Here is a 142301-nt window from a genome sequence, read left to right as displayed (position 1 = left end):
ACTGCTCCCGAGACATCTGGCAACGCCGAACTAACGGTCAGCCCTTGCTGACCTTGCTTATGACTGATACATCAACACGGGCGTATATACTGGGGAGGCGCTACAAACTTTGAAGATCCGCAACACTTAGATTGCTTTTCATTACATTGAATTTGATATCTTATGTTCTGTGTTGGCTCCTCTTTTCTAAATAAATTTGTTGTTAACAAGTCCAATAAGTAACAAGTCCATTCAAGGAGACGAGCATTAAACAGCGATGCTATCCTAACAATCAACAAATCCAAAAGGGATCTATAAGCAGATAATCATTATGCTCAGCTTAAATGCGATTTCAGTTATGAATAAAAGGTAGTCAGAGTTCGGTGAATGACATTTCCCTTTCGAAACTTCAAACCTTTCCCACAGAAATAATGTGGCGCATAAACAAACAAACCCGAAAACGCGTTTCATACATCGTCGTACAATGTGCATCGCTGACATTGAGTCGAGGCCCTCATCAGCTCGCTCGCCCTTTTGGCCAGACGACAGCTGTCATATTGACATTTCTACTTAACATCCTTGCTCGCTGCTCAATTTTTAATCGCGTTTCCAAGCCGCTTTTGCGGATCCTGGCCCGCAGAGGAAGCGGCAAACTCATTATTTTTATTAATATGATTTTCGCTGCACTTCACCTCGTTTCACTCCAGTGCAATTTGTGCATTTTGTAATTTTAATTTTCATATTTAAGGGCAGCGGACTGGCGATGCGATGGAGATGACAGAGCGCGCCAGTGTCAATGCATCTCATTGTGCCGTTCAATGAACAGCATTTATTTGCAATTATTTGTTTAAGCCTCGACGGCAGGGCAGGGGCACAAAGGAGTCGCGTCCTCTCGTGGGTGAATTACTTTAAGCCTCCGGGAGCGAGTTGAGCAGCTCGAACAGACCCTTGCCTCCCTGGAGCAGCACCCGTATTCCGTATTCCCCGATATCGTATTGCGATGGAAATGCGTTTTTAATTGCTGTCAGAAAGGTTCGCGCCGCCGACTGCGTGTTGAATTATGTCAAACAAGTTGTCAGCCGAACGAATGGCGACCTCGTTGACACACTTTACGGATTCCATTTAAACCACTCTTTATTCTCTCGCCCGCGGAGTCATTGTGTTGTAAGTTAATGCTGCGGGCCAGTGGGAACAGTGTGCAAGATCGTGGCGAAGGACCTGCAACCTGCCACCAGCAACAATGCTGCTGCGTTCGTCCAGTTGCATCTTACCCCCACCCACCCTGCCAAGGACGATGTGAAATAATTCCGGGGCCAGGTGAAAAAGTCACCTGGAGGCAATTGTCAGACACAACACTTGGGATGCTGCCCAGACTTGACCAGAGCAGAGCTCGCTCCCCGGAGTTGACAGGTTCCTGTTCCATGACGCCCCAAAACGCTTGGCACCTCAGCACCTGCTGAGCAGTGGCTAAATGCTGACTACTAACTGCTCACTGCTAACTGAATAACTGACAGGTTTCCAGGCCATGGAGAACTGCCAACTGAGATGTCAAGCGCAGCTCGAGCCGGGCTAGATGAAATTCTAGTTTCGTTTTCCGGCAGATAGGAAGGACCTTTTAAAGGGAATCAATTTGACCATTGGCCAGACCGTCGCCGGGTGATGCGTAATTTATGTAAACTCCCACTGCAATGAATAATAATTCGTTTCAAGGGCTACCCAATTCCCAGGGCAGAACTCCCAGGTCTCTAATCCGGCGGGCTTGACTCCAGCTTATTGAGCTGGAATCGAGGAGCGACAGCAGAAATTGAATAAAAATCGAGAGCCAAAGGAACGAGAATATGGCAGCAAAGGTCGGAGTCGCCGTCTGGTCTGATCCGGCCAAAGCTGGGCGGGAGGACAGGGGACTCGACGGCAAAAGTTTCGTGCAGTTTCCTTGGCCATGTCATTGGCCTGGCCTGTCTGTAAATCTGTCGTTGTGGTTTGCAGTCAACGTAGAAAATTGACTTGATAAAAAGTTTACTATTTTACTAGATTCCTTTTGCTCCTCTGCTGCGTTTAGTTAGTTTTCCATCCCGACGTTCGTTGGCCCTGTAAGTTGTCAGACGCTCTTTCGATTTCCATCTACACGCCTTATGAATTATAATAAAATGTACAGTCCCCGAGTCGTCCTTTCCTTTTCGGAGTCTCCTGGAGGCCTAGTACTGGCCAAGTCGAAGCCCTGCCAGTTTTCGAAGCTGAACTTGAGGATATTCTTGCCCGTCTAGACTCCTGCTCGGCAAGACCTCCGCGCCAATATTAAGATATGCAGATGTACTTACAGGTCCCTTCCCTGCTTTTCCGACTGCGTATCCATTTACATTCAGCAGCCAAAAGACCAGCAAAAAGGCAATAAAATCTCCCTTGAATAAAGTAACACAGTATACTGGTGGAAGAGTAAAAGATCTGAGCGGGGCAGCAGCATTCGTGATTTTAAGCTATTTTGAGCTTAGGCGGTTTGTTTCTGTTTCTAAGAACTTTTCTAAGCTGTTTTAAAACATTTCAAATTCTGTCATATTATGGAATACGGTTATACTCGTATGGCTAGATCGACTTGCAAGGAATCCTGATCAAAAATCTACATACTTTAGAAGCTTGTAAACTTTTCCCTCTGCCTTATACTTAGACAACACATCAGAATAAGTTTACCACCTGCTTACTAACTTGCTATATAATTAACTAGATCTGAACTATAACTATCATCGAACCACATCCATTGCATCAATCAATTTTGATATTTGCATTCCGTAATAAATAGAATTTCTTTAGGGATATGATAACAGAACAGTGTGTTAAGGATATCTTATTCCTGTGCATGAAACCGTGTGAGAGTCGGAAACTCCTCCGTGTTCCTGCTACGCTTATTTGGCTCGAATTCAATGCACAATTTGGCAAAAAGAGTACCGGGCTTAAGATTGAGGAAAATGAATCATCTGCTTGAATCATAATCATCGCATAATAATATTTAAAATGGATTTTAACCGATTTATGGCATTTTATGTAGCCTTTGTAGGACTTTCAGGGCCATTCAGACCCCCCGCAACATCCCCCAAATCCTCCTCCAAACGGCGCCCACATGCACTTATTTATGTAGCTCGAGTATTTCTTTTTATTTGATTTCGGGTCCAGGTACAAATGGATATTTATTCCCCCGCCGCGGACCGAGCGGAGGTCATCCCATAAGGGCTCAAAGCCGACTACCCGCAGTCGGCTTTAAAGCAGTTAAATTAAGAAAGAGCCTGCGGATGCGCAAAGTTAATTGCTAGCCTGGCAGGACCTGCAGTCGAGCCCCGGGCTGTCCTACTCCCAGATGTGCCAGATCTCATGTGTGCAGCGGTTACTTTTTCAGGTCATTAGATGGATAAGCGCCCAGAGTCTGATGCAACTTGCAGCGTTGATTTTCGGGCACCTAATCAAGCTACTTAGGCTCTTACCCATGGAGTTCATGACATGCTTGTCAAAACACACTTCTGGTTGGCCATTTCTCTGGCAGGTTGAATCTTATCAACTCCGCGATCATTAATATTCAGTGGGTCGTCATCAATGCACTTCTTAATTGTTTAAAAAATTAAGTTTATATGATGAAACTTGCAGAACTATAAACTATTGAAGATTTGTAGGACACCAAAAAACAATAATTAACAAGAATAAACGCTGTAGTTAAATTATTAATTTTCCTAGTGGAAATGGACAAAGCGCCACCTATTGTCAAAAAAGCATGTTGAGTAACTGATAAGTACATATATAGTTAGTAAGTCAGCATAGGGTACTTAGCCTTTATTCACCCAACCCCACCCGCTGCTCAAGTTCTGATGCAGTTCCCCCGACCGTAAGTTCCCCTCCCCCTCTCAGGTCATGGGCCACGGACTGACGTTTTGAATTGCCTGCTAGTGCCGCCTGCTGTCAGGCTCAAGGGTTCCAGGACTCCGGGACTCGACACTCGTTGCCGGCCTTACCTACGCTGCACTTCATTTTGCAACTTTCGAGTGTTGAATGCATGCTGCTCCACGGTGTGTGTGTGTGTGTTCGTGTGTGCGTGTTTACAAAATAGTTTTGTACTTACTTCTACTTGAACTTTTCAGTTGGCTTTCTTCTGCTTCAGTGTCCCCCGCTCCGCCTATTTTTTCAGCCGGAGGGGTACAAAAATGTTGCCGCAACTTTTTTGCCTGCATTGTTTTTGACTGCATCGCTCTGGCCGGCCACCCCGTTTCATCCCTGTCCTCCAGCTCCTCCTTCCGATTCGCTGTGAGCTGTACCTACGGCTTTTACTTTGCGTAGTTTCTCCTCTGCAGCTGTCTTGCCCCTCTCGTTCCCCCTTTTCCGGTCCCAACAACCTCACAGCTTTCTCTGCTAGTGAAGCCTGTAATTTATTTCTTGTTTTGATTGAAATATTGCTTTACAAGCAAAAAGACACAAACCCGCACAGTAAGGACGAAGGACCGAGGACGGAGCAGGTTCAGCTCGGGCTGAGCAGGCAGGCTTAGCAAATACGCAACATAGGCTGGATCGGTGGGATTGGTGGAGGGAGTGCGGGTTGGGGTGTCAGCCTGTCTGCCAAACGCATACACTTCATTACACGCCGGGGTACACTGAGAAAAAGGCAGCACGTCCGATGGCTGTCCGGGAGGACCTGGCTCAAGGCCATTCCGATTTCTGGCAGTGCATTTGGGCCAACTAAAAAGTTATTCGTTTCCCTGCACAAGGACTTGCCTTCAGCCGAGGAGCCCCGCTCTCCGGATCAGCTTGTCTCTCCGTGTTTGTGTTTTCCTGGGTGTGTGGGCTTCGCAAACAGGCATATTTCAATCAAAATTACATATTGAATTCTCACAGCAACCGACCGAAAAACTCCGAGCCAGAGCAAACTTTCAGCCTCAAGAGCTGTTTTTGTTTTTAGCCCAGCTCCCCTTGTTGCTGTTTGATAGTTTGCAAGTTTAGAAAATGTGCAATTAACTACAGGAAATTAGTGTTTTCAGTTAAATTTTCTGTTTTTCGTCGTTGCCGTTGCCGTTGCCGTTGCCAGGCTACTGGGAAAGTGGTTTGCCAGTCGGTTTAGCTTTCTCGGGAAACGGGCTCCTGGAATTGGGTCCGCCCGTGAAAGTGTTATCTATCCGAGCTGATTTATGTGCCACACCCCGGCAACCCCTCAGCAATCATGCAAATAGACCCAGACATAAGCTGAAGCCTTCGCCCGACAATGCAAAATTAATTCCGAATGCTTGTCATTTTAATACGTCTTCAAATCCGAACGATTTTCAACGGCTTTTGTGTAGCAGATAATGTCGGCGATGGCAGGACGAACGATGGCAGCTCTCCTTGCAGCAGAAGTCAAATTGAATCAACAATATTAGCAACAAAAGACCAAGCCGGCTCGCCTCACCTTACTTCACCGCCCCGTCAGAAGTTGGATGGCGATGAAACCCTTGCACAGCTTCATCATCATTATCATGCTCAATATCTCGGAGCCGGCTGCCATTTTATATTATAAATTGCATTATAATTCAAATTCTGCAATAAATCTCAATTTCGAGCACAAAGGCTGCGGGGAGGTCGTCGAGGGGCGGAGGGAAAACTTTATAGCCCTCGACGCACCTTGAAAACGTAAAATGGAATCACCGCCCAGGCAAATCAATCGATTACGCGACTTAACTTTTCAATGGCCTAAACGACGGGCGAACAAGTAATGGGAAATGGGCGAGGAAGTCGGGATTCCTTTATGTATATGATAATAATGGAAGGGTCTGGGCGCCGTCGATGGACTGTCAGGCTGGATTTCTTTCAAATGGTCCGTTCTTGCGCTACGTAGAAAATGGCAGAGGGAAAGTGCGAGCTGTCGATGCTGGATTTCTTTTTGCCTGATGGAGGGATAAGTTTATGATTGTGATACTAATAGTGGCTGCTTTTGACTTTGAAATGACAGCGAGCGATGGACAGAGCTCGCTTCGTTATGGCCAACTTTAATTGTTAAGCTGTTTAATTTAGCACACCAACGAGGGACCACTAGAACCTGTGGAATAACTGAGGGGCCAAGAGAACACAAATGGACTGCGCCTTTAATCATCTGCTTTTGGGGCATAAGCCGCTCCTTTCTTTGCCTCTCGACACCAGTATGCTTTCTAATAAGCGATAAATCTGTGCCAAAGCTGGCAAAAGAAAATTGAATCAGGCACAACCTGACTTAGTCCCCCTATTCTGCTCCAGCGCCTGCTCCCGCTCCTGCTCCTGCTCCACCGTCACCAGGCAAGTGCCAATGGCAACGATTTATATTAAATATTTAGAGCCACACAACACAACGCAGCATGGCACAATGCTCATGTATGCCGTTGTCTCTGCCAGGGTTGCCATTGTTGTGTCTAAAGCAATAACTTTTGCATGAGCCCGGGACAGAAAGGGGTCACCGAACAAAGACAGGTTGCTTCGCCCCAAATCGAATTAAAGTGCAGAAAGAAATGGAGAGACCTCGGGGTCTTTATTTTTCCTACACAGAACAAAAATTCAAAAACCAAATCAATGTTGAAGTTAATTGGCACCGCATTAATGGAATCTTAAAAGTAGATAATAATTACACTTTATGAGTCTTATTTCGAATGATAAAAAGTTTTTTATTCTACAACAACATTGAGATAATATCCGTCATCCCATATCTAGCTGTGTCATATAAAAAATCGATCTATAAAACTTTAACTTATTTTTGAAAAAATTAACTTAAATCCTAAATAAAAATTAGATAAATATAAAGATAGTTTAAAGATACTAGTGCTGGTTTAAAGATCTTTTATATGTTTCGCTCAGTGCTGCTTTTAGGCTGCTCACGCCGACACTTTGACCCGTTTGGCAATTCCTCAATCAATTTCGAGGACAACGGGCATAATGATAATGGCAGGGGGTGGTGTGAGGGAGGGTGGAAATATATGCATTAAGGCTGCCAGCTGAATGGCCCGAAAATCTTTCAATATTCACACCCACCAATAACGGGGAATGGGGAAAATGAAGAAAAGGCGCGGTATTAACATAATTTAGCAATTTTCATAACCTCAAAGGCTTTCTTAACCCTTGTGCGACAAGGTAATGGCCATTTGGCAATTTAATTTCTCTCACGCACAATCGACGAACTGGTCGCTCCAGTGCCCCGGCAATCCACTTTTCCCCGCCCCTTACGCACACTCGCACACACTCGCACACACTCTCGTACACTCACGCACTCACTCACCAAGAATGCTGGGGGAAATCTTCCTTTTCGCAATATTGCCAGCCATAAATCCTGCTTAAATTGTGCATGCAGAGGATTTTTGTTCCAGAACAGCAACTCCCCAGCTCACCACCCCGAACCCCCTGGTTAACCCCCAGAACCCCTCTGTGCCACTTAGCCGCCTGCAAATTCCTCACTTGCTCATCTCGCCCCCTCCTTCTTGCTTTCACAACACTCTACACTCCACCCCTCCCTGACTCGCTCACCTCTCGCTCTGACGCACGTTGGCTTGTCTTTTGGCCCGTGCATATGTTAATAACCGTTAGCTTTGGTCCCAGAACCGCTCCCTCGTTCCCACCAACAGCCCCCCCTCTTTCAGCCCTCTGTTTTTTATTTGATATTATTACGATAATTTATTTGGGCAATAAATTTCGCAAAGAAAAATGCATTTACATTTTCCTCTGTGCCATAATTTCAAACTCTTTTCTGGCGCGCCAAAGTTACGGGATTACGAGGGTTAACCCGTAACCACTCAGATCGATTCCGGGCGAAACTATTTCAGCCGTAACTCTCTATTAAAAGCTCATTTGAATCCTCGACTTGGCCATGACGCATTGGGAAGCGGGTAAACAGCAGGGACTGGGAAAAGCGCGATTGAAAATGAGTTTCGCTCATAAATTTTCAATGAGGTTTCCACACAATTGCAGTTGGATGCGTTTTTCTCGATTATCATCGTTATTATTATTATTATTATTACCACAGCTATTCGATAGCTTTTATGCATGCCAAACCAAGAAAAACGAAAAAAAGGAAGATTGTTAAAATGGGAAATGGAGGAGGAAATGGGAAATGCAATTGCTATATAGTTATGGATACGCAAAGATCGAAGCAGTAGACAAATGAAAGCACAGCACTAGAAGGACTAAAGTATATTTATAACCCGATTATTTTATATCATCACAGATGCAAAGGATGCAAGACAACTTGGACACACTGCAAATAAAAACGAGACCATGCATGGAAAACAAACAGAAGTGGAAAGCTGGGGAAACAAATTAAGCCAGATACGGGAAGGATTTGAAATTTCCAATGCATGTAAAGTAAATAGCTCGCCAAATGCATAAATCAACGATTTAAGGGCGGTCCTTTTGCTACCCACTCTGTCCCCACTAGGGACTGCTCACTGATCACTGCTCACTGTACACCTCACGGAGTTCACTGTACACTTGGCACTGCCAATTTATCACTTTTCACAAACACTCGAAGCACTTTTTACTGGCCGCTCTTCGGTTTTTCAGCTTTCACTGTTGACACGCTAATTTAAGCGCCGGCAAACAAAGTAAATGGCTCGCAGTGGAACGCCGTTAATAAATCATAAAACAAAACAGTTTCAATAATAATACAACGAACGAAGGGAAAACTCTGTGTGGCAATGTTATCGGACATTTGTTTGCAGTGTCGTGTTCTATTTGAGGAATCGAATTAGCATTTCCCTCTCGGATCTATGTCGGATAATGGGTTAAGTATATCGGATTCGTATTCGGATTCGGATTCTGATTCGTATTTTATGCTGTGTTTCATTTGTTTACATGTTGTGGTGGAATATTATTGAAAACATACTCGGGCTTCGTGACGAACCAAACAAATACCAAATTACATGGCAAACAAGAGATATAGATACTATATCCGGAACCAAAGTCAAACAATATAAAATCAAATGTGTCTGTGTGTGGACTGCAAATAAAACGAATTGAAAGGACGCGCTCGTCGGTGCCGCTTTGGTCAGATGCTCTCGCCTCACAGTTGGCCTCAGTTTTGGACGGTTTCAATCGGAATAGAACTCCCCAGCACACCAAAACACGTCGAAAACTAAGGTCCATTGTGGACAACACTCCACATCAGGGTATTCTTGGATGAACAAGGCACTTTACTCGGACACTAGGTATTGATATATTCAGTTTGTAGTTAGTAAGCCTAGTCAACTAAACTTAAAGGTGCAAACATAAAAGAAGGCGGTGGTTGCATACACATCTCAAATTAGGATAACAGTGAAATACTTTACCCTTCCGAGGACTCATTTAACGAATATCTATCGGTAGAACTCACCTGCAACGGGAAGACAAAAACAAATTCATTAGCAAGTCAGGCACATTATCCGCAATTAGTTAGAACCCAGCAGACAAATCTGCAAAGCAAGCAAACAAACTGCGAACTGCTAAACCATAAAACCAGAAAAAGCCTCCAACTTTTCCAGCCAAACGACCCAGCGAAAACCGTCAGAAAAAACAGCCTGGAACCTCCCTGCAATCCCGATTGCGATCCCGAACAAGGACACCATCCCGGGGCTGCATCCTCGCGGCTGGCGAGTATATCAAAACTTGTTCCCTGTTCCAAAAGTTTCCTGCCGCGGAAGTTCGCAACCGGGAGGGGTTCGGAAATGCCGCGTTATGCGCCGCGTTGCATTTGTGTTTGGAATGGTTTAACAGTGGGACTACCCCCTTAGTCAGTCCTGTCAACTTTGACCATCGGATATCGGACAGTTAGTTTTAAAAGCTGAACAGCAGCGGTAAATGGGTTGGGTCAAGGTGATATTGGAACTACTATTAATTGCTATGTTAAATGTATTAACAGATGTATTACTATTTTGTAGGGTGGATTGAATCTTAAAAGATATATATATTAAAGGATATTATTTACTTTTAGGAGGGTAATTCATAGATTCATAGAAGTTATTACTACATTCCAAGCTCGTATAGAATACCACCTCTTGGCCAATAATTTACCTCAACCTCAATCAAATATGAATGGTGAGATTTGGAAGGGCCTCCGCAATTACCAGGCAGACCACATCTAATTCAGGGACTGCCACTCTGGGCCGATTAATTAATCAATGCAAATTTTTATTCGCTCGGCATTCAGCCGGACGAAAGTTCTCCGGCTGAGGGCTTCACTTCACCGGGTCTCCAAGTGCCATCGAGCTTCACCTAATGCCACCGTACGCCGCCCACCGCCCACTCACAGCACTCAAAAAGCCACACAACACTTCTGGCCAAACGAAGCTCTTGCCCCGCCCCGCTTCCTGGGATCGGACTAAATTAAAACACGAATTGAATTATACAAATACATGTGCCGGGAAACGAAATACGGAATGCGAGCTCTTGGGGAAATGCACGTGGAAAAACCGCAGAAGAGGCCACTCTCCGGTTAAGTTGACCGTATTTAATGGGCTTGGTTGGCAGACCTCTTCACTAATGCAGCTGTGGCGACGGAGCGGGTGGTTGGGCGGACATCTGATTGAGAAATGAGATACGGGAGGATGTGTGTGCGTGGCGAGGATCCGGAGCTTGCTCATATTTTCAATAGCTTAAAATAATCACTGGAGGTGGGTGGTTGGGTGGCAGGATGTATTGCACACACGCACAAGTTCTAATTAAACAAACATTTTGTAATTTTCGTTTAGCAGCAAAACGACGACACGTGGTCCACCGTGTAAGGAGTATGGAGGAGTAGGTTAGTTTGGTAAAGGAGGGATGCTACATGGCACAAACCACTTAAGTGCCAAAGCAATTTAAAGCCGAGGCCAAAATGCCAAAACGAATTTACTCCGCACTCCGAGACGGGCAAAACCTGGAGATGGGGCCAGATGGGCGGCTGGGCGAAGGTCTCCTGAAATCGGAAGGGAACGCATGATGGCTCTATGCCCGAGATGGGTGAGTGTGGCCGGGCTTACATATGTACTTTGTGTAAATATGTGCCCAACATATTTTGCAAAAATAAACATTGCCCCAAGCTATAGACCGACTGTGTATAAACAGCGCTCCACGCCCTCTTCCGTCCTCCGTTCGTCTTTGCCCTTTGTCCTCTGCCCTCTGCCCTACGCCTTTCACCTTTACCCTGAGCCAACTTTTTTGTTTCTGCGAGGAGTCGCCGGGTCAAATATGCATTTGGCAACCCGCCAAGGGAAACGGCCGTTTATGTATTTTAAATTTATTTGTTTATTTATTAACTGCATTTTATTTATTTCCTCATTCGAGCCGCGGGCAGTGGGTTGATTTGCGATGTTGTTCCACCCTCCACCAACCACCCATTCGCCATCCGCAAAGGTAAGTGCCAGGCAATCAGGCCAAGTTTCCGCTGTCTGTATTCACCCAGATGTTCATATACACTTATGTTGAGAATGAGCTTACAGCTCAGAGCTCCTTAATTACAAACAGAAGGAACTTTAACCTATTTGTTTGCTTAAATATCTCATAATATGTTTGAAGAATTCAAATGGGTTTACGATATTCAATGATGGACTCCAGGTATTTAGAGGATCTAACCTTTTAAGTAACTCTGACTTTGCTGGGGGCTCGTATGGTAGAAACTTCTGGTCGTTACCCTGTCGTCGGCTACTGGCAGTCCAACATGTAGCTGCCCCTTGACCCACCTCAAGCACCTCCACCACCAATCAATCAAATTACGCGCTATTACTGCACGGCAACTTCAGTGCCGAATGCAAAATGCAAAGTGCTGACAGCTGTCATTAAAGCGAAACGAGTGCCAGGAGCAGGAGGACGAGGAGCAGGGGAAAAGCTAACAAACAACGGACGAAAGGACAATTAAAACATGGCCAGGAGGCAGGGAGACTGCTGTTTTTGCCACTGTGTCGATGCAATAATTATACAAATAAGCGGAGTACGCATAAAAGTCATCGCCAAGTTGGCTCGAAGGCCGAAAGCGGGCCAGTACAACTGTACCGAGTGCAAGGAAGTGGCTGGGGTGGGAAGTCTTCTGCGCGTTGCAGTTGTTAATAACTTGGAAGTCATCAAGGAAATTAAAAATTATTAATAAGGCAGCCAGCTAGGACCAAGGACTCGCCACTCGCCACTCGCCACCCATTTGATAGTTTATTGCACTTGCTATTTGCTCCTCGCCGGCTAGCTGGCAACTTTGCTGGGCACTATAATTTTACAGTTATAGCTTTTTAGTGTGCAACTATTTTTCGTGTAAAACTTTTAATGGAATTCAGCAGGGCCAGGCGAGGGGCGCCCCTGCCACCGGCAGAAGTTCGATAGTGCTGGGGAGGAAGCGCGTCAAAAAATAGACACCAATTTGTGGGGAGAGAGGGGCGAAGGGCGAGAGCGCTGCCGGGGAGGAAGTCATAGTAAAATGAGCGGAAATGAATGGTTTTAAATAACAGCAAATTATGAGTTAAGTTTTCTCAAGTAAAAGCGCAAGAAATTGGGCGAGTTGCTGGGGAAAAGTTTTCGGCTCCAGTTGGATGGCTTAATAAATAATTTTTCGGGATGCTCGGCACTTTGGCCACCCCGAGTTGCACTAAAAATATTTACGGACGGAAGATGATACGCATCCCGGCTCTCCTTTGAATTGTGAAATTAATTATTACACGTGTCCTCTGTCAGGACCCAACAAATTGCCAAAGCCCAGGCCATCCACTCAGACATCAAGATCTCGTCGGGCAGCAAAAACTTTTCCTAGCTAAATGCAATAACTCAAAAAATAATTTAGATTTCCCCTACGAATTCCTGAAGATGTCGGACGGAGGACGGTAAAAGGAAGGCAGGGAAAAAAGATTGTGGCAACTCTGCGTCGTCGTTGCACAATGCCAAAAATGTCATTTGTCAAATGCAAACAGCTCCAAAAATAAACATCAACGGAAGTAATGCAGCCACAAAATACATAAAACAAGCTGCAACAAGAACAAGACTCCCGAAGACACGCAGGGTGGAGCTGGAGCCCTTCCAGGGCAGAAGAAACAACAGACAGTGCAGCTAATTATCAGCAGCCAGAAGAACTCGACAACTCGTTGGACAAGGCAAACAAGGCCAACTGAGGGGGGAGTTGGTGGGGTAGTAGCAAAAACTAAGAGTATTAATGAATAGAAAACGACTTTGACTTTTGGCCCGAGAACAACCCGCTCCTCGCTCCTGAGAGTGGCTCACAGTTTTTGGTCGGACGCTGAGTAATTTACCCAAAAAGCTGACGATGAAGATAACGATGATGGGACTCCCCCGGCCAGGCCTTCTACTGGTGATGATTCCGATGCTGATAATGGAAATGCATTGAGCCTGCAGCCAGCGACATTGGCTATTAATCATCTTTAAACAAAGGACAGGCCACTGCAGCTACAACTCCTGCAACAGCATCTAAAACATAAACACCAGGTTAACCCTTTCCGACTTCGCTGCATTATCGTTAACTTAAAACTAACCGAAGTACAGTGGGTAAGATTTGGGTAAATGTATTTGCAAGTTACCTAAGGATATAGTTAGACACCTGTTAAAGTCGGATTGGTCATACGAATGAAGTACCCGGATATTTGTATCTAGAATCGTATCTGAATCAAACTTTAAAGTAACTTTATTTAGTCATTAGTATGAAGGTTATGGGGTTAAGTAATAATCTATATAGAGTATGATAAAGAACCCCAGAGCCAAGGTACAACTTTCCATGTAGTCCCGACCTCCAGGACTGCTTCCCCTTGCAGTTTGCCCCACTGTGCCTCGCAGTGGTGGCCGCCTGCCTGCGAGCACAACAAGTGCAGTCAACAATGACAGACGAGCAAATGGCCTGATGTACGGTGGGCTGCCTTGCGCCTTCCTTGGCCGGGATGCATCCATGCCATGCCGATGCGAGCCAATGCAAGGCTGCTCTGCTGCTGGGGGCTCTGCTCTGTTGATATATGTCGCTTGGCTTTCTTGTTTGTTTGTCTTCCCGGCGGTGGGAAGGGAGTTCGATGCATAGGGGGAGAGGAGTGTTCGACGGGATAGAGGGGTGGATGGTAGGGGAAGTCCATGTTACTTGTCCTTGTCGTCGTCGTCATCGTTTGTCTCATTGTCAAGAAGATGCATGTTGCTTGTCTTGCCAAAAGTGCAGGCCTCCCCTCGCCCAAACTCCCAATAATTCCACCCAGTCCCAGCCCCAGAATCCCATTCTCCTCATTGGGGCGCCGCATTAAATCAGCAATTGAAACAACATCACTCATGACACGTTTTGGTTGGGCTGACGTCTCGAGTCGAGTGGCCCGAAAGGGGGCTGGGGAGAGAGGAGCGTCCATTTTGTGTGTTCGTCGTGCTTAATTTGCGTCCAGTTCTCCCTCCCCCCTTCACACACACACACACACACACACTGACGTCAGCGGACCCCCAAAGTGCATTTAGTTGCAAGCATTTATTGTTTGCGGTCAAATGTGCCGTCCATTGTCTGTGCGTCCTGCGGCCAGGACGAAGGCCTCATTGTTGTAATGCCGATCGATGTGTGTGTGTGTGTGCGTGAGATGCGTGCGTATGCGTGTGCGTGTGTGCGGGAACATATTGCAACGACATAAATGCATAATTAATTTGGCTTTCCCTGCTTCGGGGCCCACTGTTTGAGTTTTCCCCGACTTCGAATCCCACTTTGAGCCACCTGAACCACGGCCAAAGGTTCACGTGCACTCTCGGCACATCTATTAACTGTTAATTAGCCCCGACATCGGGTGATAAAGAACAAGGATCGTCTGAAAGAAGCCATTTGATTTGGCGCCCATAAATATTCCTCCCCTTCTAGGGCCAATTAAAATTTAAGCAGACTTCGGAGAGCTCTCTCCTAGCCATAACATCTCGGGGTTTAGCGAAATTTATAGAAATCACAGACGGCAGAAGATGCTTTATGACTGCACACAGAGCTCATTAGTATCCATAATTTATGTCAAACTTCTTTATGCGAAGTGCCAAAGAGTCGGCAGCCATTCCCACAAATAACTCCGCGGAGCAGTGGGGAGAGCAGCAGAGATGCCTCCCAGTGCCGTGAACCTCACATAATATCCCCACACTCGCTGGGCCAAGTTGCAAGTGCGTTGCAAATAAATTTTCGTTATGACTTGAGATCGCGCTGTAATCGTTTCATTTAATGGGAAGCACGTGTGAACTGGAATTTCTCAGCCCGGCGAAGGGGCAAGGGGGCAGCGGAGACGAGGAGCTGCCAAACTAAAATTACATTCTGCCAGAGCGAAGCGGGAAAAACTGCAACAGCAGCTTATTAATGTGGCAGCGACATCTTGCAGCAGCCGAGCATGTGGACGCGGGAAGACATACTCCTGGACTGGATGGTGGGAAGCCCCGGTCACCCGTTGGATTTCCGCTTAAAGACTCGTTCATGCAACAGATTTGCCGATGATGTTGATGCAGCCAGGCGTCGAGTAAATCATAAGCCAGGCAGATCCGAGGCCCCTCCCCCTGGTGTCTGCCTAATTTATGCGCTCCGCTTTAAAGTGTCACAAGGCGAGGGAGCGGCAACTGTTTTTCAATTAGGGCGGCGCAAATGCAAATTTATGCAAATCCTTGGCCAAAAACTAAGCAACATCCGCATAGAACATGGACATGGCTCTATTGGTCCCACAATCCCCTGCCCTCTTCCGGTACAGTTGCCTTCGGCGGTGGCGGAAGGCGGTGAAAGCAGAGCGGGCGACGCCATTTTGTGTCATTGTTTCTTGCATAATTTGCACCTCGCAGAAGTAAAAGGAGAAGGAGAGAAGCGGAAGCGGAAGCACAAGGCGGAGCGGCAGAAGAAGATGGCTGACTGCCAAACTACCGTTACATTTCGCAGTTACCGTTGGCGCCGGCACTACATTGCCACTGCCACCGTTAAATTAATAAAACGCAAAATTTCCCATTTTAATATTTATGAGTTTTCGCGATGTGCCCAACAAAATTTTCGCGTCAACGAAATCCGGAAAATGCAGAGCCCTGAGCAAGGAAAGGTGTCAGAAGCATTTAAGTTGCTGCCAAGTTGGAAAAAACTGCTTTAAGGAACTATTTAGATTTTCATAGGCTTCTTAGGGACGCAGCACTAACACTTTGGACAATCCTTGCCTCCATCTCGACCCAAGTCGATTCCATTCGATTCGCCGGCAATAGATGACAATCCCAGCCTACCAGACGAAGTTAGTGAAGTGGATGTGGCAGAAAAAAAATGGGGAAAAGCCAAAAAACTAGAACAAATTTACCTGCCTGGCCTTTCAGGCGTTTCATCCTTTCTCCTCCGTTCCGGCCAACCTCCATTTGCCCTTCTTTGTGGGCTGGCCAAGTCGTTGGCAATTGAACGATTGAAAGTAAACGTGCGAAAATAAAAAGTCATTCCCCAGTCGTTGCCCATGGCAGTTGCACTCGCTTCGTCCTGCATCTTTCGACGCTTTCAAAGAATGCACGCAACCAGGAGGAAGTGGGAGTCTTGTTGCCTGGAAAAGGGCTTTAAAGTCTGATTCAGCTCGGACTCCAGTGACTGCTCCTCCATCCCAGCCCTTGTGCTATGTTTAATTGAAAGCGATTTCATTACGCCGCTGCCTCTGCACTCGAGGATTCGAGGATTCGCTGCCTCGGACCAGCGGAAATTGAGGCATTATTGTGATTCAGTGATTTTGCTCTTTCCCCAGCTCAGCTGCACGAGTGGGCGCACTGGGGAGTGGCCAGAGGAGAGTGGCCGGGTGGCAGGAGGCAGAGCTACCTTGTTGATTTTGGCATTTCAATGGGTTTTTGTGTGTTGGCCATTCGATCAGGTTATTAAGTGCACACACGCATAGAGAGCGATGGCGAAGGAGAGACCGGCCAGCCCACCCACTAACCATCAATCGGAACGGGGGCATTCAGCTTCCCATTGAATTGCTTTGTCGTGTCGTTCTATGAGGTGCGAAACTAATTTGCGCTGAAATTAGTTTTCTTTCTCTCGACCTAAAATTGCGCTGCAACCCCGAAAAATTGCAGAAAAGCTCCGGTTGTGCGATTGCCGGATTCGCACATTTTGCCCGGCATAGCCATTTTAATGAGTCGCACATGTCCGGCGATTGCAGGAGCGCTTGTTAAGCATTTGGGCCGGGTGGTGTGGTGTTGGTGGGCGGGCGACATTAACAAGGCGTGTGCCACCATCAGACGCTAGTGATTAGAGGCATACGTCTAGGGATTTGCCGATGGACGTGTTCCTGGGGGTCACAACTCGGCCACTGAGTTGCATTCAATTTTGATTCAATCAGATCTCTGGCATCGTTTGAAAAATTTAAATTGTCATATTTGTATTCGTATTCGTATTCGTATTTGTATTCGGATAGCTTGAGCGGGAGGCAGCGAAGCGAACCCCTCATTAATGAAGACGTTCCCGACGTGGAAATCCATACGCTGCAGCCGAGAAAGAAACCCAAGAAGCCCAGGCTCCGGAGCAGAATCAGCATCGGAATCATGCTCAGTCTGCGGGTATTTCCCCATCTGGAGACAAAGGAAACGGAAGCAACTGAGCACACTTAAGTGAAGCGCGTAATCCGAGCCACACAACAAATGCTGCAGCAGTGGCAGCTGGGGAACTTGCAGCGGGCGGGGGCAGAGTGATGGGTCGGGCTTAAGACAGCCCCAGCAGGAGAATGAAAATGTTAAGGAGCAAAAAGGATCAACGGAAGCTTTGCACGTTGGCTGAAACCGAATACACACGCACAAATACATACGACGGAGCCAAGGACGAGCAGGAAGGAGCTTCCTACCCTTCCGACTGACCAACCAAGGGAAGCATCCTCAAATGAAGCCCCCGTTATGTCACCTCTCCACAACGCATGTGACAACGTTAAACTGGAAATCATTGCACGGTCACGTGTCAATCTTTAATGGCCATTCCCCTGCCCAGGCGCTTCTATCCTCGGACTCCTGTCAGAAGGCTTTTAACTTGGCGCTCGACTCCGGGCTTCCTGCGTAAAATGGCCGAACTAACATGACTTCTTTGGGATTCCCGGGCAAGGTGAGGTTATTACCTGGGGCGCACAAGAGAGCCCGGAAATTTCGCAGCTGATATGTGAAAAGTTTTGCCGAGAGCTGGGGCTCAGTGGAACGCCCTCGGAACTTCGAAATTGAAGGCAATGGTCCAAGAAACTCAACTTGGAACGGAACTTGGGCAAATCCTTTAGGTCCTATCCCGTTAATCCATTGAATATTTAACAGCTGAAATCTGCTGAGATGGCCTCATTAGCATTCAAAACAATGGGTCTAGTAATTCCGCACCATTCTCCATTCTCTATCTTCCCCCCTGACGGTCCGCAACGAGGTAATAAATGCTCCGGGCAATTGTCTCCCAACTAATAAAGCCCTAAAGACCCCATCGCCGGAGTTGGCCAAAAAGGACGAACACTTAATTTCAATAGCTGCAATTAAGAGCAACCCACATGAGTGGCGAGCGCCCATAAATATGCTTTAAAGCATAACCCGGGAACGGAAAAAAGCCACCCCCTCTGCTGGCCCCACTCACGTGTCTAATTAAGCAGCCCAACGGGTGGAGAGAGCCAAAGGTGGCACACATGTCACCGACGAAGCTGGCCAACCAACTTTTGCCGGATGACCTTTTTTCTAAATCACTAGCCACAAAAGCCGTGGCTCTCAGGGCCACTGTCATGGCCACAAGGGCTAGACGCCGCTCCCAGTTAGTGGCAGACAGCCACGCCCCCTCCTCCTGCTGCACCAGTTAACCCCTTGGCTGGATGGCTGGCTGGTTGGATGGCTCGACTGCTCCTGCTGAGCGAATCATTCAACCCTTAAATTGGTACGCAATGTCAGCGATGAATTATCTGCAACCTGCTAAACAAGCGACGTAAAGAGCCGGGCTGCCTTTGAGCCATTTACATAACGGGGCTCCAGGGGGAGTCGGGAGACCTGGGCCAGAGTAGTTCTGGCAGAGCTCTTGTCAAATGTCGGACGGTGTCAAAGCAGCTCGCGACGTGGCCATAAATCACCAGACGGGCCGGCTCGGTCCTGCTTGCCCAAAAGCGGAAACTTTAAAGCAGAGGACAGTTGGGGCCACCGACTTTAAGGTTCAGTGAACTCGAAAGTGGCAGCTTTAAGCCACCCGGAGAAGCCTTACATATCGATTAGATGGCGATGTTTAGTGCCAGATATATGGGTTTTAATTTACTGATTTCGCATCGACTTCACCTCTTCGTTCCCGGGCTGCTGGGGTGCTTTTCGGAGGGCTGGCGGGAAGCAGTTGGGGCGTCGGTCTCAACTCAAGTGTAAAATTAAAACTCGAGCAATGAAAAATCATCAACGTCAGCCCCACACCCTTCACTCCCCCCAGCAGGGCTGCTGTAAGAGGAATACAAAAAATACATAAAAGTAGCAAAAATGTTTCTTAGCCAGCTGGGGAAGAGCTGATGACAATGCGCCTGGGATGGGGACTGGAGTTTTGGGGGGATGCAAGAACAGCCGGGACAAAATATGAGCTACAAAAACGCCAAACGATCAAAGGCAGCCCACAAGCTGCGGGCAACTCAACCTCCTGCCACTCCCTCTTGGACGCCTTGATGAATGACGGGGACATGGACGAAGCAAGGAGGAGGAGAATGAGACGGAGATACGATGACAATGTCAATGCCGACATCGAAACCGGAAAATTGCTGCGGGTCTTTCGCCAATTTTATCTGCTCCCCGCACTCGCCGCCCATCTCCTGCAGCTCTGATTTCCCATTTCCCAATTCGCATTTATTGATAATTTTTTAGAGCAGAGAGTCGAGAAATCCGTGCCTAATTGAGGCGATTAGTGGGCCGACTTCGCAGAAAGTGTCGTGTCAGGCAACCTTTGACACGAGAGCGTCTGTAATTTATAAACTAAATTGCGTCCTGGGGGGAGTGGAATCTGGCCAGCAGAGGGGACCAGCAGTCTCCAGACTGTCATTGACATATTGCGCGTCATCACGAAAATATTAACTGTTCATTGACAGTTGCTTCCGTGCCCGCTGGCATGATGGCTACGGTTTATTCTTCCGGCGCCGCTGCTCGACCCGTAAAAAATTGAGAAATTGCGCTAATAAAATTTAAGTCCTGTCTTGCTTCCTCCAATTTTTTATTTACTCCACCCGACAGACAGCGACAAGTGAAATCGAATCTGTCTGGACAGGCGTTTAAAGAAAGGTTCGATTGCCGGAATAGTCCGGCGATGAGCTGGATATGTGTCAGGCTCCGAGAAGCGATGCGGATTAGGGACACTTGGGCTCGGGAAGAGCGAACTCGCAGTTCCTCGGTCAACTACTTAGCGACTCTGCCAAGTGCAGACGGCCGCCGAAATGCAAAACATTTACCCAGAGCCAACTCCACCCGGCAACAGCTTAATTAATCCGCCCACTTTCCGCCTTCTTTCAGTGGGTTCCAGACCCACTTGGCGTTTATTTTTTTTTTGGGAAGGCCGAAGGAAAATGTCAATAACAGAAAACCAGCGACTTGGGCCCGCGCCGAGTCAAACTGCAGAAAAATATGCGAAAACTAAAGCGGAGCGGAAGACGCAAAGTTTCGCCGTCGTGTCCGTCGTCGCCGTCGTTGCCGAGGATATTACAAAATCCATTAAAATTCTATTTCCTGCCATCAAACTGCCCAAAGTTAAATAAAGCGCGGCCGGAGCGCGGTGAGTGGCGAATGGCGAGTGGCGAGTGGAAGTCTGGGAGAAAACCGAAATAATAATAATAAACGACAAACAGCCAGCCAGCAAACAAACAAGCTGGAAAAGTTTTCCCTTTTTCCCGTTTTTGGTCGTGGACAAAATTACACCGAGCTAGGCTGGGAGCTGGGAGCTGGGAGGCCCGGAGCTTCTTGAGCAGTGCTTGAGCCACTTGACGATGCAGTCGACGAGAGCTGACTGCATTTTTAAGCAGGAGCTTTCGAGGCAGTACGGACGAAACTAATAAGCCCATAGAGTGGCGCCTCCCGCCCCCGGAGCATTATAAAGGTATAAAGCGCAGCTAATAAAGTTGCAAGTGGTCGCCATCGTCTGAGTCGATCCGCAGTCGAATCTGGGAGGTCCTGGCTGGGATCCCTGCTTGACTTCGCTCTCGCAAATTCAGCATCGTCGCTTACTAATCCCGCGTGCAAATCCCCCTCCTGCAGCCCGTTGTTGGTACTGCGGCCATAATACCAAGCGAAGCATCAATAAATGCTCTACTACCTCGAACAGAAGTAGCTGCTCGCCGGCGGAGGAAGAGGCGGAGGGGAGCATGTTGAGCAAATAAAGTATAGTTTAGAATATAATGAATGCAGCTTAACTTGGCTAAATGAGCTGGGAAGCACAACCTCTAAGCCCCCATCCGACATCCGCCATCAGCCACAGTTGTTTGCAGTTCGCCCGCAATCCTCGTGGATGCATGCGCTTGGCATAATTTTCATCGCCATTTGGTGCTCCGGAATTTCTTTTTTTCGCGAGAGCTCACGGGATTTATGTTTTAATTTTCACGGATTTTAGCGCATAATTAAAAAAAAATGCTGCCAGTGCTGGAGCGAGAGGAGGAGGGGAGTTATTGCCAAGCATTCGAGAATTTATGGGATGCAATAAGCAGCTCATAATGAGGCAGCTAAATCGCTTTCCAACCCAATAATTCTGCACTCCAAAAAGGTTCCCGGAAATCGCCGAACAAATTCAATTTGCAACAAATTCGCTGCGAAAAATACGTGCTTTTTGAGTACATTCTGCATCAATTATTGACAAGGACAACAAGGACCCTTCTGCGAGAACGTTCGGTTCACTTTGGCGCGTAATTGTTGTGAAAATTGTTTTCAATCGTCGCTGTCACTGTCGCAGGCTTATTTGCCCAATAATTTATTCAAAGGCAACTAAATGTTTCCAATTGATTTCATCCCCCGAGGCGGGCGGACGAAAAGTTTGTGCCAGCGCTGGAGGAAGAGAGCGGAACCGGTGGCTGCATTACCCCCTCGGCTCCCCCTGGATGCGATCGATCCTTGGCCCCATCTCGAGCGATTCCAATTATGCAATTCTCAGCATTCATTCGCATAAGCACACACATTACTCAATATGAATGCCCGGCTTATCCCCTTCTGCATTTATTGTTTCACTGGGAAAATAAAGGAGGAAGGATGCAAGGATGCAAGGATCCAAGGAGGCGGACACGGAGACGGAGACGGAACTGAATGAATAACAAACAACAAAACTGAATCCTCCCGAGTAACTGTTGAAATGAATTAAAAACATGCGCCATCTGCAATTTGTTACGACAACGCAGCAGCAGCAGAAGGATGCGAGTGGAGTGGACTGGAGGCGACTGGAGTGGAGTGGAAAGGAGCTGGCTGAATGGAGGGCACTGCATTCTCCGCTCTCGCCGCTTGCCATATTTTTTGGGTTCAGTTGCGTTTTCCTGGCCGAGCACAGACTGGAAAAACTGCAATAATGTTGGATTACGTGTGGAAATTACTTAAAAAGATTTTCAATTGTTCTCGCTGGGAAGGAGGGCGCTGGGCAACGGCTGCTGTTTATTTTCGGCTGCCCGAAAGAAAAGTTGCCCAAGACTCCAGAAATAATGAACTTTGTTGCGACAAACTATAAATTTATGGCCGGCGCCGAAGCCAGCTGCCCAGGACCAGACACTCCTGGAGTGGAATTTATAGACCGAACTGGCCCCGTTAGAATGATGCAAGGTCCCCAGAATCGGAGATCGTCAAAGGTTTGGCTGCGATGGTGGGAAAAGCCACACCTTAGATTGGCTTTAAAATCCAGATGTACTTTATGTGCAGTCGTGGGGGGTCTTTAAATCTGTATATAGTCAGAGAGCTCTTTCTTCTGTTACTCTCTTACATTTCAACATTAAATAACGTAATTTACGCAAACAGCATAAACATACTTTCAGCGTTTAATAATTCGATCAAAAGTCTTTAACTCACAACTTTTAACTGCTAAAATAGTTTAACCAATAATACTAATAACTTCGATATGACATTTCGATGAACATTAGAAACATTAAACATAAATAACTTTAGCTTATCATAAGCTTAACTGTTTCCGATGAACTATGTTATTACTAAGCGTGAGTCTAGTCATTTCATTCAACCCAAATACTAAAATAACACCATTCTAATCACTCAATCAATTATAAACAAAAATGTTTATTTACATTTTAATTAAAGAGGTCGATTAAACCTAAACAAAAACCATGCCAATACCAAATAAGCTCAAGGTGAAGAAATTGTCATTCATTTTCAACAATGCACATTCAAAAACTAAACATTAAAAAAGATGTAATTTAAATAGTTTTTCTTCTTGATGTTACATCATAAAGGTATCAACCTATGTTAGATTTGTATAAACAGTCTCATTGTTTTATAAATTTATAGGAAGAACAACTTAACCGGCACGAAACACCATTCTCATTTAGTTTAGTGTGTGAATCAGGAAGGACTTTGAGAAGCGGGAAGTCCCTTGAAGCTGCAGCCTAGACGGAGAGACGTTCGTAAAACAATGAACCCATGAGACAGCCAAATGGCACTTCATTTTTCAAAACAGTCGACGACGTCTTACGAGGCCCAACACCTGTTCCGCGACTCGTTCTCCGGGGGCAGGGAGCCGGCTCCCAGGAGACCCTCCTCTAGCCTTATGTTATCCTGTCGCCCTGCGCAATTTGTCGCCCAAGTAATTAGTAAGATTTAAATTGCTTCCCCCTCCCTCCTCCCTTTAGTACACCATTGACATGTCCTCTGCCCTTTCCCACTCGCTTCGGCGGAACTCGGAGTTGTGCTAAATGCATTAAGTGCTTGTCGCTCCTAAGTTTTGTCTAAGCGTTTCAATTAATTTTCATAGTCGCAGCTTTCCTCTCCGCTCATTCCTTTGCCGTGTATCCCGTTTTTTGCTCGATTCGCCGGGACTTTCTCTAGGCCCGTAATTAGTTGCAGTTATACGGCTCTCCCTTTCCGAAATAAATTCGCTTTCAGCAACAATATTTGTGACTTTTGCGTCCTTGCCGCGGGCGGGAGTTGGGAGCTCGAGGGCGTGGCCGCCGCGTAATGCGAGACAAACGCGCTAAATTAGCACAAATTGGATTTTAATTATAAAAAACGTAATTCTCGTTCAAGCCAGACTGATGTGGCTCTTCCCATTCGACTCCGCATGGTGGAATTATCCTGCCGCTGTCTGTCTGCTGTCTCAAATGTGTCTTTGATTGCATAAGATGTTTCGCCTGTATTCTGGAGAGGGAGCAGAGTATCATGGCAGGGAGTGGATGCTCACACACGTGTTTCCTGCAGCTTGGCAAACACACTTGGCCTCTTTGGCCATCGATGGCTTTTGTTTTACCATGCCACGTGCGGCGGTCGCAAATATTTTCCCAATCTCGGCCTGCACTTGCCCACTTCGAGGGTGATTAGCGACGGACCTCATCAACTGCGATCTTAATAATTGATACCGACATCTCGGGCTTCTTTAAATTCGAGCGATTGCGGTGCCGGCCTTCAATTAGGAATCCTGCTGGGACCCTTGGCCATCGCTTTAATGAACACGAGGGCCCTAGGGAGAAATGGAGGGGGGCTCCTGCCAATCAGTTTTAATTGAAAGCGCGTTTAATTAGTAAAACTTACTTTGCCCAATTTCATGATTCGATGCAAAATTTGCGCTAATTTCGCAATTAATTTGCCAAATTGCACACTCGTTTCCCACACACATATGCAAAGTGCGGAGGGCGCAGGCCTGGGGGCCCAGGGCGGAGTGAAGAAATGTTCCCGTTTCGACCGAAATGTTGAATCCGGCCAAATCGCCGGCCTTGATGTCGAAGCTGTCGCAAATGTCGTGATTCCCATTGCTTGTCAAAAATCCAATTAGGCGACGAGCTCGGCATTCGCATGGCCAATTTGTAGGCACCCTAATGAGGCAGGGGCAGGATTCGGTGATTCCAGGGATATTATTCCAGTTTCTGGGTATAAATCATTTGTCGAATCATTCGACTCGTCGAATAAATCAATGAAGGAAGAAAAACTCTGTGGGCACCGCACACCATACGATTCATACTATAGTAAAAATATTCTAGCTCAACCTCCTCGCAATCCGCTTAGTTTTCCCTTTGCCCCGCCCCTATTTAATATTAATGAACAATTACGGAATTATTAACAGGGCCTTGGGTAGACAATTCGACCTACTTTCCGACATTTTCCCGCAGTGGAATAGCCGAAGGAAGCGGGGAAAAGTGCCAGCAGTAAAAAAGATACAAATTGCGCAATTGCCAGGCGCCGTTGAAATATTTAACTGCCACTGGTGGTAACGAGGGGGGAGTGGCAGGGCCCAGGAATCGACGGAATGCCAGGACGTGCTAAATGGGCGAAAGAAAAGTTGCAATCAAAGGCGAAACTGCAAGATGTAAGTCATGGTAAGAGGTGGAAAAGGGGAGGGGAGTCTGTGTCTCGTGTCGTCTGTCTATCATTTGGTCAATCAGTGGCAATGCCACGCCTCCTGCCCTGCCAGCTCCTTTCGCCAACTCAGCGGAGCAGCTAAATGATAAACGCAATTGCTTAAAACGTCTTGGCGGGATCGGCGTGGCCCTGGGATCGGGCAGGGGATTGGTCTGCGGATGATTTGGTGGCATGGCGCGTGTCCAACGAAATGCTGTCATTTGCCAAAAGCAGCTAGAAAATCGCCGGGATCCGAGTCCATCTTTGTGACTTGAACTTCTTTCGGCTTCTTTGGTTCGTTTTTCCTTTTGGCCATAAACTTTGCTTACGTGACAACTTTAGTTTATATCTCAGCGCGATACAGCAGCATCTTAGAACGACAGTACGATTGGGAAGTCCGGAGGACCCATCTGGTCGAGTGGAAGGCAGCTGTTTTCGCCAATGAGCCAGTGCATAGGCAGATCTACCGGACCCCAACATAGCTCGGAGACCCGACTGAGCTCGAATCCAAACCACTAAGCCGGGAGAGTGCTAACCCTTGATGGAATCCCAAAGCTTGCCGGGGTGTTCAATGTCGCATTAGCATGGCCAGGAGGACCTCTTCGCTCCCTGACAGGACCCATCTGCCAGTCCTCGAGGATGAGCAAACAAAACTGCTGCGAGTGCAGGAGAATCGCTTATATAACCTAGATTTGTTGTGACATAAAATTATTACGAAAAATGGTTATTACCCCGTTTACGTTTGAGTGAACGCATTTGTACGTGTTGACAATTTGTTAGCTTAGATAATGTTACAGGCAGCTAAGGAGCGGACCAAGGGGTAGAAGTGGATGTGGATGTGGATGAGGTTGAGGATGTGGATGCCTGTAGGGAAAGTCATCATCTTGCTCTGTGTGTGCCTTTAATGTTTGCGTTTGCCTTGCTTTCCCCTTTCCTCCCACCTCCTTCCTCCTTTCCTCCTTTTTGTCCTGACCATTTCAGAAAATTTTACTTCTGCAAAGATTTTTGCAAGGGTTAGACACTCACACACGCTCAGCGGGTGTGACAGTTGGTCTGTGCGTGTCACCGGGCTGTCATTTTGTTGGCCACGCCCCCGCCTCGTGCCAGTCTGACATGTCGGAATTTTAAAATTCTTTCGTCGCTCTGCGTAGCCATGGAAATTGTCAAAGTTTTAAAGCTGCCCCAGTTCTCCGCCCGCCTGCCAGCTGTTGCCAGCATTTAGCCTCAATCCCCAAGGCAATCTGCACGCCCAAACCCAATCCCTGCAACAATCCAGCACCCGATTCCAGTCTTGCTCCTGGGCGCCAATTTTATTGTCACGCTGATTGTCACAATCAGTGGTATTTGCCTTTGACCAGAGCTCAGCTTCATTGTTTGAATTTCTTCGGGACGGGGACTCCCCTGCATTCCCTGCTTAAAATTGGCAGCATTTCTTTTCCTTCGATTTGTTCTTTTTGCGAATTTCCAGTTTTAAATAAATTTGGTTATGGTTATGCGGACTTCGGACTGTGGACTTTGCAATAACACCAAATCCAAAATCTGTTGCAAAGCGAATCGAGTTTAATTGGCGGTCATGACTGCCTCTCCCTTCAGTCTGTCTACGTATTTTAATGAGTTCTCAGATTACTAGAGAAACGGCGATCCCAACTAGAAGAAGCCCTTGCAAAAGGCTTCCCATATTATATGAAAAGTTTCGGTGGTTAACTTGGATTCCGCCCCACTAAGTATGTTACGGAAAGTTCATTCGATTGAAAGAGGAAAAAAGAGCGGGTGGGGTGGGTGCATCATCAGGACAGAGGCAGGATATGTCGGTGTCCCGCGGGCTTCGAATTAATGTCAAATTATACTTCAAAATGCGTGCAAATTTTACGCGCGCTTTCGAATGAAAATGATACCCAGGGAAAAAACCGACAGAGGAAAACCACAGCCGCCGCAGCAACAACAATGCTACAAATTATAAGCCCACGGGTGGCTAAAGAGGGGAGCTCCCCGCCTGTCTGCCAGACTGACTCCTCCCATCACTCGCCTCATTTTTTTCGCTAGCCTTAGGCCAACTTTAGCGCTCTGCATCAGAAGTTTCCCTCGCTGAGTTCGCTATGAAAATCCGCCAGCAGCCATGGGCGGCTGTGTTGGGGGCGTGGCTGCAGTTTTTAAAACGCTGCCATTTTTGAAGTTGGTTTTATTTTTTGCACCAAGTTTCGCCAGTTTTTTGTTTAGCTGCGTGTCTGGTGTTTTTGGGATCATTATTATCTCAGCTAGGGCTGCTCCATCTCCAACTCCCTTCACCCTCTACCCTTTGCTATTTCCACAAAAAGCCCCATGGGCTTGTTGTCATTGGTAATGTGCAGGCAAATTTGCCGCCACTCTCCCTCTCCCCTCCGCCACGCGTTTTATGTTGTTCAGTGTAGTGAAGTGTAAATCTGCGTGTCGCGCGTTTGTTTGCCTAGATGCGTGGGTGCCGGGTGTGTGTATCTGCGAGTCTCTGTGCGTGTTCCAGTGTTGTCTAGCACATGATTAAGCTCCAGGCAACCCAACACTCGAGGAAGGACATCTGAGCGACAACCCTTCCAGGCGGGATTAGTTCTTGCTGATCCTCACAGTTGCAGCGCACTCCATCCTGTGTCCTAGCATGTCAGTAAATCACTTAACTAGGCAGGTTCTGAAATGATTCGTTAAACATACCATCAACTATATTTACACATTAACTAACATATGTTTTGGAAACCGGATAGTTTTGAAGTCACCATTTTAATAGTTCAATTACGCTTCTTCCCTAACATCTAAAGTAATCCGTACGAAAGACCGCAGATGCGAAGATCGGAGCGAGAAGCTTACCAAAAATTGAATTTACAATGAGCAAGGAAAACGCTGAACCGCTGGGAAGCCAGCTTAGATGCCTCAATCCAGGCGAGGTGGCCCATTGGGCGGTGGACAGGGTTAAATGACAGTCAGTCCCAAAAACCAGGGAAGGAGCAGATGAGCAGAGGAGCAACATCCTCCTGGAGATAATACCCGCCATGGGTGTGTTAGTGTGTCCCCGTGTATGCTTCTGTGTGTGAGAGCGCGGTTAGCAAAGCTGCAAATGCGCTTTCAGTTGATTAAATTAAATCGCTAAAGCAGCTGCAGGCTATGAAAAATGCAGCTGGATAGAGCTCCGTGCTCCGCTCCACTGTGCTGTGCTCCTTCGTCATCATCGTCATGGTCGTCGTCATCATCGTCGTCCCTTTTGGGACTGAGTGGGCGTGGCCGGGGCCAGTGCACTCAGCGTAATGGCGACAACAGACGAAGGAGGAAGACCGCAAAGTATTTACCTATTTCTTTTAGACTTTCGAGCACGAAGAAGACATCGACGGGCGGGGCGCAACTCAAGCAGGATCCACCTGCACACACCCACATAGATACATAGACACATGGACACATCGCTGCTCCCGGCTGCACTTCCGTTTCCGCCGAGCGGCTGCTCCAGCTTCATTTCAAGTATGTTTCCTCCCGCGACACAGAGACGCCCCCACTGCCAGGAATAACTTGTCAGAGTCTGGGCTCCGTCTTCGGGTTTCGTCTCTGTGCTGTGCGGGGATTAGAGATTTTTGTCAATGAAGGTAATTTGCTGAAGATTTTGTCTAGAATTTCAATTAGATTGGCGTTTTCCTACGTAGCCCTCTCCTATTGCTGGGAAAGGGGCACGAAAGCGGGTTTCTTTATGTATTTATATTTATTTTCCGATCAAGAATCTCGAAAATATTAGGATGGAAACTCAATGCGAAAACGGTTTATGAGATTTTCAATTCCAGCGTCTTTTGTTTGAGCATTTTCCAGTGCCAATTTAACAGCAATATGATAATCAGAAATGTCCTCTGCTTTCCAGCAGATCCCCTGCAACTGATCCACTTAAAGCACAGATGCAAATGACTTTATTAACTTGGCCCATAACGCAATCAACAACTTGCACAGCGAAGCAGAACGATGACCAGGATTAGGGACAGGCATGAGTTGGCTTTTATCCACTCCAGCAAGGAAGTGGATTGGAGACGCAAACCCAACTGGCAGTGGGTGGCAGCCGCAGGGATTATCAGTTGGTTAAATTAATGCTAATTAGTTAAAAAATATATGAGAGTCGTTTGCTCCCTCCGATGAGTGGAGGAAAAATGCCAACGTTTTGTTGCATTTCCGCTTGGCGCTAAGGAAAAAATTTGTATGAATGCATAAAATATGAAACAAATGCGGCGCAGACATGACAATCCAGGAGTCGGCACAGTGGTTCAGATTGCGGAAACTCAGGAGTATTCAGCGATAAAATTCCTTATAAAATATGAAAATTTTCCACTCTTACAATATTGCAACTAAAGGGCATAATTCGGTATAGATACACATTTAGAAACCATTAGAATTACAAGAAGTCGTACGTTTTATATAATCAAAGAGGCAATAAAATGGAAAGTAAAAACATTGAAATCATTTAATATATGAGTATATGTAATGACCATAATGAAATAGGAGTCCCACTGTGCGCTACCCGGGTGCTTCCTGGCTCATAATGAATAATCATAAAAATTGCATAAATAATGTGCCGACGCCGTCTTGCTTAACGCCTGCCTGCGGCGGCAGCGGCGGACAACAATAACGCAAACAGAAAGGCGCCGAGGCGCGGAGGTGGGCGTGGCAGGGATAGAGACACCAGCAGCACAAATGAAATGCAGAAATGTAAATCTAAAATAATTTACGCGTCTTTGTTGACTGCAGTTGCCGTGGCCGTAAACCCGCACCCAAGCCGCCCACCTTCTGGGTCTGGTCCTCGTTGCTTTCTTTTTCCAGCCGTATAACTGTTGCTACACAAAATGGCGTCATCGCTGGAAACTTGGCCGAGCTCCTGGCCGACTCCTTCCTCGGCCACCACTGAGGGCCATGTCGGTGGGGCAGAAGTTATGCGCCCTGGCCTGCATTTGCATTTATGGCATGGAATAATCCATTATCAGGCATTTTGCAGGTTGCCTTGGCAAGTAATGCAGCATTCTGGAACGGCAGGAGCAAAAGAGAAGCGGAATAGGGTTTGGGATCGGGCTGCTCCGACATATAGGGGCAGCTAAGCCCTTTGGCTTTAGTTTAAAAGTGGCTAGGACGCTGCAGATTAATTTGCCCTCAGCTCCGACCTGAACGGGGATTAAAACATTTTAAGTTTGCTGCGGTATAGAACTGGAACCGTAGGACACGAAGGGAGGCTAACTTAACAATGGTGAGATACATGATACATGCAGTTATAACTTTCTGAGGATCCTTTGTATATCTCTGTACATGCAACTGCATTAGATGAACTTTTTATATCGGCCAGTTTTACTCAAGATTTCTCTTTTTGCTCTTATTTAATGTAGATTACTCCAATGAGTTTTTTTAGCTTGTTAATACATATGACTTATTAGAGCACAATAAAGGATATATAAACCAAAAGCTTATCCTTTTTTAATTGCTATTGCTCATCTAAATCAACGTAAATGCTCGCTGCATATGGGCTTGCTCGACGATAAGCTTTGTGGGCTCGTGACGGTGTTCCACCAACAATTTTTCGTTTTCCTCTTTCCGCCTCATTCCGTCGCTAACTGTTCTTCTTTCTTCCTCGATCATCCCCGCACACTTGCACTGGAATTTCTGTTTGCAGTTTGGAGTATATTTCGCAGTAGACCATCGACGTGGGTGTTAAAATGAGCGATAAAAAAATGTTTTATTTTCTCTCAGTGCACAGCTGCAAAGCAACACAAAAGCGTTTCTACAAATGAGTACGATTTCTTTTATTTGTGCCGCGGCATTCCGTAAGACTAATTTAGACAGCCCTGATCTAAATGAAGCTATCCCCAGCCTGTCTACAATGTTTGAGTTTTAACAATTCAATTAAATTAAAGAACAAAGTTATTTATGTCGTTGGTATTTTTTAGTTTAATAACTAAATTTGTATATTTGTTAGCAAGCATGTACTCTTAAAGTGGTGAAATGTTTGTAAATCTTGTTACCTACTTTTGATGCAACAACACTTTACTCTACTTACACTAATTAACTACGTAAAAGTTGACTTTTTTCTCTTATACTGATTAATTTACTCCCTTTAAAAGTGTATAAACAAAGGGCTTTTCAAAAAACGAAAACTTTAATAAGGAAAAATAATTCAAAAAATAATAAAATGAGGAGTAAAGTGAAGTTGAGGTTTCTATGGTCGTCTGATAAACTATATCACTATAACTATAACTATCATAACTATCATAAAATTGGAGTAATGCTGCCCTTATTGAAAGTCACAAGTACCGAGCAACAGCTAGTGGGAGGTAAAACAAGTTCCGTGGGAGACTTGTGTAATTATTTTAATTGTTTAATGTCATGTGGTCAGGTGTCTGGCTATGTGTTCCAACAAATGGCGAAAAAGCAGTGATAGCTCTGAGAGCTACCCCTGCTACCCACGGGATTGGGGCCGAAGGCGATGTGGGCGATGATGGCCATGGATGGAATAGCAGGAGCAACGACTGGCGATAAAACGAATGGCGTTCCACTTGCGTATGTTTACTTTAAATGATTAATGAGACACGCGGTGCCTGCTTCCACATCAGCCCACATTAGCACCCGTAACACCCACTTCCGGATTCTTCCACATCTCCCTCCTCCATTCACCGGTAAGTTGACACTTTGTGAGCCCCTCCACACACATAGAGCTGTGCGGAGCTGAGCATCGACTCGGGGAACCCGCAAAAATAGTTTCTTGGCTAAAAAGTTTAAAACACAACAGAGCTGAGCCCTAATGAGTCGACATTAGTTATCTAAAAGTGGTAAATAAAATCGGTGAAGCTTGAAGATACACAACCAAATAGCGATGATAGTAATAATACTAGTTCTTCAGCAACCTTTTGTCAGCCGACTGCGACCTTGGCCACACACACATAGCCAAGCGCAATTAGCCCCGAGTTCTAATTACAAAATAGAACAAAACCGAAGGACAAAGAGCAAAATATATATGATTTTTGTTCTCATTTCGCCAGAGAAATTAATTATCTAAAACTCATTTGATGAAAAATGTAAACATTTTGTGTGAACGAGTGGCAAACTTTTAGAAAAATTCAAAATATTTTCACAACAATGAGAGGGTGGGGCTGCACATGCGTGGGCATGTCCTTGAATAGCTTTTGGGGCCGTGAACGGCGTGTCCTCGACGTCGTATTCCTATTTCTCCTGCTGCTCCTCGTCCTCGTCCTCGCTCTCGTTTCAGGCTGTTGGGCTGTCAATCATGCAAAAACTGCAACCGCCGCATAACCGCTGGTTTATAATAGTTAGCCCGGAGTATGCTGGATGATGAGGGACGAGGTATGGGGACGGGGCAGACCGGAGGCTGGCGGGAATTTTCAGGGAAGTGGAAGGGGTCCTGGTTGTTGCCTGGTTTCGGCAAAAGCTTTTCAAACTTTTTAATTATGCAGCAAACAGAAAACTTTGTGGTAATTTCGTTGCAACAGTTGGCCAGGACTGCAGGACGCCAGGACTCAACGGCAGGGACGTCAACGTCAGCAGCAGCAGCAGGCAGGTTGACTAATTGAGTTAGGCACGGGGGCTGACGGGGTCCATAGTTGGGGATGAGGCGAGGTAGCCCATCGTGCCTTTTGGCAATAATAATTTGCCAACAATTTTAAAGTGCATCAATCACAATTAGTGACCGGAATGTCCTAGTGCAAGTATGTGCGGCGAGCAGAGTCCGGCCGAAGGACATTGAAAATTCATGGAAAATTGTGTCAAATTTGTAAACGTTTAGTCAGCCGACATTTATATTCCAAGTTTTCCAGACTTAAAAATAAATTGCTAGCTACTCCGTTATCGTCTTCATTAGATTACAGAGGATTACCTTTCTCCCCGTCCGCTGACCCTTTCCTCTGAAAGCAATTTGGGCCCGCCTATAAGCCAATATTTGCTTTAAGACCCATAAAGGAATTTTCCTCTTTTTCCTGCCATCTCTCAAGTAAATTTCTTAAAATCCACGTCTTTACTTCTTCGCTTAAAACGATTGCACAGATACACCCTTCGCATCGGATTTCATTAGAGTATTAAGTCCAAGAACAAATCTCTCCACTGTCAGTCAAATCTTACTAACAATCTCTCATTTGGAGAGTTATTTGAATTTAATTTTTCGTATCTTTAATAATTTAATAACTAATTAATGAATTTATATTTATATTTATTTATACTGATTTAAATACAATCATACAATCATTTTCAATTTTTTAGCAATTAAATTCAAATATACCATCCGCGTTTTTCGCAGTGTACTTACACATATGGGAAACGATGATGTACACGCACAATAAATCTAAGCCGATTTAATAAAAGGCATTAAAAAATATCTATTTTGCCGAATGAAAAATATGAAATCGGCACAAAGTCAGCATCAGCAGGAAATAGGACAAGGGTCCTTTCCCTTTGCCTTGCTTTCCTTTCTATCCACACACACGCACACATACACAGGGGCACGCACACTGGCATACACTGAAGTTGATTGGAAAAGGGCCCGCCCCTGGCTGGAAAAGGATGAAGGAGCCCATAAATGATGTGCCCCCAAAATGAACACACATCCCTCGGAGATTACGGGGCCTGGAGAGCAGGAGGGCAGATGATGGGGAAAAACGAATCAAAGGCTAACTGACCGCCCACGCATGATTAAAAACTTGAATTTAGGGAGGAGGGATTGGTTGGCAGGGCAGTGCACCTTTCAAGATGAGTAAATGAGCATTGAGCGTTCAAGATTATCAATATGCATGAATGGGGCGACCAAATTGTAGTTAAGTTCAAGTGGACACCCGAGCTGGGATCCAAGGGGAAGGACGCTGCCGTGATATGGGTTTTGTGTGATTGGGGGAAACATGAGCCGCTGTGTGACTGCTAAATGAAGCATTTATCCACTCACTTAAGCAAAATGTTGAGCGCGAAGATAGATTCTGCTTTCTGCTCCTCCGATATCCTGTGAAGCACTTGCTACTATGCATTGCCAGGATTCAAGTACACTTGTGCACCTCATTATGCTATCCAATGGCCTGGCATGAAAAGAAGTCAGTGTTCAGAGGTGTGAAGGGTGAATCGGATCCATCTCAGCTGTGCTTGGTACCACACCTGTCCATTATCCCATCACTAGTTGTCTCCAGCACTTTCCCGACACATTCAGAAGCAGCAAATTTGATAACCACAAGAACATGCAAAAAGCATTTCAACTTTTTCCTAGGCAGCTCGGTAATTCAGCAAATAGGTAACCTGCTTACCGAAAACACAAATATCCTATATCCTCGTCCTCGTACTCAACTACCCATCGCACTCTGCGTCATTTACATGGGAAACTTTTCCATGTCTTATCTTTCCGACATCGACACTTTTTCAAGTTTTACGATGATGTAGGTGATGCGAATGCCACTGGAAATTATTAAAGAGCTCCAGCAAATAAATGGGCCAAACTCAGAAAACTGGATCTGTGGCTCATAGTTTCTGCTAGTTTTTCCAGCTGGGCTGTATTTATTTACTGCAATTGACCTGCCAGCCAAATCCGATTATCAGATTAGTTGAATTGCTATCAAAAGATGCGGAATATAAATGATTTTGAATTCATTTTTTGTAGCGGCAATTAAAAGCATTAAATGTGTAATTAGAGCCGCACGTTACGCATTTTACAATCCCTAATTGCGAGCAGGCATAGAAAATACAAAAATCAAATTTCTACCAGAACTTTTTTCTCCATTAACCCGTCTGTAATTACTGGCGTAATGCAGTTCAAATGTCTGTCTTTAATTGCTTATTAGAACGGGAGGGGTCCATTTAATCTAAAAGTTCTTCATGACCAATAGTCCTCTGATGATCCAATTAGTCTCACCTAAGTTATCGTTGTCTTATCTTACTAAATATGTCGATACATTCATGACATCAAGTCAAAACTTCGATATAGAAAAGAGCTTATTATGAATTAAAGTTGGCTGAACTTCTTATCATTAATTAACCCAATGCTTCCAATGCTCTTCCAACTCTTTTTTAATGTGGGTTAAGCTTTGGTGTTAGCCATCTAAAAGACCCTCTGTACCTCACAGCTCATGCAACTCCAGCTCCTTTATGGTGAATTAATATAGCAGAATATTGGTCAACTGCAAGCAATTAGGCGCATTGTACGCCATTCGATATATATTTGGTTTGCAAAGGTAATAACGCGATAGAAAGCTGAGTTCGAAGCATCCAAACAGTGTGAGCACATACATGGCTCTACTTCCACCTCATGGGAAAGACCTCATGTCTAAACTGTGGGAAAGTTGCTCGGTCGAGTGGCAAGCTCGTAAAAGAAAGCCGCACTGAAGAGCCCAGCAGGAAGTGTTGTAATTCGCACTTTACCAGACTCACCAATGCCACACACACAAAAATGTGGCTATCATGTCGTATACTTGATTCTAAAAGGGGTGCGGGAGAGGGGTAATATCTACGCACAACATTTTGCTGAGCTTGCCTCAGTTTTAATTGTGGCTGTCGTTGTTTTTGTTGTTGTAGTTGCTGGCCACATAACTGCAAAATATGGGCAGGATAGGAAACGGTTTATGTGCCATTATAGAGCAGATATCCCACACCCCGACCCTTTGTGTGTGTGGGCGATGGATTTTATGAGCCTAGACGAGCTCTCGAATGCTAGTTATGTAATCTGCCCAAAATATTCGTCTGCAATTAAAAACATTTTCAAGTCGTTTATTCTCGCTCCGAGGAGAAGTCAAGCAGAGGGTGGGGCTCGGCAGAAGGTTCGTAAACCCGGCTTTTTGGCAATGTCTAACCAATTTTGTGGATTTGGGTTTATGCATTTATTGGAATTTTTATGGCCCACTTTTATGGGCTCTGCAGGATCGAGGGTGGAAGGCGAAGGGCAAAAATTGGTTTATGAATATTAAAAACAATTTCAGGCGAAAATAGGTATAGTTAATTCTGAGATTAGTTCTGGATTTGGAATTCTAATTAATTGAAGTGAAAGACAAAGGGATTTGGCCGCCTGTCGCAGGATTTTCGCAGCAGAGCAAACACTTTTCAAGGACCAAAGCAATATAAATTAAAGCAAGTCCCACCCCGCAATATTGCCCGGCCAAAATAAGTTTAAAATACTTTGCCTATGTAAACTAATCGAATTCGGCAGAAGGCCAAATCGAAATCCCTCTTGCTGGCAGGGCCAGTTCCTGAAACCTCGTCAATAGCAACAGTTTCAAATTAATTAATAAAATTTTTGTTCCAAGTGGGGCCAGCAAACAAACAAACAAACAAACAAACAACAAACTGCAAATAAAGGCCGAAACCCGCTCAAGGCCCCCGGTTGAGAAAAGTCTTGGCTCGGATCGGAATGTTGGTCAAGAAGTTGCGTGTGGCAAGGCACGTGTGTGGCGCTGGCTGCCCTGAAATTTGCTCAACCACCTCACAAACTGTTTGGAAGCCAAACCAAACAGCAAATACTTCAATAAACGAAATTAAATATTTGTGCATGGAATGAAACATTCTGCTCAGGATCCGGGCCGGACTCAGCAGGGGGAAATCGGAAAAGAATTGAACACTTTATGCCTCGCATCGGAAACAAATTAAATAATTGCTGCAAAAAGTTTGCCATCTGCAAATATTTCAGCAAATAAACTATTTGTTTTCCCTCGACGCTTATTTGTATTGTCCGAAATTCTGGCCAAACGTTGGCTTTTTCTTAATTTACTAGGGATTTCCTTCCCGTTAGTATTAGCTGTAAACTTTTGCCCTCGCCACCACCCATTTTCATTGCCAAATTGTTTAACTTTTGACCCGAGCCGTCTGCCTCGCTCATAGGTTCTTCCGTAATTAGGCTTTAATTGGGCAATTGTAACCAGCTCGGTCGACTTTCTCCGTTTGGGGAGTCCTTTTCCCGTGTTTTTGGCGGGGTTTAAGCTTGGGGCCACGGCCAACACCTTTTTGATGTCTCACCCTGGGCAAAAGACGGCGCCTCGGCGTTGAATCAAACTAATTAGGCGCAAACTTAATTAATATTTGATGAATTATTTGACCTTTTGTCTGATTACCATGACGGCTCCCAAAGAGCAGCCAAGGAGCAGGGCCGGGACCCGCTCCAGATCTCAGACCTTAAGTGGCCCTCGTCGTTTGCCTGACAACAGACAGAAAAATAAAGATAACTTTTTAGGATATTCTGAAATTGGGCTTCATTTGGCTGAGAGGGAAAACATTTGATAAACTTGTCGCTAGGCAGGTGCCACCACAAAAAGGACTCCCAGTACATCCAATGCTGGTGTGGAGTGAGCTTGGCACTGGCCGGGTGCGTGCAGAGCTATTCAAAGCATAAAATTGTAAGGTGAGAGACGAGGCGCAAAAGTTTTTCTAATGTTTATTGGCGAAACTTTTTCATTTTTTACAACTTTTACAAAAGTTTACGCCGTACTCCCCCGCCTCCAGCGGTTGCATTTTGCCTTCTCTGTCGTTGCCTAGGCCCGTCTCTGGTCATTTTAAAGTTTAAATTATACCAGGGGGCAGGGAGCCCAGGTCTGAGTGGTCTGGAATCCAACGATTGTCAGCACATTAGGCCTACCAAGTTGTCGACTGAGCGGCGGGGCAGTAACAGAAGAAACCTTACTTTGAATTAAACTTTTATCGCATCAATTCCGAGAGTTTTTCCCGCGTTTCCCTGGTAAAGTTTCATTGTTGGAGAATTTTCAGATATTAATTCCTTCATTTAAATTCGCCCTAGTCCCCGAGATAATGCAAATAAACGCGATTGTACTCACCCGAGTGGAGATAGGAGCCACTTACCTGTAAGAGAGAGAATAAAAATGCAAATTACTTACAAATTCATAACCATGGAAACGATATTCACTGCAAAGGAGCTACGAAGATTCAGAAGTACTATAGCTTTTTCTACGGCTAGTCCCGTGTTAGCATATTGGTTACTTTAGAAGGGAGGATTCTAAAGCAACCAATCCCATATAACTCATATCCCTAGTAACCTTTTTGCTAACGTCAAAGCTATTAAAGCTAATGTATATTTTTCAAAGTCGCATCATGATCTGTATGCCAGCTCTAAACTTGTTTTTGTACAATGGCCTGTTGGTCTACATAGCCAGAGAGGTGAAGCGCGTGGTCAGCGGTAAGGTTTGTGTCAGGATCATCTACTTCTTGACTACAAACTTTTCTCCTAGCTCCATCGTCCAATATCAGTGGTTGGCGTCGAATCCCCATTATCGGGAGAGTCTTTGCTCCTCAGCAGGCGAACCCTGCAGAAGATGTGACGGATTCCCCTGAGTTTAGCGACTTTCTGTGGTGCGTCAACCTATATGTGAACTTCCTGCTCCTTCTGCCAGTATTCTTAAAGGTAAGGCAAAGTCCTGCACAGTGTCCTTATTTATCTATTTCCTGCATCAGGTTCATAACTTCAGCCTGCTGGTGGCCATGGTTCTCATGTGGAACTTCTACGTGTACCAGCGTCTGTTCGCTTTTTACCTGAGGCTGGTGTGGCACTTGTGGTGGAGTGATCTTTGCTGGGCCTATTACGCTCCTCTGGCTATCCTTGGATTCCTTATGAGCTCAATGCACTTGGGTCTGATCGTCGGAACAATGAATCTGCAGACGAAGCGTCCCGAAGTCTCCTTGCGCCAGTCTTTACCACTGTCGGAGTATCCTTCCCCAGAGCTGCCGCTACACAGAGCGGAGTCCGTCGAGTCGATTGGCGATGGCCCAAAACATTGAGTTCTGAGCACAGGTTCAGGCGCCTTTAACTGGGCCGCCATCAGTCAGGGGCTTAACCTTGCCGCATCTACAAATACTGGGTCGTTGGTTCAACTAATAAATATGCCAGAAAACACCAGACACACAGATACAGATACCCGGCACGGCACGCACACACCCAAGCACCCCAAGCACACCCGCACACCAGGACATGTACAAATGAATCGCAGCTGAGGGCTGGCCGAGCATCGGGAAATAAAACCATTAAATATTTGCGGTTAAACGCACCAAAAACAAACCGCAAAAGTAAATCATATCCAGAGCAGACATTGGACATGGCCAAGCATCCAAGGCAAGGAATTTCTCTTGCCTCGCCCTTCCCCCGTCTTTCTTCCTCCGTCCGTCGTCCTGCACTCGTACGCAAAAATATTAGATTAGAAATTAGGAAAGCCATGGACATGGACTTGGATTGGTTGTGGGATTGGGCAGGCAGTAGACCAGAACGCCATTTGTGGGACGGGAATGGGATGCGGGAGCAGGAAACTAGTTACCAACGGCCTGCCAAAAATTCCAAATGGTCCATGGCCGAGGAGCATAAATCATTGAAACTGACATTTCACCATTTCACTAGATTTGTATATATGCTAAAGATTCGGTCACTTCCAAGGGGGGAAGTGTTCTGGTGGGCGGGGGAATTTGCCTAAGATATCCGTCGATTTCAACAAGGAACTACGGAGACACGCGTCCTGCGGTCTAAGAACTGGGTCCCAGGGTGCGCTCTATTAGTTCCCCTGAACTAGTTCCCCAAAGAATCAAGCATCCCCAATCCTTAAAAACTAACTCACATAAATCATTTCGCTATTGAACGCGAGCTGCGCTGAGGGACATCGTCAGGATGACTTTTAAGATTCCATACCACGTCGCTCTGAAATCCGAAATCGAGCTAACTAATGTCGCTTTGAATTCAAGGAGATTTTTATCCAGTCCACCGCTTAAGGGAAGCTTTGGTATAGTAAAATGCAAGCCTATTATCAAGAAAATTTGTCAACGCAAGAACTTCTAAAGAACTTGTATTGCTTAAACGAAATATGTTCCCAATCGTTTTATTACTTTTTATATGAAGAGTTCTCTGAGAAATAAATAAAGTATTTATAGTGGCACAAACAGCTAAATGCCGTTTATGTATAAAACAGCGGCGTTTAATTTGATTCTATTTGCGAAGTGTGTGGTTCTACCATTATATGGAGCATGTCTGTTAATATATTCTGATGGCATATTCATACAATAATTTATGAACAGAATAAGGGATATCTTGAACTCCATTCAGTCGTCTGAAATTAAAATGTGACCTGGTTGCGTACATCAAGTTTACGACAGGCAATATTTTCATAAGTTGGCAGTCCGTAAATTTCAAGTTTCTGTTCAATTAGAATTCTTATAGAATTGTAGTCCCCATCCTTACTTAATCCATCGGTCATAATGTCCACGATGAAGTTCCTACGTCTCTCCACACGCACCACATTTCGGACTGGGCTCGGGTGGTGCCGCCATCTAGTTACCAACCCTCCTTATGACTACAACCTGGTCGTGCTTGGCGGTGGCTCAGCGGGATTGGCCTGCGCCAAAGAGGCAGCCGACTGCGGAGCTCGCGTCTTGTGCTTCGACTACGTGAAACCCACTCCCGCGGGCACCAAGTGGGGCATCGGCGGCACCTGCGTGAACGTGGGCTGCATACCCAAGAAGCTGATGCACCAGGCTTCCCTACTGGGCGAGGCGGTCCATGAGGCGAAGGCCTACGGCTGGAACGTGGACGACCAGAACCTCCGCCCCGACTGGCGCAAGCTGGTGCGCTCCGTGCAGAACCACATCAAGTCCGTCAACTGGGTTACTCGCGTAGATCTCCGCGACAAGAAGGTGGAGTACGTCAACTCGATGGGCTCCTTCGTTGACAGTCACACTATTGAGTATTTGGCAAGGCCAGGCGACGAGCGCCGGAGGGTAACATCCGAATACGTAGTAGTGGCTGTGGGCGGACGTCCTCGCTACCCGGAGATTCCCGGTGCCATTGAGTTGGGAATCACCAGCGACGACATATTCAGCTACGATCGAGAGCCGGGTCGCACCCTGGTGGTTGGTGCCGGATACGTGGGTTTGGAGTGCGCCTGTTTCCTCAAGGGCCTCGGCTATGAGCCCACTGTGATGGTTCGCTCTATAGTTCTGCGTGGTTTCGACCGCCAGATGTCTGAGTTGTTAGCTGCCATGATGACCGAGAGGGGGATCCCGTTCCTTGACACCACTATTCCCAAGACCGTAGAAAAGCAGGCCGACGGACGGCTGTTGGTCCGGTACCACAACACCACCACTCAAACAGACGGCAGCGACGTCTTCGATACCGTTCTGTGGGCTATCGGACGCAGGGGTCTTATCGAGGACCTAAACCTTGAGGCTGCCGGAGTAAAGACTCATAATGACAAGATCGTAGTGGATGCCTCAGAGGCCACCAGTGCACCCCATATCTTTGCCGTGGGGGATATCATATACGGTCGGCCAGAACTCACACCGGTGGCCATCCTCTCCGGCCGTCTATTGGCCAGACGCCTTTTCGGCGGATCCACACAGCTAATGGACTATGCCGACGTGGCCACTACAGTTTTCACTCCGCTCGAGTACAGCTGTGTGGGGATGTCTGAGGAAACGGCCATTGAACTTCGTGGAGCCGATAATATTGAGGTCTTTCACGGATATTACAAGCCAACTGAGTTCTTCATCCCGCAGAAGAGCGTGCGACACTGCTACCTAAAAGCCGTGGCTGAGATATCCGGAGACCAGAAGATCCTCGGCCTGCACTACATTGGTCCAGTGGCCGGCGAAGTCATTCAGGGCTTTGCCGCCGCCCTCAAGTCAGGCTTAACTGTGAAGACTTTGCTGAACACTGTGGGAATCCACCCCACAACCGCCGAAGAGTTCACGCGGCTTTCAATCACCAAGCGATCTGGTCGAGACCCCACCCCAGCCTCCTGCTGCAGTTAGTTGTATGTTTTGATATGCAAAGGTAGTTAAGAAACCCCATTTCAGTTTTAAGTTCAAGTGCATATGTCACCCGTCAATTTGTCCCTTTTGTGGCACAAATTTGTTCATATTAAACTAATGATGATACTTCAATCGATCGATTGGTTGAGCATAAAGTAAAAGTTACAATTTTATGGAAAGTTACAATGTAAAAGAAGAAGAAACGCTATAGTCGAGTGCCGCAACTATAAGATATCCGTTACTGTTTTACACAATTTTAAAATATTCATTTTGCTAGTGGAAATTCACAAAGCGCCACCTATTGTCAAAGAAAGCACGTTGTTAAACTGGTGGTGACGTCACTTTCCCTGCGAGGCCATACAAACTACATTTCTTCATAAATAGCGATATAATGTTCCGATTTGAAAAATCTTTGGTAAACTGGTAAACAAAAATATGTTAGGCAAGGTCAAACGAAGACATCCATTGTAATATTATGGACGCCACAGTCTTCCGCGGTTTGCGGGAGTTAAAATGGGCGTGGCCAGATGAAAAATACTGCCAAGTTGCAGTGGCTAAAATACGTATTCCTATGCCCAAATTTCTAGAACCCGAGATTTTTGCATTTTGGGTTTTTCGGAATTCGCTTTTGGGGCATCTTAAAAATCTACATGCTTCATCCATACTTTCTATCACTTATGGTTACAGAGATATCCGCTTTTCAACAAAATGCGAAAAATGCGTCTTCCGAGCTTAGTAGACTTAACAGTGGGTGTGGCCAGATAATGGTACCACCATAAGATGCGCTGGCATCTCATACTTAATTTCAGCTCTCTAGCTTTAATAGTTGTTGAGATTTCAGCGATTTTAGTTTTTCGTGATTTGTTGGCGTGACAGGATGCTGAAATAAAGTTGTCGACTTCGCTATTGATACTGATCAGGAATATACGGCCGTCCTTCTCATCGAAAGAAAAGCGTGCCGATCGAAGCGAAGCGGACGCGCTAGTATACAATATAATGTTTTGCCTTTGCTTCAAGTTAAGTTAACTAAATCGAACAATCTGCCCTAACACTCACTAGAACACTTCAGGCAGTACCTGAGGGGCATCCCCACATGACCTAACTGGGTTCTGGATTGCATCTCTCTGAGGGACTGCTCGTTAAGATGTGTGGCACACGTCCCTCCGATTTGACACTTCAGTATAAATGACACAACAGCTCGGTTTAGCTTTAGGAGTTGCAGGGACCCTCCGAGCGATTGCCATTTCTGACATATGAAGTTTTAATTTATGAAGTTCATGGTGAAAAACACTTTGTTCGCCTGGAGGTGACCTGCGTATCCGTTTCCGGGTCCGGTGCCGTATCGGTGACCCAGAATCTTGCGACTGGCGCCGGGAACAGGGCCACACCCACAAACGCCGCACAAAGGCTGCTCGTGGCACGGCCAGCAACAAACAAGAGGGGATAAAAAATTTTGATTAATGTTTACTTCCGATTTGCATAAATCTTACTTTAGCATTTTGGGCCCCTCTCACTCTCACTCTCGTTTCCGTTCTTACAGCCTCCATCCCCTTCTCTCGGGCGCCTTTGTTATAAATTATTCTTTTATTGCAGCGTGGCCGAATTTAGGTCCCGCTTGGGTACCGTATGCTCCCCGGCTAAATTGTTTGCCTCGGCGTTATTTATTCGTTTGTTTGTGCCGGTCATCAGAAGGGCCGTGTCCAGGTGGGCCAGTTGGGCCAGGATAGTTGGACCAGGTGGGATCTAGGTCAGGGAGATGCATCTGCCAGTGAGCGACCAGCTCCCACAGTCTTCGCCGTAACTTTTCGATTAGCTTTGCCAACTCATTTAACAAATGGTCTGGCTGACAGTAAGAAATATAACAAATTTACCCAGGCAATCGCAAGGAGCTAGTAGTTTTCATTGCAACACCTTAGAATCATAAATTGTGACCTGACCGCCCAGTTGCAACTGCACCGGGCGGGAAAAGTTTTGCTCATCCCGAAGTTTGGCTGTAAGTTAAAGCACCCGCGGGTAATTCGATAAAGCGTAAAATTTTGCACTTAAACTATTTTCATCTTCAGCTGCACTGCCCCACCCGCATTCTGCACCCCAGACTCGAAGCATGGAGTTGGCATTTGGCAATTGCATTGTTGCTCTTATTATTGTTCTCCGGTTTTTCGGTCGTTGGCAGCTTGACCTGCTCGGGGAGGGGTGGAGAAAGTCTTGAATTACAATACAGGGAAAGTGCGGAAAAGTTTGCTCTGATTGCGTGTCCAAGTGGTCGGAGCATTGCTCCTTTCCACTGCTGATTGAGTGCTCTCGAGTGCGAAACGGCAGAGGAATTGTTTTGGCATTGCTGTTGAGACGCTGGTAAGTTAATCGGAGGCGCCGCGCAAGGCGGCATTATGTGGGGGAGCACACTTCCGTGCCCCGGGCCACACCTCGATCACACAAGTCCGCACAAATTGCTTGCGAAATAGTGCAATCAGCGCAAGAACAAAAGCCCGCTTGCTGCTGCCTCGATAGACTAAAGTAAATTAAAAATCTCATTTAAATTAATCCTCATCGAGGACCAGTTCCTGCCCCCATCGTCCCCATCCACTTCCTCTGCCACTGGGAAGTCGGGCTGTTGTCGTTCTCATCAACGCATTACAAACAATTCCACTTTAGGCACGCAGCCACAGCAGCTTGTGGTTACACACTGGGCGCTCCAGTCGGAGAGGGCGTGGCAGATCTGGCCACACACATATACCTTCGATAAGGAAGAAGGAGCTTAAGTCTTGTTTGGCAATTTAGAATTTTTAAATCCTATTATCACAGTTCGATTTGTTTGCCCAGCTAGGACAGATGCACGTGCAGGTGGAGGGAACCGGAGTAACCGGAGCTGGACGCGTTCCACGGGCAGACCGAGTCAAAGGGCTTGCAATGATTCAATAGTTTAATTTCGAATTTCCATGCAAATAAACAAATATCCATTAGAGACACAGACCGAGGCAGCAGGAATGGCTTTCTATTTAGTTTAGTTATTAAATGTATCCATTTCCATTTACAAAATTACGCCGCAATTGTTGTCCGGACTGTCTGTCTGTTTGTCAGTCCCTCAGTCAGTCAGTCAGTCAGTCATTCAGTCAGTCAGTCAGTCAGTGCTGTTTGCCGATTCCCATTGTTGAGCTGCACGTGAGCTGCCTCCGCATGTGGCCAGATCTAACTTTATCTGCATCTGCGGCCACATCTGCCTTTGTATCTTTGGATCTGCAACTTCCCGGCATGCTGCATGTGTAATTACGTAAAAGTTGATAATGTGTTGATTATTTGAGGTATTTATGTAATTTGCGAGTTTCTCCTGCGCTCTCGATTCCCATGTTTAATTGCAATTATTTAATTACATTTGCAGCTTTAACTCCGGCATGTGTCTATTGAGTTTTGCGGTCAGCCTTCATTCTTCATCTCGGAGTCGGACTCGGATTCGGTTCCGAGGGAAAAAACCAAGCACATCTCAAAGAACGCTGGCATTTCTGTTTGTGTTGATTGCATTACAAAGAAGACTCTTTGTCCGGCCATCTTTGGCAGACACTTGACGATAATTTTATATTAAATCCTCATCCAATTACTTTAGTAATTCAAATTAAAATTGATTATCGATTGCGATGGACGTTAATTGATTACTTTTGGCCATTTAGGGACAGCTTCCTTTCATCCAGTCCTCAGCCCAGCGGTTGACGTGATGCACTGAAACCACGAATGTTACCAGTTTCCTTTAAAAACACGCTTTCTCCGCCGTTCAGCAACTCCCGGAGTGCTTAAATATGTGTACCGTAATTTAATTTCATAAAAGCAATTGTACTTCTGACCCCTCCACTCCTCCCTCGACTCCCGACCCTCGGCAAACTTTGCTCGCATTCACAGAATGACAAAATCATGTGGCCAGGAGGAATGTAGCCGGGACTCAACTAGCGGCGGGAATATGTGCCAGAGCTGGCCTCGTGACTACAAGCGAGTTAGCTTGGCCAATACTATTACACTATTTTTAGTCCCAGTTAACTGAATTCTCTAAGTGGTGCATACTAGGTCTTTTTACTAAGTCAGGTACCACAGTTTTTAAAGTAATTATTATCAGGTGACATTTTACCAAGAAGAATTTGGATATAATTCTGAGCTTAGTTATAAATGAGTTTCTTTTCCAATTAGGTTAGTATTATATTAGCACGTAACAGAAATAGCGATCAGTTTCTACTCTCTTACAATCTGTTATTAATGAAAGCGTGTTGTCAGAAGAACCATCAAACATTCATATAACATAACATAGACACGTTTATTAAAAAAGATCTTATTTGGTAGCTCACATTCAGGGAGACACTTTCTGTGCAGCTGCTGCATCACGGACCCATCTCTGAGCCGGCCGAGCGTATTTGTTTTGTTTTTTAAAGCCAACATCAAGGGCCGCCGCTGCCGCCAACAGACGGGGCAAACAGGACTGGATCCAGTGAGGAGAGTGGGGGAGAGCGAGCAGGAGCCAGGAGACAGATGGGGAAGTATTTTCATTGTCTTGTTTGCCAACGTCGGGAGTCGCATATTTGACATTGGACTTGTGTGCGCTCTGATAGCGTGCCAGCCAAAACATCACAAATGGTTGGCAACCCTGGCAAGCCGGCCGGCAAACGTTTGCAAACACAGACGCACACACACGGACACACACAGTTGTGACACATAATTGCGAGTGTTTACTGTGTGAGTGCGTTGATTTTCTTTCGTTACTCTGTGGTTTTTGTGAGGAGCCAACGCCGCGTATGTGCAACGTGTGGTAAATAAAATGGAAAGACCCGCCGGAGGGAGAGACCTATCATTTATGCACAAACGTTGCCAAGTCTGCTTGCAACAAATGCAGCAGAAGCGCGACTTTCGACTGCCTTTTCACTCGCCTGCTCAGTTTGTTCAGTTCTCGAGTGAAAGCCGGGCAGATATATCCCTATCCCTCACCACCGATTCAGGATGTATCCCTGCTCACATGGCCTGCCACAATGCGATGGCATTCGCATACAAAGGCAGGCCAAGAGACAGAAAGAATAGCGCGTTTTAAGCATTTCCAAATTAAATTAAAAACTGCACCAAACAGCCGAAAGTCGTTGGAAAAATCGCCGAGAATAGAAGAGAGATTTGGTGGAGCAGGAAAAGCCACCAAGCCACCGCAAACGAAAAAGACGGCGACGATTGGGAGAATGGAAATGGAAAAGCCGCCTTTGAAGTTTTTCTGATGCTTGAGCACTTTCAGATCCTTTGGATTGTGAGAAGCGGCTTTCCCTTTGGCTTTCGGGCTTTGTTTTGTCGCTGGCTGCGTTTTGGCCAGACAGAAGAGCGGCTGAGAAGTTGCATTTTCAAATGGTTTGTCCGCAGGCTTTAGATGAAATATGGATACGGCCATCAGTGGCGCAATTTGGTTTCCTCTCGCGTCATAAGATGTATGCGAAAACCACTGACAGATGCCAGGCACCATTTGGCTTTCAACTTTTCTAAAGAAATTTTCTAGAGAAGGAAAATTTCTGATTATTCAGTCTAAACTATATCGATTTATCGATTTAGAGAGGAAAATTAACAGAATTTCCAGTGCACTGTCAAACTATTCAGAATTAAGTCAGTCAGGAAGTCTCTTCCTTCATTGATTGCAAGTAAATTGTTAAAGGTGATGAGGGCCAACTTAAAGATTGCCATTCAAAATATTTAATTTGATAAAACAACAAGATATATTCCATCTTTAAAATAGTGGCGCCATGTGTACTCCCCAGAGATTATCTAACTGTAGAATTTGGGTTTTTTAGCTTTTGCTTTTGTCCGGTTGAATGTGCCCGGCGTTGTTGCTGCTGCTGGTTGCAGTTTTCCAAGCGGAAAATTTGTCATTGTTGCCATTGCGTTTATTAATTAATTTGACCGACTGTCTGGCTGTGTGTGCGGGTAATAAAATATTTGCACATGAATGAAATTGAATAGTTTCTTGCTGTTTTGGCTGAATTTCTGCATAATTTGCAATTGCCATGGCATCGTTCACTGAATAATACATGGAGGGGTCGAGGTTTTTTAGGCCGGACTGGCCGGACTGGCCGGGCTGGCCGGGCCTTGCTTTAAAGCCGCATTCCTTCGCCCATTCCGCAGGGGATGCGCATAATTTAATCAGTGCTGCAAGTCAGCAGAGTCTGCTGCATCACAGGACACTAATTGAAAGTCCTGGCCTGTCTGCCAATCGAAAGTCAACAACCTATTAAGTCACATTGCTGCCAACTGTGGACAATGATCGCTGTTGTCATGTCATCAAAACTTGCAGCACACACATGCCAAAAATCTTGGTTCAGTCTCTCTGATTTTTTGCGAATCAAATGGAAGGACCACAAAACGGAACAAAACTAGTATCCTCGAAGTCTAGAAGTTTTTACCCGGACTGTGGCCCCCTCGGCTGCCCCTGTGGCCGCCCGTGCGAATTGCAAACAAGCCTTTTGTTACACGAGAAGCCCCAGACACATGGTAAACATGTCAAATTGACGGCCTGCGAAGTGAAAGCGACGTCAGCCAGCCCCCGGTGACAAAGGATCCGATGGCCGACCGTCGCAGGACCCGCCTCCTGCCGGTCTGCTTTCTGCTTTCCATTTTTTAACCCATTTTTTGCCTCTGCCAACGTTCGAGTGTCTCCCCTTTGTCTTTGGGGTGTGAATTATTAAAAGCCACAGAGCACAACGTCTAAATTAGCAGACCCGAGACGAGGGAGCCGCTCTTAGCTGTTTCACTTTCAGCAAATGCAATCATCGTCATCATCCTCGACATCCTCGTCATCGTCATCCGCCCGGCGTAATTATCGTCGTCAGAGCCGTAATACCGGCTGATGGTCATAGGCGGCTGGCACCCGCCACCCGGAAACTCCTTTTTGCGCGACGTCCCCATGTCCTTTCGCCTGTCACTCATTCGCATAAACAGTTAATTATGCATAATATGCATTTTGCTGTCATGTTGTGCAATTTTTACCCCTTCGCAGCTCCCCCTTGCACTTTTATTACTCACCGCCCTTTGTTGTTGCAGTCGCCCAGCGCGGTAATGTTTTTAAATGCGCTCATTTGTGTTGGTGTTGGTGTTGGTGTTGCTATTGCTGCGGGTGTTGCTCTTGCTGCTGTTTCTGCTGTTGCTGATGTTGCTGCTGCTAATGCTGCTAGTGTGTGTGGATGCTTATCTATGGCCCTGTTTGTGTGCTCTGGGTGCGATGGCTAATTGGCAGCCGGTAATTTAATGTACAGCCAAGCGGCAGGAGGAGCTGCCCGATTATAGTTAAAGGAGTTGCCGGCTTAATTGGAAACGAGCAGCGCACAAAGGACCTGAGCAGATGTGATTAGTAAGGACGATAATCGAACTGGGGGATAGCCCCGCAAATCACGAATCCGAAGCGCCAACACGCCAAAAATATATAGCGAAAAAATTCAATTTTCACTGCCATTTGCATAAGAGGTGGTTGGAGGGGAAGGCAGGGGGGACAGTGGGGAAAACAGGGACAGACACTCATGTTAGCATAAAATTCACTTTAGCATTTCCGATGGCTGACAATTTTTTGCGTGGGTTGCGTTTAAACTAGCACCGCAAAACTGCTGCTGACAATTATTACATCCGCAGGACATTCACCAGAAAAGGGCGAAAGGAGATAGAAAGAGGGGAGCTGGCGATACGCCCACACATGCATATGCACAGAGCGGAAGTGGGGGAGCGGAAGAAGGTTCAGCTAGCACGCTAGGACACTCCCTCCCGAGAAGTGGCATGAGCAAATTAAATAGGAAAAGGAAACGCATAAAAAATGGCGGCGATTGAATTTAAATGCCCGGCCACTTGGCCCAGGATTCGGACGACGTCCGCACTGTTCACATACGGTGGAAGTCCATTTCCCGTCCCTGCCAATGAGCCTTTGAGTAAGTCACGAACTGAAGCAGCCGGCGCTCGGATTTCCATAGCTCCGTTCCGGTCGTTTGGGTGGTCCTGCCTCGGCATTACGTGAAAGTAGGTTGTTAATATGCATGGCCTTATGCTTTCCTTGGGGTGAAAGGACCAGGGGAGGGTGGAATCCTTGAAGGCGCCATATTGCCTTCTGTTTCGAGCAGGACCTGACGAATAAGCCAGTGCGTTTTCCCTCAGCCAGTCCCAATTAGAAGTATGTCAAAGCAAACATGGCTCACCACTTCCACTTTCTACGCGATGGAGCCAATCAAGCACCGCACCGAATCAAGGTCCCTCTGCCCGACCTCCTCCTTTTTCGGGGCCTTTCATTAAGTGTCGGAAAGTTTTGCCTTTCGGTCATTTCCCGTTCACTCGGTGCCTTTCTGTTTCGGGCTTTCTTTTTTCAATTTGCATACATCGAGAGAAGTTTGCGCTCGCCTGAAAAGCCAATGAAAGCCAAAGGAGTGATGCTTGAATGGATCGCACATGGAACTCAGCTCAACCTTGGCCGGACAATGCCGGGCCATGTGAGTGTGTGAGTGCGTTGTGCGTTGGGGGCCATTGTATGAATGACTGAAGAGACATTGAATTAAATTTATTTGAAAACGCCAAGCAAAGTCTCCGAAAACTAAAGTTTTCCACCCCCTCACCCGCCTCTGGCATTGTTCGCAGCCAGCCTGATTTTCCCTTTGGTGGACAGCAAAAGTTTGACCATAGCTTTGACTTTTAGCCGGGATCCCTCCTCACTTTCCAATCCTGCGCCACCGGCCCTGCCCTTCCACATGACGTGCTGTTGCATGCTTATTTCGGTATTTTGCGCTTCTTTCAGATGCAGTTTCTGTTTTCAGACGAAATTAACTTTGACAATTTTAATTAAATTTTTCCGACATTTTATTTTGTAGCTACATAATCAAGAAATGTTAGCAGGAAACGCCTTTCTGCGGAAGCATAACTTGTCTCCTGAAAATAGTTTTCCCACTTCGAGGATATTCTCTGACGTACCTTCCCCATCTGCCCGGTGACCCAGATTGGATGGAATCCAAGCCAGCAAACCGCTTCGACAGTTTAATTAACTCATTGTCAGCCGTCGGAGATCATTAGGAGCTGCATGAATGCCGGGACGGAGGAGTTCCCACTCTCATTTCCATAATCAGCTCAGAGTTGAAAGGCTGCGAGAAAGTCTCCACCCGAGCTGTAATTTCATTACTTGGCCTAAGAGGGAAGCCAATGCGACTAGCCAGCAGGCAAAGGGAGCGAAGTTATGGATAAGGCGATGGTGAAGGGGGCCACAATGAGAAAATAAAAAAATATGTTGCATAATTTTGAGCTTTGTTCCGACTTAGTACCTTTCCCCACATACACACGCGAACGCTTGGCCTGCAGACAGATCCTGGAGATCCTTTGCGTCAACTTAACAGCATAGGAAATATCCAAGGCAACAATAAGAACAATAGTTCCCTTGGGAGCATTCGGTCCCAGAGTCCTGGTAAAAAGGCAAATGGAGCTCACCCAGCCTGCCCCAGCCGCCCACACAGATACACGCATGCAAATCCTTTTGCCTGCCAGCTGCGCATCTTCCAATGCCTCTGCTCCTGCTTTTTATTTATTTCTTCTCTTTTTGTGTTTCAACATTTTTATTTTATTTTCACGACGCCTTTTGTAAGCGTCTTTGGCCTCTGCTCGTGGTACGCCTTAGCGCCAGCTTTTTCAATTTTTCAGACTACACACATGCTTACAGTGCACAGTGGTACCTTAATTACTATCTGCAGACTATTAAATTCCCATAATCCCTAATCCCAAAACGTATATTAGCAACCTGCCTTAAGATGTAATTAAATATATATTCTACTTAAGCAATATCAAAACGAATAGTACCTTTTTTTAAATATTATTAATGAAATAGGGAAAACTTAATTGATTTACTTTTTAAAAAACTGTAAGCTATTTGACAGCAAAACTTGCGGTCCGGCCCACTGTGCCTTCTGAGAACGAATAACGAATAACATTTTTACATATTTTCCTTACCTTTAAAATAATTTTGCCAGCGCTCTTCCGTTGGCTTTATTCTGAACCCGCTAACTTGAAACGGAATTCAAATGTATATTTAAATGCGAGTGAGAAGGGGGAAGGCGGCAGGGGACCCACACACATGCGCCGAGATGGGAAGCGGAAGTAAACTGCAAGGCAGACGACACAGCCCAGACAAAGAAAAGGCAAGTGGCAGAAGGACGGAGAGACAATCACTAAAGCAACATCTCATTCGGGGCTGCGGCCATCTCTGTTCCTCCAGGAGGACCCGCCCGATGATTTCCCTTTTCCCTATGCAAATCGCATGTGTGCTCCTGCTCCTGCTCCTGCTCCTTCCCAGGTTCGCTACCTCTCCGGGCAGCTTAGGCGTGCGTATGAATACGTCTTCATGAGGGCTTTGTATACGTAATATGCGAACGAATAAAGTGAAATAAAAAGAAGTGTGCGAGCTGCAAAATTGAAAAATTCCAAACGAGCACCGCTCGAAGTCACCATCCCCCATATTGAATTGAGATAGCCCTGGAAAAGGTGCGGAAAATAGTTTGACATCATCCGATGCTCGACGAGGATCAGGATGCGTCGAGAATCTTCAAGTAAGCCCCAATGTTTACTAGCCAGATAGGTTTCTTCCGTCAATATCATCGTTGCCCGGGCTCAGCTAGCATTGATGAGTAATGTGCGGCATGAGGCCTTTCAAAACAATGGAAGAAAATATGCAAATGCCCACAAAATGAAACCCGAGAGGAAAAGGGTGTCTGCTCCGCTATGCGGACAGGGCGTATGTGTAATAAGATTATCATAACGTCTCTCCAGTCGTTTGCTGGCTGGTTTCTTGAATTTATTGTACGACTACTTCCCCCACAAGCCAACGGCAAAGCATCCTAGAGAATCCAAAGGCAGGAAACCCATTGCCACCCGACCAGGACTAAGACCACAACCAACGCCCAGGCTCCTATCCTTTCCGGATGTTTTCTTTCGTTCTCCAGCATTTGCTTTCTTTTTGTCTTCAGCTGCATTATTGATAAAATATTTGCAAGTATTTTCTCGTATTTTCTTTTAATATATAATAGGACCAAAGGAATCCTCCAGCTGCAATCATCCTGCGGCCTGTCCGGGCAAATGCGTTAAAAGCCACCCCATACCCTTCGGCCAGGATTCATAAAAGTTCTTTACATGTGCAACAAGTGAGCCAATATGTCGAGAACTCAAAGGACTTTTTCTGGTTTCTCCCAGGTACTTTTACGGTTCAATATGAAAAGGATAAATGTGATTAGTTCGCTTACCTTTTGGACAGTCAATTTCATTGTACATTTAGTCACTAACATTAACACAATCGGATGCAATTGTTGAACGAAGACTTTTGACACAATTGACTAAAAGCTCGTTTATTTCAGATTTTAAAATGTTATTTCCACGCCGATAATGGTTTATTCGCAGCAAGTGACTCTGAATTTGGTAAGCCGATGTTTTATGTTTGATTAGTTTTTGGTAACTGGTACTATTCAGTTTTTGTACTCGATTTGAGCCAGATTTTCTGATGCTTGTTTGCAGAGAGTCCAGATTTGGCCAAGCCACTGTGTACGGCACTTCATAGCCCCAGCCGCAAACTTTGCGCCTTCTGTTTGCTTATTAATTCGACTTTTGGCAAATACTCGCGCTTGCCGACGGCTATTTTGGCACAATGTTTGTGCTGTTTTAGTTTTCAAGTATTTTGGCCCGCCAAGCAGTGCCAGAATCCGCGGCCTCACTGCTCCTCCTCACAGCCTGCGGCTTCCTATTTTATTAGGGAGATGCGATTTATTCACATTTGTGCTCTTGTGTTGATTTAATTTACACTTTGCGTGGAGTTATCTGCGCAAGTGTGTCTGGGAAGTGCTCTGAATTTATGATCTCGCAGCCATTTGAATTATTAAATTACCTTCCGTGAAACTTATTGTGTTTGGGCAATCGGCTTAACTAGGCTAACTGCCGAAAACGTTGCGTATAAGCAGTGTTGCTGTGAAATGAGTTAAAGCTACGTCTATATGTTAATAAAACTCACTTATTTAGCATCTCCGATTTAGGTAGAACATTGCGTATACGCACCGATTTCAAGTTTATACTAGCGTGATTTCGTGTTAATTTCAATGTGAATTCAGTTCAAGATGCCGAAGGTGCAGGCTTATCAGGTTTACTATCACTGCCGATTGTCCAGCGGACTAAGTTTTTCTGGCCACATTATTGCCAACTTGTTACACAAACTCGCACACACACTCCCACTCGCAGTTGCGTGACGAACTTTTTGGCGCCAAAATGTAATAGATTGCCGTTTCTTTTCACATTTGTTCACTGGAAGCGGGCGAATCGGTCCAGAGTTGCTACAGCTGTGCCCGCACTTGGCTTCTTAATTGCGAATGCCGAAGCTAAACTAAACTGCAGTTAAGTTTGCCGACCGCGGTGGCTGACATTAAATTAATGCAAAACTGCATACACACGACCCGACGAGCGACTGCGATTGCGACGGATTGGATTTTTCGATTTCGATACAGGATACAGGCTACGATGAGCAGCAGGAGCAACAGCGGCGGCAACAGCAGCTCATTGTTGCGCTTGCCACATTGAATGCGTTGCGTTTTATGGCGGCGTTAGCCAGATGCGACGATGCGACTACCGGCCGCATTGCCAGCTTCAGCTTTCAGGACACGGCCACAGGACACGGATACACGCACACACGGAAAAGGCCAGAGGTACGGTGCACGGACAATGGCGTCGTCGGGAGATGAGCAACAGTCGGCTGACGAGCGGCACAACTTCCGCGTTCCGCTCTCGTCGGCTGCTTTTCGTCGGCTCGTCGGCTGCGAGGGTGCTCTCTGCCCGAATTCGGCCAGCTGTGTTTTCAACAATAAAAGTTATGCAAAGGCCGAGATAGCGGCGCAGCGCCTAAAAGTGTGCAGCACGAGTGTAATAGCAGCCATCGCTCATTGTGTGTAAGTCCTCGGTCGACGGCGGCGTCTACGTCGCAGCAGCCATTAATGAGCAGAAGCTTGGATCCTGCGGAGAGGCACTCTGCAAGAGATGCACCCCTTTTTGGGGCGAGCTTTCTCTAAGCTTTCCTATGAGCAGCTCCCCTAGGAGGGCCTCTGTAACAGGTAACAGCAGCGGACAGCTTAAAGCTATTGGTGAAACTTTGAAGCTTTTGGAGGGGACTTTAGGGTCCGTTGGAGTAGCAGTCAGTCGATGTAGATGCAGAACAACTTTACAAATCTGTGTAGAATGTACCGTCATCGGGAATGAAATGCTTACCAATATAATTAGCCTATAAATATATGTTCATGTGCTTACTTCATAACGTTTATATTTATTTTTGATGTACATAAAAATTGCTATAACATTTGAAAAGGCTGGCCATTAGGGGTGAAATCTTAACATGGTATCTCAGGGGTATTAATGTTAAGCAAGATTATCTAACTACCCCTGAGTAGGCAGGGGAAAAGGAGAACTTGACGAAACTTCTGCAAGTCACAGCAAGCAGGGGTAGTTTTCAGACACCAAGAGAGCACGGACATTAGGAGGGGTGGAAAGAGTGGAGCTACAATCTCTGTTAGGCGAGCTGTAAGCAGAGAATTCACGAAAACATTGCAGTTTCTAAACAGGCAGTGGTATGTGAAGCTAAAATTTATCCAGTAAAGGATTTTTATTCGACAAATAGTTGGATAAAAATTGGTAATATAAATAAACGAAAAAAAATTAACTGAGAACAATTTAAACTAAAAAGTAAACAGGTTTTCCCTTCTGCTGTTAACTGACTTTCTGGACGGAATGCTTTCAGACTTTTATGGCTTAGCTTTTTCACCAACACCACCTAGAGGAGCCGAGCTTTGCGAGCCTCGATTGCAACTATCGTAAATCGCCCGTTTTATAGCCGAAACTTGCACCATAAAGTGCACTATAATGAAATTTGCACTGAACTACATTGGAATCTCCTTAGAGGGGAGAGCTACTTTCTGGGGAATTTGGAGCCCCAGCTATTTCCCAACCTGAGCGAACCTCACTGGGTCAAACCCATCCTATCCCCAGTTGCACGCTTTTCAGCGCGCTAAGCACATTTTTTCGTCAGACCCTTAATTTCCTAGCATTCGCTCGACACTTTTATGGTATTCATGACTCCTCGGATTCCCCCTTCTCGCAGCCCCATCCAGAGATGTCCTACATCTCTCGCAGGTTGCCGCCGTGCGAGCAGCTCACGTATAAATATTTTACGACGTCCTTCAGTCATTTACTTTTATTGCAATATTTGCTCACTCAACGTTTATGATGATCATTTTAAGCCATTTTTATGGCCAGCTGCTGCCTCTGCTGCTCTGCATGAATCACAGTCGGCCCAAGGTGATGGTCAGAGGGATGCAGGGGACATGTGAGTGCCCCGAGTCCCTTTCATTTGTATGTCTGTCTGCGTGGAAAAGCTCCACCTACGTTGCTAAATATTTGTCTGCCCCCAGCTCCTCCTCCTGGCCCTCCCAGCACTTGGCTACTTTGCTGCTTTTTATATAAATGGCAGCTCATTAAATTGCTGGCATCGTTTTCGCCAGCCGAGGGGTCAAAAGCGCAAATTGGCCAGGTGTGTTTGGGTGTTCCAAGATGTGCGTGAGGAGGCGGGAGCAGAAGGAAGGAGGAGGGTTTGGCTACGTACTTAAAGTACATCAGGCGCAAGGATTCTAATTTGCACACAACACTGGTGGTCAGCCACTTCTCACCTCATTTAAGCAGCTGGCCACGTAATGAGCAGCAACTTTGGCACTTGCACGTGCCTCGTCCACCCAGAACTATGTCAACGTCCGACGAGACTCCGAATTGTAGCAGGTCCAGGCCCATAACCAAAGCCGAAAAGTGTGTTAAAGTTTCCGGCACTCCACTTAACGCTCGATTGCTTAGCCCCGAGCACTTCGTCCTTTCACTGGGTCTCGAGTGCAGCCCCCAGCCCCTTTGAAAAGTGCAGGACGGGATGGCACAAATTGCACTTCATTTGATTTAAATTGATACGATGCCAGCTTGCATTTCATTTGCAAAATGGAAGGACTAAAAAGTGGATTGAAGCAGTCCCAGTTATAAGTTATAATGGCCTGACCACAACATCCCACTTGACGTCGACCGAAAGACCTGCTCAAGTGCTTGGCCAGCAGTTGAAAGCAAAATTTTGTCATCTCAATGGAGATTGAAAAGTCACTTTGTGCAGGAGTAGTGCTCCTCCCCCTTTTACCACTCACCATCCCGTGGCCATTTGCTGTGAGTGTGTGTGGCGTACTTGAGATTACCAAATTACAGTTGCACAATATTTGAGGCATACACTTAGGCGCACTTAGGGCAGAAGCCACTTTGGGTTATCAATAACCATCTAAGCCTTCATCCACGGAGAACTTTTGCACGGCCGCCCGATTGGCGGGCACTCCTGCTGGGCGCCTAAAAGGCGGCTGCACTTTTTGTCTGTTACTTTCAGTCCCTCAAACTGTCATTTTGTTTGTTTGCCAGGAGCACAAGAGGAGGCATTCCCGCGCCGTGGGCGGCCGTGCTCCAGTAAACTTTGCCGAGTCGACAAAAGCAAAAACGCTGGCAAAGTAACACATGATTGGAGATTCCCGAAGTCGGATGGAAAAGCCAGCAAACTTGGGCCAAAGTTCGACATAGAGCAGTCGGGCTTAGTTTCTAATTCAATTTGTCAAGCTGCTTTGGTCCGGTTATCGTCCCCGAAAGTCCTTGCCAAACTGTCCACAATAATCCAAAATTGACTAACCAAATAGAAATCACACACAACAGAAAAGGCAATGAAGCGTTTATCCCATGTTATTCAATTGAACATTTGCAAAAAATTAAACACAGTCTGCAGTCCGGGCACCAACAAATGCAAAAAGCGCCCCTGCCCTCTTGTAATCTGTCTGCCACCCCGAGCCACCCTCACACCCACCGGTCTTCGCCACCCCTCCGTGGGGTGAGCCAACAATTGCAATTGCAGGTCCCCCAAACACGAAACACCGAACCCGGACAGAAACCCCTACGAAACACAGTCCATTGCACACACATCGACATTGACAAGTACATGGGCATAATAAAGTCTTGGAATTTATTTTTATGTGCATATAATAGAGGACTGCACCCTCGGCCCTGCCCCATGGTCCCCCAGAGAGGCATTTCATCTGGCAAAGCGGAATATTTTATGAGTCCAGAAAAAACACACTGCCAGTAAACCCTTGTCCAATGCGTTTCGAGCCGGGCCTAGTGCGCATCGAATTTTCGAATTTGGCCAATATTTGCTTAGTCATTCCGAGATTATCCTAATTGAGAATCTCGGCGTTGAGCTTGGAGGTCTTTCGGCCGAGTCAAGGGGTGATGCCCCCTTTCGAGGGCTATCGATAAGACCGACCTCAGATAGAAAGATATGTGCCAAGTCCTGGCAGCATCCTTCAAATGAAGCGGAACCATGAAATTGTCGCAATCAAAAGTAGATGGCACTGGGAGAAATGTTTGTTTAATATTAGAGAAGACTCAACCTGGGGTGACCCGTGCAAGCTCTACTACTTCGCCAAGTGTCCTCCTCCCCACGACTCCGGACAAATGAAACTCAAACAAGGCCGGATCTTGACCACTTTCTCCCCCATCTGTCAGTCTGCTGTCACAATTCATTACGAGTCCTCAATGCTGGGCAAAGAAAACATAAATAAAGTTTTTGTTTTAGATTTCGTGACAAATGTACAGAAATGGCAATTTCCATCAACTTTGAGACCCCTTCCCCTCCAAGTAGAATTATCGCTGGAAAGAAAATATTTGCACAGGCGAAAGGTTCGAGGATTCTGGCCAGTCCAGGCAAGTGCTCGACGGACGGGTGAACCCACGCAGGAAGCCGAATGTCGGGGCTAAAAAGGATTACTTATCGCATATTTTGACATAAGTTAAGTTCATCAGTGAAATACGAGAGTCAATTGTTCGGTTCGAATGGGTAGAGAGAAGGGAGGGAAGCAGTGGATGGGGCGTTAAACCAATGTCCAGACAGACAGACGGCCAAAGGCGTGCGATGGGTCAATTGTGATAAGCCGAATGTCCGAGCCACCCCTGACTGCTCCTTTGTTCTAGGCCCACTTCTGGCCGGCGTTTATTTGCATTCGCCCTTGTTTGTGTTTGCAGTGAAATCGAGGCAGGACGAGCCGAACGAGCCAGGACGTCTGTAAAATTGGTAAATATCTATCGAACAATTGACAGTTTAGGGGCGGATCCCGGCAAAAACCCGACAATTGACGGGCAGCATTCTGGACATATGCAAGGGCCAATCCCAGCTCGGGTTATTTACAATGTGAGCGGAAAATAATGCCAAGATTTGTAGCGGCAAAAAGGATAGAAATACGGCTTTATTTTTGGGTCTAGGCATTTTTATGTCAATCAACCTAAAAATCAAAGGGATTCCTTTTTTATGAGCTTATAAAAAGAAAATTTGGACAATGCTGAATACTCCTAAGTGTTGTGTTAATTATGTTTTGATTAATAGGATGGAAGACCCTTTAAGGAGCCCACCCACTGGCTTTAAACCAGCAAAGTATCATACAGAAAGCTTCCGGCATCTGGCGTGCATCCACGCTGATATCCGGAGACTGAACTAGTCAGCCATCCACAAGTCAAAACAAAACACGCCGAACAACTTCTGGTAAGGAGTCGAGGATACAACATCGAAGCTGCCCTGTCTGCTCATCCACGGCTGCGCCTGGTTGTAAAGATATAAAATCAGACAACTGCAACAACAGGGCTTCCATGGAAGGAGCCTGGCGCAAGTAGCGGCCAAGGAAGCCAAAGGACAGTCGGTGGCTGTGTCCCAGCCCTCTGGACTGTCAGCTGCAGCGGCGGCGATTTGTAGCGCCACAAGGATAATCACACTTTTAATCGTGATTTAAGTTTATGGGGCTGGGTGCTCGTTTAGTTTCCTGTTCCTTGTTACTAGTTTCTTGCAACAACGACGATGCATCTCGCAGCGTCTGCCATGATTTTTTCAATTCCTTTCTCACGGCTTCATCGGACTCGTCCTGGCAGGACTTCGAGGCAGGAAGAGGGGAGCCGTCTGCTTGTTAAGTTTGCCGCTTTCATTTTTATATTTTTTAATGATTTTTATTGCATAACTGGTGGCGTCTGCTCGACCTACGGCCCATCCCTGGCCTGCCAGGCAATTGCACTTTGCCACATTTTATGGCCGATCCAAAGAACGAAGCCAACAATGGCAGCAAAGGCTAGGATATGATGTGGACGCTGGAGGGCAGACTTCAGTGGCCTCTCCTTTCACGATAGCTTTAAGCCAGAGACAGTGGAACATCCGATAAGTCCGAATACATATACACATGGCTGTGATGACTCAACCCCACTCGGATAATCATGGCGAATTACCACTGATCCGCATTCCTTTTGGCCAAACTGCACCCACATAAATCCCGGAACCGCACACCTTTTCCGAGCGCTTCCTGCGTAATTTGTTGCTAAACAAACTCTCATTTACCTCTTGCTCTGGCAGGGACCACTCTCCGGTTCGTTTACTTTTACAAATTATAAGCACTCACATAAATTTCACTTACTGCCGCCGGACTGGGCGCCAAGTTCGAGCCTCGTTCGGGTCCTGAGACTGAAGCTGGCTCTGAGCTATGAGCACCGAGGACTTTTTGCGAGACGTAATTAGAAGGAGAGCCCGGCAACTGGCCAACTTGAGGTGATGCAAGCAGGAAGGCGGGATTGGGAGGGGATTGGCCACTTGAAATGCAAATTGCGTGCAAATTATGGCAAGCTGGCATCCAACCGGGCAGGTGAACAAGCTTCTCCTCGCCGGCTGCTCTTCTGATTCATTGCGAAGGTGCGCAGGAAAAGGAAATATTACTTAGCAGTTCCGGAAAGTTGTGTTTTTAATTGCAGGACTGCTAATTCAATTTGCAGCCATGCATTTTACGCATCCTCCTCTTTGTGGAGTTCGGAGTTCCCAATTTCTATATTCTTCAGCACATCGTTTTAACATCAAATCTCTCTAAAGTAGAAGAAACAATGAAGCTTCCCCATCAAATCCAATAAATCACAAAAAGCTTAAATTTGTCTTAATGAAAAAACAAAGTGTGTTCTATCTACTCCGTATTTTAACAAAGTTTTATATTGTAGACTACATTTTCCCCAAATCATGACCATTTTCAGGTAAACATTGGGAGAAGTTTCTATAGTTTAAAATGAAGTTAAAAGCTTTTTAAACTTAACTGTTGTTACTAATAGACCGAGAATGCAGATACTTATACTAATGTTAATGAGACAAATTAAGGTCATAGTAAGTTCATCTTTATGAGAATAAATCTCTAACATTAATGGGATATATAAGTTTAATGAACTCACCGTTATTATGAGTTAGAAAGGCGTTTTCTGCTTCCGAAGAGGATGATCCCTGGTGGTCATTGTTGGCGTTGGAGGAGGATGATGAGTTGGAGAAGTCGTAGGGATGGGGCAGGCTGTTTGTGCCGCCGGCGGAGGCAGCCAGGGCCTTGAACAGGTGGGCTGTGCGCTGCTGCGTCTGCTGCTGCTGCTGCTGTTGCTGTTGTTGCTGCGGCGGAATGTAGGGATTGTTGTAGATGTTCCGACTGTCATTCGATGGCTGCAGGTTGTATTGGTTCTGCTGCTGTTGGAGCGTGTTATTGGCACTCAGAAGACCGTTGACCGTGAAATGCCGGGATTTGGCTGAAAGAAGAGTAGGTAGAATGTATAAAGCGGAACTCGATGGATGAAGAGGGAAGTTAAGCTTTTTACTTGTCATGGCAGTTGCTGCTTTCTCCGCTTAACTCCTGCCACGCCCACCCCGCCTCCTTGCGCCTAATTGCATGCATTGAAATATGCAAATGAGGGCAAGGGTGTGTAAGAGTGTTCGCTTCAATTAAAGCATTTTCCCTGTCATCTGGCGAAGGTTTGAGGTTTTCACTTTTCCACCGCTCATCGTTGCCGCCTATTGTTGCTTTTCTCATATGAATTATGCATGACAATAACAGAAACAACGACTCAGGCCCCCTGCTGCCTCCTGCCCAATGTTGTTGCTGTTTTGCGGAAATAATGTTGACGCGGAAGCTGTGATAATGAAGCAGGCAAAAAGCAAAGTGTCGCCTCGGCCTAACCCCACAACCCCCCTCCTACTGCCAACAAAAAAATTATGCTAACCCTTTCTATTTCCCACAAGCAGCCCGCTCGGAAAAGTTCCTCCTTGCCGACTGCTCGTGGCTTTGTCGTAGTTGTTGTTGCCGCTCTTTGCATATTAATTATGCATGTTTTGGTTGGTGTGAAGGCATCAACACATTGTTTGAATTTTAAGCAACACAAGCGGCGAAATTAGGGGTAAACTGCTCACCCGTCGGCGAGGGGAGACTCTGCCCTGCACTCGGCCTTTTCGACTGGCTTTCGAGCTGATTTGTTCGGCTTTTGGTAGCCAACTGTGTAAATATGAAGTGCAAAAGATAACGAGCTAATAACTCTGTTCATTGTGGTCGTGATGTGTGGGTGTTAGGTGTGCGGGATGAGGGAAAACGTTATATTACGGATTTCCCAGTATCCAGATTGACAAATAATAATAGATTGACATCTTAAGCTAAAGCAATCTAATACTCTTCTTTACAGTTTAAGAATGTTATCAAGTCAAGAGTTTGACAAATGAAGAGTGAATAATTTGAAAATCGTACAATTTAAGACATTAAACTTCTTCAAAAAGAAAAGCTTACATCTTAAAGTTTATAAAGATTGTTTTTCAAATTTAAGAAACTTGAGAAGAAATTCAATAACATATTAATTCTTCTCTGTTTTTATGTTCCTTATTTTATTTAAACATTTTAACAATCCGAAAATCCTTCATTCCAGCTGAAATCCATCTCTCACCGCTTTTAATATTGCAGCAAGAAATTTCTAAATATTTAGATTGTTTTATCGGGTAACTTTTGGGAGTTTTAAATACTTGACTTACAAAAAAATAAAAAAGATAGTAACGAGTATATTATATGTGAAATTGGTAAGTTTTTAACCTAATCCTTCCACCTTGGATCACGGTAGGGGAGTTAGTCGTCGTTCTAGTTTGTTCTCTACTCAACAGTGTGTATGAGATTGAGCCAGATCATAGATCTCTTATATCTTTATATCCGATCCCTGAAGAACGGATATTTTTCAATTAGGGGAGTTCACTTAACTCCGAGCGCCATCGTCCGCGACGCTTGTATGTTTAGTTTGAGGTACTTAAATTTTAAAAGTATATCGATAACAGCCTACATCTATTCTCATAGTTTCTTGTTTAATATGTATATTGGCATGGTTGTTTGATGATACGTGCATACTCATCTGGATTATTTGCATATTACTGTGAAATTGAAAGGAACAATCATGTATACTGTACCGAATCCCTTACGCAATGACCTTAAAGTATCCCCTTATTATAAACATACTTAAATATTCTAACATTTTCTTTCCCTTTATGCCCCAACCAAGCGCTTATATCCAAGCAATTACCCACTCGGTGCTCATCGCAAACATGTTCCTCTTCAAAGGTCAGTTCCCTCCGATCCTAGGCAAGCCATCAATGTCAATTTCCTGGAGATAAAAATTCCTGGGGCAACACGCGTCGCGGTTTAAAAAGCAATGCCAATAAATTTTCACTAGAACGAATTTATTGGTAAATCCCCACCGTAGGCGGCTTTATGACACAGGCCAGGCCAACTGGAATCAACTCGTTGAAGCCGGGCCAAATCTGCGACGCGTCTAAATGTCAATAAAAAACACATTCGATCCCTGATGGCAAGGGGGAATTTGCCTCGTTTAGCGAGGGAATAATGACACAAAATCGCATAATTCGACGGGGCAGAAAGGGTTCGGCTTGGGGCTTGGAGTCGAAGGCCAGGCCCACAACAAAGAAGCCAAATTGTCGCCCCAGTGAAAGTCAAGGAAGCAGCGTCCAAATGGCCTGATTTAGCAGACGCTTGGGGCACCAACTCCGCAGAGGCAACAACAAAGGAATAAAGCATTTGCGTCTCCATGTGGCGAAGGAAAACTAGCGGCAACAAAAACAAAATAAATGTGTAAAAATTGTGTGGCAATAAAATTTGCGTAAATAGTCCAATTTGCATTGAATGTTGCCCTTATTTATGGGGCCATGCCGCAATCAGGCTGTCCTGGGCCTGGCACTGGGGCGGGAATGGGTCGGCCGGCCTTTGTTGATGTGCTGTTGTTGTTTGCTGCCCTGCCAGCGAAGTGTAAATTTGCCAAATTTTGTTAAAAGCAAAATAAATAAAAATCGTATATACGGGCAATGGCTGGAAATGAAAATGGGAATGGAAATGGAAATGGGAATGGGAATGGGGATGGAAAAGGGCCTGTGAGGGCACTGGGGACAGTTCGAATAGAATTCTATTTTTCAGGATTATCAACGGAACATTTTCGAGCAGTAATGGGGCAGAACTCGAAGACTGATGGTGTGTGTGTTTTTGGAAAACTTCAGGCTTGGGGATGCATGGCCAAGGGGGATTATGTAATCTTGCGCAATCCACGTAATTAATTTACCAACCAATCAATCCGCCAGAGAAGCTCCCTTTGTTTCGCCACAAACTTTGGCCAGACGAAAGCACTCGAAACTTTGCACTCACAATGCCCCAATCAGGTCTCCACCAACAACAACTGGAACAATTAACAATCGATGCAGCCAATTAACAATTAACAGTCCACCCGAAATGGAATCCGGGGAAAGTTGCCGGGGCAAACTTTGCGAGGAATAAAACCTGCGAGGGTGCAACTTTTTAAACCGATTAACCCATGCTTTAAAACTTTATAAATAAATGCCAAATTCCGTATAAATATTTGAAGCCCTCAAAAATATATTCCAAGGACAGTGGCATCGATTGATCCTCATTAACGATTCATGGCCGCCTGATGGATCCATTCGGTATTCACACGCACGACCAATTCGAGAATAACTAATAATAGTCACACTCCCTAAATTGTTTTGAATTGGGCGTTCAAAGGCCTGCAATTATGGGTAAATAAGTGGTCAGAATGCGCCGGGTGTATCACAGTTCTTAAAGGTCCCTGCCACTTAGCCGTGCTTTCAAACTAAGCGCATTAAAACCGCTTGAGGATTGGGTCTGATCCCTAAAACACTTGAACAGATGTCCTGGCATTTGAAATTCACAAAACTAAAAGCAACTGGGGAGATGCGAATGCGAATTCGGATTCGAATGTGAATGTGAATGCCGCTGACTCATCCGCTCGGGAAAAGAGAAAGTCGAGAGCCACAAAAACACCTTGTTGTCCTGGTTGGCAGAATGGCAGAATGGCAGGATGCCAGCGAAGCTGTCAATGACAGTTGGCTGTTGTCACCCCGGCGCATCCTCGGAAGGCCAGGAAATTTGCACAGCTGAGCCAAGACGGCACAGGAGTTATCCGCCTGAATAATTCCGACCAGGATTAGAGGTGGGAGCGAAGAAGGACCTTCGTTGGCCTCTAATGCATGTTTGGCATTTACATAATTTACATTGGAACGGCGAGGGGTGGCTAGCACTTGACTCGACCAGCCCGAAACCCCGGCCTGGCCAAATATCAATTACATCCACGCAATCCGAACAACACGGCCAAAGGATCGGAGATGACACAACAAGCAAATTAATTGAAATCAATGCAAATGCCCAGGGCAGGACCTCGCAGGACTCGACTTAAGGGTTGCTGCACCCCTTCGCGGCTCGGGTTTTTCACTTTCAATAGGAAATCGCATTTGTCAGCGGCTTAAGCTCTGCCTCCGCTCGCCATTGTTGTCAAACATGTCAAAGCAATCGCAAACATTCGGGCCGCCTTTCATTTATTAGCGCAAGTTGAATCAGTTTTACTTTTTCGCTCCTTCGGCTGATCTATGGATTCGATTTCGCGGTTTGCTGGGCATTGGCACCGGACAGATAACGCTCCGATAAATAGAGTCCTGCTCGGCAGCTCGTCCTTGCCGCTAGCCGTCGCTTTCAGTGCTATAAGTAACTCATTCGGAGGGAGGCCTTTGTGCAATATATCAGCCTGCTTCTGGTGGCTTCTGCGGCCATTCAATGGCTCTACGGGCCATATTGTTCCGGAGGTCCTTGAGCATATGCCGCAATTAAATGTGTCGCCTTAAATTAAGCAGAGTTACAGTTTTTAACAGAAAAAGAAACAGAAACTACGTTTTGTGTTATGAAGTGACTTAAAAAGTTTATTGCCAGCTTATTACTTATTCTGGTTCAGTCAGAAAATTATAACTAATAAAAAACTAAGAAAAAGGCAAATAGAGAATAGATACTTTTAAAACTACGATAAATATAAATTCAAGTCAAAGTTCATTTTCCAAGAATCTAATATTCACAAATTTAAAAAGAAGTTACATAGATTGACTTCGATTAATTCAGTAACCATGTATGTGAATGGGAATGGTTAGTGGATAAGACGTAGACGAGGAAGACGACGACGAGAAGATCGAAGCTTAAGAGGAGAATGGAAAGACGAGTTTGAGCGAAGAGTTAACGACGATAAGACCAGCTCAAGAGGAGCAATCGACGACGATTCTATTTAAATAGTGTAATATAAGCATAAGTGTAATTAAAAAAAAACCCCACATGTAGGTACAAAGAAGTAAGGATAAATTATTGTCGACTATTTCCTTACAGTCTTCTTCTATTCCTTCTAAGCATATTCAGTCTGAAATGCATTCTGTGTGCTAAAAAATGCTTATAAAAATCAGTTGCTAGTTTTTGTTGTGAAGAAAGCGCAACACAAAAGGTATTCCGATCAAGGAAACAATGTCGTTTTTCTTCCACACCATTTGAAGCCTTGCTTGCGGCTGCCTAACCACTGAAAATGCGCTTTCCTCGCAGTTTTTCCTTTTGCGTTCACCAAATATTTTGCGTAATTTGGAAATGCTAATGACTACATGGCTGCCCCTGCCAGACGCACAGCATCCATTGACATATTCCACTCATTAAACCAACATTCACAGTGCCCGGACACAATGGCAGGCGACTCGACTGAATACGCAGGAGCTGAAAGGACACGAAAAGGATCGCCGGCTGCCGGCTCGACTTCGGCGTGCGGATGTATTTGCCAGGCTAATAATAAACACCCTACCAAAAAGTAGAAAAAAACTTGTAAGAAAAAACAGAGCCACGCAAATGATGGATGCGGGGTGCGAGAACAATGGCCACAATGGGTAACAGGATCAAAAATCAGGAACCAGAGAACCCGGCACTATGATGTTCGGGGTGAGTGCTCATTAAAACTGCGGCTCGGCTGACTCGGGGTGCGGCTTTCCGGTCCAGGTCGAACTACCCCGGAGCGGAGATCAAAGCGAGCTGCAACTGCCATCAGCATGGCCATGTACTTCTCCTTTTTACGGCCTGTAGTAGCCGGCAGAAAGTTATTACAAAAGTTGACATTGTGTCAAACACGGCGTAACGACCACGCCACACCTTTCGGCTATCGCACTACCAGGCCCAATCGGAGCCACGAATCCCGTCGAGTGTCGTGCGGTTCTCAGTCGCAATTATTGTGTTTGAATTGTCAACACCCCCGTGGAGAGATGGCAGTGGGAAAGAATCGGAATGGAAATGGAAATGGCAATGCACATAGGAGGGGGCGGTGGTCAAAACCGAAAGACGCCACGGGTCATATTGAGCCATTCCGACCCCTGCAATCATTTCGGGTGTATATATGTGTGTTTTTAACGCGTCGGGTGTCGATTGTAACAATAACATTGCCCAGAGCGCAGATTTGTGCCTCTAACGACGATGATGATGACATCGTCAGCTTCGACGGGTTGTGGACATCCCTGCCTGCCCGGAGAAGACCCGAAGAAGGTGTGGGAAATGCGTCATTATTTTTAGCAATTTTACTACGTCCATGTGGCTCTTGGCACCTTCTGTAATTTATAACTCTGCTTTCATGGCTTCTGATGGACTTTGATGATGATAATTGGCTCAAGCTTCGGGGTGCAGAAGCCGGGTTGCTAATGGCGGTCAGAAGTATCTGGGTATCTGTTGACTTAGCTCCACTTCCACAACTATTTCCATTCATTCATGATGGATATCCCCGCCGTAGTTGGTACTATTCATCAGCTTTTAATCCGGCACTTTGCATCTACTTCCCGGGATTGCCCGCAGGACCTATTGATAGAGCCGCAGTGTAAACCTTCCAACAACACTTTGTCATAATAGTAGGTAAACTCATACACACAGAAAAAAAGCGAGCTTAAATCGCAAATGAAGAGAGACAGTTTGACGCGATGCAGGGAAGGAGTCAAAGGAAGCGGCCAATAAATCTGATTTATTGGTTTTCAAAACAGATTTTCGGAGTGCAGGACCGAAACCACAATGCGAGTAAAACGAAATGAATGCAACCCCGCACCCCCACCGAATTTGGCCATGACACTTGTGGCCTTATGGCCATATGGCCGGAATACCCGACGTCCGAGGGCCCACTATGGCTGCGAAATCCATCACAAGTGGCGGACGGAGTCCTCGCACCGAGGGCACAAAGCGTGGAAGGATTAAGCCGCCGCAACGCAGGCGAGGGACAATGGAAGTTCATCAGGAGCGGAGGATGATGCCGGCACTTGGTCGATGCTCGTCGGCAATTTGTCGCTCGTTTAGTTGAGTTGTGCGACAAAAATAGAATAAATGGCACAGATAATGGAAAAAATGGACAGCTGGATGGGACGGGATGAGCATAAACCGCTGCCCTGGGCAGCAGCCACGTCCGGAGTCCTGCAGCTCCTGGTAATCCGACGATTAATTAAAAACGTTGTCCTCGGTAAAGGGCTTAAAAATTGAAATTGATTGCCGGCGCAGCTCGCTTCGGCTTATGCAAAGTTTTTCCGCGACCCCTCCCCCGACTTCGGATTCACTTTTCTTTTGCAATTTCAGGAAACTTCCACCTGGCAAATAACAATAAATACAAATACAATCGCAGTTATTACTGGCGGGTTCTCCAGGGAGCCGAAAGTCATCAGCAGCGAACGAACCCATCATCACCACCCTCACCTGAGGAGGAGGAAGGTCGCTTAACAAGCTCCCAAGAAATCCCTGGGGCCAGCTACCGAGCATGAAAGTAAGAACAAAAGCGAAAAGCAAGCGAAATCAAGAAAATCCATTTAGAAAAGTTCACAGAATCTTCGGGCACTTACGTCAGTTCAGGTTATAATTCTGATCAAATTTCCCCTGACTCTGGCGGATATGGCCATTGGATAATGGAGAAAATTCACATGCAAATCATCGCTACTACCCCTTGCAGAAAAGCACACGCGCCGGATATGGTCCTGGGCATGATTATCATCGAGCCAACCCCCACTTGGAATCTGGGAACTATGAGTCCCTTTCTCATATCAATTTGTTACAAGCGAGTACACTTGATTCATTAGCGTGATAATTAGGACCAGACAAGGCCGGGCAGTCAAAAGGACGAAGCTGATGAGAGTTTGACATGTTCCTAGCCAACTTTCCCACGAGGAGCAGCGAAAACAAAGCGAATGCCGAGCCAAACATATTTTGTCACGATGAGTGGGTTAGAGTCGCCTGACTAAGATGAGAGGGAAGATCCGGATTCGGGAAACGGCTAAAAATAATGTCAACGAGCCGGGAAAGACGAGCAATTAAAGCTTAAGGTTGAAAGTGCAAGCACGAGGAAAGGAAGTCACGAAGCTCGGGAAAGGGAAAAGTGAAATGACAAAGTCAACAGCCGCGACAACAAATTGCCAAACGAGCGGAGCGTGAAACTCGACTCGGATCTTCAGGTGGGATGGTGGAAGGAATCGGATGGATGGCTGATGGTCGAGCAGTTGCAAAAGGGAAATATCCCCTAAGCCGGAGCCCAAGCCAACCAACAATAAAGTGAATCCTTTCGGCGGCAAACCCTTTTAATTGGAACACAAAGGGAAGGCGGGACAGGACTGCGAAATTCTTTCGCTTTAAAGCCCCCGAATATTGCACAATGGGATTGCTGCGTCTGTTGTCAAGACAATTGATTTCTCTGCCCCATAACTCATCGCCTGCTTCTGGATCCCCTAACCCTTTGGCTTTTTATTTCAGAGTTATAGCGTGTTCGTTTCCGAATTCGCAACGCACATTCCCTTTGATTTCTGTTAAATTATACCTTATGCCTCAGCCCGAGAGCCGTTTAAACTCGACCCACCCCTAGAGGAATCCCTGCAAAACTGTCATATTTACCCTGGCGAACGTGTATGCCAGCGCTAATTGCAGTGTGTTCGGAGGTTAAGGCTTTGAGTATTTGCTCAGAAGATTTAGCTGACTGGTTGGCAGTACGTCGATGATGTGAAGTGATCCAAATTGAAATGTAATTTTGTGCCCAAACAGGAGAGGCGATAATCCCTTGGACAAACACCGAAGGGAGATTATTTCGATTCCCATGGTTGGGCCACCTTTGGCCCAGATTGCGGCCAAGTCCTGGATCGGGTCGCGGATCGATAGCGTCGCTATACCCAATTATCACATAACAATTTCCGCTGCAGCTCAAAGAGCGCTCATTTCCCCTCCACTCAATGTTTAATTTCCTTTCAATTTATGCTGGAAATCGAGGTCGTCTCCTGATAAAAGAGCCACCCAGCCAATTTGCCCAGCTGTACGCTCTACACTGTATATCTAGTGATGGGCTCTTTCGGGAGTGGAGTTATGTACGGGTGCTTATTAGATGAAGCCTGGCCTCGACGTTGCACGGAGTGGAGTCCTCAGTGCTGAGTGCTCGGGACGCATATCAATGGCCTCGGAGATGCGGATGCGAATGCGGGCGGAGTCGGAGTTGGAGCAGCATCACCATCACCATCAGCATCAGCATCAGCATCAGCAAAAGCAAACAGCAAACATCAGCCAGCGAGGCAAGCAAAAAAACGCTTCAAGTGTCAATCAGTGGCAACACAGACACCACACACGATGAAGCACGGGCTGATAGAAGCTAATCGATTTATGTTGTAATATTCAAAAAGTTTCCCATAAGGACCTGGCCTGGAGGACGACCTAATCCAGTGCGACTCCCTTGTGTGCCATTGCCGTTATAATTTCCCAGCCACCGCCCCACGAGCACCCCCATTTCGGGCCACGTGTTTTTATTCAGAGGATGGATCCAGTTCGGGCCAAAGCCGGAGCCAGGGCCAGGGGCTTCGGGCCATGTGTGTCCTCGGAGCTGTCGTCTGTTTATCTGCCTGCATTTGTCGCATTAAAATTGAATAAAAAATCAATCTCAATTCTAGCATAATTTGATTCTTGCCTTCGATTATCGGAGCGGCAGGGTCGTGAGCTGGGGGGAAGGAAAAGGCAGGATGCAAAGAAAACGGAAAATAAATAAATAATAATCTGTAAAGGCCTTTGCCTGTTCGGCGGAGATATTTATGTGGCGACTTTTTGAGCCTTAAAGGAGATTCCTCCGAAGTCCTGTGTTACCCCCTGCCCATTCCATTTCACTTCCTGCGAGAGCTTTTCCGAGTGCATTAGCAATCCACTTTTTGCTGGCATCGAATCTCTTACTTGAGCTTAGCACCAAATTCACTTGGCTCAAAGTTTATCCCTCCGCTGCCACTGCCACATGTGGAGACCTACACTCGGCCCCTTCCGTCGAGTGCTGCGCTTATTCCAATGCATTTAATAAAGTGTTTATTTCGGTTGCAACAAATTTGCCAGCTCAGTGCGGCGAGCGGAAGACAATGCCAACTGGAAACCTGTGCACGACACAAAGGAAAATTGCTTTTCCGCCGCGCAGACACAGAGGCAGCCACATCCGCACGTGGGGGAAATACCTCGCACGCTTCGTGGCAGCGAAAATATGTGGCCATTCCGATCCACAAGAAAAATGGAGAGACTCGCGCTCCTGGCCAAAACCATCGAAGTTTTCCCGATGACGTATAGCCCTGGCCCGCAGCTAGAGATGCGTCCGTGGCACAAGATTTACCCCGGCTCATCCAACCGGAGGATCATGGTTGGTGGCCCATTGCCTCACGCTGCCATCACGGGCCAAAGTTTTCACTCCCTGCTGCCAGCATAGTTTTATTTTGTTCTCAACTTGCCTTTTACTTTTCTTTGCTTTTCTATTTGTCTTTCGGTGGATTCAACTGCGATTTCGTGGGCGGAGCGGAGGAGGGCGGCCGATTCGGTTTGAGTGGCACATTATTTGATGATGCTTTTCGCGATTTTTTCGCACTTGAATGCCTGATTTTTATTAGTTGAATTCTTTACGGTTTTACTGCGTTCCGCCTGCCAGCGAAAAGTTTCAGTTTCTTTGCTCTTCCGCCACGCTCTGCCACGGGAAAAGGGAAAAGGGAAAAGTTTCACGTTCAGAGATTTTGAAATATGTCTGGAGAATCAGCCCGCATCGATTCGATAATCGAAAGTGCCTTTGTCTGGCCTTCTGGCTGCCCAGTTGATCACTTCTTCCCTGCGATTCCTGCTATTGGACAGTTCGAATCGACGGATATAATCATGGCAGAATCGACTCTCATCTCCCATCCCCCAGCGGAAAGCGCGTCATCTACGAAAAGCGCAAAAATCCCGATGAAGAATGCCAAAAGTAAAACAAACGAGCGAGCCAACCGACGAGCAAACGGAAATGAAAGTCAATTTGAATACATTACCAATTCTAATTACGATTTTCAAGTACAACGAGCGATGGCGGTGGACGGTGGAGGTAGGACAGGGGCAGCCAAATGCGATGGCTTGAATAATATAATATTGGCTGCTGGGAAAGATGTCCTTAGCCCGGGACCGTCGTCCAACTGGCAGGGAACAAACCACGAAGCATTCAAATTGGAATTTCAAAAAGCGAATAGAAAACAGGGCGTCAGGCGTCCGAGGGGCAAGATGGGTGCTCGCTGACCAAAAGATTAGCCAGAAAACCCGGAAAAAGAGGAAAAGCTGTGAATTTTCACAGCCAGTGACAGGAAAATGGCGGCCACGAATCGTATTTGAATACATCAGCTCTGCCAAATAATGGGGAGCCAAGGAGCAGGGTATCTAGGATTCACCGCAGCTCCTTCTTTTCTCTGACTACGTCTATGTCTGTGGGATGAAAAGCGGATGAATCGGAGGATGGGGGTCCTTGTTCGTTGAGATCCGCATTTTGTTATATTAAAAATTCAAATACTTTGCGTTATCGCTTTAGACGCAGCTTTAGCCACCTGCCAGAATCAACACCCCCCAGCAATCTAGCCATCCGCCCAATCAGTCTCCCCAAACACTTGACTTTGGGCCCACAAACAGCGAATTTTGGATGCGAAACTTGCTTATTATGCAGGTTTTCCCTATTTCTCCCCTGCCAATGCCAAGGTCTCGGAACACTCCTCGTCCTGGGAAGCCATATCATATGTCTGAGGAGGGGCGAGCCGCAGAATTAGAAATGAAAATTAAGTAAATATTATAATATGTTGCCACCTGACGGGAGTCGGAGGCCACTCCCCCGCTACTAGCTCTCAGTTCGGTTTCGGCTTGGCAAATAATGATAAGCATTACATTTGATATTCATTATTTGATAACGTGCAGCATGGAATAAAAATAAAAACGCCAGCGGAAATGAAAATGTAGCCTCCGCGTTTGCATTCAAAGCGCTGTCTGCGCCCAGGTAGGAGGGAGGGCAGGAGGATTGGGGCCAGACAAGATGCCGGATTAAGCGTTTGCCTAAGTGAAATATGTTAAATGCTATGATATGTGCGGTCGCCCTTGGCGCCCCGACTTCTTCTATCCCATGATTTATGAGATTAAAGTGAGTTTCTTTGGGATGGAGGGCTGGCAGAGGGAAGCAGGAAAGATGGGTTTTGTGCCTATCGAATGACTTGCAGCTCAGCCAGCTCCAAGTGTAATTATGAAGGGTTCGCCAGTCCTCCGCTCCTGGCAGCCGCATCCATTTATCACATTAGCCGGCTAGACTAATTCAGTTAAAAGCATATGAATACCCCGAAATGAATCCATTCAATGGCCCCGAGCATGCGATGAGTTTTTCTTTTCTAGCTTCTCGTGTAAGTCAAATCGCAACATTCATCAGAATGTAATAAAGACAACAGCCAGCGGGATGACCAAGGAGCTGGACTACAGAACTGGAGTATGAGGCAGAGGACCAGCAAAAACTTTTTCCAATACACTCGGCCATTGAGGAATCGATGGACTCCCCACACAAGACATTCGATGATTCGTTTTTCAGATATTGGCACTGGGAAACCAACCTTCTTGGATCTCTTCTTGGGGCACGAGGAATAGCCAGCTAAACCAAATGGAGCTCTCAGCGAATCCGCACTCAAGTTTATTGCATTTCAGCGATATCCCCGCCGGAAAACTGTGATTCCGTGCCCGAGCAGCTCGATGGCAGAGCCAAGTGACGGGGAAACAGAGGTTGGAATCGCTCCGGTAAAAGCCAAGAGCAGCCCAGGACACTGAAGGACGCGTGTGTGTTCGTTTAGCGTGAAATTATGAGCGCTTTTACAGCACAAACAACAGCACGGGCGAATGTCAACGACAAGCTTAAGCTGCTTAAAACAAGCCATCGCCTCGAGTGGAAGGGGTTGGGAAATGTGGAGAAAGGTGGGCCGGAAAGGGGTGGGAAAGTGAAAGTGTCAAGGATGCGGCAAGCGTTTCATAGCCAAATTAAATTGCTGCCTGGCGGAGGAGTCAAAGGGAAAGGCAGGGCGGAGCAAGTGCGCCAAAGTGAAAGGATAATGCGAGCATAAAAACATTTTTAATGAAATCGAGACGACGACTTCCAACGGAGACGGCAGCGTCTAAGACAGTAACAAGTGTGTTTTAATTTAAACCTTGGATTTACCTTGCACCGCCCGCTATACCCCGAGAAATCCTCTCCCCTTCGACGGCGCATTAATTTCATATCCCGCTTGAAAATTTTAATTAATTTTCAGCTTGATTGCGTTTTAAAGAGCCGCTTGGTTTATGTTTTGAGGGGCTCGGCGATGTCTTGTGGTTGCCCTGGGCCTGGGAATTTATAGTTATTGCGGCGAGCAGCGGGGTGGAGCCAGTGTGGGTCGGCCCTTTGTCTCGGTCGCTTTGAGGAGCAGCACAAATTTTGGTTTCGGTTTGTAGCCATTACAGACTATTTACATCCCCAGTGGCTTCTTAATTAATTTTTGATCGGCGTATAGAGTGGAGAATGCCGTGCCGGTACTCACCTTTACTGGTATGCCTGTCCAGGTTTGGATCCTTTAGACCTGCAAGAGATAAAGAAATATAGTTGCCTCTTGGATTGAAATTGTAGCGTTAGTGCACGTTCTATATAATACATAATTAATGCCTGTTAGGCTAAGGAACTTTCCCTTTCGGAAACTCCACCAGAAAGTAGTTGCAAATGGCCAGAATGTCTTGGAGTTGGCCAAGACAAAGGCAAAACAAAGAGAGTGAAGAAACAGAATAGATTGAAACTAGAGATATCCTTTGCAAAGCGGGTGTTGTGCCTTCTAACGTGACTCTGAAAACTACTAATTAATTTCTCGGCTGGAATCTAAAAGTCGGAAATGGAGTAAAACTTTTGGAACGGAAGTCAGAAGTTGGATTTCTGTGCTGCTAAGGCTAGTCAGCCAATATTGCTTATGGACAAGAAAACGCAACAAGGACAGAGACTCCAAAGGGAAAGAGTTGCAAGAAAGGAAAGTTTTTTGAAAGACTAGCCATTCTCTTATTAATATCCCCTGATAAGCCAAGGCCTTCTGTTCTTAGCTATCATTTCGTTTAAGTACTCCCTAAGCAGCTTTCGACGTTTTTATTTTAATTTTATTCGCCGCGACATTTAATTAATTTCCAGCTATCACCGCAAAGCAGTCGACAGTTTGGCTTTTTGTTCCCTTATAATGCCCGCTCTCTCTCAATTCAGATGATGTCTAGCCAATGGAGAGAAAAGGCCACAAAGCGTTGGTCTAGAATCAACGATTCTCTTATACTCTTCAAAAGATATTCGTATAAGAGATCGATTGTTAGCACATTTATCTTAGAAATTAAGCCCAAGACCATACAAGCTTCAAATTTGTAACTTAAAGTTGTGAGTGTGATAAATATTTATTATATATTTCATTTAATATTTCTTATTATTGTGAAACATGAACCCAAAGATAGTTCAAAGGGAGTAAGAACTCAAAACCTATTAATATAAGACCCCGAGAAAGGGCATCTCTGAGTATTGTTGCACCAAAGTTCAGCCAAGCGATGATGTGCTCCTTTAAATAATTCGCTGGACAAAATTGCAGTCTTATGGGAAAATTCTCCACATGCCGCAGACTTTGCGGTATCGGTCGACCGAAAGCGAAAAACTTGTTATGGGGCTGTTGGGAAGACCGGGAGCTGGAGATAATGTGGTTAAGGTTTAATTGCAGTTGAGCTGCTAAGGTCAGACAGGGTCTGGCAAAGGCAAATGATCGGGGAGAGGGGCAAAGGCAAAGGGCAAATAAATAGTAAGAGCATTTCAAAAAGAGCCGAGACAGGTAAGGATTAAGAAACTGAGGAAAACAAGTGGAATGTGGAATTCATAAGCGCTAAGTTAGGTTAATATTCATTAAGAAGTTGCTTAAGTTTAACGAGTCCCCATCCTCGGTCACCTCCTCAGCAAATCTCGATTAATTATGGCCTAGACATCATAAAATTTGATGTTTGCAACTTGTAAATTGTCTCCGGAGCGTGTTGCCTGTTAAGTAAATTATCACGTCATGCGAGAAAAACGGATGAATGAGGGATGGAACACTAGGATGAGCCACCACTAGATTCATCCGAAAGTTTTATGTCAGCTACGTGCCCATAGATTTCATACATTTTCGCGCTCAAACATTTGCGGCTTAAATTATTTTATTGGTGTCTGAAATTAGCAGCAGCTGGGAAGGGGAAGGCCATGCTGGAACGGGGTAGTGGAGGGGGGACTGCCGTTGTTGGGTTAATTAGAAAAGTTGCCAATGCTCGAGTTCCACTCCATTCAGGAGTTCATCGAACTGAGCAGGAGCATCGGGAGGTTCGCCATTAGCTGCAAGTCCTTCAACAAACTTTAAATATGCATTGCCTCGCTGAAGGAGCGAGTTGTGCTCACCCAGATTTTACAATCAGCTCATCTCAATTGCAATCACTTAATTCCAGGCCCAACCCACCAACCCACCAACCGCCCTTCAGCCAAACAACCAGGCAATGGGCCCTGGGCAAACATTTTTGAGAGAGCTCTCGCAATCCGCACACTTAAAATATTTACGCAATCAAAATTAATGCAACTGTCATGTTTTCCCTCCCGCAGCCAGGATCCATCCTTCCTTCCACTTTCCCATCTACGCCCTCCTCCCCCGCTGGAATTGGAATGCATTTAGCGTTAAATGCAAATACACTTTAGAACTGTAGCCAACCGCTGTCGAGCCCTTCGCCCCGCTCCCCCTTCCGCTGAACACGTTTAAATTTAAACAGTAAAACCAAACTCATTACCAACAACAAGAGCAGGACCAGCGACCAGTGGCGGATCTTAAGCTGAGGGGTTATTGGGCGCCTGCTAGCCCCACTTATATTTATTTCAAATTGTGTGCCGGATTTGGAGCTATGTGGTTCTAACAGGTTATAAGGCGCTGTTAATAATCTTGCAACCAATCATTGAAGATTTAAAGATAATATTTTCAATACAGATATGCCAAAATGGGGATTAGCCAACGGGGGATTAGATTACATTACCTTTACCAAAGTAATTATCAATACTTAAACTCACTATCGTTGAAAATGTTTTAATTGAATAGTCTGATATACCTTGGAACCTAATGAAGAGCTTAAACATTTACAAAATCGAATATATTATTGCTAACAAGACCTTTCAGTTGTCAGTCCTCTAACTTAAAGGGAGTGTTCCTGTTGATTTGAAGCCAGGCCTAATTAACTATTTATATTAATGTGTTAAACATTTTAATTGGCAAACGACCTTTGGCAAACAGAAACATTTCAAAAATCAGTAAAGATGATCCTCAATGGGTTTTGAAAACCGCAACAAGGCTAAGTCCGCTCCTGACTTCGGAGGGTGACATCGTTGAAATTACCAAAATGTCCTTTTGCGAAATTTTGTGGACATTGAAAATCGCTTTGATTGAACCGCATGCCAGGCAGACAACAGATACAGTTGCATGTCGATGGGACGCTGGACAATTGCCACACATAAAACAAACACGAGCCCTTAGTCCTGCGGATCCTGCCACAACCCACAGCCCCCGCCCTGCCACGAGGGCAGGGAAACTGCAGGAACAACTCCGAAATCCACTCGGCACTTGCAGCTGTAAATGCGCTTCACTGCACTTACAATGCTCAACGAGGGGAAGGAGGAGAGACAGGAGGAGCATGGTCGGGATCCACAGTCTGTAAATTGTCCAGCGAATGCGGATTGGGAATTGGTTTTATGTCGCTTGCGCCTCAATGGAGATGCATTTTACACTGCCCTGCTAATCTCCGAGCGTGGCGAAAGCGAAAGCAGGCCTGCTCCTCCCAGAGGACCCTCGTCCTCGCCCATCTCCATTGCAATGCATTGTCCCTCCCCTTGGAGGACGCCAGTTGACTTTGAAAATCAATTAACAACATCAAACAGAAGCCGGATGCTGACGTGGACAGCTGTCGGCCAGCCCCAGAGCAACTCCCATCCCATCCCTAGTCCAGTTCCTGCTACAGAGCCTCCTCCTGCGGAAAGTGCGTAAATTGCAACTGTAAATCAAATATGACAACGCGAACGGCGGCAAAATCTGCATGTGTGTCAGTCACATTAATTGTCCACGCCCCCTCTGAGGTGGATGGGACGTGGGCGTATGCGTGGGCGTGTGGGGCGATTGTACTTTATTGTTGTGTTAATGAGTGTGCATAGGCAGGGCCGGTAGATGTGCAGCGGATTGCAATACGCTGATGTGACATAAAAATGTGTTACCCCAGTCGAGGGTGGGTCGGAAATAAATTAATTGTATAGAAAAGTTGCTCAAAATATCGAATATGAATTGGATTTTAATAACGTAAACGTAAATAATTAATGCTTGATGGAGGAATCCCCTTCTGATGCTCTTGCAGTTTTTTCCACCGAAAGTTTCAACTCGTTCCTGGTCTTTAATGAAGGAAAACTCAGGAAACGAGACGCGACGACAAACAGAGAGCGAAAGACAAACAAGTGATGAGAAAAAGCAGGGAAAAGCTTTTAAGTCCTGCAGTACGGTATGTAAGTAATATGTACTTGCTTTTTACTGCCGCTGCTTGTTAACTTTCGCCTGAAATTGATGCAATGTCAACCGGGCGATCAATAAGCGGAGGAAGTCGGGCTGATAGCATGAGGCATCTCCCCTCTAATTTCCCGCTCGTCGTCAAATGCAAATTTATCTCGCAATTGAGACTTGGAAATCGATGGGGGGAGTCCAGGGGGTGCCTTTCTTGCCTAGATTTTATTTCAATATTTGGCCGTGCAGCTTGCCATCCACGTTTGCCCCCCGCTTATGTTTATTAAATATTTATTTTGCGACATTTATTGCACATTTATGCTGAGCAGATACTAAACTCCCAATTCGAGTTCCCAGCCGGGATTTATGGACATTTGATGTTAAATTGATGGAGGCTGACCTTGTTCTTCCACATCCGCTCCTCAATATGCAAAGTCATGTAGCGAACTCTACTGCGTATTCGTGATGTGCATTCCTGGACTCCTTCCTGGCTCTGGCCTCCTTCGTGTTTTGCATATTGTTTACATCTTTGGAGCTTCTGTCTGTGTTCTTCCTTCTGCTCCGGCTCTGCTTATGCAATCGTCGAGGAGGCGAAGGCGGATGATACCAGGTTGACCTTTCGGATCCCCGACTTCCACCCACCCAGCCATATCGAATGTATCTCGCAGATACAATATTTAATTTGCTCTTACACAAATTGTTGCCTTTTACGCTTTGTTCTATTCAAATTTTCTTTTATTGGGCGACATCAGCTGCCCCTCCTTTCCACATTCAGTAACGCATCGTGTACTTCATGGTTGTTTCAGATTTGCATTTTAAGTAAATAGGACTAAACTTAATTGCTTTGCATGGTTCGAAAGTATTGATTTACTTTTGAAAAGAGGTCTGATTTGTTGTATTTGTTTCCCCATCACGGTTGAATATTATTCACTTACTCCGATGCGTGTTGGAATAAGTGAGTAAAGTTTTCGGTTTCTCAGAATTATTTCCACAAAGTGAAACATTTTTACTAACCTTTTGTTAACTTTTCTACTTAAACCTCTTTAAATAGATCCTTAAATGGTTCTTGAAAACAACACTCCTTCCTCCAGTAAACTTCGTACACATTTTAAAACTGATCCCACAAATACCCTTGTTCTTACAGACATTACATTTACGAACAAATTTCGATTGAAATAGAATTGAAGAACAACATTAATATTAACTAATAAACTAAACACATAAGAACTGTTTAAAGGTTTATAGGCAGGTTTTATGCAATCGTTCAGTTTTCTGCATTTTGAACTTAGAATTGCTCGAAGATGTTTATATCTTCCCTATTTATGTTTATTTTCTTCATTACCAATTATTATTATTAAAAAAAAGATATTTAAACTCCTCTTTTGTTAGTTCGCTTCTTCCGGAGAGCACTATACTTGCCCAGAGCTTGTGTTCGGTGTCGACTTAATATCCCGAGCAACAACGAAGCAATAGAGAAGCCGGAAACAGCGATCAATTTTCGGATTGTTGCCTCTGAACAGGAAGCAGTTCGTGGCACCCCAACAACCAGATGCGGGGAGGTAGTAGACGCGAGGTCCAGACCAGGCACCCAGCATATTGCGCAGGTGGAAAATTTATAATTTGCAAAATTGCCACACTCACACACGGACTCACGCACGTTGGCAGCATGTTAAATGGGCCTCCTGCCTCTGGCTCCTGCCACTTGCCACCTCCTGCCTTCTGTATCCAGCTCCTGCTGCCTTAAATTATGTTAACCTCAAACGAGACGATCCTGGCCTCCGACCCAGAACGACCCGTGTACAAAGTTCGATTTAAGGCCTCGTTTATTTTGCCATCCTCGCAGGGGCGGAAGGTGGAAAGCAACCAGTCGTCTGGTTGCATGTTGCAAAAGTTGTTGCCGTTGCACAACCGCATGCCACAACATGCAGGCTGACTGGACGACCTGCGGGAACTGGGGTTACGGCCGGGGTCGGGGTTGCGAAAGGGGCCTGCGACCAGGGTTGGGTCTGACATGCCCCACTTGGCAATTGCCAAAACTATTTGTTTACATATTTAGAGCAGGCCAAGGAAGAAAGCCGGCAGGGCATGTTGTCAAGGCATGTTAACTGTGAAATATGCGCATTTAAATGGACATGGCAGGAGGAGATCCTGGAGAGGGGACTGCGAGGTGCTGTGGGGAATCGTTTGTTAGCACCTACGGAGGAAGTCACAGGGGATATTGATATGATAAATACCTGGCTAAGAACTCAGAAGAACGCTACGAATTCAGCAGAATAAAACCATTTGCGAAGGACTCACTTCAGACATATATTTGCGATCTTAAAATATCATTGCGACTCATCTTGTGGCTTGGCCAAAGCACAAATGCCACGAAAAATACAAAAAAACCTAAGCCCACTTCGCAGGCAGACCCACCTACATAAGTCAGAATCAAAGCTCATCTCTTCAGACGTAATTAAGCCATTTGCTGCACGTTTTGCCAATTCAAAAATAGCGCCCCTTCCCCTGTCTAACCAACAAAGCTCCGGCGTCTTCGTCTTATCGCCGCCTGCCACCAAATGCAAAGCTGAAGAGGCCGAAGCCTCATTTGAATCGCCGAATGGGGAAGCAATGTTAGAAAGGGGAGGGGTTTCATCCCCCTGAGTTGAGGAGAGGGCTGGGGAGCTGGGTGCCCTCAGGGCCGAGAATTCGTAGAAAAATCACGCGCGCTTATCTGACGCCATACCCTTAACCAAACCCCCGCAATTAACGCCCATTGGGCTGTCAGTGTGAGAAATGAGAGATGGGGAACCCCCCGGGAATCGCCGAGGAGGCAGTCTTGAGCAACTGCGAAATGATTTGCAAACGACGAACGGCCGCTATCGAATCGAATGCCGAATTCCGAACGCTCCGCTCCACCAATAGCTACAAATTTTAATTGCTTCAGCGATATCTGGGCGTCGAGGGGCGTGGTAGGACGCCCCCAAGGAGCAGGGCTGCGTCATGGCAATAAGTCGCATTGATAAGGGAGTCACGTTCTGGTCCTGGCAAAGCCAAAGACAATGTTGTTGCCGTCTTCATTATCAATGACAGAGGCGAACGGAAGGAGGCTGGTGCAGGAAACAATGGTTACTCTTTTATTGCCCCAGCCTGTGACTGTGCCTGTGAGTCAAATTGATAAGATGCTGAAAATGACTGGAAAAACAATAAACGTGGGCATGAAACGAATAAAGCCAGTGTTCCCGAGGTAGGAAGGAGTTGTTCCTTTGGGCGGGGGAACACCAATGGAGGAGGCACACAGTTCGCGGTGCATAAACAGAACGTTTGGGACATTTTAATGAGCGGCAGGAGGCATCATTCGACTCTTTGATAGGTTCCTTGCACTCTGAATTTCTGCGAAAGAAATGGCAGTTGCCAGGAGGCGAAAACTTTTGTGCCGAAAACAATTTCAAGCACTCTCGAAGCAGGGAAAACTTTTCCGAAGATAACTGGGTAAAGGTTCGGTTAACCCTGGAGCTGAAATATGAACTGCATTATCACTCCCACTTTCAAGTCAACGAGCAAAGGTATCCCCAGCGTCGAGCTTTAAGGTGACCTATTTGCTTAGTCAGCCCAAGACAGGAAGGACCCTCGAAGTTAGCCACCAGTGCCCGTCTAATTTCACAGCTAAGTTAAGTAGCCAAGAACTTGACAGTCATTTAATAAAATTTCATTTCCACCCATCATTTCAACATCCTCGAGCCAGAGACAACACGAAAGACGAAGTCCGTTGCAAGCCCCACAATTTTGATGCTCAACAAAATTTTATGAAATACTTGGAGAGCAAATTTTATGTGAGTTGGCGGCTATAAAATTTTAGCGCCAGCAAAAGTCACTGAAGAGCTTCCAGCGGTTTCGCCGGACTCCCCCTCAGCTGGCCCCGTCTTTGGGTCCCTGGGCTCGCCTTTGGCTAATAATACCAGAGCATTTACACCTTTATGGGGCGTACTTAGAAACGCTTATTTATGCTAATGGCGCAAGTGGGCCAGGGCTGTGGCGGGGTCACTAATTCCACCCCGAAGCACTGTAAAAACAAGGGATAGTGAGCTTAAGATTTGAGCAGGTAAAGTTGCCAGGATGTGCACTGTACGTATATTTCATCGCACCACTCGCAAAGTTTGGGGTCCACCCTCATCTCTTGACCTTCGTCGCACCCTTCCCCATATTCCTACCCAAATTCCGGGTTCCCCGTTCCCCTCCCGACGGACAAAGACTTTCGTGCTGCACATTCTTGTCTCGAATGTGTTTGTAATTTCCCTAGAGTGTGTTTGACTTTGACGACTTAAGTTGTAAAACTTTAACATTATCATTTTCACTACGACCAGGACTTGGCCGGGAGTGGAGCACAGGACACATGCAGGGCAGCTCCTTGGAGCATGTGTGCGCTGCCGGCCTGGAGTCAGCTCCTTCAGATGTTTGTCCTGGGCCCAGACAGACAGTTTGATGATGTTGACCTTCGCTACTTTTACTTTCTCCGCACAGCTTCGCTTTCCGGCTTCTTTTAAAGTTTTCTGCGACCTTTAGATATTGTTGACATATCGTATTACAACCAGCAGACGGAGCCACGCCGCTGAAGGCCAACGGAGAGTGGGAAAATTCAGGGAGCCAAGGAGCCACCACCTCTGGTCTAACCCCGGCTCGGATTACGAAATCCCAAACCGATATTTTGGTACATTTCTCCTCACATGTGTCAATTAGTTCAATCAGAAGGCGAACACACATCGACCGCATCTACCATCCCCAGATGAGCTACCCCGTAAAATCGGCTGCGAATCGAATGTCACTTTAAAGGTTTCCATTCAGCGGCTGTTTTTCTTTCTACTCGGAAACTGACAAATAACCAAGGAAATGAGTAAATCACGTCTGCACAAACCATCCCTCTAACTCACTTTTCTGTTTACTACAATTTTGTTACTTAGGTTTTCGATTTTTCTTTTTTTAATTTTTAATGCAATATGACCCGGGATGTTAAATGTAGTTAGGATAAATCAACCCGACTTGAATTTCCTCACAAGTCATAGATTATCTGAATGAGGTGACAGAGTGATGAACTATCTGCTATCTATAGAACAATGTTTAACTGATTTCCCTCGGTTTACTACTCTTTGATTTCCATTGTGACTTGCTAATGAGATTCATTCTCGCAGTTTTCGTCAAGAATTCAATTTACAGCAAACTGAAATACTCACATTTTCCAAAATAAATTCAGTCTTTCTCACACATTGAATCAATTTCTCCGGATTTTCCCATCCCAGATAAATGTTAACCTGATATTTAGCTCGCCAAGCTTATCGCGAGCGATTTCCGCGTGCGCCGTAAATTGTAATCAAATTGGGCGAGAAGTCAATCTGATTTATGCATTTCCCATAGCCAAACTGTTCGAAGTCCTACCCCTTACCCAGAATTTTTCAGGAATTCCCTGGAAAAGCCAAAAGGTAAACACATCGGCAGCCTTCGAAAATTACCGGGCCACCCTTTGACACGCGGCCGAGGAGTCACCGTCTCACAAGGACATAATCAGCTCGATTTCGTAAATCTCGACAAGCTGCTTATCCCATGCAATGTGAGCGGAGTTCCAAGGATCTGTGTCCCTGATTAACATCTCCAGCTCGTGTTCGCAGGGCAGAAATCCGGTCGTGGGCTGCTCCGCCTGTCAGCCTGACAGCCGGACGTGCTGTACCGCCCTAAGTACAGTAAAGCCCGACGCGTGCTCCTGTCACACTGGCAACACATGTGGGAGGTGGATGGGCAGGGATCTCCGCCTGATTGGCATCGGAAATTGAAGTGTTTTTATTAATTCCAATGTTGACTTTTTGCACTGTCTTCGATGATACTGCGAATGTTTTTATTTTTGGCCAAGCGGTCCGATCTCCCCGCTTTATTTCTTTTCTGTGGCCATAATTGAAATTCATCGTTGGCAGATTTCGATGCCGAGCTGATTGACAGCTGAGTGCGTGGAAAGATTGACGCTTATTGAATTGAGTCATCCGCAGTGGGGTGGCATCCCTTGGAGATTGACGCGGCAACTGTTGCGTCAAGTCGTGTGGAAACTGCGGAAGGGATTGCTCTGCCTAAGCACTCCACTAACTTGACTTGGAAGTCAACCAGGCCTTGTGTCTAAATTCCCAACTACTCGACCTGCTCACACACGAATCAGAGATGCCTCCCAAGCCCAAGCATCGCGACGTGGCAGGGTTCCTGAGCAAGGTGCGCAACTTCTTTCTGGGTCGCACCCACAGGACGGCCCATCGCTTTGCGGACACTATCGCCCCAAGGACTCAGCCGCCCCCGGCCATTCCTCAAGGTCCTTCGGAAGGCCTCTCCGCCAACTACTACTACACCAGGGATCCTCGCCGATTGGTTAAGCCGTTCGTCGATGTGGTGCAGGAGTACAAGCAGATGCTGATGAGCAAGGCGAAGGCCGAGGAGGCAGCAAAGAACGCTAAGGCCAATTCTGGAGATGCCTCGAAAGACGGAACACCGCCTCCTCCACCGCCCAAGTCCGAGGATGCCGAAAGGAAGGAATGCAAGGAAGAGGAGGATGCCAAAGTGAAGAAGCTGCCCACTCCTGGAAAGGTGCACTCGTGGGAGGGGCCACATTAACCAAGTTTATAGTTGCTCTTTGACATCCCGTTGAAAACAGTTAAAGTGTTCGGCTAATTGCCAGTTCCATTGCAATGCACTTTGCAGATATTTACGATGTTAAGCAGGACAATTAAAGGACTCGCAGCGGAGGCAATGCAGGCGGTCGTAAAAATGCAAATCTAATTAGACGTCAAGGGTGAAAATCATTTATGGCACCTGCATGAAAATTTAATTAAGCACACACAATTATCGAAGGCAGAAGCTGAGAGCTGGGAAGGCGGAAAAGCGGCAAGGCAGAGGCCCAAAGGGTTCGTTACTGGCCAGAACAATAAATTTGCAGGCTTAATAACCTTTAATGCTATCAAAATTTATATTTACAATTTAAAACGAGGCAATTTGGCCGACGTTGAGTGGATTATGGGCCATTGTTAATGATGATTGCAGGTCGATTGTTAATTGTCTGGGCATCACAATTTATGCTGATGACTTTCGCCCATCGATTTATTGATTGGAGTTTGATTTTGGCGCACATCGCCAACACCCCAACCATCGCTTTAATCCAAAGGCCAAAAGCCAAGCCACTGCCATCATTCAAACAGAAGAGAAAATGTAATCAAGTTTTGTATGTTATGCAAAAAAGTAATATTCTCCCTCGCTAAGGGTGGCGCCCCTCGATTTATGCGAATTACCCTTATAAGGCGAAGACCCAGATTGAGCTGGAGGGTTGCACCATTGGATTGGAAAAGGGTGTCAATTGCCCGGAAACTTCAGACTGTCAAGTCAACATGTTGCCGGGCTCTTCATCCGCCAGCAGTTGGCGAAATATGAGATTCGATCCGAAACAGTGGCCCACTTTATGCATATGACTGTAATGCGGATTTCTTTCTGGAGCTGGTCGTGGACTTTATTGCCTCATATGAATGGGGAAACACGGCCTAATTTATCCATAAGGTTGTTCTGTCGTTCTGTCGTTCTGTTGTCCTAGCAACTGTGCCACTTTGGAGCCTGAGTATCTGAATCTGCAGTGCTAATATCCTGGCAAGAATTACTCCTGCTGGACGCACTCAAATAAGCAAATATTCAAAAAAATGTGATGCCACAGAGCAAACACTTCCGCACCCTTTCGACCCGCCCTTGAACCCGCATCCCCCGAAATGCCAAGCACTTGGGGTAACCGAAAAATTGCCTCTCGGATGACGACAGCTGTGCCACAGAGCCGCAGCGTCGCAGAGTCGCGAATGTCAAGCTCCGCCGCAAATGCTTCCCAATCAGAGACGCGTAATTAAAATATGTACAAACAGACCGAAGGGAAAACTCTCATGTAAGAAAACAGCGGGCGGAGGCAACTTTGTTTGCTTTGCGTGTTTTCCTATAAAACCAAAAGCAAAACCAAAGAAGCAAACACAGCGGCGGCAGCGGGAATCGCGGCCAGGCAATAATAACAAGAAAAACATTTGCATAAAGCAACAAACAGGGAATTGCGGGGAGGGAGATGGGGCCCAGACCGACCAAGAGCTTCAAGCGGAAGTTAATGAGAGCTGGGCTTCGGGATGGTGTCGTGACACGAGGCAGGGTTTCTAGATGGAAGGTTTGGGGCTTATATTTTAATATTATATATTTAACTACTTAGTAAGGTACATCAATGGCTGAATGGAAGAATTATTGCAATCTTTTGGGTTTTTTTAAATTTATTAGTTCAGAATAAGATTTGTGAATTGTAATTGGAAAAACTGTTTTGAAAAATCAAAGACATACAAAATCTCAAAAAAACTTAGCTTTTCTCAGTTCTAGCACAAATTTGATTTTAACAAATGAAAAAATAAAGTTAAGTTCTTAAATTAAATTGCATAAATTCACGGAGATTAGTTTTAAATTGACCCTAATTGAGACACAGGATAATATAAATTAACTATTGAACTGACACCCCTTGTTTTTAAGGTTTATTAAAATAATTACGATGTTAGCCTTAATTCGATTTCCTTTTAAAAATCAATCGTGTCACGGGCACATCTCACAAGGCTGGGGGTGGGGAAAATCTAAAAACTGAAATGCTACCAAAGCAAAATCACTTCATTAATGCGTCATTTGTAGGGGAGCCTGGCCAGACCTTGGCTAGGACATCGCCATTTGCCATATGCAACATGGGCCCGCAGGCCATACGGAAGTTGTCTCCACGCCGGGCATGAAACTTTGCGCTGAACTTGCCACCGTGGCATTGTGAGGAGGGGTTGGGGTGACAGTCGTGCAAAAGTTGATTATTTTTTAGCAGGCGTTACGAGGTTGGGAGTCGCGGAGAGTGAGCTTCTCGCTAGTACAGTGAATAATGACTTTTGCCACCGTTCGCCGAGCGAGATGCCTCCGGCCAAGTTAACGTGCTTTTTTTATCTGTCGCCCTCTCGAAATTGGGGGAAAGTCCTTAGCTTTTGGTTTCCCGGCTGCCATCGTGCCACCGTGCCACCGTGCCACCACCCCACCATGCCTCCCAGCCGCTTTCTGCTGTTGTCGCAAAGTTATGCAGGCTCATTAAGTTGTTGTACAGTTTAGAGAGAGAAAATTGTCAGCTTGCTTAATTTGCCCGAGTTCGGCTGAAGGCAGAGGGTTGAGAGACGACTCGGTGAATCCGGGGGAACGGAACTCGAGTATAAACAAAAGACTTCCTTGCTGCAGAGCTCCATTGTCCTTGTCCTGGTCGGAGGGGGCAGTAGCTCATGGCGAGTGTTTAATGAAATGAATTTTAAGAGCGAATTTATTATATTTTCCTAAAACGAAATGGAAAGTGTGAAGCTTTCGACCTCTGGGTTTATGCCTCGGCCCCAAGAGCGGATGTAATTAAGCGGGGCTCTCCATTCGATCCACTGCCGGTGAAAAGTGAAAAATTTCAATTATGCTTATCTACCAGGACTGTTCGCACGTGTCACAATTTTGATGGCCTATCTGAAAATGTCAGAAACTAGGTATCTACTACAACAACTCAAGAACGATAGTTAGTAATCATATTTTATACAGGTTATCTATGCAATACATTTGAGACTAAACTTATGCTGCAACTAGAACTTCTTAATACTCTTATTCCCATGTATAATAACTGATTGTTCATTCAACAGACCCTCGGAGTATGTTGTTACTGAGAAAAAATACTTTGATTAGCGAAAATCTAATCAAATGACTTCACATTACTTCCTAACTACTTACTATCTCCTCCACTAATCCAGCCCCATCCAGCTCCAGCCAGCAGATATCATTTTTCACTGGAATAAGTTTGGAGTAAAGTCTTACCCCGGAACGGTTGGGCTGACCACGTCAACTTTTGCTCTTCTGCTCTGACACAATTTCACCTTCAATTAAACTTGAGGTAATTGACAGCGATGCCGAGGAAAGAAATCCCCAATTGGTAACCGCAGGTCGGGGGGAAAGTAATACAAGCATCCTCCCCTCTGCTGCCGGAGAGTTAAATGACGATGCCTTAAACTGATTGTGTGGATTAAATTGCCATATTGGTGAAATTGGCAGAGACAGCATCTTTCTTCTCCGTGAGCTCTTTCCCGGCAGGAGTCAGGCGAACAAGTATCGAAAACTTATTTTTGATAAGCGCAATTATAATTGGATTTGGAGGAAGTTGCTCCGAGAGCGAGCAGGTAGCCGGAGCTGGAGTGGGAGCGATGATTAATCTACCTCCGGAGTATTTAAAAGCCAGATCGAAGCAACCCGAAAGGAAAATTGGAAGTGCGTTGTTGGGCTGCGATAAAGACGTGTTCGAGGCCCTTCCTGCTCCCCTCGGTGTTTTCTTTTTGTAAATGTTTGCTGTCAAGATAAGCACAACACAGCGTGTGGTTTGGTCTGATTTTCACCTCCTCGAGGCCGCCAGCACCACCCCCGCCAGATAAGGAAAGGAGTTTGTCAGGAGTCCTGGTTGCTAAGCCAAGACGGGTCTTAACAGAGACAAATGAAGTTGTTAGCGGGTGGCCCCAGAGAGATGCTTTCTTGGCCGACCCTTTCGAGGGGAGTGTGGTGAGGGTTGGAGCAGAGGTCGATGCATTTCGGTTTCGCCTTTGATGTGCCCTCGCTGTGCCAGTTGATTGGTCATTTGGCCATTAATTGAGTTTAATTATTGGGGCGTTAATGAGGGGGCCTCCAACCGAGTGGGGCAGGGTGGCATGCAACCGGGCGAAGGGCAGATGATGGATTGGCGTGGGTTAAAGAAGTCAGGCCCTCGTTAAAGCCAGATTAAGCGATCCTTAAGCAGGCCCTGAAACTTATAGCCAGGTCTTGATTAGTTGCTCTCCTCTTGAAACTGTCAAGATGTGCTTGAACGACCATGCCGAATATATCCCACCTTCCAGGGCCAGCACCAACACACCCACCAATGTCGATAGCTCATTAAAACTCGGCACATAACTCAAGGCGAGGCGAGAAGGAGAAAGGGGCGCTCTCTGGACCACACAACCCAAAATGATAGACATTTATTTGCGCCCATAATTAAACGCAGACAATGCCAGCGAGCAATGTTTGGGGGCCGGGACACGCCTCCCTTGTCAAATATTTCAGGGCTGCGTTGGCAACAATTTACAAAATGCAAATGGGCGTAGCTTCCGCCTCCGCCTCCTCCGCCTCCTCCCTCGCAGCCATCGAAGCCTCTAATGAGCGTTCTGCCAAGTCAAGGCATAAATTTGGGAAACTTCGTATGCGGATGCCTGTGCCCCGGGCACATGTGACTCAAGCGGGTGAGCCTTCCTCCATTCCGCCCCTTAAATGTTGATTTTTCTAAATGGAAGAGCAACAGTGAAAGTTTTTCTCGGAACATTTTCCGATTGAAGTCAATTAAAAACGGCCAAGGAGTCCTCAAGCCCAAAACACCCTCTTTGGATGGCTGACCGACCCTTTCGCGAGTACTAAAGGACACTTCCAGTCAGCGCCTTTTGTTGTGTGCAAATTAATGATGGCAATGATTTCACTGGGGTGTTTAAATTATGTTGCTCTTGAAATTCTGTTTATGCTAAGTTTTAATTGTACTTGTCAACCGAAAGGCAGGGCAGGGGTATCGCCCAACGGGGGTTGTTTCGACATTTACTTTAAGGAAATTCAAGGATTTCCAACGAAATAATTGAAACATCTCCTATAACTGTCCTGTTCAATCTTTAATCTCCCTGCTCCCTGCTGAACAGCTCGGCTGGAGCGAAATTTGCAACGGCAGAGCAGAGCCAGCAAAGTTTTTCCGAGCCCACACCCATCAATCCCCATCAAGACAGACATCCACGTCAAAGTTGCACACTGCGCTTTTATGCAGATAAATTGTCGGTTATTCCCACTCCGCGCCCCCCGTTTCGTTCGGTTGCCTTTGCTGCCGCGTCAGTTGTTTCGGGGCGGGATCTGGAGGATCCGTATCCGGATCCGAGCGGACCCACTCGAACCCAACTCACCCGCCTCACCCGCACCCGAACAGAGCTGCCTTTGCCTGATTGTTTCATAAAAGTTTCTGCTGCAGGCCCGGCCACTATTGTTGTATTTGTTGTTGTGCCTTCTCCTTCTGCTGCTGTTGTTGTTGTGATTTGTGCAAATTAATTTGCTTATAATTTTTACGCTTAGTTAAACACAATTTTGAGTGATTTTCACACAGGGCCCAATGCCTGGGTGCTAAAAAGTTTTCTCTTCTTGGGGCGGGCGCACAGTGGGCCACGGGTACGCCGGGTGGAAAGGCGGCTGAAATGGTTTCCCAGCCGGGGAATATGGAAATTTGCACTGAAATATCTTTTAAAGCCGGGCCAGCACATATCCCCATTTAAACGGAGAGAGCCGAAGCCTCCAGTTGCATTCCCCAGGGGCTTCGTTAGGCGCAACTGGCTGCCATGCAAATGTGGACGTGGGGGCAGGGGAATCGACTACAAAAAGGCACATTTAAATTTTATTTCCGGGGTGGCGGTGGCGGTGGCGGTGGCGCTCCGATCCCACAGAATTTTTCACCCATTTGAGCGTTTTTCATATTTTTATAAATTGCTATAAATTGAGATATTAATACGATACGCGACAAAAGTCACGGCATCCAGTCGTCCGGCCGGACTCAAATTGCCAGAGCTGTTGTTGGGCTCTTGGTTCACTGATTCCGCTGCCAACAGGCGGCAAAAAGTGTTGCGACATTAAAAAATACGCGCGCAAGTGTGGCACAAACAAAATGTTCAGTTATTTGTATAAATTGCGATGCGACAACTTTTTCGGCGGTAACATTTGGTGGCGAGAGTTGGCCCGCGATAATGACAAACTTTCGACCGACTGGCTTTAAGCCGCCACTTAAACGGTGCCTGAACGGAGGTTGCAGTAAGTGCGTTGTCTCCTGGCCGGCTTTTGTGGCAGCTTAAATATTCCAGGCACACATTCTCCACACATTTCGTCAGCCGCTTCAATTGGACTGATTTAATTGAATCAGTTTGGTCGTCTAGTACTGGCCCCTTTCCCCCGAGCTTCTGGTCTACCGATTCCGTGTCTTCGGTCTTTCAATTTACTACCCTGTCATTGTTGTTCCTCTGTAGTTTCGGGTCTACGTTTGACTATTCACTCCCCTCCGCAGCTACTCCTTTTTTTGCACACGTTTGCGTGCCATGCACGGCATAAAAATTTTGACACAAAAGCCGTTGCATACAATTGGGCGCAGAGCAGCGACGCACACATCCACCGATATACTATCTGACTCTGTTTGTGTGTGTCTGAAAGGTATCTCTGCTTGTGTGTGTTCAGGGGCCTGACCAAAAGGAGGACTCTCTGTAGAACGGGTTCTATGTTCCGCGGCAGACATGTTGAGGTCGTTGCCGAGCCCTGATTTTGTATGCAGCTGCTACGAAAATCTTTTCCAAGATTAAGCCATATACTCGCTGAGATGATGTCCTTACGAAGGCAAAGCCTAGCTTGTCTACGCAAAGTATTCTGAATCGGATTTCTGATTCTTACGATTGACTTTGTATATTCATAATAATGGAAATACCAAAATTCGATTTTTAAATTAATATTATATTAATATTTGTTGCCTTGTTGTTTCTTCTTAATTAATAGAAGGAAATTGATGTAATATTTTTTAAAACGCTGGTAAAACTAGTGCGCCTGACAGGTCAGAATAAAAAAAATTGTATCTAAAATTTGATGTAAAAAAAGCTTATATTATAGTTTCTTGAGTATTAGCCCATTTCAAATTACAGATATTATTTAGGAATATTTCTAGACGAGCTCAATTTGACCAACATAAAGCAAATTCCTATCTTAAACAATCACTTTTTTCAACATTTCCTATTTAAGCACCAATATTTTAATGCAAGGCTAAAGGCAAAGGCTACTTTCCTTGTGTCCGCGATAAACGATAAGAGAAACTTCTGGCCAACAACTTCAGCCTTCCTTTTTGGCTAACATCTTTATAAATAATGCTAAATAAATTACCCCGCATAGGAAAACAATCATTACACTTGTGAACCATGGCCAATTTCGATTAGAGGGATCGACTCGGCCAGGAACAAAAGTGAAACAAACTTTTGGTTCATTCATAAAGAAGTCGAGTTCGGCGGAGGGGAAGGAGGGCTCAGACTAAACTGTATCTCATGTGAGGCCTACGCACGTATAAGATTTCTTATTTACGATAGAGAGACACAAAAAAAATAGCAAAATAGCAAGGACAAAGCAAGGAGGCGGCCCTTGAACCCACTCCTGGAGCTATTCAGGCAGAAAAAAGGCAGACAACGCAGAGACAAAACACGAGCCAGTAAAAAGGCCAAATATTGAATCGTGCGTAATTTACGATAAAAAGGGGAAAATTGGAAAAGTTTTCTCCCAGTCTTCCTTCCAGATTTAGTAGTAAGTAAGGTGGGGGACCGGGGACTAGGGGTGGGATCCCTTCCTTCATCGTTCGCTTTCGCTTATTTATGTGGCTCGTGTCGAGGGGCAGGGGGCACGTGTTTCGTAGGAGAAAGAAAAAGACCCGTTCAGCCCTGTAAATAAAAATTCTGATTGCCTGAATGCCATACTAGCATGTGTGTGGGTGTATCTCCAGGACCAATTGAGCGTTCTTATTAAATATGGCAAGTAGCTAAATAGATTAGACAAAGGACTTGGAGTGCGTTGCCCGGTAATACAGAGGAGTAAGAACTCCTTCGGATGCCCCTATCCTCTGCCTTCCCTTTACCAAGCCCAATGGCCAACGTGTCGAATACGTTATAATGCCAGTGTACGCCTTAATTGCAAAGCACTTTTTGTTGTGGGCTCATTGAGCTGCAGCTGTTTCAGCGGGCGCCATTAATTCGCATTTGGTCAGCCGATTGCTGGCGCTCTCCGACACTTTGCATCGCGATAGGCACGTCACCCCGCCTCCGCCTCCGTCACCGCCACCGCCTCCTCCCGGCTTTTGCCATAAAAACATTTATGTAATTGCTGTTATCGACAGCGGCTGGCTCTGTAAAATGGCTTCGTGGCCGCATCCCGGATCGGGAATGGCATGGCGATGGCCCCGTAAACGGGCCTTTAATACACTTTTGATTGGATTGTCGCACAAGTTAATTGAACGGCGCGGCATTGGATATTGCCAACATTGTCCGGCCTCCGACCACCTAAGCCACTGGGCCATCGCGTTTTTAGCCTGGCCAGCACAAAGCTGGTGGCAATTAATTTTGAAACTAGTGGGTAGGACTATCACCCACCACCACCCCCTCGATGGATCGCTGAAACTCAATAGGGCAGCCAATTCATGTCGATTCATGGAAGCTCATTAGTTGGTGGACCAACCATGCCACATCCAACCCCCAAAATATGCAGCCGTCTCCTTTGTTCGATTGTATCGTTATCCACCCGCCCAGCATCCAGTGCAGCTTCTCCTGCGGAGTATCTGTATCTCAGTTCGACTCGGTTCCTTTTTAATGCTCGAACGCATCCTTATCTTTTGTTGTCTCCGTCGTCGAGCAAATTGTTTGAGAATGACCCGCGTAATTTTGCTTTTAGCTGATTTACTGTAAATTGTATTGTGGCGGAGATTTGGCCAGTCCCATAAAAAATAGTACGCATCGTGGCATCTAAATGTATTCGACATGCTTACAAATTGATTGACCTGCAGAAGAGGACCTGCGACTCCATCTGGACTGCGCTAATGGATGGGCAGCAATTTGGCATGTGTCACGGCCAGGAAGAAGGCTGTGAATGTATCCTCCGATTGGCGACTTACCTTTCTGATAACTCATCATTGCAAATTAGTTGCGCATAGATGAGAGGAATGAGAGCCCGATTCAGTACAGCGGGGCCAGTGTGGAGAACTGAAAGACGGAGGAATGAAATGATCAGATTTATGGATGACTCAAGAGTTTCTATGACTATACTACACTATACAGCCCGGATGCAATCAGCATAATAGGAGAGCAACTTCTTCCCAGCCACCTCGACAAACACCATTTCTACCGTCATCGTCTTCTGCCACTTTAGCACATTTTTACTTCTGCCACTACTCGAGGCAGTTAAGAACCTTTTGCATTCGTTTGTTTGACTTTTCCATCCAGCAAAAGATTTCAGCGTTCCCGATGTGTACCTAGAACTGAGCCCGCATCCCAGGACATTCGCAGGAGACCCAAAGACGTTCTAGTGGCCCACGGAGGAGGAGCAAGCAAACAATCTCAAGTTTTGTTGGCGTTAGTTTTGTAAATTGCAGGTTGCAACATTTTCATTAAATTAAGTCAAATAGCAAACAAGTGGATAGGAGCTTGGCACGGCTCAGGCAAACAATCAAGACTCCTGGCTGGCTCCTGACGAGAGTCCTGTAAACAATAATAGTTAACTGCCAGCCGGGTAAGCAGCATGGCATTACCGAAATTAAGACAGCCCTACCCTACCCTAGGGGTATCAAGTTGTCATAAGCTGAGAGGATTCCGCCAAAGGATTGCGGCGTTGCCAGGCGATGACTCTCTGATGCCTCTCCGATGAAATACCCAAACAATGATTGCAAATGTTCTAAAATTATGTTTCCATTCTCAGTGTGCTACCGATTAATCTGCGTTGCTTTTCGTGGAACGATAGGAGCAGCTCCTGCCCCAAACTCGGATGGCGAAGCCCCAAACGTCAGCTGAAACTGACAGCGTGTCCTGGTTGCACATTTTTGCCTGGCTCGACAAAAGTCAAGAGCTCACCAGCCCAAAGAGGAAGGAGGCCCTTCCCAACGTGGCATTAATTAAGTTTGTAACGACAAATGCCAACACGACACGAGACGTAAACACTCGCACAGACAGACGCCCTCCCATAAATCAGACTAGCTCCATACAAATGCAAAGCGACAACAGCAGCAGCAGGAGCAACGGGCTCAAAGGATGTCCCGAATGTCCTGGACGGGAGCCGAGTGCAGTAACGGCGTCTGCTTGGATGTCATGACGATGTTAATTTTATAAACTCTTCAGTTTTTAGCCCCCTCCCAAGCTTCTCAAACGCTTCAGCAGCTTAAACCATTCCCGCTTTTGTCGCTGTTGTTGTAGTTGTTGGTCCTGTTGGTCCTGCGTGTTTGTGTCCACGCTAGTTAGCGCCTGCGGTGGGTTTGTGTCTGTGCTGTGACGGATGTGCGTTGCGAGAGTGTGTGTGTGGCAGTGCAGCGTGTGTTTGTCTGGTGTGTTTATGTCTCCTGCTGTCTCGTTAACAGGATTTGAGGGTCGCTTTAGCATCGTCCCCGTTGCGGTTGCCGTCCTTTAATGGCTGCCTCAGATACCTTTAAATAAACTATGTATTTAAGATAGTCGTGGGTAATTTCTTACTAAATTGTCTCCGACAGCATCGCTGTTTTGATAACACTACTTCTTTTACTATTACTATTAAGTTTTATTACAACTTATTTAAAAACAAAGAAAGTTAATCGGTGCGATAGTTATATTTGTCAACATTTTTAAGGCTCTACCTTTCCGTGTAAAATAATTTCATTTTTAATCGACTTAAGGGTAAGATTTACGAGGTGTGTTCAAAAAGTAAGGTGACTCTTCAAATTTCGCGAATTTCAAATTTTTCGATTATCGATTTTTTTGTTTTGTTATATTGGTACACTCTTCCCTAACATCTGTACCAAGTTTCAATGGAACATCCTCTTTTGTTTGGTTGTGAGAGGCGTAAAGTTACAAGTTGTTTTGCGAGCTCGGCGATTTTTTGCTATCGAAAAATATGGATCAAAGGATTTGGATTTTTTGGCCAAAAACAACACCACAATAATGCCTCAGCCACCATATTCACCGGATTTGGCCCCATGTGACTTTTTCTTGTTCCCAAAACTGAAGATAATCGAAAAATTTGAAAAATTTGAAATTTGAAAAGTCACCTTACTTTTTGAACACACCTCGTATATTAAATCGATTCGAACTACAAATTACGTCGATCAAATTCAATTTACTCTATGGGAACGAACTATATATAGAGCTAACTATAGTTCGCCACATTCAAGGCCTTTTACTTTGTCTTCTTTCCTAAATTTAAAGTTTTAACTTGCTTCGATGTCTACAAGAAGAGAGCCAAATTTCAACGCTTTATATTCTGGCACGTCTTAAAGCCAGTCAGAGCTCGAATTTGCCGGCTCTGATTTATTTTAATTTTCCCAGCCACGTGCAACATATTTCTATTTGTTTGACGCGCCGCATTCTGCAGCTCGCATTTTCCAGCCAGGCGCTCCTCACATGGAAACTCGAGGGGCCACCGAAACGTAGCCTAGCAATTGAGCCTTGACTGAAGGTGGAAAGTGGGTGGCAGGAAACGCCGACTTTGCTTTGTGCAGCAGCGCGTGAATCGGTATAGGAGGTAAAAATGCAATGTCTAGGCAAACACAGAGGGCCACAGCGGAGGTGGGGCAAGTATATATATGTGTACGGATGGGTGGCTGTGGAAAAGAATTTTATTTGTTTATGGCACAGAAGGCGGCCAACAAAAAGTGCAACGCAGCTGCCGGTTAAAAAGCCGAGGAGCAGAGAAAGGACTTTTAGGACCTACCAGGTGCAACAGACTCACACACACGCACTCATTGTCAATATGGGGCGTGGAAAACTTGCAGCTGTGTGGGTGTGTCTATTGTCTGTCTGTCGCATATGCCGCATGGGTATCTTTGTATGCATTAGAGGACTGTGCGAAGATTTTGTTTTTCCGTAAGTTGTGTAAAAAGTGAAACGCCTTTTCAAACGGAAAAATAAAAACATCAGAAAAATAAGTATTCCTTACAAGACATCTAAATATAATATATTTTATTACATATGACAAAACTAAATACCCTATTTTTAATTTCAAAAATAAGTTACTAAGTTACAGAAGTAGTTAAAAGTAATCCTTGCAAAAGACTTTATATTTTTTCATTTAAAGTAGTTGTTTAATCCCAAATCATCATCAAAGTAGTAAAAGTATATAGTAGACTTTGAGTACGAGTATTTATAATACATATGGGTGTGTGTTGTAAAAGCAGCACAGCAAAAGGGAAATAAAATCAAAATGTTTATTTATGAATTAATATAAAAATGTACATAAAAATTGCGGTGTTTTCATTTAAGCCAGAAATTAATGTGTATTCAAATGCAACGGCTCTGATGACCTGGCTCAACATATGTGGCATCATTTTCAATCGTATTTGCTCAACTATTTGTAAACATTTTCCATTGTTAACCCTTTCAATACCCCTGCAAAGTGCAACATCCGAGAGCGGAGTACATAATTTAAATGGCAACTTTAAAATGTTTACCAAACGCTTCATCGTAGATGTAATGTGAATTTACGGGCCAGCAGTATCCAAACACACTCGCTGCACCACCGCAGCCATCTACTCACACCCACCGACGCATAGCCGTTCAGCAGTGTCTGTTGCTATTTGCGCTTAACCCACGAAAGGAGAGCCCTGAATAGCAGGCTACCTTTTTTCTTCTCGACTCTGCAGGCGCGAAAAGATATACCACTGAAAGGGGCCAGGAGGGAGCCTGGCAAGTTCACCATTCGACACTCAGTCAGTCGGATAGACGGACTCCCGTGCTCATTACTGTGGCAAATTTTTTGTTCACGTCCCCGCTGGATTTTAATTAAAATTAATTACATTAAGTGCAGCGAGCAAACAACAAACATCACAAACAGCATAGAAATCCGCAATCGCCGCCCGAGAAACAGAAAACCAACCAGGGCCTGGGGGAAAATCGGTAGTCGACTCTGGGATACCACTTAGGTGGGGTTGTAAAATAAATAATAAAGAGAGCTCGTCTTCTTGTCTATCATAACTTCGCAAGTCTCGATCTTTTGGGGATCTTCCTAGATAACCTGACCACAATTATGTTTACTTTAACAAGCAGAAATAATTTACTACCGGTTACATACCCTTCCGAAAACCGAAATACCCTTTAAGCTCTACGAAGGAGGTATATAAAAGTAAAAGAGCCATATTCGCAGACGGGAAAAGAGATAGAAAGAGAGTTAAGAATTGTAAAGAACGAACTCGGTAGTTAAAGCCGTAATGCCCTTTAATCGGCACTGCGCTTTGATGGCTAACGTTAAAATTTTAATTTTTTGCACAGATTTTTTGGCACACATCCTTTGGGTCAAATGGCAACTTTTTCACACAGCATTCTTTTGGAGGATGTTAGTGCAGCAGCAGATGGGAATATTTTGTTTTGAGTTGCCTAAATGAGCCTTTGAGTGTGGTTGTGGTGGCCAAGCTTTCACGATGCTAGCCGAAAAGGTGTATTTTAGAGTAAATATAATGAATGAAAATTAATATAAATAACTGACTTACTTCTTAACTAACTCCTTCCATAAGAACCCTTGTAATTATTATGTTTTAATGTCAACATTCAAATGATTCATCAGGAATACCAACTCGTTGTACAGACTGAAAACACCCCCTCCTAGTAATAGAGCTCGCGTTCTACAAAAAGTATAAAAAGTTTTTAACTAGACTTCAGCTGACAACAAAATCTAAAATACAACAATCTGGTCGAGTGGCGGGTCCGAAATCTCCCCTCAGTTGGAAACTTTTAAGCAACATCATAAAATACAACAATTGACAACATTTTTATTATTTCGCCAGCATCGTTTTTGATTTTTTGGGAAATTTCTGAATTTTTCTGAGCAATTAAATGTTGCCACTTGGCAGCAAAAGTTGCGCATAGAAAAGTTGCCCGGCCGAAGTTGCAGAGCGAAACTCGTCAGGCGAAAGAGGAAAAGTAAAAGCAAAAATCGAAGCCAACCTCCCTGGGGGAACGCAGATCCGAAACCGACAATAAATGACAATAAAAATAAGCCAAAGGAAAACATTCCGTAGTGCCAGCAAGGAAAATCATAAATAAAACGCATGTAATCCACGATTGAGTGCTTAACTTGATGCCATCGAAGTCGGCGGTCTATCTGGAACACGGTGGCAGGCGGGGCAAGTATTTACATTTGTGGCTGATGCGGTTGCCATATTGAAAAGCCATCAATCATTTGGCCTCGCGCAGCCAGCGAAGCAAGAAATTTGTCAGTTCGGCAAAAATTCAACGTCCGTGGGATGTTTTGCCCCACTGCATGCAATGGCTCAATCTGACGGCGACTTTAAGGACCTTTAAGTGGGGCGACTGGTGGATGAGGTGGTGGGTGAGCTGAGAGCTGGTGGGTGAGGTGGCAAAAACAGGCAACAAAACATCTGAAAGCGGCAAATGAATGGCTGAACAGATAGAAGCACCAGGCGAGCCAGGCAAAGTGAGTGTGGCAGGACAAGGCAGGAGTGGCCATAGAGCAAAAGTTTACATAACATTAAACAAAGCGCACAATGGCACGAAAGCAGACTTAAGGACCCTGCTGATGAGTGCGAAATGGAGGGCGATGGAGGGGGAATTGCGGCCAAGAAAAGAAAATTTGTTTAGAGTTTCTGCCCCTGCCAAGTCAAACAAAAACGAGTTGCGCATAATGAAGCACAAATGCACAATGGACTCCAAGGACTTGAGGCCGGACCCGGGATACATTTTACAAATGTAGCCACCAGCTCTCGAGCTGCTCTTTTTGCGCTCCAGGAGCACTCCTGGACAGCAGAATAAGAAGAGGAAGGGGTGCCCGGAGAATGGAGAAATCTATGCCAAATTATCGGCAAGGCAACCGCAGAACTTAAACGCTGAGTTTCACTTTCCCGGCCAACTGGCGAAACTTTGCCAACCGTTATAAGAAATTATTTCATTAACAACTTCAATTGGCAGTCGTTAGTGGCAACTTTCCCTCCGCCCCAGTCAAAGTTTTGGGGCAAGTTTGCGCGTTTTATTTGCAGCAAATGTTATAATCGTGTTAGTAGCCTAACTTGCGAATAACTGTTTACCAATGAGTGAACTTTGCCAGTCTTGTAAGGACTTGCGTGCACACAATAGGCCAGGAGCCAGGGACCTCAGCCGTCCGGATCTCCAGATCTCGAAAGCAAATCCCCGATTTGCATAGTCGGTGGCAAAAAGTGTGCTGCGCCCCACTAGCACTAATCCCTCTTTATGGCCGACTGGGCCATAAACTGAGCGCACTTAATATAAAACATGCTTAAACGCGGCTGCTCCCTCCGTGCGGCCATAAATAAATTATGAAAAACGCTTAACTACTTTCGACAGCTTATAAACGCCTACAAAATGGAACGCCCCACAACTATTCCGGGTGTTGATTTACAGTTGCATATTCCTTGAGCGGCCCGAGTAGCTCGTCCTTCCTGCCAGCTCGTCGGTTGGGACTGCGGTTGCTCGTAAAGCAATTCATTTCCCTTATGCATTTTGTATGTGTGTGCCAAGGAGGCCAGGTACCACAGAACCCTAGTATCCTTGTATCCTTGTACCCTTTCAGCCTTGTAACCAGCCCATCCACGACGCCAGGAACGTCTGGAAATGGCGCAACGGAAGCGCTTTTCAATGAAATTTATGACGCATGGAAACATTAGACGATCGTTGACGTTTACAAGTCGGAGGCCGCCCACCTTACAGCTTATGGCTATATATGTTGGCCATATAGCCTAGATGGCTAACGCCCTGACACCGAGCGATTTATGAGTTCAGCAAAGTTGGCCGTTGCTGTCTGATTCGCTAATTTTGAGGTGTTATCGCTGCCGAAAGAATTTCAATTAAATATTATTTATGTGGTCCCGAAAAGTTGTCAACTTGATGGGCGCTTGAGGAGCGGAATCCCACCTTTAAGGCCTTCATCTGAGGGAGACCAAAAGAGGACCGGGTTTCCTTAAATTTTTTTGCTATCTCACTTGCGGGTGAAATGGGTGGGTGCAAAGGCTTTGTTTTTTGCTGGCGTTTACCAAATGGCGTTCCCCGAAACGGAAAAGCTGGAAAAGGGGTCTGCACTCGCTGGTCGTGTAAGCAGCCAAGCAGCGGAAATGATTCGTCGTAATTTTCCTTTGTGTAATCAACTCCTTTGTAGGGAATATTTTGTATGTTCATATGCCCTGCCGACGCCGTCGCTCTTGAATCCCGATTCCCGACACTGGACTCCCGACTCTGCGCTCCCGACTCCAAGGAGTCGGCAAAGTTGGCGTGGGTGTACGAGTATACCTCCGACGCCCTGTGAAGTACGCTTTTAGGCGTTCTCCTTTATAGTTTTATTTTTCTCTGCCGCTGAAAACTTTTCTGCCGCTAGATTTCACGCTCTCTTGAGTTTTCTACAATTTAGTGGATCAAGTCCACTACGTTGCCTTTGCGCAATTTAATGAGATTTCCCTGGGCGAGGGGAGTTAATAATTATGCAAATATTTCAATTATTGAATGCCAGGACAGTCACCCTCCCATTTGGCTTTAATTCCCTGGCCGGAGAATTTCAACGCCTGCCAACCCACTTCAAGTCGGGCAGGTGGTTTTCCGCATCCCAACCATCCCAGCCAACTTATTATCGCTCCATCTATCCGGTTCTGATTATTACGAAGTCTGGCTGTCAGCGAGTCCAAGACATCCACTTAATTTCTGAGATGCTGCTGTGGGCGAAGTTTAACGCCATAAATTGATCATTATTCTGTTTTGCAGGAGATTGTTGTTCCATCAAGTTGACTGAGTGTAATGAAGGTGAAAATATTGCCTCCAAGGATTCAGCAAAAGATTCTCAAGGGATATTTCGGTTGTTCTGTGGCTTAGTTTTTAGATCACCCAACTAGAATTAAACGGAATTATGTTAGGTAAGCATCGAAACACAAATTAAGAATGGAAAAGTTAAGAATAGTACCATAAGTTATATCGTTAATCACATATTTAAGCAGGTTCTAAATGCTTTATGAATCCTTATATACCCCAATGATTCATCGAGGGAATGTGGAAACCTCTCCCGCAGAAAAGGAAATGTCTCACAACCCGTAGTCGTGGCAAACGGAAAGCAAAACGACTGCTGGCCATCATATGGACATCAAAGCGTTGTACAAACATTTAAAGATCAAAAAGCCAAAAGCCCATTTAACCCGGCCCAGGACGACACCCACACTGGCGAGGACCCACGCATACATGTGTTCCACCATGGTCAAACAGCTGCCGTTCCGTGTTGATAGAGACCTAAAGAACATGGGCCGGAGCGGGCGGAGGCAGGACTGACCGCTCACTCCTTGCGGGCCTGCCCGGCTTGTCGGTTGCATTAATAAAAATTGTTCACCATATTGGTAAATCCATTATGAATATTACGGGCGAGCAGCAGGCAGAAGGCCTATCCAGGGTGGCTCCTGCTCCGGGGAAGGAGGTTGGGAAAGGCCTGGGCTTTGGCCTGTGATGCTGGACTCAGGCGTAGCAGACCCAGGGCTGTGAGGTGCTGGAGTGCAGCATGAAAAGATTGAAATTGAAATTTGTGTTCCTGCATTGGAGGCCCACTGATCCCCGTACGTTCCCCGCATCCTGCTGCGGTGGCTCCGTCCGCTCCCCTCGACCACCAAACCCCCGCCTGCCACCGTAATTGTGTGCGAAAAGCAAAGCAAATGTTTACGTAATAAATTTACGTGATTGAAATATGTCGAGTTGGCAACAAAAATGGCCAACGACTGGCCCGCCCCCCTATTTATCCCCTATCTGTGCAGTCTGGCTAACGAATCCGGAATCCCGAATTCCGAATCCGGAATCCGTTCTTCCCGGCTGTGGCGTGAATTTGTACACATGTACGGCGTCGAGTGCGAGTATCAGAGGGGGCGGGCGAAAGAGTTGGTCATTTTTATTAGTTGCCAAAGCGCTTGGCGGTTGTTGCTGTTGGCTGTTGGCTGTTCGCTGTTCGCTGTCCGTTGCCTGAAAAACCGCAATTTGTGCAAAAATTATGAAACGAGACTTTGGGCAAACACAATCAGCGCTTGGGTAAGTTTTTATGCATTTAAATTAGTGTGTTCCTTGTATGGGAAGAGGAAACCCTAGGAAGGATATGCCGAAGGACAAAGAGGCGGATGAGTGCAGCGGATTTGGGGGAACCATTCGATAGGCATAATTGCAGCACCGAAGCAGATAATGGTTTTTGAGAGTAGGATAAACCTCTCTTGGTTGCATTTTCCTGTAAGCGAGTCACGACTTTCCCCGAGTTGACAGCATTTCCCGTCCAGCATTCGCACCTTGTCAGCTGGTCCTTCCTCCCAGACTCTGGGTCTCCATCAACCACGACGAGTTCAGATGGCAAACTAAAATGGATGCGAAAGAAAAACCTAACCACGCGCAATTTGTCGTGTGTGGATGTGGAAATTGATCCAAGTGATTTTCCTACCCACTCCGCCGCTGTCTGAAAAGTATTTACTGCGTCGTCAGTCATTCAATTTATCGCATTTCTTTGGCCCGAGTCAAGCCGAGCCAAGCAAACTAAACCAAACAGAGGAATCTGTCAGGGCGCTCCCGTCAACTCCGTCTTTGGATTTGGCTCCTCCTTTTCCAGCTCCGTCCCCCTCGACGACATCCTCCGCCGACGATGGCGATGGCGACAAGTTCATACGTCTTATGACTTCCCGTTGACGGAAGTGTGTGCCCGTGAGTGGGACCCGGAGATGCTGGGGAAGCGACTTCTTTTGGGTCTCGGGTGCAGCTTACATCGAAATCACTTTTATAATTGGCACGCAGCCAGGCAAAGAAAAACCCAAAAAGGATATCTGTGTGTGGGAGGGGAGGCAAGGAAAATAGAGAGCAGACAAGCTTAAACTGTCTGCAAGGTTTTTCCCCAGATCTCTGGCAGCGATGTCTGCAAATACCATTTGTCAGATATGACGTTATATTAATTGAAATTACTTTCGGGCTTCAAGAGTGACCCAAAGTCAATTCAATTCTATCAAGTCTATGAAATAATGAATGGCAAAACAGGACAACGCAGGACAAAGCACGAGGCACAAAACGGTCACCCTAATTGAATTGGTAAATATTTAAATAAATATAACCGCAGATAATTAAAACAACAAAAGCCAAGCGACAGCGATGGATGGACACGTCTAAATTAAGAGCTCGTCGGCAGTAACGGAAAAAATAAAATGGGATTGCGGTGGTCAAGGGGCGAAGGGGAGCGAGGACGCCCAGGTGAATGGGCGCTCATGTCACATTCCGACCACAAAAGCAATTAAATTTCCAATTAAATTGCATTCACTTTGCTACATTTTGGTCCGGTGAAAATGCGACGCGATTTATTTAAATTGTTAATTAGGAAAGGCAATTCCGATGACAAATTGATCAGCTCCCCAGGAGTGGGAGCTGTTGTCCGTAGCTTCTTCTAAATGCTAAACGCTGAATGCTGAATGCTAAATGCCACTTTCAGCTCTGACTAGACCCCAAAATATATTTAAGGCATCCATTCCATGAATAACTTTTCTGTTTTTACAAAGAGTGGATTACAGCAATTACAACAATTTTAGCATGGAAAACTTAGGACGAGGGAGGGAGACAGACAAAAAAGACATAATTTTTCGTAAGCGTTTTTATAGTGTTGTCATGTACGATTAATTGCGGCTCATTAAACTTTATACGGCGGCAGACGCTCAAACGGTTTCCGTGCCAACTCCATCTAGCCTTCTGGCTTTGGGGTTCGGGGTCACCACTAAGCCAGCCGGAACGGACCCTTGTTTGGAGCTTTGACCAAACCCCCAGGAGTTTCCGAATTTATTCTCTGTGTGTGTGCTAATTGCGCCAATGCACCGTGACTCGATTTCCGGAATATACAAGAAGCTGTTTGGGCCGGAGTTTCTGGCGATACTCAGTGAGTATTGGCTGGGAAAGATAGACTTGAAACTCCTGAAGGTCAGGCAGTTCAAGTTTGAATTCACAAAAATTGTACTAAAAGTTCACGTTTATACGAAAGATACCTTTAGGAAATTTGAAAAGCTAGAGTGCAGCTAGTCGATGGTTAGTTCACGTTATACAGCCATTAGTAAAAAGGGAAATATTGTATATGTTGATAAATATCTAAAAGGTAGAAAAAAGCGTGTCTTCTTGCCCGGGAATACATTCTTTATCAGAATCACACTATCTGGTTACGGTTGAACTGGCCCTATAATCTGGCTGTTTATCGAAGCGAAGAAAAAGTCCTTTAGATCAAAACCTTTAAGACTTACATTAAATAAATTAGTTGATATAATTATCAAAGAAGAAACTTAATTAAAAATGTTATTTCTTTGTCATAACTTATCTCAAAAATGTAATTTGTTTAATAACAAAATTTACAAAACAAAAAGTTTACAAAAATTGAACACTTTTGCAGAATTTAAAAAACTTAAAACTTTAACCAAAAAATTCAAAAACTAAGTATGGCATACGTCAAAGTTATTTACGTATTTCTAAACCTACATAAGTTTGTTATAAAACAGAATATTAATTCGAACGAATAAACACTTCGAAGGACGTTTTATGTAGGCAGCTAAGTAAAATTTAAACAGAATTATATATATATGTGATTCTTTGAAATTATTTAAGCGTATAAAAGCATAAAAGCAAACCTTTTTTTGGCTCAGTACATCAGGTCTTAAAAAGTTCAGAATTAGCTCATTTTGAATCAAAAAGTTGTATACTATTAACATTCTATTCTTAACCGATTATCCTTAATTTGAAAACAAAATTAGGTGTAACTGAACTCCAATCGTAATATTTACTGAGGTTAAGGGTAAAATTTTACCAAAATCTATTAAATTTCGTGAGTTTACTGAAAAAACTATTCGTTAAATATGTTGAAATTTTTATACGGCATACAGTCGGCACTGGCACAAAATTAATTCGTACACCCAAGAGTGGCAAGTTCTTTTCTTTAATATCTCGAGAAATATGCAACGGAAATTAAAATGTAATATCTTAAATGAAAGATATACATTTCGAGCATATATTTTAGGTATAGAATTGACAAGTTTTAACTTAAATACTAGATAATTTCCTTAATAACACAAAAAAGGCAAATTAGTCGTACTTATTCTTGACTTCTATTTCTGAATTCAACGGTAATCCGCGATTCTTTCTTGAACTGTACTTCGGAGCAACCTTCGGTGTACTATACTCAAAGTTTTTTAGTTAGTTTCGCTGCGCTTCTAGATTTTTGAAAAACTATTATGAAAAAAAGCTTGAAGGCCCCAGATATTGACACCACGGAAGGAGCATAAAGTTGTAAATATAGCATTACAAAATCCCAGAACAACATCTACAACAATTCTTAAAACCCATCCGGAACACCCCGCACAATGCTGGTATACATGGTAGAGTTGCTCGTAAAACACCATTGATTTCTGATTATAAAAACAATGCGTTTGGAAATCACAAAAGAGCTTGCTTACATAAGCAGGAATCATTTTGGGAGAACGTTATATTTCTTGACACAAGATCTTTGTGATCTATTTTAGTAAGGCTGAAAGGCAGATTAAGATTTCAAGAACGATTTATTGTTGCTCATTTATACTCAAACCAAAATAAGGTGCCTCATTTTAAATTCCATTTTTATTTGAGTGTATTTAAAAAAATCTTGAACAATAATTCCAACTTAAAGTTCTATATCTCTAAAAAACACCCTTTATAAGATTAATATAAGGAAGGTGACTGTTAAAAATAAATTATAACAAAAAAAGGAATAGTGTAAGCAAGTCCACCTTTATCTGAAATTAATGATGTATTCTCGACTGCGTTTAAGACAGTTTCCAAACATAATCTGCAAAACAGATCGAAATCACATATTAACTCAGGGCTTGTATTTCTGTCAAAATATACCGCATTAAAAGCGGACCCTAAAAGTATACCCCTAATTTATCTCTGATGCTGTGTGCCTAGGCAACTCCACCATTTTCACTTAATAAAGCGCCATCTAGGTCTTAACTCTTGCAGACCTCATTGGGCGCGATTCAGATATACAAAATCACCATAATACTGTACCAATACATTGCCGTAACAGAGCCTTAGAACTATTCTCTAGCGAACTTACTATAACTGAAGTCCTTTAAAATATTATAGAGTTATTAATAAATAGGCATATAAATCTGTCGATTTGGTTTGACCGCCTTAAAAATGGTTTGTTTATGTAAGTCAATTAAATAAAACCGATTTTAAATCACATTTACTATCTATCTTAAAAGTAACATATCAATTTAAAACTTTTCGACATTTTGTTAAGATTATAAAAAAATGAAGCCCAAATATGACTTCGAAGTTCTAAGGTTTAGTGCTTTTCTTATGATATATCTTATATATTGATGAACAGCTGAAACATAGAATCGGCGCTTCTCTAACCTTTCATAGTTTCTGAAGAGCAGTAAAACCATTTACTCTATTAGAAATTGATTGTTAATTATAAGTTTCTGGTTCTAACATAATTTCCATAATTTCTGGTATCCAACAAATTTAAGGCTACAGACGTTTGTGATGTTATTTAATAGGTATAAGCCCTTCCACTATATTTGAAATGAAAATTTGGCTTCCAATTAAAACGTCAAGTGACAAAGCGGCAACAATAAATGGCCGAAAAAGAGCTGCAAAAGTACGGAAATGCCTGCGTCGGATTGCAATTGTTGTGCCAATGGCTGCCATTTATTTATTTGCAGCGATCTTTGGAGCCAAATGCGGCTGATGACGATGCCGATGACGAGCATTCAAAATAGAAGGCAGAATTTGGGAATGTTTTCAAATCAAATATCGGTAGTTGTCAGGGGGAACTCCGTGCTCCTCGCTCCTCGCTCCTCGCTCCTCGCTTCGAGCTGCCTTGCTGGCTGACGTTGATTGCCTTTGACTGCGTATTTATTTGTATGGTCCGTCAGTCAGGATTCAGTCCGCTGGTCAGTCGGTTTGGTTACATTTTTTCCGAGAGTGTTGCAGTGCTTTGTTTTGTTTCTGCTCTTTGCATGTTGCGTCATTTTCATTTTCATTTTCATTTTGTGCTCTATTGAGTTGTGTGTTTTACGCTTTTTGTCAACATTTTGTTTCCAGCGGCTTTTGTGTACTTTTTCACAGAGTTCGCTGCTGCCTTTAATGAAATGTTTTGACTTCGGCCCAGCCCCACCGACATGCACCCTCCATCAGAGCAATGTTTAAATATCACTGGGATTTCGACTTTGAAATCAATTTTAAAGAACGCTTAAAGCCTTTAACCGGCGCCAATACTATACGTTTTTATTACATGTTTAGCAGCCTAATCAAAGAGCCACTTGAGAGGACTTTAGCTGGTATGGATCCTGGTTTTATTTTCTGCCTAACGCACGCTAAGCGTAATAAACACGTTTGTCTCCATCCCTTTATCCATCCATCACTTTGGGCCAGGTTCATCAATTGGTTTAATGACGCAGCAAAGTATGCAACAAAATAATACAAGCCGACTGCCATGAAGGACCAGAATCCCCAGGCGAAGCCAGACAACGCCGCATTCAGAGTCTTTCACTTGAAATCACTTGAACAGCTTGCACAGCTTGCACATTTATGCAACTCACTTCACACAAACGGATTCGGATTTGGCCTCGGATTACTGCAAAAATCACTTCCCGGCAATGCACGGCTCCTCCTCCTCGGCCGCCCATTACGATGCAGTCAACTCTGAAATTGCTTGGATTGGCGTTTGTTTAGCAACTGTCGCAAGCTCCTTTGCCACCCCTCCCCTCGACTACGAAAATCTGCCGATGCTGCACTTGACCAACTGGCAAAGAGCAATTTTAGTCCAAAAATTTTAATTGAATCTGAAGTGTCGAATAGGCGGCAAGAAAATCAATAGTGGTTTAAGCCCAGGCGACTCGGCGAACAGCCAGTCTAAAAGACAATTGTTGCAGTTTCAAGTGCTGGTCATCTGTTTTTACAGTCACGTACAGCTTCATATAAGGGCAACCCGTCAATAGCTTGGCTCTTAACAAGCCCTAATATTACCTATTAAAACCATTCAGTAGCAATGTCTTTTGCGCGGTATTTTCTTAATACAAATTATTAATTCCCAAGAGGAGGGGAAAGGAAGATCAAATTGCTGGTTAGGAAAATACGAAAAATATATTTTATACTCCTCCGCACCAGATTATATCTATCTATTATACAACAATTACACCACATGAATTATTCAAAAGAGATTTGTTGCTTTGCTTTATGGTAAATATGATAAATTACCGCACAGCAATATTAAATTACCCATTGGATCAAGTTAAGCTTTTAAGGAAAACTCCTCAGACGTGAAAACAGAATCTAACCTTACACAATCTTAATATGCTTGAAAATCCTAAGACTTCGCTGCCATTAATTGCTTTTACTTTTATGTGGACCTCGAACACAAATTATTCGATCTTTTCATGACAGTAAACTCTCCAATTTAGTTCTTCGACTGCTGCCTGCATTTGCGAAATAGATACCAGATCGCTTTATGTTTTTTTTTTTTACCCAACTAATGAATTTAGAATATAAGAAGATCTTTTGGCTTACCATTTAGTTAGTTTTCGAAGTCGAGACTGGCACTCTATTTAAATCGATATTTTGGATTTTCACATTTTCCAACACTTATAACAACTTTATTAGGTATGTTTCTAAATCGCACTTTTTCCGTTTACAACTCGGAAACTCTTTCTTCTTTTTTCACTGCTCACTATCAGTATGTAAGTACTGGCAATGCAACTACAGTCTTTTCCCGAAGTTTCAGTTTTTTCGTGTACTGCTTGGCTAATCTAAGAAAATGCTGCAGAAAGCACAAGTAAGTAGGGTATAGTCAACTAGGGTTTAGTCAAGGTTATAATTAAGCATTTCGATAACTGCCCTACTACATTTCACAACCATTTATAGTTTAAGCGAGCGAGTTCTTGGGTATTTTTCCGCTTGCTTGCGATCAAGCGATCAAGCCAAGAAAGGAAATGCGAGGTCTAAGAACTATATTAGCACATTAACGGGTTCCTAAGCTAGTCGGGGTCGTCACAAGCGTTATAAAATAATTACTTCTATTTCTATGAATACGGAAAGGTTTCTTATTCGTTATTGATATTGTCCAAGTCCTGGTGTCGTTATATCGAGTTTGACTTAGGTCAGTTACGTTCTCAAAGTTTCCTGACCTAGGTCAGTGCTAGAGGCGATATGTTTACATGGCTCCTTCGAGCTGATAAGTGGAAATCAAAGTCACGGACCGTACACACACGCACAGAAAGGAAGACTCTGGGAAATGTTTTTGGGAAAATATTTGCTTCGGACGCCGGCTCCTTGTCGTTAGCAACCTTTCATGACCGTAATTCGCGCAAAACTGATCCTTAACGCATTCCGAAAAAGCGTAAGCTCGCCTTCGCCTGCGAATTGTGCAACGAACACGAACCTATCCAACTGCGCGAGTCCTTGGGGCAGCCGACGACGAGGCGAAGCCACTGACGACGAGTTCGCACGAGGACCTTTACGAACTGCCAACCGGCAAATAAGGAGCCAACTGAGCTGCGAAGTAGTAACGCCAGCTGCAACAGCAACATCTACAATTTCGGCAAAAACGACGATTGCAGCCAGCCGATGAAGGGCCATTATCCAGTAATACGGAGATAAAACTGAAGTTGCATCGACAAAAAAATATTTGCAAAAAAATCTCTATGGAGTGTTCTATTTTTATTTGCCATTTAACTAAGCAGTTTGAATTTTCCTTCAAGTCGAATATTTCCTCATGGCACGGTATGCAACAGCATTTCGTTTGAGGTAACTCACCATCGAACACGTTGGCTCTCCAATTCGCCTCGAACAAGAACACTGGCAACAAGTACAGCCCCCTCTCGAAACTCTACACACTCTCCGCAGTAAGTTTCAAGCTCAAACATTAACTGGGAGCTTTTCCAAAGTACACTGAGATAAAAATTAAGAAATTAAAAGAAAAAATAAAATCTAGTAAAAAATTCTATAAACCAGCAGGATATAACCATGCATTTGACCTCTTTTCGATGTATACTTTAAAGAATATATATTCTTGATCAGTATCAATAGCAAAGTCGATTAAGCCCTGTCCGTCCGTCCGTATGAACGCTGAGGTCTTAGGAACTATAAGAGATACAAAGTTGAGGTTATTGAGGTCCCTAAGCAGCGCAAGTTCATTTTCATTGTTCATTGTTCATTGCCACGCCCAGTTCATTTCCACTCTAACGACCACAAATCACGAAAAACTAAAATCGCTAAAATCTCAGGAACTATTAGAGCTAGAAAGGTAAATTTAAGTTTGTTTAATCTTGAGATGCCAGCGCATCTTATGATGCTACCATTATCCGGCCACACCCACTTTTACGCCCACCAAGCTCGATAGACAGTTATCGGTTTTTTTTTGTAGAAAAGCAGATAAGGTATGTAGTTTTTTATAATGAACCCAATGCGAAAGGTTTTCCCCATCTAACGCCCGGAAAACCAAAAATAAGAAAATCTCGGGAACTATAAGAGCTAGGAAGTTCCGCTTAGGAATTTATATTTTTGAGATGCCTTCGTTTGACCTTGCATAACATATTTTTGTCAACATCTATCGATTTACCAAAGATTTTTAAAATCGAAATACTATTTCGATATTTGTGAAAAAGTGTAGGTTACTCAACATTCTATATCTGACAATAGGTGGCGCTTTGTGAATTTTCACTAGCAAAATGAATATTTTAAAATTGTGTAAAACGGTAACGGGTGTCTTATAGTCGCGGCACTCGTTTGCAGCGTTTCTTCTTGGTCATAATGAAATGGCTTTGAAATTTAGTAAGAAACTAAACTTGGTAATACTTCCGAGATTTAAAAAAATGGATAATATAGAAGGTTACGGAATCTTTTTGTTACCCATCTACAGTTCGGATATAAAATTTGGCTTAGTAAAAAAGTACACCCATCACACTTACTGTGGCCAATGGGAGTTTTCGCCAAACTCAACCATCTAAAATTAAAAAAAAATCTATTAAAAAAACCTAATTACTTAACACCCTAGAAATGTGACCACTCTTTCGGCAATAGCTGTAAAATTGAAAATTATTTATTGCAAGGTTTAGCTTGTCGGATTGTTTTGTAAATTGGAAGTAAGCTTTTAAGTTAGTTAATTAATTAAGAGTGCCAATGCCTTATCTTTCGCTTTCAAAAATACCAAAAAGGCAGCTTAATAAATAAAATACTAAAAATAATATAAACCCTGCTTTACTGAATAAATTTATTTACTTATTGATTTTATTTATATAAATTGAGATACTAGTAATTGGTCCAGCTAATAAAGAATATTTACTTACACCGGCTTAACAAATTAATTTCGTTTTCACGCAAAAAATGTACAAGTGGCTACGAAATATTCTTTAACATATACAACTCTACAATGACAGATTTTAGGTCTTCGGTTCTTTAAATTAGTAAAGCACAGGCTTCTTAGTAATAAAATGAGTAATGTACAAGGGACCAGTAGATAGTAAATATTTTGAATTCCAGAAAGGAAATTCTAACTTTACCTGAAAGTAGTCAATGGCTTCAATATTTGTTTCCTTAACTTAAGGAGATTTGTTCCCAATGCACAAAAGCTTTCATTTTTGCCAATTCGCGGCAAATTCGACTCCACTTTGTGTAGACATCTCGCAAGTAACATGAGAGGGCGATATGGAGTCAAGCGAGAAAGTGTCAGTACAAGAGAGGGACGGATACTGAAGTCTACACAAAAGCTTTGCCCAAGGGTATTACTGGGGGTTGAAACATACAAACGAAGGCGAAACTTGTTCAATTGAACTTAAGTGTCACAATGATGCTAATCAAACTAGTAAAGTAACTCAGATATGACATATATATATTATATATATATAATTGTAATTAGGAGAAATATCTGATCAATAGGCCTATTTCTAGGCCTTTTAGATCAAATAATCAAGTAATTCATGATGCCCCAATGATACAAATCGTAAATGCAATCAATGCCAAACACTCGAAACCCGAATGCAAACACAGACATGCAGTAACAATAACAACAATAACAATAACGAGGCGCGAGACAAAAACATTCCAATGCAATTAGTTCACACATACGAGTACACTCACACATGTGCCTGAGTGTGGAACCACCACCACTCGAGAGTGAATCCCCGTACATTTTCACCACGCACGAAGCTTTAATCACCAGGCACGCACACACACAACCCTTGAAGCAGCAAGCAAAAAAGAAAATACCATTGCATACCGTGGGGCGCTCATTCTATTTGCTGAGCACATCCGTTTCACTCTCTCGCCGCCCATGCGCACCGAGAGCTGCCCTTAATTTGGTCCGCGGACCAATCCGAGTAGCCCCTGAAAACTTTATGAGCGTGGCCGGGAGCAACCAATCAGGACGTTGCACATTTCCAGGCAGGCGCTGCACTCTTGCCCCTACAAGTGCATGCTGGTAGGCGCAAACGCGGCGCAGGGAAATCGAAGGGGGTTCGGAGTCCTGTTTGCCGCGCCCAAGTGTCGATTACTGGGATACTCGTTGGTTGCATATCTGTAGGCTCAATTACACGAGGGCCCACACTCACACTCACACCGACACATAGCCAGTGCATTCGGTTTCGGAGGTGTTTGCTCAGCAAGGTGACAAATTTTCATGCCAACGCCTGTAAATATGCAGGGATTTTTCCTGCTTTTCACTCCTTTCCCATTCACACTGCAAAACGAGGGTAATTGGGGTCGTTCTCATCGTTGTGCTGTGTTGATTTTTCGCATTGCATATTTCCAGGCGCCTCTGATTGCCGCTCCTGCCGTCTTCAGAGTCCTTTCCTGGCCATTTATGATGACGTTTTCCTCCGACCGACTCGCACGAGTGCCACTGCACTGCCAGCTTGTTTGCTCTGAGGGGTCAGGTCAGCATATTTGCCAAGCAAAATATATTTCTTTCATGCCAAGTGTGAAAATTGTCTTCCTCCGCTGCACTTTTGATTGCCGTTTTCAATTGGAGTGGCAGCACGGAGAAGGAACGCCAGGGAAAAAGATGGAGACTTTGTTGTCGGGCCAAATCAGAGCAATGTGGTTGAAATCGTTGACGAGGCATTTTCTATAGTTTTTGTGTCTCGAACGGGGATCTGAGGGCAATCAGGTCGCACCAAGGAATAATGGCAGCTAAAGAGTCATATGCCAGGACTCTCAAGAACAATGCGAACCGTCTTGTTCGAGATTTTTCCAGTGGTATATACTATATACATTGTTCTAAGAAGATCTGTAATATATAACATAACATGGCTTAACCTCTGAGCTTAGAGTGCCATGAATGGCCCGCAATTGAAAAGTCAGGCCAAATTTCTCACGACTTGAATAGTTTCAGTTCCATAGAATCCTTCTCACAACTCGTAGTAATGAGCAGTCACCGAAAGCATGTCATTAGGGTAAATCTACCGAGTATATTGTAGGCATTAAAGAACATGCTCCTCTTAAGGCAGCCCACATAATCCTGATAGCTCAAGAAACAAAAGTCACACATAAAGCTGAGGGGATGACGATGGTCATGGGCCCGAGTCTGCATCCTGGCGACCTACAGAATGGGCAAGTGTCCTATTTGCACAGCCCGCAGGAGGCAGAGCACGTAAATGCATCCGTAAATACATAAGGCTGCGCCACAACCACATTCACAGTCACAGTCTCAGCCGCACAAACACTGGTACCTGGCGCCATGACAGCTGCAAGGACTAAAGCCCTGAGAGGGAATTGAGTTAGAAGAGCCAAAGAGCTTAAAATCAAAAGTCAGGCCGGGCCTATGTAAATAAATGCAATATGCAGGCGGAAATGGGGAAAGGCAGTCAGTCACGGAGTGAAAGCAGAACGAGGGACAAACAGAAAACAAAAGGAGTGCAGAAGAGCGAAGGCAAGACATTTATTTGGCCAACACCAGGACCACGAACAGTACTAGGAAATAGGCACAGTCCCCAGCCCAGACAATGGTAAATGGCGCCTTAGATTCGACAGACCCGATTCTGATTCTGATTAAGCGCATAGGTCGACGTCTGACAACCCACACCGTCCCTCCGGCGGACTTCCCATCCATCTGTCGGTCTGTCACTCCGTCTGGCCATCAGACGGTCGCAACCGCAGGACAACTGAGGGTAGGGGAAAAATTCGGAAAAAAACACAGAAAATGCCAACAAATGGCTAGGCAGGTCGCTTTTTTATTCGCTTTTTTCGCCTGCGTTGTTGCAATGTAACGGCGTAAGCAGAATTACGTGCAATTGTTTTCTGCAGTGGTTCGTGCACATAAATGCGGCATCGAGGGAACAGGGGATCGGAGACTCGGGGCTGGGCTCTCCGCTGGGTAAACATAGACACGTTGACTGCATCTAGGATGAGCGCCACGAAATGACTGACTGCCTTGTTGAATACTTGCGGAAGAATAAGACTGTGTGTTCATAGCCTGAGAAACGGATGGAAAACGGCTGAAACGGCTTTATGCTTAGATAGAATACGCCAGTGTTTAAAACAAGAAATTTAAGATGTGTTACCAAGATAACGATTCTTGTCTGCATTCCAGGTTAAGTTAAATGAACTTAACACAGCCAGAATAAAAACAAGTTTTGAAATTTATTTACGTTCAACATCAGCACATTGTTGCTCGAGATCTTATTTTAATGAAGAACTGTCGTAAAAGATCAGGAACGAATTGAACTTGATTTCGGTATTTATTAAGGTTAAATTAAGTTCTGATAAGCTCTTATAAATACATTCGCTTTCCGCTTTGATTAAACGGCTTTCCTCTTATTTTTAATAATCAGGACTGACTTTGACAATTAGAAACTATTTTTGATAACTAGGTAAAGTATAGTAAGCTGAGACTCAAACTAAAATTATTGTCAACTATTATCTGGAAAGGTTTTTACTTGAAAAAAAAATGGACTGAAGCCATATGCCATTTTCAACAAGATGGATCGCTGTAATCGAGTATTGCGATTAGCAGATACCCTAATACCCTATTAACTCCATAGGGCTAGCAGCAAAAAACATCATTGTATTATATAACTTCATTGTATACAAATATATATCCATTAAACCTGGAATCCGGAAATATATCTCAACTAGCGGATATCTCACTGCCCATGTAACTCTCTTTATAACTCGAATTTCTTATAAGTTGTTAAATTACATCCCGACTTGACAAATATTGGGTATAAAGCTATTAACAAAAAAGGTGTATTTGTAAAACTGAACATTAAGTACGAGGTGTTAAGCGTGATTAATGTTTTCTTTATGGAGCCGGAAACTCTTCCTTTAACCTTTTACGAACTATTCCTTAAATACAAGAATATAATTTTCTTAAAGTTTTGGGGCAATGAAGAAAGAGCTTTAAGTAAACATTTTAAATTATATTCACTTCAAACTTTTTATGACTTTTGAATAGTTTTTTTGTATTTATTTTAGTCAATCAATCATTCCTTTACATTGATATAACCCTTTCTTATTCATGTTTTACTAAATCATTTTCGAAATGAGATCACACTCGATCAAAAGTTCAAAAGACTCGGAGCCAATGTTCCCCAGGTAGGCGATAACTTTAGTTTTGTAATGGCCTGTGACGACGAATTTGGGTATCATATCATCAGTCAACTGCCAGCCTCTGAGATTATACTGGCCAACAGGCCAAGGGCAGCTATTGGGAACATGTCCGTGCTTACTCAAACTTAGAAACCATCGCCTGAATAAGTTGTTTCGATTAAGAGCGATCACTCTGCAGTAGTCAATGTCGTACTTGAAGAACGCATGGTAGTCCCCAGAGCTGCTGAGACCCCTTTCCAGAGTAATATGAACCTTCACTCCAGCTGGGACCTTGACTTTCGTCTGCATTTCAACAGAAATGTGGCTATCAATGATGGACAGGTTGAAGAAGTCGATGTACATAGCATTTTGGTGGCATCTATGACTCAGTACATCCAGTGTTTTCTACGATTTGACTTTTGTTATAAAAAGAACTAACAGTAAACAGATAGATCACCCACAATGGCCAGTGACTTCTGCACCAACAGCATCCACAGTAAAATTATTATTTGGTAAAATGTTTGTGAACTCATTTTGATACACCTACTGAACGAAACTAATTATAAATTGAGTTTGGTTTACCTAAATAGGTAATGCCCAAAGCCAAATGCCTCTCGATCTCGTTATTTATTATTTGGGCTTCAACGCACTGGTGAGCAACTGTCATTAACATGATCCTATCAAGTCGGTTCTTTCCCCAAACAGTAATCTAAAATATCATGAAAATGTCTGTATAATCTAATACCGATAACACATTTGAGCTGTCGAGTTATTCCAGATCCACTTTGTATTCATTAAAAATATAATATGCCGAATACAATAAACGAAATAAACGTTTTTAAACGGCCGTTTAAAAATGTTTTTCGCCAATCAAGTTAAGTGGTCTTGTCAAATAGCTAACATTTAAATGCCCATATTTTCGATCTGAGCCTTAGTAAATATTTGACTCTGCCCAAGTCGCAGTTTTAAAAATGTCAATAAGTGTTTTGTTGACTGTCGTGTGCCTCATTACCATGCCCACTCCCGTGGTAAGTACACTTCGATCTAACTCAACCTTTAGGTTAGTACAGTTTTCATGTCTTTAAGATGGCCAAGATCCTAATGCTGGAGACTCAATGCTTGAACTTCAATCGAAGCTATCTTTATAATGTAACGCTGATTGCGAAAAATTCGCGGATCAATTTGGATCTCTACCTTCTTAGGGGCTTGGTTCAGGGCGTAACAATGGACATCCAGTTCCTCCTAAGCTTGCAAAACTCAAACAAGTTCCAGAGAATCTTCCAATACTCTCTGGACATGTGCAATCTGCTGGCACGGAGAAGGTACAACATCTTCAAGGGATGGTTTGCGACCTTCTTCGAAGCCGGGAACTTCAAAAAGTACTGCCCTGTAGAGCCGAACTACTACTACCTGAAGGACTACAACTATAACACACTCTTCTTACCAAAGTTTTTGGTCCAAGGCAAGTACCGAGTGAAGTTCAACATGAACCAGTTGAGGAACAACGATAGAATCAAGGACTTCATAGTGGCATGTGACTTTGTAGTTGAAATAAAGTAGCTGATCAGTGATCTCTATAACAATACACGTGGCCATCAATTAAAATTAGTTTAGTCTGGTCGGCGGCTGGATGACAGTGATTTTCAAACCTCATTACACGCTCAGCATCGGCATGGAAATGTTGAAAGTATTTGTTACAGCCTCCCTGCTCTTCTTCTACCAGTTAGAGACCACAAATTCAGTGAGTATTTATTACATAAGCTCTTCAAAAACTTTCTAAAATACCAATTTTTCTGCTGACAAGCTATCACTTATTTTCCAGACGGGAAAATGCAAGTTCAGTAGGAACCATTTCGAAAATTTCACCCTTGAAATTAAGAACAACACATTGTTCATGGATATGATAACCTCCAAGACGATCCACCGAGGCCTCAAGGTCCTCATCGATACCCAAATCACCCTTGACAAGGGGAGGAGCTACCAACGGCTCTTCGCCCACATTCTGGACACCTGCAGCGTGATCTCCCCGGTGAGAGGCAACCTCTTCAAGAGCTGGTTCGACAGCATGCTGAAGCACGGAAACTTCATGGTCAACTGCCCCGTGCCGGCGGGTAACTACTTTCTGCGAGACTGGAAGCTGGACTCCCAGTTGGTTCCTCACTATTTGCTTCCTGGCGACTACTGCATCAGTGCCCACTTCTTCTATGGCAAGCTCAAGTCAAAGCAGGAGGACTTCTTCCTCGACATAGAAGTATACGCTCTGTTGAAAGCCGATAGCTAGTATGGTATATCTAACTCTGGCTTAAAAATAAAGCGAAATCAAGAAGCGTATTCTAAAAATATGCGATTCCTAATACGCAATTTCGAAGCAATTTAAATCCAATTAGCGGGTCTCACTCGTGTGCATTTGAATAACTAGATCACCATTGGGATAGACTGCCATTGCACTCCGAGCTCAGATTGAAAAAGTATCCATGTTGAAAGTAGCTTTTATACTCATCGGCGCACTTTTTCCGCTGGCAGAGGTACGCACATATCTATGATAGAAATAAGATACTCTAAGGTATAATAGTTTCCGTCACCTTCAGCCCAGTGCGGTGAGTCTAACTCGCATTCATTGCGATAAGAACTCAAAGTTCTTCAGCACCCTGAACGTCACAGCCATGAACAGTTCGATCTTCGCGGACATAGAATTGATTCAGGCCCTGAAGGCGGGATTTCGAGGACACGTCGACGTACAGCTGCGTCTCAGCAATGCCAAGACCTTCCAGAGCCTAGTCCAGACCGACACCGACTACTGCGAGCTCCTGACGACTCTCAAGGACTCGCTCTTCCGACGCTGGGTTAAGAGTGTAGTGAAGAATAGCAACTTCATGGAGAACTGCCCCGTTCCGGCCGGTCACTACTACTTGAAAGGCTGGCACGTGGATATGGGTCTGGTGCCCTCCTATCTGCTGAGTGGCGACTACCGCCTCAGGGCATTGGTTTACTATGGGAAGTACCGCACCAAGAAGCAGCAGTTCCTTGTCCAGTGCATTGTGGAGGCAACAATGCGTAACAAATAGGCACAAGTTCAGCCTGATTTGTACGAGTGTAATTATGTCATTCAACTGTTTGTCCGATTAATCAATCCATCACGCAGCTTGAGTCGAACAACAAGCCCATTAAATGGCTCTAATTGCAATATTCAAAATCACTTGTTTGTGGCAATGTTAGAGTTGACATCATCCCGGGATGTTTCACGGGCAACTTGTGGCAATTGTGCTGGGCTGGATTATTATGACTATTGTCATCGAGCAAAGCGTGGTAAGTGGTTGAGTTCCTTTACAAAGAATATGTTGAGAATGAGCTAATTAGGCCCCCAGAATGACTTTCAAGGCCGGAGACTGCACTTACAACAAATCTACCTTCTCCAACTTTACTATCCAAATCCTAAAAACCAAAGTGATGATGGACATGATTCTAGTCACCACTTTGCGGCAGGGGCTGAAGGCCCACCTCAGCTTCGAGTTTCGGCTTTCCAAGGGCAAGCCCTACCAGAGTGTCTACCAGCACGACATGAACTACTGCGCCCTGATCAAGGGCTCTCAGGAGTCGATCTATCGGCGATGGTTCACGTCCATGCTGAAGGTGGGAAACTTCGCCACGAGCTGTCCAATTAGGGAAGGTTACTACTACATGCACGGCTGGACCCTGGATGCGAACTATGTGCCTTCCTTTCTCTATGTAGGGGACTACCGGATCGGCGGATCGTTCTTCTATGGCAGGTTCAAGAAGCAGCTGAATAACCGTCTATTAGAGTGCAGCGTGGAGGCCGTGTTGAGCTAGGGCTGGGAGAGGTTATTGTGATGAACGGATAGTCAGGCTCCAATACACTGGATAATTAATATATTTTGCCCAAGCTAAGTCATTCATTGAATCAGTTCTGTTTTTTTTGTGAACAGAGATGGCTCGGCCTAAATGGATCTTACAGCTAGTGGGGTTGGAGATACCCTTGTGCCTGGCCATAGTTATCTTTTCCGTCAGGGCGGTATGTAGTCTGTGTATCGGGTGGCAGTCTGAACCCTGACCTGACTCCCTTAGGATCGCAACATCAAGTTCATCGCCGGAGAAAGCCGGTTCAACAGGGACTATTTCGAAAACTTCACATTCACCATTCGCAACGACCAGGTCTTCCTGGACATGTACCTGCGGAAGCCCCTGAGCAGAGGCTGGAGGGCCAGACTGGACTTTAAGACACGCGTGGGGAACTCGAAGAGCTTTCAGAGCCTGTTCTCTACCAATATCGACGTATGCAATATCGTGAACGCGGCCAAGATCAATTTGTTCAAGAAGTGGTACAAGAACCTGCTCAAGTACGGCAACTTCCTCCGCCAGTGTCCACTGAGTACTGGCCACTACTACTTGAGGGGCTGGCAGTTCGGGGATGGCTTGGTGCCGCCGTTCATAACGAGCGGATCGTACCGATTGGAGACTTACAACTTTTTTGGGAAGTACAAGGGCAAAGACGAGGATTTCATAATGAGTTGCACGGCCGATGCTGTCATACATATCTGATGCCGAATCTGAATCCGATGGGTAATGGGTTGGAAATAAATATACACCGCTCGTAGTCGTAATTTGTAATTGATTTCGAGAGCAGTCATTGAAGTTTCATAGTGGGTATGGAAATGTGGAAATTGCTTGTTTGCTCCGTTCTCGTTCAATCGTCTTTTCACATCGATCTCGTCGCGGGGGTAAGTCACTTTCTGTCCACCATGGAATATTTTTAGAGGAACCCGTCTTTCAGGAGCGTAGCGTAAAGTTCCTTACCGGAAATTGCTCCTTCAACCCGAAGTATTTTAAAAACTTCTCCATGACTATCGTTAATAATTTGATGAACATGGACATGCATCTGAACAGACCCATTCAGAGGGGCTTCAAGGCTCACGTGGACATTCTACTGCGCCTAGCCAATGCCAAGAACTTCCAGTCCGTGTTCAACCAGAAGACCGATGTCTGTGCGATTACATCGAGTGTCAAGAACACCCTGTTTAAGAGCTGGTTCAAGGATATGAGCAAGAACAGCAACTTTATGTACAACTGCCCAGTGACGGTGGGTCACTATTACATGCACAACTGGCGGATGGGGAGTTCCATGACCCACAAGTTCCTCATCCCAGGTGAATATCGCGGCAAACTTTCTTTCTTCTATGGCAAATACGGGACGAAGTCCTTCGAAGAAACATTGAGTCTGACCATTGACACGATCCTTTCTAACTAGACTATTGCATCATGGGTAAGGCTATATGTCTGCAAATATTCGTACTGTGATGCCTCATTTTGTAAATACTTTTAATAAAGTATAAAGTATAATAAAGTATAGCAAATATAAAGCATTACCAGATAATTTACGAAACTTGGAATTTCGAAATAAATACACCAAAAAGTAAGGAATGCAGTGTCTATTGTTAATGAGTATTCTTTGAGATATAGGTATGCAATCTCCTGATGTTTGATTTATGAAATTATTATTATGTTTTCCTTAAAGCAGATTTACATTGATTATATATAAGTTAGCAGCTGGGATTTTTCGAGGATGTGCGCTGGATGCAACGATGATGTTAACAACTTCCGCCCTCACGCAGCGATAATCGAATCGTCACCGTTTCTGATTCTGTTTCTGTTTTTTTTTCCTTGTTCTGGGACCGTCTGCAACGGATGATAGCAGCAATTTTATGGCGAGAAATAATAATATCCCGAACAAGGCTGCAACATGTTGCACGGCGTTACGCTTGCGTTGATTGTCGATGCAGCAGGAGGAGACGATACAGACACTGGAGCATCCCATGTCCTTAGTATCAAGCTGGCCTCGCAGATGTCGCATGCAGCAAAAGAAATTGGAAAGAGAACGGAAAAAGGACGCATTACCCATTGTCTGACAACGGTCTGCATAACATGTGACTTGGCGCTGGAAGCGCTTAACTTTATTGCTTCCTAATTGCCACCCAATGCCTTCCCGCGATCTCACTTCCGAGTTCTTCCTCGGAGGTCCAGTGGTAGTGGCACATCCCAAATGATTTGCCCCAGGCCCCCATGCTCGCCAATTTGCTGGGAGTCCCGCTGGTATAATTATAGGTTGCGTGGTGATGATTGCCACCTCACTACAGAGAATCCCCCCTGATATACTTCACGCCCCGAATCCTGGTCCTGACACCGCCGGCAGGCATGTCTGATGACTAATGAGTGTGGGCCAGAGAACGAGTGAAAGTCAGGTAAGCTTTGCCTAATTAGTTAAAACGCCCATCCAGCCATGTAATTGGAGGCCTTTGAAAGGAGCCAAAGAATGGCTCGTAGATGATTTAATTTATAGGAAACCCGCCTGGGCTTGGGCAAAGCCCATAAGTCGAATTGGATAGAGATGGAGGTCGATGGGATTCCCCTTTGTAAATCAATTTCATGGCAAACAAACATTAAACGTTATTTAACACAAAGCACAGCAAATGCGACAAGTATAATGATGGCAATTTCCTTGAGTACACGACGCCACTTCTTCAGTTATCCGCTCCTGACCCCAGCTCCTCTGGCTGCTCCCTGCATTTGTTTCAAAGCAGCTCCGGCTGCACTGGTCTTGCGTTTGTTCTTTCTCGGGCTCCGACAAAATACAAGAAATTGTTCTCTGCCTCTCACTCCAGCTCCGGAAGTGCAATTGATGGCAAGTACGACGAAAAAAAGAACCCATGGCATCCTTGGGAGCGCGTGCGAACGTGTCGAGAGGAGCTGGACCAAGGACCAATCGGGGAGTCGACGGCGAACTTCTCGATGGAAAAATACTTTGTCCCCAAACTATTATTGACAGTGTTTAAATTATTTTGCGCTTAGATTGCGCACTCGTATAAATCGCAGCTTGCAGCGCTGCCAGCCACGTTCCGGGCTCAAATCCGTGTCCGTGTCGGTGGCCGTATCCGTGTCCTTGTTGGAGGACTCATTAATTTATTTATGCGAAATGCACGTGCAACGATTTACTCGATTGGAAGTGAGAAACTGTGTTAGCCAGTGGAGATTTGAGCTCTTCAATTATTCATTGCTTTTTAATGTGACCAGTTAGGCTGCCTTCCAGCGAACCTCTTCCTCGCGATACCGGATCCCATTCACTTCATTTTGATGTCGACGTAGAAGATTGTGTCTGTCAAGTTGACGTTGTTCCAGTCCCTCACATAGACGTTGGAGTCTATACGGAAGCTACCCGAGCGAATGAACCGCGGAATGGTCTCCTTCTCCGACCGAATGTTGCACATATAGTAGTTGCCCTGGAAAGGGGATTGTTCAGTCAAGAAGATGATCAGAATTTGAATATTACCTCCATGAGAGGGCAGCTTCGTGGCATATTGGACTGCCTAAGGATGTTGTTGAGCCAGAAGTTGATTAGGCTGTTGCCCTTGGCTCTGCCCATCACCTGGCACAAGTTCACGTTGTAGGTGAAGACGTCCCTGAAGGTGTCTCCTTTCTTAGACACTCTCTGCCCTATGGTGGCCCTGAGCCACACGTCCGCCGTGATGTTCCGGGAGAAGTTCAGGGTGAAGTTGATGGTGGTGTGGTCCTGGCTGATCGCTGCCCCATACAGCGAAATGTACTTCCTGTTGAAGTCGGTGTCGATCTTCCGAAAGAGCAGGAAGTTCAAGGACTGTAGGGAAGTGATGAGAAAAGTAATAAGGAGTGTGATAATCCCTACAAGATTTCACCTTTTGACCTTCGAGAATTCTGCAGACTGTACAGAGGATCAGCCCAAAAAGTAGAACTCTACCTGGCAGCAACATTGTGCGAAATGACCTCCTATATGCACCCTACTGAATTAGGCTTGACACGTTTTGTTTCTGCCAAACCCATTAAAACCCCATCAGTTTTCCATTTGCAGAGCTCCGCATCTTGATCCGCTAAAGTAGAAACTTCGATATCGAAAAAGAGCCCGTACCCGTGCTTCGCTAATGAAACTGCAGATCCACTCAGGTGGCTCTCAGACCGAGCCTCTCATCTTTCCAGCGTAATTAAATTGCAGAACTGTTCAGATTCAGAAGTTCACCCGACTCAGACCATCCCCATCGTGCTGCCCATATAATTTGTTAGGGACTGACGCTAAAAATATGATAAATTACCGCTTAACGGGCAGCTGCAGTTGCCCGCCCGACAAGGCAGCATAAATTCAAAAAGAGCCGCTATTTGCTGCTAACCAAATCTTAATTATAAATCTAAAGGAAGCACTTGCAACCGAAAAAAAGGAGAAAGAAATTACCGCAAGCGCAGTGCGCCGAAGGATGTGCGACGACCAAAGGAGGAGTGGAATGATGATTTAATAGAATGGTCTGCGGGCACCGCCAGCTGGCTGCCGTGTCCTGTCGGCTGAGCCGAATGAATGGAGCCAAGGAGTAGTGGGCGGAGCAGGCGGAAATGACTCCATAAGCTGCTGCAACCATAAACCGGAAGTTAACAGACTTTCGCTGATGTGGCACTTTCATGGCGCTGCTGCAGGACACCAGAACAGCAGGACCCGGGGACATCCGGACTCCCGGACACCACGAAACCGCCTGGACTCAGCAGACACGCTCGGCGGGCAGTCTGCAAAATTGTGACAGCGCATGGCCGCAGGATAATCAAATAATTTTTTTCTCTGCCTCCTCTCATCCTTCGCTGCAGGACCTCTGCTTTTTTTGCGACTTTTCTCTGGAACCACTCCTGCTGGCTCGTTAAATTATTGTTGCAACATTGCCACAAAATGCTAATTGCCGCATACGATACGATCGAAGCGACTTGGCTCTCCGTCTTGCCCGCTTTTGGGACCGGCAAACTTTTCCGAATGGCAACTGTCATTGATTTTGCCTCATTTTGACAGTTTCCATTTTCTTTTCTATTTTTCTCTTTGTGCTCTGGCTCGGCACTTGGCGCTTATCGCCATCTGTCAAAGGCTGGCAAATTGCATTGGCTTACACATTAATAAATCACCCACAAAATGCCGGACAGAAGTTTTCCCATCGAGCCGAAGGTGCGCCCTCCATGTGGCACATTAAACCATGAAGTTCTTGGCAACTGCAGTTGATAACGGTAACCGGTCTTTCGGCCACGGGTTTTACAGCCACTAACCATATTCACTCCATATACTTCATGCAGCACAACAATTGTATGCTCAATTTCTTTTGCAAATGTTCACGCGCGAGGGAATCCGAACAACATGGGTAATTGTAAATGAATCGGAAGAGCTACATGAACTGCCCTGAAATTGGTTTTGTAAATTAGGGTCATTTGCAGGAGTTAAGTTCATTGTGTACATTGGCCCACACAGCGTGGATGCCAACGAAGGGAGAGTTAACAATGAACCAAGTGGAGGATTCTGAGTAACTGTCACCAATTCCCTAACTCATTTCCACTTTGGAGCATTCTTACCCACGTAGGAGAAGCCCTGAATGGATTGCCAAGCAGCGACGCCTGCTGCTCGGAATAAAGATTCCGTTTATTTGAATTGTGATTAAAATGCAGCATATAATTTCCGCAGCCCCTTCCCCCGCTCCTGGCTTATGGCTCCTGGCAACTCGTTCCTCGTTCCTGTTCACTGGGTGTCTGAGGCGCTGTCTCCGCATGTTGGCAGCATGTGCGCCCAAGGAGCGGGAGCCCCAGAAGAAGTTTTGTGCCTCGCTTCTCACTTTGTCTGACTGTGCACAAATTCCTTGGAGAAGAATGCGGCGACGTTGGGCGGGAAGTTGAAGAAAAATTGCAAAAACCGCAACTCGTGTCGACTTGATGTTAGAATAATGAAGAGGCAAAACTTTTGCGCAAGGCATGTAATTTTTCGCAGTGACAGCCGGCCGTAGCAGCTCCTCCGCACCCTTTAAGACCACCCTGGTTCCCCGGAACCGGAAGTTGTCATTCGTTTTGTGCATTTGTTAAAAAGTTACAGCTGAAAACAGGAAAAAGAAGCGAAAACAAAACCACAACAGAGCGAAACAAAAACTGCATGAAAACTGCTGTTGCAGGATCTCATTTGCAGCAGACTCGCTTCTCGCTTCTTAATTTTCCTTCTGCTAGGCCTAACACTTGGCTGGACCCCGTCCCGGACCAGTCTGTCCCCCAACCTCCCACATAAATCACGGCGGGCAGAGACCCAGACAGAGCAGGAGCCAGAGCCAGAGCCAGAGGAGGAGTACGAGGTCCGAAAGGCCGCGTAATAAATGCGAACAATGACACAATTGATTGGCCAATTACGTGCGCTTCGGGGTGATTATGACGTTACGTACAGTTAGCCGACGCACATCAGGAACCATTCGGACTGCACGGACATCGAACGGTGGGTGGTCCGGCGTCCTGGAATCCCGGAGACCTCGGGGGTAGAGCCTGTCATGCCTGGCTAAATTTACACAATTAAATGCGTGAAATTCGTTTGAATAATTGACCAATTTTTCGGACATTGCGCGGCTTTGGGAAGCAAGAGAGCAAGGGGCACTTTAAGAGGGCATAGCTTTAAGGACTCACAAGGCGATCCCACTAAGGCTATAATTAATTAAATCAGAAGGGCATACATTCGCTGCCTTTCGATGCAATAAAATATGCAAACGGATACTCAAATGAACGGCGAGATAAAGTTGCCTTAAATTCAAGTCAACAGCGGATGGCCAGAAAAAGAATGGCGAAAATGGCAACTTTATGGCCAGTGGTCGGGAGGCGAGAGAAAGCCGCAGCTAATTTATTTGCAGACTGGGCCATTTATGCGACACAGCAACACGGCCATGAGGACAGCGGACAGAGCAGCAGCGGCTGGAGTCCAAGCACTCCATTGTGCAGTGGCTCGTTTAAAACGCTGATTCAGTTTCATCATTAACCAGATTAATATGGCAAAGCGTTGCCTCTGACAGCCCTCGGACCTGAGGACCCAGAGCCCCTGCCGTAACCCCATCTCAATGACAATCGATGCTGATGCGGATGCGGATGCGGATGCGGCGAGCCATGTTCTAGTCATTGCCCATCCAAACGATGGCCATGCAGGGCACTTGAAGTTTATCGCTATGCAGGCCAGGCCAACGCGGAGTATGCGCAATATTCGAGGACATGAATTTTTATGCGCCTCCAGTGTGTGCACCCATGGATCGGTTGCAAGATGAGAGGGGCTTTTGGCTAATTTGTTCGTCACATTACGCCGGCTAATTGTGCATGGAAATGGGAAATGGTTCACGACGGCCTGGATTAATCCTATGTGGCTAGTGGATGGTATAAAAGCCCAATTTGGGACTTCATCGATCGGAGAGCTTATCGAGTATATGTACGATGATTTTGCAGGGTTATGAGTCCCGGCAAGCTGCCACCACTCACTCCCATCACCACCCTCTGTGATTGCAATTGCCGGATATTTCCTGCTGCTTACTTTTCAGCTGTTCGGCTGCGACCCAAGCCAACAGTTTATTCAGTGTCTCTGGCAGCAGCCGCGTGGAATTGTGATAATATTTGCCAGGAAAAGTATTTACATTTGCCTCAAAGTTCGGCGCTGAAGCAGTTTACGCTCCTCGGAGGGGAGTGCGGGCGGAGAAGCAGCCGAATGCCAAAGGAACAGGAGCAGGAGGGAGTTAGCCCTGCTCCTGCCTGCCAAGCAATCACAGTTTTCGACATTTTACGAAATTGTATCGGCGTCGAAGTTTTCTTTGCTGCTTATTTGTTTGTTGTTGCACACTCTTTTTTTCGAGAGAGAGCTTTTGCGCGAAATAAGAAAACTTTTCCGTTTTCCTTTTATTTAAACAAATTTTCGGCGCAGACATGCGTGGCAACTCTTTTAAAGTTTCTGAGCTAGAAATACTTTTGATAAGAAGATACAACCGGGAAAGCGGTCAAAAGAATTGTTTCCGCTTTCCGCAGGATGGGATTCCTAGCCCAGCAAATTGGCGTTAGTCCAGAGCCAGAGCATCCCCAACGACTCAACTCTACTCAAGTGGTCTAATGTGCCGGGAAAGAGACTACAACTCGTTAGTCCGGAAAAATATGATCTAATAAGGAGGCGGACGCAAGCTTCTGGGGTCTAGACGAGGGACGGACAGACACAAGGCGACCAATTAAATTTCACCCGCATCAATAATCATGAAAGCAAAAATTGCCAAAAGCCCCGGCACGCCTATGAAAAAATATCTGCTCCCCCTGAATGAGGCGAGTACATCCAGCTGAAATGCCACATAAAAAGAAAGCGCGAAATTAAACGGCGACAAGGCGAAACGGCGAGGAGGAGCAGGTGGATGCCGCTGCCGATGCCCATGCCGCCGGTCTACGGCAGACTTGAAGTCGACAAGCGTGTAAATGATATAAATTCAATTTAATAAAATTGTTAAAATCGCAACGACGAACGGAACGAGCTGTGGAAATACTTTGCGCGCAGGTGAGCTGAAAATTGCTGTGAAATTTTTAGTGCCCAGGCGGGGAAGTCGCTCCTGGCTTCTGGAAAAGCGGAAGGCAAAGACGGAAATACGCGTGAAAATTCCTAGCAATTATTTCACACAAAGTACAGAAGTGAGAGTCTCAGTCTCAGTCGGAGACGGAGATGGAGACGGAGTCGGATTGCAGGATGGTAGGATGGTAGGATAGTAGTAGCGTGTCCTGTCGCCTCCTCGTCTGGCTCAGCGACTTTTCCGCCGTCATTGAGCATTGTGTTGTCAGTTCGGGAGGATAGCTGGAAGGGGGATGAGGAGGGTTGGGAAAGAGCAACACGACGAGGTCGACTCAGACGGAAGCTCTCGACCAATACAGCTTTGATAGCATTTTAAGCGGCTTGCGTGGGTTTTATTCTCTCGCCTTAATGTCACGATAATCGCATAATTTGAGTCCCTCTGGACATTTTCTAGGCTGGCGAGAGGGTTGGCCAACCTTAGGCGAAAAAGAGTTCTGTTCCTTCAGCCTATTAAGGCGACTGACAGGCACTTCCGCTTCCTCTGCCATATTGCATATTACTTTCCGTCCAAATCGTCTCATTAAATTGGGCACGTGACTTTGGGTTTAATTTCCAAGGAGTAAGAGGCAATCTCAAAGGTTGGTCTTCTTGTCCTGGGGGTGATTGGTCGTCCTCTAATAACAATTTAATTTAATAAGCGTTTACAATGATAGCTGTGGTAATATCAGTATGCTATTTCATAGATTACATTTGATAGAACCGATTAAGCTAGCTTTTCTTTCATTTTTAAGAACTTACTCCTTAGACAGACAAGGTCTTCTAAAATAAAGAAGTTAAATAAGTTAAATAATATTTCTCTGTAATAATGTTCTAATATTTATTAACTACAAATAAAATACGCAAGTTGATTAAAAATGATTAAAAAAGTTAAAAGATGAGCAAATGCACTGCAGTATAAGGAAATGGGATTAAGCCTTTGCACTTATTATATCACTCATCCACAGAGCTCGTTTAGTTGGACAGCCCTCCACTTATCGCTTCGGACCTTCTCCAGCAACTGCTCCGTTCCATGATTTCCGCAGACGACACTTGCGGCTCCTTAGCTCCCTCGCCCTTTGCAACTGCGGTTGTCTTCATGTCTAATTTAGCGACATTTTATTGTACTTTTCACCACAATCGCTTTCCATTGTTGTAATACAATTTTCTTGTCGCATTTTGGCCAAGTTATTCTATTTCACTCTATTTTAGTTCATTTCATTTCGGTTCATTGTTGTTGCCCCATCCTGTTGCCCACTTCTGTTGGGCTTAATGTTGGCCGCAAAATGTTGTTTTTCTTTGCTAGGGCCCTCTGGCTGGGCCGCCTAAAAGCCTGCTACATATTCCGAAATGTTTTGTGTCGCTTGCACATTTCGTGCGCCCACCAGAGTGCTATTGGTGTGGCAAGTACAACAGTGGGCGTGGCCGTGGGCCCTCTGGCCGGGCCCGCCCATAATTCAACCGCAATAGCGAACTGTGACTGCGGCTTTGTCTGCACTTTTCCAGCAAGCGATGAGGTCGGTCTTCCTGGCCCTCTGTCCTTCGCCCCTGCTCAAGATAGTGCAAGAGTTATTGGCAAGCGACAGGCAGCACTGTTGGTGTGTCCTTTGTGGCAGGATGGTAAGCAGGAGTAGGAGGAGGCAGAGGGCACCGCATATGTTTTATTAAAATGCGCTCACATTTCGCTTTCAATTTGAAGACAATTTTCGACTGCCTTTGCATGCGGGTCCCAGTTGGTGGGCACTGGCATAGTTTGGTTGTTCCTTATGGCATGTTCTGTGGCCCACACAATCATTAAAAATGCTTAAGCCAGACAAGGAAAGTTTTGGTTCGCGCCCAAGTAGTTGTCCCAACTAAGTTCGGGCCAGGCGGCCTAAAAACTTGAATTGGCATCGCCACAGAGCAGGGAAATATATTTCAAGCGGTAATTACAACTTTTTGCAGCAATTAACGCAACAAATCTGGCCACATCACCAGATTCTGGGTCTCCCTGGGCCCGATTCAAAAACTATGCCAATAAATAACCCCACTGCTGCCTTCTTTGAAAACAGGGCTCATTAATATTTATAACAGCATTCGAATGCGCACAAAAGGACCGCCCAGCGTGTGTGGGCTGGAATAAAGAACAAAGCAGTCAAATTAATTTAGCGCCACTGAGGCCGCAACTGGAAAAATCGAAGAAAAGCCAAATCGAAAGTCTGCTCAGTGAAGGAAATCAACTGTGGGCAGAGATAAAAAAGAACTGAAATGAAGTATCCTTTTTCCTCCCTCAATTTCAACAGATTCCGAGGGCAGATCGAAAATGGGATGAGGTGGCGGTGGCAATTCCCATCTGCAGTCCGAGGATAGTGTGCTCCCTGCCACACTTGATTGATTTCATTCTATATACGAAGCGTTTTTCCAATTACAAAAGCGCTAAAATCAGCACAAAATCAAAGGCCACTCACCGTGGAACATGAATCAAAAGAGGGAACCCGAAATGGATTGCATTTTCCTACTGATTGCTATTCGAAGAAGATTGTTTAATTATGTTTGTGAAGGTAATTGCGAGCTGAAAGGGTGCTGAATAATATTTGATAAAGTTAATAGTTACCTTAGAACCTTTGGAATTGCTAACATTTTGCTTTATTCTTAATAACTTAAGAGATAAAAGCATTTGCCTCTTCCTTCTCTTACAAGTTTCATTTCGAAATGGTTATGTACTTTATGAATTTATGAATTTATAAATTTCTGAAGAAATCATCGTTACCTTTTTATTATTAAACAAACCAAATGAAGAACGAAAAGTCTTAGTGTAGTAAAGGATGGGAGCAAAATCAGATGGTTACATAGATTTAGTTGTATAATATATTTTGTATAGCATACTTTTGGGCATTTAGTATTTGCGATGTAAAGTGTCGTTTGTGAGAAATTCTTTCTTCCCGAACAATACAGCTAAGACATTGCCTTGGAGGTTAAAAAGTTACAATTTACAGATTTGAAAATTTGTAGTTAAATAAACTTTATACCATCTTAAATTTATTGGTTTCTGACCTAAAACCATCATTTTATATCGATTAAGTTGATTTTTGTATAAATCTCTTACAAATGAATGAAATGTTTGTTAGTAGCTAAGTTTATGTGTCTAATAATTTTTAGTCATAAACATAATATATATAGACTTGAAAAGTCATACTCTACATATTGACCCACTGTGCCGGATGGTTGTGGACCGCCCATGATGGCGTATAAAATAAACTCCGCGAGAAAAAAGCACAAAGAAAGAAGGACGTGGAGGGCAGGGGGCGGCCTAATTGCGGAAGCAATGCGCCAGAGAATTAGTTCTCTGTATCCCACGCGGCGTATACGTATTGCGATGATTTTAACTTTTATTTCTAAGGACCTTTCAGGGTGGCCTCGCTCGGCTGTAAAGCGGCTTTGAAATGGCAATTAGCATGGAGGGGCCGCTAAGACAGTGGGCGGCTCGGGTCGAGGCAGAATTAATGAATTAACATGGCCAAATGAGTTTGGACAACATTACAAATGGAATTTCCTAGCCAAGAAGGCCAAGTAGACGGCCCCAACCACTCTGACCATGCTTTATGAGCAAAGTTCAGTTCGAGCAAAGTTTCGCAATAAAAATTCAGAAGATCTCCACGTGTTCAGCATGGAGAGTGCAGACAATTAGGTAACCAGAAAGGGTTTATGACTATGGATTGCTCTTCCGATTCTCCATTTCGAATGCATCCACGCAATTTGGGAAATCAAATGCTGTTAAATTGTACTATAGCGCATAACAAATTGGTTTTTTAGCCGGCAGCATGTGCCCCAGACACCCACAGACTAGCACTTCAACCCGCCCCACGACAGGCCACAGAATTTGGTTCCGAAAATTGTCATGCCAGCCGCGACAAACTCCGCTTTTTGGCGTCGTCTCTATTGTTTTGCTTGCTTTTCGGAGCAGCCTTAATGTTGCTGTCGTGTCTACTTGATATATTGTTATCATTCCGGCAATGGAAATTATTTCATTACATTGTTTTAGTGCCCCTTTATTGTGTCAGCATGCCTCTCCAGATATAGTTCCTCAGGTGAGTCTGAGTTCCCATTCCCAGCTTGAATCTCGAGTCAGATTTTCCATTTGTGTGCGATTTGCCGCCTATTAAAAACTTTCACTGACTTAACAAAACGCAGGAGCGGTTTCTCGAATTTAATAAATCTCCTGAGCTCCCTTTGAAGTTCTTATTTTGCCAACTGCGCTAAAAAATAAGATAGAAGGTACTCCAAGGAACGCTTTATTTCATTTGCATTTAAAATGAAACGAAAAACGAAAATCAGACCAGCATGAAAGTATTCACTGGCTGAGCCGATATATTTGGACATCATTAAAAGCGTTACATTTGAATGGAGACAAGTTACCAGATCGGGGGACTCTAAAGATGAAGATGACAAGGAAGAGGACGATGACGCTGGCTAAAACGCTTCGTCCTTTTGCTTGATATGCATAAATGTCAAAGTGATTACAATGCAGGGCCCGCAATGTGTTTATCGTTTTGTCACATGCTTCACTGCCCGAGTCCCATACCCAACCCCCAGATCCCAACCACTCGCTTCCATTGAAAGGAGCGAAAAAGGACAGCTCGGTGAGTGTTGCGACGCCCTGCTCTGAATGGATATTCAGTCATTCATTCGCCCACTAGCTGCTTACACGCCCATCGAGCACGAGGACGTCGTGGCAGAGTGGGCCGCAGACCGCAATTGAGCATCTGCCCACCCCGACGGGATTCCCGTCCTCTGAGGACGGAATCTGAGATACATCTTGATGTACGCAGGTGCGCTTATTGATGCTCGACTGCACTTCGTTTGAGGACAAGCCGAAAATCTCAGGCAACTAGATCAAAGCCAGCGGACCTCCCAGTTTCCGCCCTGCTGACAAGTTGTCTTCGCCCTTCACCAGAACTGGATTTTGGCTAACAGAATGAAAGGCTGCGTCTTAATATTTTTGGGGCTCTTGAAAATCCTTTCCTTTCTGTCCGGTTACAGCTGTGAGACAAGAGTCCGCCCTCGAGCCTTTGCATTTGCAGATTTCATGGTGAACTGAGGCGGTAACTGTGAGCGAAATGGATGAGGATTGTAATTCAATGACTACTTCTAGCTAAGACACCAGCCAAGGATGCACTGAGCATCGGTTCACCTCAACTGCCGGGAGCGGCCAAAAGGTGAGCAGCTAAACAAATCCGAATGGCGGCACTACACTCTCATGTCACACCCCACAAACCCACATCGTCTGCAAAACACTTTGAACTTTTTAAATTTTTAATGAATCAAAAATGTTTTCACACATTTTCGCATTTCCCCGGCCATGTGCCATGTGTGCTTGAATCCCGTCGACTGCTGGGCTCGAAAAGTGTTTCCGACGATGGAGTCGCTTCCATTTCCATTTTCAGCAGAGGAGACACGGCAAAAAAACTGTGACAGTTCCTCATCGACTGGTTTAGCCCTTTCAACCTTCACTGGTCCCCTCCCCAGAAATGTAATTGAACTTAATTCGATTTGGAGCGAGACAAGTTTTTTGGCAGCTGCTCGAGTTCCCAAAGCTCCCAGGGGAGAATGCATTTCCTTTGTTTCTCATTAAAGGCTCACGAATAGGCTTTAAGCGGATCGAAGTGAGCCGAAGCCTTTTTCACTGAAGAGTTCCCAGGACCTCCCAGCAATTACATCGCCGTGCTGCCCCGATCCAATCACTCAGCTCAGCTTATTTAGTTTATGACCTCACCTCGCCGGCTGCTGGGCTACACCTCCATGGGAGTGGCCGCCCGGTTAAGAGTCCACTGGAGGTGGTCAATTTTTTCGCATATGTTGCCATGAAGTGAGCACTCGAGTGCAGCAGCTTGAGCCCAGCACAACAGCGGCAACAACAACGGCCCTAACAATGCCAAGCACAACAATTTTCCATTTGGCCAGAAGGGCGGGCACTTGGAAAATAAAATGGGAATAAAATCATCCCAACTGCACCCCAAGGCGACTTGGCTGGCTGCGTCCTAACAAGTTCATTTTTCTGCCAGTCAGCCACACAATTGCCCCGCCGAGAAGTGTAGTGGAGTGGTATAAATATTTTCCATGCAATATATGAAAAATGATTTGATTTTACAATTACAGAAATGTGATTTCATCTCAGAGCAGTTGAGTTACGTTATTTAAGGTAGGGGAGCCAGAAGGGCAGTTGCCTTCAATTTTAATTGGTAACAAAAGAAATCTTCAGATCTGTAGTCTGTTACCAGTCTCCAGTAGCCAGCCCATCACAACCCCTTGGATGCTCAGAGCTGAGGCCATTCATCGACGGGATTTTCCTGCGGATCTCACAATAACCATAAATCGTGAGGACTGCACTTAAGTTGAATTTATTTAAATACCTAAAGACTTTGTCGTCTGCTCCTGTCTGCCTCTTCTTGTGGCACCGAGCCATCCCCTCGCCTCGAATCTGTAGCCGAGGCTGTGAGCAATATTTTTGCATTTGGCAATATTTTTGAGAGCGTTGTTAATTTCATGCCCGAATGGTCTGTGTGTTCAAGGAGCAGCTCTTCCAACTTCGCCTGGTAGGGTGGTGGAGAAAAGAGGTGTTTCGAGGGGATCCTGTGGCTAAAAGCAGGAAAACGAACTGGAAATTGCGCATAATTTTGCATTACTAATCTTTAATACCTTGGCAACTTTTTTAATAATTTCCTCACCTTGGCTGGAGATGAGGCCTGCGGGGAGCAGATAATAAGCTTCGCCTAAATTAAAACTTTTTTACTTTCCTTGTTTTGGCCGCCACTAATTGCCATAAATTTGCGTTAATAAACTGAAACTGAAACTGAATTTGAAATCTTGGCAAATGGCCAGAGGCGATGGCCAAATGAAGCGCCTAGACCCAGGGCTCTAGAACGTTGCTTAAACTCGAATCTGTGCTAGTAATTAAAAATATATTTGAAACATTTCAAAACTGCTCCCAGGCCCAAAAAAATCTGTGAAATATTAAAGAACTTTGGGGTATTTTTAATTAGATATGATGATGCCTGGAAACTGCCCACATCACAACTGAATAAGCTGATTAATTGCAGAACACCTCGGTCTGGCCAGACCACTTTGAAGGAGCCCAATTACAGCCTGATAGTTATTACCACGGAGGTCACTAACGACGATTAGTTGACTCTTGCGCCGATGCTTTCAGAGTGATTAAAATCGCACAATGGACGTCCAAAAGATGACCTGCGAGGACTGCGGAATGAGGCACCTCCGGCTGCGGACGGTGGACGCCTTCCGGCCAAAGTAAAACCACACAATGCCTCACATTTGCATACCACTTGGAACTATTCAACCGGACAGTGTGGTGGCGGAGGGGGGGTGTTAACCCGTTGACTCGACAATTTTGCGAAATTAACCTCAAACTCGACAACGGCCTCAGGTCACGTTGCAACGTCCACGTAAGTCTCTTGGGTCTTTCGTGCCCCGCCTCTTGGACTCTCGAATTCTCGGACCTCGGACCTTCGGACTCTCGGCTGCGGCGTTGGCATAAATTTAAAGAGCAGACAATGGGGTGAACTGGGGAATGTCGCCTCGTCAGCTAACTAATGGTGCCCCAAATTGAATCTAATCATCATTAACAATTACACAACGTAGCTGACTCTGGTGATTAGTCGGAGCAAGGGAGAACGGTGGGGCGAATCTCACCCCGCCATTAAGTCTAATCATATGCAAATAATTAAGCGCAGTGTGACACGAGACTGGCGCACCAGGAGGCCCTGCCAGGACGTTGCAGGACATTGTCCGGCTCAGTCGTTGAAATATTTTCCCCAGGTCCCCAACGTGCCATTTTCGCCTATACTTTCTGCGATTCCCTCATCCCGGCGATCCTCCAGTTTCCGTATCTGCGGACTGCGTGCTCGGTGAGATAGGAAAAGGACAGTCTGCGGTCTGTGGAGTGCCTGCTGATAATGCACACACTCGGTTCATAGGTGGCTAATAAATTTGAATATTAATTGTCAGAGTCTGCTGCTGCTGCTGATGCCTCTGAGGCAAGGCCGAGATTAAAATTACCACTGCTCAGGAAGGGAACCGAAGACACTCATGGCATTGGTAATTACAATCGAAAATGCCCAGGTGAACTAATTGGATTGCTGGCATACCACAGGCCATTGATGATTGCACCAACCGAATGCATACGGATTTCTTTTCACTCTTTTTTGCAGCTGATATTATATATTAGTATTTGTTTCCGGTCAGGTAACAACGAGTAGCTGCTTCATTAATTGCCCGTTAATGACCAACCAGCTTAAAAACCATCCCCAAAGAAACATTTTCGCTCGCCTTATGAAAGATTTATGCGAGTCCAAGTTAATATTTTAAATTTTGATGCCACCCCAAGGACCTGAAAACAAAAATAAAAAAGAGTACGAAGATAAAAGCGCAGGAATTGCAGCAAAACCAATATGCAGGACACGATGGTGTACTGCCTCGTGGTGGCTCGTAAAAAATAGCCGAATCGGTCGACCCACCACAACAGCCAATTCCCTCTCCACCTCCGAAATGCTTCTGCCACGATTAATTTTACGCTCCACTGTACCAAGCTGTTGTTCCTGCTGAAGCCACAGAGCTACACCAAGAAGAAAAAGGTTTTCGAATCTGACTCGACTTTAAAGTACTCCCTAGTTATATTTCATTTTTAAAGGGCATTAAGCTATAACTGAAACTTTAATTTAAACGGAAAAGTTTCCTATTTCCCTGCAGGCATATTCGAAAAATACAATTTTGTTGTTTTTTAATTCTTACAGGTTCTTCAGCAAACTTTAGATATATATTAATATAACATTTACTCATGAAAACATGAGTAAATATGAGGATCTTAATTTCAATACCAGAGCACACTAGTTTTAATTTTTTATGTTTTTAATTAATATGTAAATATTTCAAAGTAAGCTTTCCACTTGGTATATGAACAAATCCCCTTTCGCATTCCGGAAAAGAATTTGTTCCTTTTGTAAGTTATTTGATTGGCAGATGAGAGCATGTATAGCTTATAAAATCTCATACCGCCTAATTCAGTAGATTCAGTAATCAAGGTTAGATTGTACCAATATTTAAAAGTTAATCGCTTTTAAATGTTACCACTAGTAACTCTACTTACTTGCAGTGTAGGAGCACAGTACTACCATTAGCACGCAGCATTTTCAGCATTGCGGATTTTGCGTAGCTCACATGAGGGGTAACCAATAGAACATTTTCCGTTTCCGTTGCGTTGGCACAAATGTTTCCCCCGAAAACCCGTTTCCTTCACACGTGTGAGAACCCCAGCTCAGAGCCCCAGGGAGGGCATTCAAATGCGGTGACCCGAGCCCCAACCCCATCTCGATTCCTCCTCTCACTGCCGCACCCTTCTACGACCTTAAATAAAAATACGATTATTATATTACGAGTATTTGGCCATTTCTGCTGCGTTAGGCAACATTGTGGCACCTCATGCACCCCTGCAGACCTACACATCGACCTCAGAAGTTTGCAGCTTTCGGCTGATTGCATTGTTGCATCATCCTCTAGATTGCTCAGTGGGGCGAGTTGGGTGGTGGGGCATGGTGTCGCGATCCTGCACATGCAGCAAATTCAGCTCTGTTCAGCAGTCGGCTTAATTTTTTAATTGCATTAAATAAAAGCCAAATAATAATTGCATAATTGAATGAGCTGTGCAAACGAACAAGGACGAGAGTGCGGAACAGATTTTTGGTTTGTTGGTTTTTCCTCTTTCAAACCATTACAAACATGTTTTATTAATGTTCAACCAGCTCTGGGAAGAAAGTTTAATAAAGTAATATTTAGTGAATATTTAATATTATTGAATATTTTATAAATACTGAACCCTTGAAGTACTTATATTATATATTTGTTTTTCATAGTAAAATATTATAGGTGTATGTAAGCTTTAGTTTTAAAAGTGAATATCATCTTGATACTGTATTTGTACCTTTTGATCCTGGGAAAAGGCCAAGTCTTCCCAATCAGAGAAGAAGTTAACATGTTCAAACTATTTCCTGTTACAAAAATGATTTCCATTTAGCACAACTGCAGCAAATGCTAAACACGGTAATTGCCGGTCCACTAATAAAATGTGAAATAAAGCTGTAAATATTATTCAGTTGATTGACACTTTATTATTTCATTTACTACATTTACTTGATTGAGCCATTTAGTAATCAACACTTCCTTTTCAATTATTGTTAAATTATTGCGTCCTGGCTTAGATTATGACTTAACTTCTCCTTTTCTTGAAGTCTGACTAATGTGTGAAAATAAACTTCTAAGCCCACTCATACAAACTGAAAAGAAGCAGTAAATATCAAGCTATATTAATTGCAAAGAGTAAGTAGATTTTCCTAAGGACACTCCATAGATTGAGCCATTAAAGCAACGCCACATCCCTTCTTGCCAGCCACAATGATTCCACCATCCTTTCCAGAGCTAGTTTATGATTTTACTTTTTCCTAACTAACACCCACCCATGTTCCATTATCTGGTGCTTGCACCCACCCACTAAATTGCATTCGCTGCATGCCACCGTTATCGCTGCCCTGAATTTTTTCGAACTGCCACGGCTCTAACCGAAAAATGTTGCATAGAAAAAGTCTTCGGGAGGAAAAACAATCTGCAAAAACACTTATAAAAGTTGACAGGCGTGCAGCGGACAAGTTTTTCGACGAACTCAACCCGTCCGGAGCTCCACAAATTTGCAACGGGCGCCGTTCCACAGCTGCCACATCACCATGGTCCATGGAACGCTGTTGGTTGCTCTCCCACACGGCCGGCAAACATTTACAATTTATTGCACATTTGCCTACAAAATATCACCCAATTCCGGGCCAAAAGAGAGCGCATTTAATGGAGTTAGCGGCGAGGGGCGGATGGATGGGCCGTGGGCGTGACATTACAGCATGTTTCATTGCACATTTGATGAATTTATTGCAGTTTAGAATTTTTTGCACACTCTGCAGCAGTTGAACCGCCACCCTCCACCCATCCTGCCTCCCAGGAACGAGCACCAGAAGTGTAAAAAAGAACTTTGACTGCGATGCCACGTCGCCCCCGGGGCGGGACTGTACTTTTTCGGTGTGGATGCACCCTGTGAGCAGATGAAGCTGTCAAAACGAATGTTTAGAAGCTTATTTATAGTTTGGCCCGTGATAAGCGTCCCATGAAATTAGGTTCGGTCTTCCGACTCAAGTTGCGCAGGGCGGTGGAGCATCTTCTTCTCGACTCTTGCAACCCTCCCTGCACAGTCATTAAATCAGGTTGCACAAATTAAGCAATTCCAAGGTGTCCTGCTCACTTTTCGCTACTCCGCTTAATTACCCACTGATTACAGGTAGGACCCAGCGCGGCCACTTGCTTTACAGCCCGGCTAAGTGGTATTTACGTTTTAATTTAACGCTTCTGTTTCAGCTCGGCTCTGGATTCTGGACTCTGAATGGCTTCTTCCGTCCAGTTCCGAGGTCCACCCAATACGCTTTCGGTTTCAGGAAGTGCATCGCACAAAGGGTCGGATAAAAGCAAAAGCCGAAAGGAGCCAAGCCAAGGCGAACCGGAAGCCGGGTCTAAAAGACTTTAAGCCAAAATCGGAGAACCAAAGGGCAGGACGGGGAAGACAGGGATTGTGGGACATTAACGTCTGTAATTGCTGCGGCTGGCCCAGACTACCCCTAACGACAGGACCAAGACCAAGACCAAGACCAGGACCAGGGCCGAACAGGACAGGACACCCGGCGAACGACTTCTGACGCCAGCTTCCGACTCGGTGGATGCCCCCTTCAAGTGGTTTTTGATGACAAAATGAAAGGTAATTTCAGCGAGATTTCGCTCTAGAGTGTCCGAGACAAATGACAAGTTATGCCAGCGGCAGGACCCGCAACAAGGATGTCCAGACGGGACCCTTGAGTAGGCCTTTGTCTCGCCAGGCGATTGTGCACACCCAAATTGGCCGCGTCAAGAAAATTCCCATTAGAAATGAGCAAAATTCTTGCGAAAATGTTTTTCGGACAACAGGAAATTGTGGCCGCATTAGGGATAAGTGGATGTGGATGGCCAAGCAGAGGAGGTGGAAGTGGGATCCCAAGGAATCGTTACTAAGCCTGCCATTTGCTGTGTATATTTTTAAGTAATTACGGCTGTTCGACTCTATCCCATATCCCATATCGAATCGGGCTCCACTCCGATTCCCATTGCATCCATC

General features: G+C 45.1%; 11 protein-coding genes across 11 annotated transcripts; 9 read left to right on the top strand and 2 right to left on the bottom strand.

Annotated features, from left to right (window-relative positions):
* The first annotated feature begins 38382 nt into the window (after positions 1–38382).
* Positions 38383–39355, top strand: LOC108116748. Its single transcript, XM_017228767.1, has 3 exons — positions 38383–38488; positions 38541–38713; positions 38764–39355. Exons 1-3 carry the CDS (start codon positions 38404–38406, stop codon positions 39085–39087), a joined length of 582 nt encoding a protein of 193 aa, XP_017084256.1. The 5' UTR covers positions 38383–38403; the 3' UTR covers positions 39088–39355.
* Positions 39356–40443: 1088 nt separating this feature from the next.
* On the top strand, positions 40444–42224 carry LOC108116732 (thioredoxin reductase 2, mitochondrial). Its single transcript, XM_017228749.2, has one exon. It carries the CDS (start codon positions 40546–40548, stop codon positions 42094–42096), a length of 1551 nt encoding a protein of 516 aa, XP_017084238.1. The 5' UTR covers positions 40444–40545; the 3' UTR covers positions 42097–42224.
* A 17949-nt stretch (positions 42225–60173) lies between these two features.
* Positions 60174–111014, bottom strand: LOC108116724 (mushroom body large-type Kenyon cell-specific protein 1). The gene is made up of 5 exons (XM_041818218.1): positions 110635–111014; positions 95037–95124; positions 75233–75271; positions 61435–61773; positions 60174–60226 (listed from the first exon to the last, which is right to left on the bottom strand). The coding sequence occupies exons 2-5, from the start codon at positions 95053–95055 to the stop codon at positions 60174–60176; spliced, it is 450 nt and encodes a 149-aa protein (XP_041674152.1). The 5' UTR covers positions 95056–95124; positions 110635–111014.
* LOC108116733 (NADH dehydrogenase [ubiquinone] 1 alpha subcomplex subunit 7) lies at positions 85391–86219 on the top strand. The gene has a single exon (XM_017228750.1). It carries the CDS (start codon positions 85427–85429, stop codon positions 85868–85870), a length of 444 nt encoding a protein of 147 aa, XP_017084239.1. The 5' UTR covers positions 85391–85426; the 3' UTR covers positions 85871–86219.
* Positions 111015–118110: 7096 nt separating the features above from the next.
* Positions 118111–119208, top strand: LOC108116755. Its single transcript, XM_017228774.2, has 3 exons — positions 118111–118144; positions 118612–118673; positions 118735–119208. The coding sequence occupies exons 1-3, from the start codon at positions 118111–118113 to the stop codon at positions 119206–119208; spliced, it is 570 nt and encodes a 189-aa protein (XP_017084263.2).
* A 70-nt stretch (positions 119209–119278) lies between these two features.
* LOC108116725 lies at positions 119279–119929 on the top strand. The gene is made up of 2 exons (XM_017228742.1): positions 119279–119389; positions 119471–119929. Exons 1-2 carry the CDS (start codon positions 119279–119281, stop codon positions 119927–119929), a joined length of 570 nt encoding a protein of 189 aa, XP_017084231.1.
* Positions 119930–120122: 193 nt separating this feature from the next.
* Positions 120123–120713, top strand: LOC108116726. Its single transcript, XM_017228743.1, has 2 exons — positions 120123–120173; positions 120237–120713. Exons 1-2 carry the CDS (start codon positions 120123–120125, stop codon positions 120711–120713), a joined length of 528 nt encoding a protein of 175 aa, XP_017084232.1.
* Positions 120714–120882: 169 nt separating this feature from the next.
* Positions 120883–121476, top strand: LOC108116757. Its single transcript, XM_017228776.1, has 2 exons — positions 120883–120951; positions 121006–121476. Exons 1-2 carry the CDS (start codon positions 120883–120885, stop codon positions 121474–121476), a joined length of 540 nt encoding a protein of 179 aa, XP_017084265.1.
* A 118-nt stretch (positions 121477–121594) lies between these two features.
* LOC108116756 lies at positions 121595–122205 on the top strand. Its single transcript, XM_017228775.2, has 2 exons — positions 121595–121678; positions 121732–122205. The coding sequence occupies exons 1-2, from the start codon at positions 121595–121597 to the stop codon at positions 122203–122205; spliced, it is 558 nt and encodes a 185-aa protein (XP_017084264.2).
* Positions 122206–122318: 113 nt separating this feature from the next.
* Positions 122319–122911, top strand: LOC108116727. Its single transcript, XM_017228744.1, has 2 exons — positions 122319–122384; positions 122438–122911. Exons 1-2 carry the CDS (start codon positions 122319–122321, stop codon positions 122909–122911), a joined length of 540 nt encoding a protein of 179 aa, XP_017084233.1.
* Positions 122912–124778: 1867 nt separating this feature from the next.
* LOC108116754 lies at positions 124779–125444 on the bottom strand. Its single transcript, XM_017228772.1, has 3 exons — positions 125370–125444; positions 124988–125311; positions 124779–124937 (listed from the first exon to the last, which is right to left on the bottom strand). Exons 1-3 carry the CDS (start codon positions 125442–125444, stop codon positions 124779–124781), a joined length of 558 nt encoding a protein of 185 aa, XP_017084261.1.
* Between the last annotated feature and the right edge of the window lie 16857 nt (positions 125445–142301).

Source organism: Drosophila eugracilis, unplaced genomic scaffold, assembly GCF_018153835.1.
Source record: "Drosophila eugracilis isolate 14026-0451.02 unplaced genomic scaffold, ASM1815383v1 contig_2154, whole genome shotgun sequence".
NCBI lineage: Eukaryota > Metazoa > Arthropoda > Insecta > Diptera > Drosophilidae > Drosophila > Drosophila eugracilis.
Note: the sequence above shows the minus strand (reverse complement) of the source record. Positions and strands in the feature narration are given on the sequence as shown.

Bases quoted from the DNA above. Each gene is read 5' to 3' on its own strand.
- LOC108116748 (XM_017228767.1), top strand. From the start codon at position 38,404: ATGATCTGTATGCCAGCTCTAAACTTGTTTTTGTACAATGGCCTGTTG. The intron at 38,489-38,540 runs GTAAGGTTTGTG...CTTTTCTCCTAG, and splicing joins GGTGAAGCGCGTGGTCAGCG to CTCCATCGTCCAATATCAGT. The intron at 38,714-38,763 runs GTAAGGCAAAGT...TTCCTGCATCAG, and splicing joins TTCTGCCAGTATTCTTAAAG to GTTCATAACTTCAGCCTGCT.
- LOC108116732 (XM_017228749.2), top strand. From the start codon at position 40,546: ATGTCCACGATGAAGTTCCTACGTCTCTCCACACGCACCACATTTCGG.
- LOC108116733 (XM_017228750.1), top strand. From the start codon at position 85,427: ATGCCTCCCAAGCCCAAGCATCGCGACGTGGCAGGGTTCCTGAGCAAG.
- LOC108116724 (XM_041818218.1), bottom strand. The intron at 61,774-75,232 runs GTGAGTACCGGC...CTCTTCTTTCAG, and splicing joins GGACAGGCATACCAGTAAAG to CCAAATCCCGGCATTTCACG. The intron at 60,227-61,434 runs GTGAGTTCATTA...CTGGCAGGCCAG, and splicing joins CTTTCTAACTCATAATAACG to GGATGGGCCGTAGGTCGAGC.
- LOC108116755 (XM_017228774.2), top strand. From the start codon at position 118,111: ATGGCCAGTGACTTCTGCACCAACAGCATCCACA. The intron at 118,145-118,611 runs GTAAAATTATTA...CCCAAGTCGCAG, and splicing joins CTGCACCAACAGCATCCACA to TTTTAAAAATGTCAATAAGT. The intron at 118,674-118,734 runs GTGGTAAGTACA...CATGTCTTTAAG, and splicing joins TCATTACCATGCCCACTCCC to ATGGCCAAGATCCTAATGCT.
- LOC108116725 (XM_017228742.1), top strand. From the start codon at position 119,279: ATGACAGTGATTTTCAAACCTCATTACACGCTCAGCATCGGCATGGAA. The intron at 119,390-119,470 runs GTGAGTATTTAT...CTTATTTTCCAG, and splicing joins AGTTAGAGACCACAAATTCA to ACGGGAAAATGCAAGTTCAG.
- LOC108116726 (XM_017228743.1), top strand. From the start codon at position 120,123: ATGTTGAAAGTAGCTTTTATACTCATCGGCGCACTTTTTCCGCTGGCA. The intron at 120,174-120,236 runs GTACGCACATAT...CGTCACCTTCAG, and splicing joins CACTTTTTCCGCTGGCAGAG to CCCAGTGCGGTGAGTCTAAC.
- LOC108116757 (XM_017228776.1), top strand. From the start codon at position 120,883: ATGTTTCACGGGCAACTTGTGGCAATTGTGCTGGGCTGGATTATTATG. The intron at 120,952-121,005 runs GTGGTAAGTGGT...TGAGCTAATTAG, and splicing joins CTATTGTCATCGAGCAAAGC to GCCCCCAGAATGACTTTCAA.
- LOC108116756 (XM_017228775.2), top strand. From the start codon at position 121,595: ATGGCTCGGCCTAAATGGATCTTACAGCTAGTGGGGTTGGAGATACCC. The intron at 121,679-121,731 runs GTATGTAGTCTG...TGACTCCCTTAG, and splicing joins TTATCTTTTCCGTCAGGGCG to GATCGCAACATCAAGTTCAT.
- LOC108116727 (XM_017228744.1), top strand. From the start codon at position 122,319: ATGTGGAAATTGCTTGTTTGCTCCGTTCTCGTTCAATCGTCTTTTCAC. The intron at 122,385-122,437 runs GTAAGTCACTTT...CCCGTCTTTCAG, and splicing joins ACATCGATCTCGTCGCGGGG to GAGCGTAGCGTAAAGTTCCT.
- LOC108116754 (XM_017228772.1), bottom strand. From the start codon at position 125,444: ATGTTGCTGCCAGGTAGAGTTCTACTTTTTGGGCTGATCCTCTGTACA. The intron at 125,312-125,369 runs GTGAAATCTTGT...ACTTCCCTACAG, and splicing joins GAATTCTCGAAGGTCAAAAG to TCCTTGAACTTCCTGCTCTT. The intron at 124,938-124,987 runs GTAATATTCAAA...TCCCCTTTCCAG, and splicing joins GAAGCTGCCCTCTCATGGAG to GGCAACTACTATATGTGCAA.